Source organism: Achroia grisella, unplaced genomic scaffold (genome assembly GCF_030625045.1).
Source record: "Achroia grisella isolate CSIRO2021 unplaced genomic scaffold, CSIRO_AGI_Agris_v1 utg2138, whole genome shotgun sequence".
In the NCBI taxonomy this organism is placed as follows: domain Eukaryota; kingdom Metazoa; phylum Arthropoda; class Insecta; order Lepidoptera; family Pyralidae; genus Achroia; species Achroia grisella.
In genome coordinates this window covers 1-129,381 of record NW_026712712.1, presented here as the reverse complement: position 1 = coordinate 129,381, position 129,381 = coordinate 1, and the positions used below count along the sequence as shown (strand labels likewise).

Genomic DNA, 129,381 nt, shown 5'->3' with positions numbered 1-129,381 from the left:
AATTGACGTTAACACTCCCCTTAATACAACTCTTTCCGTGAATAGTGCTAAAACGTTACTTGTTACCTGCACAATGCTACAAGGGACACCAAGTATAAAGATTATGATGCTCCATATGATGATATGTTGCTCTTTCGTTTTGTCATATATGCACGGGTACTGCAATTGTTTTTGTTTTCAGGATTTATTTTCAAGGTCAAGTTTAAAACAAAAAATATTTTAGTTGTTATAAAAATAGTGTAAGTGTCGATTTTTAATAATATTTATATATAATATTTTATATTTAATAATATTTGTATACAGCTGTCATAATAAGATAATATACACCATATAATATTACACCACAGTTAATGAAATTCAAAAAATCTGTTACATCGGTTAAAATCAGTGTAAAAAATCTCATTTAGTCATATCAGTGGCACTCAATGAGGAAGTAGCCATTATTATTGCTAAAAGTTGCATATAGATGGCGTGATTGGTATCGATGGAATTCTTCATAGTTTTGCCAATGTTTTAAAAAACAAAACTGTGTCTTCAAAAATGTTTAATCAATTTTTAAAAAGTTATATATACATGTTAAAATGAAATAATGCGTTTAGAAAAGTAATTTTCATATATTTACTCATTTTGTTATTTTCCAGTACTTAATTACACTTTAATCAGTGCTAATATGGGGCTCAATGTTTTCAAAATGCTTTCATAGATGGCATTGTCGTCATTTGTATCGGCCTAATTAAATGTCTTTTTTATATTTTCCAATAATAAGCACTTAATATATTATTATTGTAAATGAAACATATAAAAAATTTTTAAGTAAATTAAAAATAGCCGAACAAGCAAGTAATACTATTTCCAATAATACTTATGTATGAAGTTTTGTCATATTAAAAATAAATACATGTATTATCGATTTTTTTGAATAATCGATAACAGGATTTTATTACAGCGCATTATTCGATGATGCTTTTAATGAGTCGTTGTGAACAGTAAATTTTCATTATTTTGTATTATAGCAGTGTTCCGTTTCAAAGAACGGAATATAGTAGTACATTATTAGTGTCGTTGGTTATTTACATTTGTACTGAAAAATCGATTACATAATAATTTAAAATATCGAGTACGAATCGTAGCTGTCTTCGAATACTGGCAACTGGTAAGATTAAAATAGTATTTAAAAAAAGAGAGAAATCGACCCTAACTCGAATACCATAAAGTTGATTTTCCTTTCTCATTAATATCATAGCAGTTTGTTTTTAACTTGCGTATGACTCTGTGGTATGATGTTTAACGTGTATTGTTATTGTACGGTGCATACATTTCAAAAATTATATTTTAATGTAGGTACATACATTTCAATGTTTATTTTATGTTTATTTTTTAATTATGGTAAATTAAGTTTAATTATATGTACATTTTATTTGCTCTTTTTTTTTTTCCGCTTGTTGTTTATATTGTATTTTTTACATTGCACTGAATAAAATATTTTTCTTTCTTTCTTTCTTTCTTTCTTTCTTTCTTTCATACATTTCATACATGTCAAAAATTATCTTTTAATGTAGGTACATACATTTCTTTCATACATTTCATACATTTCAAAAATGAACTTTTTATGTAGGTACATACATTTCTTTCATACATCTCATACATTTCAAAAATTATATTTTAATGTAGGTACATACATTTCATACATGTCAAAAATTATCTTCTAATGTAGGTACATACATTTCTTTCATACATTTCATACATTTCAAAAATGAACTTTTTATGTAGGTACATACATTTCTTTCATACATCTCATACATTTCAAAAATTATATTTTAATGTAGGTACATACATTTCTTTCATACATTTCATACATTCGTGTTTAATATACATTATTTAAATTATTAACCGGGTCTTAACACGAATAATTTTATGGCAAATAAAGGTATTTACCTCTCTCGACGTTTCGACTAGGTTGCACTAGCCGTGGTCACGTTACGCCATTAGAAATTAGCCTGTGGAAAAGATATGTAGATGATGTTTTTTGCATATTTAATGGTACACAACAACAAGCAGACGAATACCTAAAATACCTAAATTCCATACATTCTAAAACCAAATTTACAATGGAATTGGAGAAAGATAGGTCCTTAGCCTTCCTGGACATCCTAGTTATGGTGAGATCTGATGGCTCAGTTACACACACAGTATACCGGAAACCAACACACACAGATAGATACCTACATGCCTCCTCACATCATCACCTACGACATTTACAATCAGTCGTCACTACTCTCACAAACAGAGCGCAAGATCTCTGTGCCCCTGAATTTGTGGAACAAGAACTATCCCACGTTCAAGAAGTACTCAAGAAAAATGGTTACATAAAGAGTAGAAGGCAAAATAAGCGCGTAACAAAAGCTAAAAAACCGGAAGTGAACAGGCAGCCAGCGTACATGACTTACTTAAGAGGAATAACGGACAAAATTGGAACAGCACTAAATAAATACTCCATTAAGACTGTATATTATCCGCCCTCAAAAGTAACGAACAATTTACGTTCACCAAAGGATAAGCTACCTTACGAAGCTCCAGGTGTCTACAAAATTGACTGTAGTAGTGGTAGCTCTTATATTGGCCAAACAAAACGATCAATAGCCGAGAGAGTCAAAGAGCACATCGCAGCGGTTAAAAATCGACAACCACACAAATCAGCGATTGCCGATCATCTACTGAACGCAGGAACAAATCACTGGATTGAACTACATGCGCCTAAGGTCCTCTCTACTGATCGCCATTATTACCCACGAATGGTCCGGGAGGCGATTGAAATTAAAAAACATCCCAATTTCAACAGAGAGGATGGCTTAAAATTATCATCCGCGTGGAATCCAGTCATAAATAAATTCAAGCAAAGTTCAGTAGCATCAATAGTCAATAAGTGTACGGATACCGTGAGTGCTGTGTGTCGCGAACTTTCGTTAAACAATCTAGTGACGGTAGATGAAGAAAAAACTGCTGTCACCTATCTACATTGACATCGCTGTTACTCCAGTCAGCTCGTGACCACGGCTAGTGCAACCTAGTCGAAACGTCGAGAGAGGTAAACACCTTTATTTGCCATAAAATTATTCGTGTTAATACCCGGTTAATAATTTAAATAACATTTCATACATGTCAAAAATTATCTTTTAATGTAGGTACATACATTTCTTTCATACATTTCATACATTTCAAAAATGAACTTTTTATGTAGGTACATACATTTTTTTCATACATCTCATACATTTCAAAAATTATATTTTAATGTAGGTACATACATTTCATACATGTCAAAAATTATCTTCTAATGTAGGTACATACATTTCTTTCATACATTTCATACATTTCAAAAATGAACTTTTTATGTAGGTACATACATTTCATACATGTCAAAAATTATCTTTTAATGTAGGTATATACATTACTTTCATACATTTCAAAAATTATATTTTAATGTAGGTACATACATTTCTTTCATACATTTCAAAAATTATCTTTTAATGTAGGTACATACATTTCACACATTTCAAAAATTTCATACAATACGTTTCTTTCATACATTTCAAAAATTATCTTTTAATGTAGGTACATACATTTCAAAATATCATACATTTAAAAAATTTCATACATTTCAAAAAGTATCTTTTAATGTAGGTACATAACACCCCATGTATTTGGAAGAAACTTAAAAATAATGCCAAAAATATTAGATGAATATATTTTTCATACGAATATTGTTTTATTTTTGTTCATCAACTCCCCTCACTAACAATACTAGTAGTAGTACATAACCTGGTTTATACCGCTAAAGATATTGAAAGATATACGAGTAATTCAGAATGTTATCAAGTTCAAAATAAGCACACATTACTTGCTTAGATAACAGAGTAATATTACTCGTAATAAAAACATTTGTAACACCCATATGTATACTACGTATGTATAGTAAGTACTTACGCTGCGGCGCCGTGAGACTGGTCTACCTCATCTACTCATCTACGCGCGGTAACCGCGCCGACCGACCAATAGGAGCGCGCCTCTCGTGTTTCCAGAAAGTTCGCGACTAACGGACGATATAGTAGTAAGGCAATGAGTGTCCCAGTGACATCATTATAATATTTTCTCGTTAAATTTTATTGTAATATACACAATTTCGCACTAAATAACGTGTTACCCCGTTACACATTTCTAATAATGAAAAACCTAGACCGACTCTGTTCACTTAATCTTACAAGATCTGACTTTAAAAATTACGATATCCTCATATAGCCTTTCATTTCCCCTTTCAATACTTTTTCGCATTAAAAAGTAGCCTTTCTCAGGGTCTACATTATCTGTCTACCAAATTTCAATTAAATCAGTTCAGTAGTTTTGGCGTGAAAGCGAGACAAACAGACAGACTGAGTTACTTTAGCATTTATAATATTTGTAAGAATATCGCTATTAAAAATAGGGGTTGGTGAAAGACGGGTGAAAATTTAGGCGTGTATGTATTTTCAATGTAACATTATAAATAAATAAAAAATTGTCCATAATACAAAAAAATATTTTTTCGGGGTAGGCCACCCCTATGACTTAGGGGTATAAAAAATAGATAACAACCCTACCTCAGACCTGGCAAGTATACATATCAAATTTCATCAAAATGTGGGAGAAATATGGCAACTAACACTGTGATACAAAATTTATATATATAAGATATAGCGGAATTCTCATTAGGTAAAAGAGGGGTACATCGTAGAATACATGAGGTATATACCAGTAAATTAATTGTAGCTAAAATCAGTCTCATACATATAACGATTGAAATAAAAAATCGTATAGCCCGATTTTGATACGTACGAGTATAAACGTATCAAAATCAGGCTATACGTATAGCGCAGACGCGTTACAACATATCAAAAAAATAGGCATGGAATGTAAAATAAACCATAACATAATAGGTATATACATTGGCACATAAGCCATATCTGCAGAGTGTCGGCTAACGATATTATACCTACACATTTACATTGAATCTTGAATCGTCCCTAATGAGGTACACGATACAGTTACCTACATATCTATTATATACATATCTTTGCAAAACAGATGTCATGTAGACTGAATTGACTGCCATCTATTTTCATGCTTTGTTACTAAGCACCCACTAGTAATCCGAACTGCTTCAGATCTAGCGACATCTAGCGACTACGGTGGCGAAATAAAATAGCCCGAAGAATAGCCCGAGTTAGGAAGGAACCATTTTCTTGTATGGGATGGGGTATCTGTATGTAATATTATGTTATCTGTGGTCATATCTACAAATGGGAAAACGTCATTTCAGCAATTAGGTCAAAAATTCAGAAAGTAGAACATTTTTATCTTTATCTTCACAAGACTACACGCAATCATACAAAAATGTTGGTGATGAGTCGGAGCAGACTCATACCCTGTTTACACTTACCATATCCATTCAAATAAATGTAGTCAACGCTTCTAAGAATACGTGAGTTTGAACTAATTATGTTGTAGTACGTGCTATATCGGAGGGAGTTACAGGAAGCCCGTGCTGCCATGTGGATTTAGAATGCACGTGTGACCAGTTGCATATAAATTTCACACTTAATCCTTATGTGGCAATAGTTATAATTGCATGACTCACAAATAAGTTAACGAATATTTGTTCAACTACACAAACATTTGTTGAAGTAAAATGTAATTTACATATAATCCTAATATTAAAAGATAGTGAAAGTCTAGTTTTCTTTTGTTATCGACCGATAAATGCCTGGAAAACGAGGGCGGCGTTTGTATCGGTCTGGGTGTTTTCTATGTATAATATGTATGTATTTGCGAAAAAAATATATCTATGTATGTGTATTAGTTGTCTAGTGCCCTTAGCTCTAGCTGGCTTGGGTCTAGATGGGGCTGTGTGAATTGTCCTGAGATTATCATTATTATTAGTGTATAGGAATTCAATATGGCAGGGTCAAATCTACCTCTGTCTCTAGGATTAACTGCTGACTAAACTTCTTCACTGGAGAATCGATCAGAAAATTAAATAAACACACAAATTTTTTTTGGTGCCAGTGAATTTTCAACTTTTGGTGTTTATACGGGCTAGTCAACCACACCGCAGTAAATGAACTGCAGATTAAAATATTGTGCGAGGGTAAGACGCGTTAAATTCGCTTGGCACAGATGGCCAATTTAACGCGTCTTACCCTCGCCTCGTGCGTGAGTCACAAGAAACGGTGCGAGTTTGTTTTTGTTATAGCCGGAAACGGCAGCGCAGACGGACGTCCGACAAACCCGTTCCATCCAGTCTCATTCTCATGATCTCGGTATAAAGCAGGGTTGCCAACCATAAAACACCTAACTTAGTATGAAGAAATTAAAAATCTGATAAAATCTCCAATATTGGCTTAAGTTGGCACTCTAACCTGTACAAAGTGTGTCAAAGCGTTTTGATGGATTTATCAAACAAAATCTTGTACAAACTTATACAAGGTTTAAAATTGAAATTTATGCGGATCAGCGTAGGTACGGTTGACATCCCTACATTAGTAAATAAATACTAGAGTAGTATAAGGGAAAGGGTAGAATATAGATAGACATTGAATAGTGACGGGTGTCTATTTAAGACAATTGTTTTATTTCTTTTTTACATATTTTCGAACTATTTGCTGTGAGCAATAATAATTATTTTAATAATTACCATAATTACCATAATTGTGAATCTTTAAAGAGTTTAAAAACCAGGGAATTCTTAAAATACCTAAATCTGCAAATCCATGCCTGCATTTATAGTTTATTTTCCATAAAAATTTTAATCCTTGATCACATTAAATAAACGGACCATGTGACTCTGATGATAGTTATAGTGAAAGTAAATAGAAGCACAAATAATGTCTATTTAAATAAACTTCATATTTTAATAGTATTTTATTTCAGCCAAGAAGAAACAAGAATAAGCAAGAAACTGGCCTGTTGCTCTTTTAAACAAATGTTAAAAATGTTGACTTATTTTACACAAAGTTTTAAGTATGTAACTGTAAAATTTGATAAGAGGGTTTTAGTTTTAAAAGTTTATTACTGCGATAAACCTATAGATTGTATGTAAGATTTGATCGATATTGCAAAATTAATACTCGATGTGGAGAAAATCTTTGCGTATCCGCATTGCCTCTCAGTGACCCCCATACGAGGGGCACGTACTACGCGACCGGCCTTCGAACTTGTTTTGTAGTTTGTTCATACGTCTCGTCTCGTGGTCTGTGTATACCTTCACTAGTGAAGTTACTATGTCGATATCGATAGACCAGAAGGGATCTGTTTTTTTATATATAAACAATTTATTCGTAGTAATTATTGCGTTTCATTTTTTTATATTATTCGAAAAGGATCTGGAAGATAATTAATTTAGATCATCTAGATTAGATTAGCAAAAATATGACTAAGATATTATAAATATCTTTGTCATATTTCTGCTAATATAAAATTATATCAACACTGTATAATGAGACTCTCTGTCTAGCCGTGTTTTGGTCGTGTATGTAAAATATCACATTTTCTGTATTTCTTAAATTTATATAAGATAACTACACTGGTGTATTACCTAAATTTGTCTAATATACGGCATATTAGACAAAAGGTGCCCACGTGAATGCCTTTAATTACGTGCCATATTTTGTAATTATATTCTTGATGAAAACAAAGATAATAAATGTTATCTTTTGTACTTTGGTGTTTTGTCTTCTTGTGCTTCTGTATTATACTCGATATATTCGACAACTGTTTAACGGAATATACAATAAGAATAATTACAGAACAAAGTCGGTCGAGCGTTAAAATATTCACTGATAAGCTTATTACTAAAAGTATTTCAAGAGAGAGAGAGAGAATTGTGTTTTTTCGTAGATAGATAGATAGATACTTTATTTGTAACGTTTAGTAAATAAAAGACATAAACAATATATTAAAGAGTTTTTTAATGAAGTAAATGCAAATTCTTATAAGCGCTTTAATGATATATTTTTTCTATCAGTTACATTGAACTGAGGTTAGATTGTTATATAATCTAATAACTTTATGTGACAATCCAAGATCTTTGAAATAAACTATTATTTATTGTACTAAAAACTGCAGATTTGAACATATTTTTTAATTGTATTGACCAAAATATTATGTGAGTATAGATATTTGCAATTTACTAAAATAAATACTGGGCATTATGCACTTGAAATATTGTGGACGTCAAAACGTAATAATGACATAGTTTCATGAACGATAACATTTTCGACAAGTGCCAATCTTATCTCAAATCAATACTTGGTACCATTTGTGTAGTCATTGTTAAATTTATCGATATCTACAAACATAACATTGATTATTCACAACACTCGGTAATGTACTTGCATTGAAGAAACGTGGTGGTCGTTACGAGGATATGTCGATTGTCATTCTACGGACACAGGTTTTGGACTCCTTTCTCTGAAGGTTCGATTACTTGCTTTTAGTGATTTTCATAAATAGTACAGTGATGGAGAAATTTATTAAAACTTGCGTGCGTTATCTGCATTGCTACTCGGAAATTGCAAATCATTTTAAACGACATTGAATGTCTTTGATTGTTTATTATTTAAAAAAGTGAAATTCTGTTAAATTTATCACTGGTACTTTGGTATTTAATAACTTCAAAAAGTTTACAGTCCTACAATGTTTATTATGTTTAACGTTTCACCATGAAGTGTTGAATACTAATGTACCTATGTGTTTTAAAACGCATTGACTCGTTGGTCAAGTTGTATTGTCTGAACTTAACATGTATTTTTTTGGATAAAACATTACATATATTTGATGTTATCATTCTATATCTGTTCTCTTTCTATTTTGACGATCTCGGTGGTCTAACGGTCCAGCATACCGCTTTACATCCGATGGTTGCGGGTTCGATTCCTCGCACGGCACAAACATTTGTATTCATGAGTATAATTGTTTGTATCGGTCTGGATGTTTTCTATGTATAATATGTATGTATTGACGAAAAAAAATATATCTATGTATCTGTATCAGTTATCTAGTACCCATAACACAAGCTTTAGCTAGCTTAACTTGGGTCTAGATGGCGTTGTGTGAATTGTCCTGATATTATTATTATTATATGTCAGTTTTGATTTACTTTTCCGTTGTCTTTTAATAGTGACGATTAAAAATACGCCATTGTTTCACTTTATGCAGTCTAGTTACTAATCGTAATTATCCACATAATGAATAAATTGTATAAAAAAATTTTGTTACTATTATCTAAATAAGAGCGACTTTTCAGATCGGTCCACAAATTCGAGTTGACAAAAGAATCATGTAATCTTATCATGTTTTGAATTGGAAGTGAAACAATAGCCGATTGAATATTATCATTATTGATTTATTCCAAGGTCATTGCAACACCCACGATGCATTCGTATAGTAAGATTGTTAAGTAATAGGTGACAGCGGAGGCATACATATTAAATCGGCATTTATGTACTACTGCTACTAGGAGTCATTAAGTTGAAATATAAAAATCAAATAATCCTGTCTGCTCTCTAAATAAACGATTTTATAAAATTACAAATATAGGTTAAAAAAATTGTACCTACTTTGCCGCAATTATGCTATATTTTTTATTTTTACCTAAATAAAGTTTAAGCAATAAAAAAGCAATGTATATTGTAACTAAATGTTCCTATAAAGGAATATATTCACGACTAGTTCGTGCCGTTTGCGGGTTCATAAATCGCCATATTGTGTCCCACTACTCTTGAAAAATCGGAAATGATAACAATTAATTTTTGTTTTATAAATTAAGGTTACGATACTTATATAAGAAAAGGCCTGCAAGATAATGTAAACATTAGATGTAATACGTAGTTTGCTTAAAGCTGTTAGTTACCCTTTCATTTTAACAAACTTGTAATCTATAAACTTGGACCAAGCCACAGATATCCGAATTTCATATTACAAATCAGTAACAAGTTTCGATTCACATTCTGTGTTACTACAGGTGTACATTGACGAAATTTGTATTGTTTTAATTTAATAATCTTCAATACTGTTGAAAGATGCTATAATAAAGCAATTAAGTGAATACCGGAGGCCTCATCTTACTTAGTTTAGCTGCCGAGCAGTTTGCTTTGTAAAATGTGTTTCGGTTGTAGAGTGCATATTAGACAATGAAATTGTTATAGGATAAGAAGCAGGATAATATTCAACAATTATGTACAATAAATAATACGACGAGGTAGATTAATAAGCCGTCTGCGCTTTATACCTAATTCAGCCGTCAAGCAGTTAGCTTTGTAAGCTGTATTTAGGTTGAAAGGTGAGATAGGTGATAGGTCGTGAAATTACAGAATAAAGAGCATGACATCTTAGTCCTTTGAAATCGCAATGCATGAATGGTACCACAGGTGTTACCAGATGATAAAGTGATGTCCGTAGTGTTGTTCACACATGTACTATAGACGATGGTTACCAGTAACCATCTGGTGCATCGTTAGTTTGTATGCCATTCAATTAGATAAAAATATAACTAATATAGTGTATATTTGATTAATATTTCTGTAGTAATGTAATACCTACTTGAGATTGTAATGTTTGTTCTGTAGTCGTGGTCAAATAGTTACCTACTTGAAGTGTATGACTAATTCATTATAGGCTTTGTAATCGTAGATTACACTTGTTGAATTGTTGAACAATTGGCCGTCTGAAACAAAGTTGAAATTTGAACTGAAACCATAATTTATTTTTAGGGTTTTATTTTACCATTAATTATCTGTTATTTTACAATTTACAACTTTATGATTGATGTTCGTATGCAATTCTATTTATAAATTAAAAATGTTTTTGCTCACGTTTCGAAGACATTCCTAGTTTCATAATTTGAATCGAAATTTCAATTTTGTACGGTTCGGTCGGGAATCGTAATATTTATTAATTTGTGGGACAACCCTGTATTATGGTTTCATAACTTTTGTAGTCCTACTGGAAACAACGCTGTGATGGGACGTGATGACATGATGATATGGACATGGATATGAACGACATCGATGTTACAGATTCTCTAACACATCTTCATGAATTTCATTGCCTTCAGGACGAAACAACAACGCAGGCATTGCCAGTACAGGCAAGTACACGCAACAACAATTGCTTGAAAATAAAACGCTTATAAGATTAGAAAATTCACTTTGTAGTTAATCATTTAAATTCGATTTCCTTTTAGGCTTTTTTGAGTCAAAACTTGCAAATATTAGTCGTTTAGTAATCTTGGTAATATATTTTTGTATATTAGGCGTGACTTTTCTACATAATGGTCAACATAATTATACTGTGCCTTAATTCTTGATTGTGAATTGTCCAGGTTTGTTATTATATTATTTTTAATTAACTTCAATATGGATTAATTAATTCTTAATTCTTGATTGTGAATTGTCCAGGTTTATTATTATATTATTTTTAATAGAATAAAGGAGGAGGTTCTTATTTCGTTTGTGTACATATTTTTGTGTTATATATCAGAATATTTTATTATATGAACCAATTTTGAAAATTCTCATGTGATGGAAATACGGATAATAATCAATATTTAACTGTATTTATATATATATAAATACAGTTAATTGCCAATGAAAAGTAGTAGGCTTCCACACATTTTCAATTACGAAATTCTATATAGGTACATAAAGCCACCCTTCACACTAATAATATAAAAGCTGAAGTGTCTATCTGTTTTTTCCCTTTTCGTGACTAAATGCCTAAACAGATCCTAATAAAATTTGACTTGACGATATATCGTATAACGAAGACGAACATTAACTAAAAAAGTAACGATTATTTGTCTGCAATCTAAAAAAATAAACATATTCGTAGCTAGTAGTCATAGTCATATACAGCTAGTTCCCAATAAAATAGAAAATGAATGGAAGTAAAGCTTACAAGCTTTATGCCGTCTATTTCCTAGTTTGTCTTAATACATCGATGTGTTGAGAATGTTTCTACATTTTCGTATACTATATAAAATCCTATAAGACCAATAAAAGAAGTATTATAAATGTTAAAGATGTTTATTACCCACTCAATCACGCCTAAACGGCTTCATGGATTCGAATGTAATTTTGTATTTTTATACAGATATACCAAGTCCTGAAATAACGAAGGATATTTCTTATTTTAATTAGGTCTGTGTGATCTATCGGTTTAGCACACAGCATTACTTGATACTTTTGATGGTAGCGGGTTTGATTCCCTAATACAAACATTTGTATACATAATTTTTGGGTGTTTTATATTAGTATACTATGTAGCTAACCTTTGTATATTACGTATGTATTTACATAAAAAATATTTTAGTATTTCTATCAGTTGTTGTTCTAGTTCCAAATAAATTTGTATTATGGTTACTAAACCATAATACAAATTTATTTGGAACTAGATATATCTCTGTAAATTGTCCTGAATTATTATTTTTATTAAAATAATATAATTAACGCAGTCACATTATTATATACCTATGTATGCGCTCAAGTACATAATTATGTAGGTAGGTATGGTAAATACCTATTACTGATTTACATATCGGGGACCATTATCGGTATCATTTCCCTGTTTATTGTTTTTCTATGGCCCTTTTTAGAGCATAGCATTATTATTACTCGGAATTAAATTAAACTAAGTTTATTCGAATAATTTCTAAAATAAAGTGGTAACATTATTTTAGAATATTATTGAACTTTTGACTGAGGTACTTTGTAATAAATCGCGTTTACGTAGGCAGCTTTATTTCACCTGTTTCAGCCGCCAAGCAGAATCCTTTGGTAGCTGTGTTTCGGTTAAAGCGTGAGATATGGTATTGAAATTATTTGTACGGAAGCATGACAACTATTAACAGATCAGCAAGCAGTTTATTGTCACTTTAACTATACAAACAAAATGTTTTAGTAATTCTATAATTATCTAAATGCTACTCATGATCGACATTTTATATAATTTAATTTTTAGTTTATTTAACCATTCTAATAGTAAAAGTGCAAGTAGTAGCAAAAGTGTGTTTTTCTCTAAGTATTATATTTTCGGGACAGCTGTCTGAATGTATGTAATTGTATTTGATATAAAGATAAACTATTAATAAGACAGACATAAATAGACATACGTATATCTCCAAAAATAATATGGGGGTGCAATACGGGATTATGCTTGTGCAGACGAAGTCCCGTGTTAGTTAGTTTTACAAAACCAGCTCTTATAATGTTATGATTTTTAGGGTTGGCATAAAAAAGGATGACGTTTTATGAAATAGCAGCCCTAAAAATCCGCTCACACTCACTCTTTTTATTCGGATAACTTTTTGTTTTCAAGTGACATGTAGGTACACGTGTTGTGCATTATATCATGAATCACGATGTAATTAACGTGTTATTGACTTATTGTATGATGGGCCGATAACTATATTGGTTAGCTTATGCAAGCGTTGATGCTTTCAAAAGAATAACAGCATGGTTGTGTTCTTATATAATGCAGATTCCACTTACATAATATTATAATAAAAAGTTCTGTATCTCATGATTAAGTTCTTTATATTTTGTTATTATCTTCGGTCAATATATGAGATCTTTTTAATCAATCTATTTTCTAAGCAGCGTATATCTAAGCTAATATAAATTATATTTCGTCGCTTCATTCTTCAGATATTAATTTTACCATGTAGTCCCCCTCCCTTGCGTAAGCCACCACGCACGTCTTTAGAAAGTTTTTTTTTTTTTTTTTTTTTTGTCGGTACTTTTATTTCTTCGTCACTTCGCCTAGATATTTTACTCATTCCTTTTTCGTGCGTTGCACTGAACGGACGTCTTTTAATATATACATAATTACGATGCCGAAAAGAAACGCAGAGGAAAAGATAGTGTACTACCAGAATAAAATAAAGAAATTAGAAGAAAAACGAACTCGACGGTTAAGAGTCATCGCTTCGGATTCGGACCAAGAGCCATGTAAGTTTTATTAAATACTTATGTACAGAATAAAACATTCCTTTGAATATGCTGGAGGTTGTCCGTGATGATAACACAAAGGCAATAACACCTGGAGGTTATCCGCGATGATAACACGAAGGTAAAAACACCTGGAGGTTATCCGCGACGATAACACGAAGGTAATAACACCTGGAGGTTGTCCGTGATGACAACACGTGGTAATTTAACTGTACAAAGTTAGAGGTTGACCGTGAGGATAACACGTGGCACTTTAATTTTTTAAGGTTATACCTATTTATCAGTAATAAAGTATATAGAATATTAATGTATAAACCTGGAGGCTAACCGAGATGTTAGCACGATGGTATAAGCATAAATAACATACACTGCAAGTTTCATAAATATATAGATATTTAAGAATATATTTATATTTGAAATACCTGGAGGTTATTCGAGATAATAACACAAAGGTAATATAGAACAATGATAGTATTCACTAAGTGTGGTTTATATCATTTCAGGTTTGGATCAGGAAACAGAGGCTATTTCTGCTTCGCAGCCCGTATTAGATACGGAAACAGTATCTCCAAATCAATTAGACACTGGCGAAATAGAACCAGACCTACCCACCATCAGCAACAGTGTAATACCCGTTACTGACCCAGTTACAACCGTGGATATCCCAGTTCTGGATCCAAGCATTCTAGCAGCTCTGGGTGAAATCACCGATGAAACGCCGGAATTTGGAGAAAAAATTCACGATAATCTCGCAAAAATATGGCTGCCATTGTTGAAAAAAGGTATGTCAAAAGATAATAGAGAGGCACTGACTAAAAGGTACCTTGTGCCTGAAAATTGTACATTACTACAGGCACCGGCTCTTAATCCAGAGATCCTGGCAGCAATACCAGATTCAGGAAAATACCGCGACAAGAAGATGACCTTTTGTCAGCAACAGTTGGGAGTAGGTATTACTGCAGTTAACAGAGGTCTAGACTTACTAATAAACAGTGGAAGTAATGTCGAGGCCATTAAAAGCATTAGCGACGGATGTCGCATCCTATGTGACCTACACTACCAAAATACTGAAACAAGAAAAAAATTTATAACACCTTCTCTGGAAAAATCATTTTTACAAATTGTAGAAAAATCTGAAAGAGACTGCAGTTTGTTTGGAACCGATCTATCAGAAAAAATAAAAGCTTCCAAAGCCATTAACAAACAAGGACAACAAATCAAGAAGGCATTAGCACCTACTCCGAAGCCCTCGTCATCAAGTGCACAACCACCAGCTACTCGGTCCAGAAGCCAGGGAAACTGGCCAGGACCTTCTCGCTACCAGTCAAGCAGGGGGGGGCGAGGGGGTTACAAACGGATCAACCACCGAGCACCTCCTGCGCCGAGCCAGTCAAAAACCAACAAACCACGTGCCCCGCCTCGGCGTCATTAAACCAGGTACATGCAGGAAAAATTCAATATCATTATGATTGTTGGGCTAGGATTACTGACAACCTAACTGTACTTAAATGGGTTAGACAAGGTATTGATATTCCTTTTTCTAAAAGGGTTATACAAACTACCATACCAAAGGCGACTTGGTCTTATCGAGAAAAATCTGAAATGACATTGGCTATACAAAAATTATTAGATTTGGGAGCCGTCAGGGTTCGTAAACGAAAGATAGGTCAGTTCATTTCCCGGATATTTTTAGCACCAAAAGCCAATGGTGATAACCGTTTCATACTCAATCTTAAATGTCTAAATCAATTTATATCCAAATCACATTTTAAAATGGAGGATCATAGGACGGCTTCAAAATTAATAACAAAAAATAGCTTCCTTGCTACTATTGATCTTAAGGAAGCCTATTTATCAATACCAGTTCATGAATCCTTTCGTAAATACTTACGCTTTCAATTTGAGAGTATCAACTCGAAAACAACAACATATGAGTTTAACGCAATGCCCTATGGTCTTTCTATTGCTCCTAGAGTATTCACTAAAATAATGAAAGAAGTCATAACCTACCTTAGATACCGAGGATATAAATCAGTAATTTATCTGGACGATATATTATGTATAGGTGATGACTATAATGATTGTCTCAAAAATATTAATGAAACCTTGCGTTTATTAACTTGTCTTGGTTTCACAATTAATTATACAAAAAGTTCCTTAAAACCACAACATCAATGTAAATTTTTAGGCTTTATTTTTAATACATCTAATTTACATATAACTCTTCCTATGGAAAAACGCAGTAATATTGCACAGCTCACTCAAAAATTTATGACGTTAAAAACTTGTACAATTCGAGAATTTGCCCACTTGATTGGTGTACTAATCGCGGCATGTCCTGCGATTAAATACGGTTGGTTGTATACTAAAACGCTAGAGCGTCAAAAGTATCTTTTGTTAAAACAATTCTCTCATTACGATACAAAAATAAATGTAGACAAATGCATTAATAACGATTTATTGTGGTGGAAACAGAACATATTTAATTGCACACATTTCATGCAGACACCACAATACTATATGGAAATTTTTTCAGATGCCTCCTTAACTGGTTGGGGCGCTTTTTGTAATAATAATCGGATTCACGGAGCATGGAAAACAAGTGAGCAGATTTTCCATATAAATTACTTAGAATTATTAGCCGTATTTTTGGCACTGAAAACATTTGCTAAAGAATTATCAAGCTGTGCACTACTATTGCGTATAGACAACACGACCGCCATAAGCTACATTAATCGAATGGGAGGAATACAATATCCTCATTTGAATAGCCTTGCAAAAGAAATCTGGCAATGGTGCGAAATGCGAGACCTTTGGATATTTGCATCATACATTAACACCAAAGATAATGTAGAAGCAGATAGAGAATCAAGAAAAAATAATATAGATACAGAATGGAGTCTCTCATATAGAGCTTTTAAAACCATAACCATGAAATTAGGTCATCCGAATATTGATTTATTCGCTTGTCGTACCAATGCCAAATGTAAAACATATGTGTCTTGGTTTCCTGACCCTGATGCAGCATTCATTGATGCTTTTACTATTCATTGGAAACATAGTTTCTTCTACGCATTTCCCCCATTTGCTTTGATCTTAAATTGTTTGCATAAAATTATTAAGGATGAAGCGTGTGGTATACTTGTGTTTCCTTGGTGGCCCTCACAACCATGGTTCCCATTGGTAAAAAGTTTAATCTCATCTGAAATAGTGTTCTTTGAACCTCATATTGACCTACTTCATACTCCTTTCAGGAATCATTGCCACCCATTACACAAACATCTTACGCTGGCTGCGGCGATACTCTCCGGGAAGCATTCCTCAGGCGAAAAATCCCGGCCGAGTCGGTGAATCTCATGCTAGCATCACTTTCTGACAGTACAAGAAAGCAATATAATACATCATATGAACTTTGGTGGAAATTCTGTCATAACAATCATTTTAATACATTTGAAAGTACTGTACCTGTGGTTATCTCATTTTTAACAGAACAGTTTAATAATGGAGCGACATACGGATCTCTAAACTCTCACAGATCCGCACTTTCTCTATTATTGGGCAATAACATTGGTTCTGATGAATGTATTAAGCGTCTCTTGAAAGGGGCTTATAGGTTAAAACCCAGTAAACCAAAATATAATTACACATGGGATCCTCAATTAGTCCTAAACCATATTTCAGAATGGTATCCGAATAAAAATATTGAACTCGCACAACTAACTAAAAAATTAGTCATGCTTCTTGCATTATGTACAGCACAAAGAGTCCAAACTCTTTCTCTTATCAAAATAAACAACATACAAATTTCATTAAACGGAATAAGAATTGTCATAAGTGATATAGTAAAAACTTCGGCCCCTGGAAGAGAACAACCTGTACTTATCCTTCCTTATTTCACAGAAAATAAAAGAATCTGTCCAGCTACAGTACTTTCAGATTATTTATTTCTTACAAAAAATCTAAGAGATACAAATGAGTCAAGGTTAATTCTTACAATCAAAAAACCAAATAGAGCCGCCACGGCTCAAACAATTAGTAGGTGGATTAAAACAGTTTTATCAGAAAGTGGTATAGATACATCAATATTCACGGGACACAGTACACGACACGCATCAACCTCCTCTGCTAGCTCTGCTGGTGTCTGTATTGACACAATACGAAAAACAGCAGGTTGGTCGAACCAATCGCAAACATTTGCTAGGTTTTATAAACTTAATATAATTAATGAAAGCGAATTTGCTAACTCCATATGTTTAAGAAATGCATATGATCCAATCAGAAATTGATTACGAATAAATGACTGTTTTTCAATATTTTTTGTTAAATGAAAACGAAGAAAACTTATGTACTTAGTAATGTCTTAAGAATTATTTTGTAATAAATGTAAATCAAAAATAAAATACTTATTATTTATTCTAAGTTATTTGCAAAACTCCATCTCTTAACATCTACATGGTAAAATTAATATCTGAAGAATGAAGCGACGAAATATAATATATGATCAAACGAGCTTCTAAGTGAAGTTCGATCATTATTATATGAGTCGCTTCATTCGAAGATATATTGTATACCCACCCACCCTAAAAACCCAGTGAGTTTGCAAACAACTAAAGTTAAATTCATCTCTAAAATAAATGAGTAAAATATCTAGGCGAAGTGACGAAGAAATAAAAGTACCGACAAAAAAAAAAAAAAAAAACTTTCTAAAGACGTGCGTGGTGGCTTACGCAAGGGAGGGGGACTACATGGTAAAATTAATATCTTCGAATGAAGCGACTCATATAATAATGATCGAACTTCACTTAGAAGCTCGTTTGATCATATAATATATAGGTATAGGTGGAAAAAAAATCAGTTGTTTTTAATAGATGAACTTAAGTAATGCATAATCAAATTTTAACAGTCCTACCTATATCAGTTGCCAGATAGTTTGGTTTGTAAGCTGTTTGTTTCTGTTAAAGAGTCAGGTAAGGCAATGAAATAATAGGATATGAGGCATATCTTAGTACCTACCCTGGAATGGAAAGTGGTATCACGTGTGTCACATGATTATCGCTTACCATCAGGCGGGACGTCAGCTTCTTTGCTATTCCCACTAAATAAAAAAAAAACTGAATTAATATTACAACTCTGAAACATGCACATTATGAACGTCAAATACGGGCGGGCTGTGTTGAATTTTCGTGAAAAATTTATATTCCTATATGGAATAATTGCACCCGTACCTACGAATCAAGTGGGTCACAAGTCTATATAGTAATAATGATATTCAACAATTTTTTATATATGCATCCATTATTTTATGATTAGATTATAACAGACTGTTTTGCGTAGCTTTAAGACCGTCTCCGGGGAAATTACTCCGTCTGCGTCAGAACAACCAAGTCAGCCATTTTGAAATATTAAATTTATATACTATATTTGTTTTTATTGTGCGAATAGTTAATAAGTCTTAAAATGTGATTTTTTATAGAGAGTTAGTTCCCGGATATTTCTGAACTGCAGGTCTACTTTATAATAATCTCAAAGTCGATTTAAATCCAATCCAATTTTGTTATGCTTTGGAAATGTAGGTAGTAAAAAATAACTAAATAATTTGAAAAGAATGTCAGTTGTTTGGTTGACCACAAAACATGCAATTAATGTGCTACTATTATTGTACAGTTCATAAGCATAAAAAGGTGCAAACCAATGTTCTTGTATCGGAATGAGTTTCCAGGTTAGTCTTGCTGCAATGAATTTTAATAACGTTGAAACTTTAGATAAATTGAAATTGTGAATATTTAGTGATAGAATGCAAGCGTTCTAATATATCTTACTAACGATTGTCACGAATCCAGTTGATTGTGACGGATGTGATTATTTTATTTATAACTACGAGTTTCTAGTTTATATTAGTTGATAGACATTATCTATGGAGATATTCTAATTTTGTTTCCTATTTTGAAATGTTTAATTTGTAATGTACCTACGTTACGAGTTTACGAGTTATATTCTGTTTTGCTCGTAAAGTTTATTTTTGTTTTGAACGCGAGATAAAAAATATTTTCTATCATATTGTTAGTATTAGGTCGGGAGAATGATTAGGTGGTTAGTAATCGGAACTAATGATTCCATTGCTGATAATGAAGCTTTATTAGGCAAACCTCTGCGCGGTCATCCCTGTACACCATCGCAGTTTATACGTCTCGATATCGTCAAGCTGTTTGTATTGATTGAATTGAATTCGTCTTCATGCCATTATCCTCCACTGGGAGGCCCTGTCATAACAATCACTATCGTAGACGGGTGCACAAGTTATGTCCTTAAAAAATATTGGGCGTTTCTTTTTACCGTTCATCATCTGGACTTATTATTTTCATTTCGAGCTGTATTTACTGTATGTGTACTAGGTATTAATAAAATCGCATTTAATGAATTGGCAAATGTCTCAATCTTAAATAAATGTACCGATATTTAGTTTTTTTATCCATTGCATTCGAGTCGAACGACCTTCATTGCAATCTTGAAGTGTACCCCAAAATGTAATCGTTTTTGTTACACTTTTTCAACGCCGTAGTTGACTTCCTTATATAATATACAAAGCATCAATCAAATATGACTACTATAATGTATGTTTGAATGCACACTACCAATTAGTTCTATTAGTGAGTGGATTAGTACTGTAGCTACTTGTATCTAATTACCAATGAGGTCAGTTACAGTGGTCATTTATTAAGTTTGTTTGATTAGTTTTTGATATTTAATTTTGTAGCTGACATTCTGGCCACATACTTTATAATTCATATATTGTATTTTTTACTATTAAGAATTTTATTATATATTTTTGTATACAGAACTTTAGTGTAATAAAGAATTATGAGAGACAATAACACATTCCATATGAAATTACTGTTAAGTAGGTGAAATTGACTGAAAGGATGTATTTTTTAATGACATTCGTGTTTCTTATTTCCGATGATATACCTACATCATGAACAGGCTAGTGTATAATTTTTTTATTGGTGCCCATATATCATCATGAACATCACCATAAAGCGTCAAGTGGCGCTCGTAGTTGCTATTCGTTGGACTAATAATAGGTATATAAAACATATTACCTATATACCTAGTCTGTATCTATCTGTATATAAATGAATAAATGGATAGATCATTCTTTTCAAATTTATTAAATATTCTAAACAAGTGGCAGCTTTAACTATTATTACCGGAAATACCGCTCCAGGTTTTAAACCAGATTTTATTTTAACTTGTAATTAAAGGTAATAAAGCAGAAATAATTTGGAAAACAAGGCTCTAATATCTTATTAAAGGGCCAGCATGAACACTTTGTGCATAATGTTTCGATTTCTAATTTGTTGGCAACATGGTAATAACACAGTAACTGATTATTCACTGTTATCTAAAATCTGCATCAATAATATTGCAGGCGCTTAAATAGGATTGACATTATATTATGAACTCTGCTAATGTTATAGCGAAGGTTTTTAAGGATGTATGTACAGATGTCTGTTATTTGACTAGGAATGATCTATATTACAAAAGTATAGATTTTGACATACGATAAATATCGAATAAAAACATCGACAGAGAACATAAACGAAAATAGAAAACATGGAGGTTGCGTCTTGGCCAATTTGATATTATGTGTTTCTACCTTATTTTAGTATGTCGGATCTTATTTCGAATGACTTTTTCTTGTACAAGTGGCTTAAAATCGATGTTTATCAATCATGTCTAGATTTGACTGAAATTTGTTAAGACACTGATGTGTCCTAGGTTATTCGAAGGATATTGTTCACCCGATTGCACTCGGGCAATGCTGCGGGATATAACTAACATTTAATACTGCACAAGTACCCCACAAAAATCTACTTTATTAGCGGTGTTGTAATGTTGTAATGATGTGTGTGATATAGTCCGATTTTTCCGTCACGATTAATCGGGGAATGTAAAACAAAATCTCTTTGAATCGTATTATTAAGGATACATCAAAAACTTCTTGTTAGATCTTGGTCAAAATCGCCTCACGAAGAATAAAATTCAGAAGTATATAAAAATATCAGTCGAATAGAGAATCTCTTCCTTTTTTTGTCAATTAAAACTATATGGAGTTGAATAAGAGGCAATTGAAGATAAAAGTTATGTCGTACATAACCATTTGATTCTTGGCAGCACAGATGTCCACAGTACTCGTAATATATAACAAGGTTGCCAACATTAAAACATTTACCTTGCTACGAAGAAGTAAATCGTCCGTAGGTCAAAATATCGTACACTTCTACAGGAATAATAATCCCCTAGTATCAAAGGCAAAAAAACTCATCTATACGAGCATTCTCATATAAATGTCGTCCATGGATAGTACCATACCATAAAATATAAAAAATGCCTATTATCCTAAGACCACTGTGCACATAGGTATTGTTAGAAAGCTTGGATAGATTCAACAATTTATCATGAGCTTTTTTATATAGCCAACTAGTTAAATTGTAACTGGTCATATATTTTTAGTAGATAGTTAATAGTAAGTCGTAACATTCGTAACCATCCCGCAATATCGTTAGATGACGATTACACTTCCCTAGCAAGGCTATTATTGATGGAAGAGTTATAGCTAATTGTGCGATTACAGACACATTCGAAGAAAATTATTAAATGATGGACAATTACAATAAATGTGTTTATAGCCAACTTTATAAAGGAAAGATTCTTCATTCACCTTTTTTTTTGACACTTTCGCTGATTGTTTGTTATTATAATAATACAACACAGTATAAATATACAGTGGAATCAAACTAGTTTCTGTATAAATTTTATGTCTCCCTCGAGGACGTCGTGTTTAAACAGTCCTGATTCTTTTTGTATTATTTGTGGCAAAATTCGTTAAAAAAAACCTGAGATATTCGACGGACGATATATGTATGACGATAATTTTTGTCTAAATGGGAATCATTTTGTTTGCGACCTTATGTTGATTATCAACGCAAATGGATTCTAATTTGGTACTCCAGTAGGCATTATTATTTATTCTATACTCAACAGGACGTGCATTTTAACATTTAGAAGTATACTCCCGGTAAAGAAAGCTTGTATCGTTGACAATGGGTCCTATGGCATTATGCATGTTCGCGCTTTCGCCCTGTATGGGGAAACATGAAAGCGCACTTACGCTGTATCACTCCTTTTGGCGGTAGTTACTATATGCCACACACGGCTTGTAATGAAAATGTGCAGGTATGTTGGTACAGATGAAATTATTGACATCGAAGTATTGTTGTTAGAGCATTATTAAGTTAAGAATTAAGAGCCATGCACAGTTCACACGGATACATAAGCATAACTTTTTACAGACCTTTATCAGACATGTAGAGTGCACAATGCCGTTATTACCACAATAATGAAGCTTACTAGTATATATTTGAATTATTCAATGTATTTGTTTTCCTCTGTGGATAAAAAGTACAACATGATGATTAATTTCCATCACTTACACGTTATCCTGGTATAAAGCATTTTTGCACACATATAGGTAAATATTATTTAATAATATGATTTATAACATATTTAATAATTATAATAATTTACCTGTACCTAAATACACTTATATAAACCTGTTTGTTTGAACGCTCTAATATTTATAACAATAAATTGTATATAGTAATTATATAAGTATAGTATTTGACAAAACCTTTCTGGATTGGATAGTTCAGTTTTTTAAGAAGGTGAGCGACTTCATGCGTACTGCAGTGGATAGTGACATAACGTTGGCCGCTATTTATTTTAAATGTCGGTGGGTGAAACTTGTGTGAAAAAGCTAGTTAAATAAATACACAAACAAAACATTCGTCCGTTATCGTAACTCAGGACTTTTACTCTCAGGGCCATAATATACCTACTAGTTACTAGTATGTTAAGATGGGTCCATTCACAATAGAGGCAAAATAGCATACCGTAACTGCATATATGTAGTTATGAGGGGGGAAGACGATTGTTATTAATAAGAACTAATAGCACAATAGCTAGCAATGTACTATGTCACGCGTTCGCTCTTGAAAACCACTGTGATACATTTCTGGTGAGTTCGTTACTAGGGATTAACTGATCTGACTAACTTTATCATCATTGGCTTGCCCATATTCCATTATTTTGGGTCGGTGTAGTATGTCATTTTCTTCGGCTGATCCCCATCGGCAGTCATATCTGAGCTCTTCTTTTTTGCATATCACCTGTCACTCAGTCCATGCATTATGTTTTCGGTTGTCCTATCCCTATATATCCATTTATGTATAATCTTTAAGATAATATAGATTCTAATAGTTCATTATACGGTAGTATATATATATATATAAATACCAGACAAGAGTTGTTTAAAAAAAATAGTGTTTACCAAAGAAGCCAATTATTCCTCATATTTAAGATTAATAAATAATATGGTTTTCATGTGGTTGTTCTTTATCTCTAAAACAATTACTAGTTATATTTTACTTTTTAATTACAGTATTGAATCGTCCGTGAAGAGTTTATACTATATTACAACTGGTCCGTCTACTTGAAATATGTATAAAATCAATCGATACTAATTTACTTTCAATTAATCGTTGCAATTCAGTCCTCGATGCCGATCGATCGATACAGCGAGGAGTTACTTGTACTTTCCTGTAGATTCAAGTTCCATATGGAGTAATACATGTTTGATGATTTACAGGGAATTTTATGTGTGTGAAAAGTTGTTGACATTTCAAGAATGAATTATTAATATAGTATTTTATGTACGTATATACCTAATTCCTTTTAAATTACAATTAGTACAGGGATTAATATCTTAATTATTATATATATTGTATGAAATCAGATACTTATGTAAAATAAAATATATTTTATGTGAGGAAGACATATATTTTGTTTTATAGAAAAATACAAAGTAATAATTGTTCATTGAAATTAGTTTAAGAAGCAATGAAATGGGTTCCTATACCCTTAGCAGTCATTATATTATCATAACAACAGCTTGTCTCCTTATTCGCCATTGTATCAGAAGAAATAAATGCATTCATATTACTATTATATTTTTTCAATGTCTTTTTTTATGTAATTGGACCACCTGATGGTAAGTAGTAACCATTGCTTATATACATGGACACTACAGATATCAGGTTATCATGTGACACGGTTATCCTTTGCCATTCCATCAGAGGAATAAGATAACTTGCCTCATATCCTGTAATTTCACTACCTGTTTGCACCCTACTACTGAAATATAGATATAGGTTATAAAATAAACTGCTTGTAGGTGCGGACGCCTATGCAGACGACCTACACAATCTCCCTCTGGTAATAGATTTAATAAATACTACACATTACTATTATGTACGTCAGAAGTAATTTATAAATATAACCTTGATTTAATATTCAGAATAAATGTCAATTATTTTATCCACCTGTGATATTAACACCCGATAACAACGAGAAAACATATTTTGATAGATTGAATAAAGATAATGTACGTATTCATGACTAATGAAATCATGTTCTTAATTAATAAGCAATCGGTGTGATTGTTCGATATTTAGTTATTTAAATATGCTTAAACTCCTATAGTTCATTGGAGATAATATATTAATAAACAATCGTACCCAATCGAGGTAGCGTACCTAAAACACTGTCAGCGTTGCCTCCTTGAATGGCCATACTTAACCTCTGGGCATAGTAGCTACCAGGTCTCTACTCACAAGTAACCTCGAAGAGCCGAGCTGAAATACTAGTCAAAAACAATTACGCTTCTCGAACTTCAAGGGGCCAACTTCTACTTGGCAAATTATTTTATTTAGAATAAATTATTGTAAATAAAGTATCATATCGAAGCAGTTAGACGAACAGTGGGTATTATGACATCATGTAGGTACTGACATGCTGGGACAGTACAGAGGTTAAAGTCTACCCAGGCGAGTCTCTCTTCAATCTCCCTATATAAAGATTAGTTGTATCCGGTCTATAAATTGCAAATTAGGTCAATAGTTTATACACATAAGAATACAAGGATTGAAGTACTGACGTTTCTTTCAGATCTATTATGAATGTGAATGAAGAAAATGATGTATATTTAGAAAGAAGGTTTGCCATACAGTTCGCTGCGCCTATAGAAAACCTGACTGTTCTATCTTCTATGTGTATTTATATAATATCAGATAACAAATAGGTCATAAACACAAAAAAACTCATTGTATTGTACACGTTCCTGATTTTTGGAAATAAAATATTACTCAATGATGATATAAGGTACATTATCAGTGTGTAGAGGTGAAAAAATTTTTGAAATCGTTCAATTTTTTTATTACAAAAAAACTCAAATAAATACTTCCTCTTTGTATTAGTGTAGATAGTTATCTACATGTATATTTATATGATATACGTAGATTAACATGTATTATTAAACTGATACCTATCAGCTTAATAATCACTTACTCTAGTTACTATATTGTACATATCATATTATGAAACAAGTTAATCTAATATAATAGTTCTTTCTTCCTGGATCTAATTAACAAGTAAAATGTGTGGCTAAGCACCTACCGCAATGTTGCAACACTTTGCTCGATATAGATTTTAAATATTTACCTTTTCTTTATCCATGCTAATAATATAAAGACGAAAGAGTGTTTTCTGTCTGTCTACTTGATATCTTTTCACGGCTAAACGAATCTAAATGTTTGACGGAAGAATAGATTCAATCATGAGGACGGACATAACCTGGTTCATCTCATAAAACGCAGACAAATAACAAAACCAGGGGTAATTACATAGTACCGAATAAAAAGTCCATAGTTAATAAGCTTATCCATCTATATCATCATCTATCATCTATCTATCTATACATACATATATCATCATCATTATCTGCTTCTTCCTTAACCCATTAATTTGGGGTTAAGTCTAATGTATAAATTATCATTAAAAATAAAATACACGTCAGTTTAAATTATATCAATATTTTCATCTAACAAAATTAATAGGACAATATGACAACGTTTACGAATATGACAAATCATTTCCTGGTTCCATTGAAGCGAACCAACCCATAATGACATGATCAACACAATGACAAAATGATTATCATACGTTACTGTTTACTGCTAGTGACAACACAATATGTATGTGTATAAAAATAAATAACCATGTACAATAAACACAGCGCCATCTGGCCCCACAGTAAGCAGAGCTTGTATTATGGGTACTGGACAACTGATATAAATACTTAGATTTTTTTTGTAAACACATACATAATATACAAAGAAAACACCCAGACTGATACAAACATTCTTATTATTGAATACAAATGTTTGCACCGTGCGAGTAATCGAACCCGCGACTATAGGAAGTAAAACCGTGGGCTAAACCGCTAGACTACCGAGGCCGTCAAATTTTATTTTATTTTATAGGCCGTTTTTACTCGCAGTTATTGAGTCGAAATATAATTCAGTTAACAGATGCATTATGCTTATTATCAATTAATGCCTTATGCTAGTTTTAAGTTAATACCATTGTAATAAATCCTATTCAAATGTGATAAGAAGTAAAAACAGAGCAATGAAACGGAACTTAATGCATTAATAGAGATGTTAAATTTCAAACATTCAATATTCAATATGAAATTACAGAAAGTCAATTATATTGTACGATAATATGAAATATATTTAACTTATAATATTTATATTCATTTTAATACTCGCGGCAATTTAAAAATATGCCAATGCAAGGTTGTACGCAACGAATCGAAAGATTATTGGTTTAATTAAGTTATAATTCATAATAAAAGTACCTGTCTAATATCTTGTCTATTACAAATGTACTAAACAGATTAATGTTACTGACATTATCTACTTACTGTTTACGTTTTAAAATTTTAATTAATCTAATTTAATCTATGCTAATGTTATAAAGAGGTAAAGTTTGTGAGGTCGTAGGGGTAATCACAGGATCTACTGAACTGATTTTGAAAATTCGTATATCAATAGAAAGACATGTTATATGTCAGTGTCATAGGCTATAATTAATCGAAAAAATGAAAAGACCGAAATGTTTACCGTCTAACAAAGTGTGTACGAGCCAGCTAGTACTTTCATACTATTTGTATGATAATAATAAACTAAATAGTTTAGCGAATTCGCCTAGTGGTTTACTATCCTGAATTATTACTATATAAATTACCTAAGAACGATAAAAAAATATTTTGTGTGCTTATCTATATTTTTGATTGGCTCGTCCCTTGCCACGTTGGTCAAGTATTGCGTTCATCACTTTATCCGAAGTTGACTATGTCTTTGACTACCACATGTGGATAACAGTTGTGACGGTATGTTTTTATAATATTAAAATATATATATGTTTGGGTATACACTTGGCTTTGATACCTGTATATCATATATCACTAGACCATCGATACTGCTAATTCAATTCATACGTTCTAAAAGTTTAATTTCCAAAAACTTGGTTCAATCAAACGATGTGACTTAAGTGTGCATCTACTAACTCTAATAATATTCTTTAGATTCCCTGCACATTTAACTATAATATACTACGTGCCAATAAGAACGTTTCTATAATAATATTTTACGACCATCAACATTATTAATATTCATCCAAATAAGCCGCCGGCATAACGGACCACTTTCGCTGACATTCCGACGTTTGTCCATAAATACGATAATACCCTGTCACCTGACGTTATTGGAACACGAACTTAATGGTAAACAGTCTCATCGCCAGCTCCGTTTATATTTACTATTAGAAGTGTCCGCGACTTCGTCCGCGTAGAATAGGGGATGCCTTGGATAGCATTTTTAATTATTTTATAATTAAGACACTAACGTACAAATAAGATGATATAACAACATCTAACTAAACTCGAATATAATCTTCTAATGACATAAACAAAGCAATGATTCAAATAAAGAAGAAAACATTAATAATCTTACCCAAAAAAATGAAATAGTTTTATCGTTCCAGCGTTCGTTCAGAAATAACGAATTTCCATACAAACTTTCATCCTCTATTTTATTTAAGGGTAAAATTTAAATTTGGATAATAATGTGTTCTACAAAGTCATATATATCATTTTGTTCTATCATCAATACTTTTCGCAGCGCACGCAGTGTTAGATATAATAGTTTTAATTTATTTATTGAGTTTTAATAAGGATCCCTATTTTTTTTTAATAGAATATAGCCTACGTCACTCAGGGATAGTGTAGTTTCTTAATGGTGAAAGAATTTTTCAAGTCGGTCTAGTAGTTTCGGAGCCTATTCAATACAAACAAACAAACAAACAAACAAACAAACAAACTTATCCTCTTTATAATATTAGTATAGATTACTACTAACATTCTATACTAATATTAGAAAGAGGAGTAATTCGGGGTAAACTTCGGTCTAACGGGTCATATTTTGAAAATTCTTAGTTTTAGATAATAAAATTAGAGTCTGATAGATACGATAACATATTTGTTATTAGCCTGACATAACATCATGTAGGAAATAAAATAATTTTTTTTGAAAAATGGGAAAACATGATGTGATATTATTACTTTTTTTTATACAAATTTCCCTCATAACTGTAAATAGGTGCAATAACATCGTTACTTTTGATCTTGTGTTAAAACACTCTATATTATATTAAGTACGCGAAGATTTCTTATTTTTCAAGCTGCGTAGATTTTTAACATACCATTATTAAGTATTACAATATTTAAGGTGTTTAAATTTAATGAAATACGTAACTACCGAAAGTTGTAATTTGTAAAACAGAGTCCTCGCGTATGTTCGATAGTTTCAAAGAGTCTGTTAGATCATTCAAGTGTTACTTTAACATGTCGCCGCGCCCATTTAGTCTCGCCGATGTTTTATTCCCACTTGCAGCTGTCCGCTCGTATTAGAAAACTGCATTCTTTATTTATTCCCACTCTTAAAATAGGACGCGGAAGAAATCCGAGCGTTCCTTCAGGGGTTTGAAATGAAAGAGCTGGCGGTGGAATTAGTGGACCGTATCTTAAGCATTTCTGTTTTAGTTCTGTTGTGTGATGTGATTATGTGTATTATACCAGCGTTGTTCGAAATCGATTTATGGATGTACTGTAAATATTCCCAATATATGGTAATACAAATCCTTTACACAGAGCCAACTAGTCCCAAGCTAAGCATAGTTTGTGTTATGGCTACTGGAAAATTGATAGAAATACTTTGAATAATTTTTTGTAATAAATTCCTACATAACATACACAGAAAACATCCAGATAAAAACAAACAATCATTCTCATTAATACAAATGTTTGTATTATGCGAGGAATCGAATCCGCGACTTTCGTACCTACGAAAGTCGCGGATTCGATTTCGACTTAGTAAAACAGTGTGCTTATGCGTTAGACCACCAAGTGTATACAATATAATTGGATTATTTGGGCATTAGTCCTGATCTAACTAGGCTTATGCGTAAAGTATCTAAATTTTAAGATTGGACAGATACATTATACTCTTTTATATTTAATTAAATATATTTACTAGTCACTTAATAAACTAAACATTATGAAGTAACTATTATAGATATTTTTTCAATTAGAAATTAGAGAACTTTGATTTGATTTCTTTTTCTGCATCAAAGACTAAATAATTTTTGATGAATACTCTGTCGATTGTTAGTCATAATTTGCGCAAATTTCTACTTCAGTAAGTAAAGAAGCTTAATAGATAATTTTCCACATAGGACTTACAGTTTCTAACGCACGACGGCCTCCAACCTAAGTTAAAGTTTCTATTGGTTTTAAATTTTCCTCAATATTTACCTCGTCCTTTACATACAAATGTTCGGCCGACAAAAAGGTTACGTGCCTACCATAAATTATAACCACCAATTAGGTTAGCTGTGCACCCATGGGTTTCACGCCATACTGCACCCACGTTAGTGCATCGTGCCATCATTTCAATCACGCAGCTAAAGTATGTGGAAGCGGTAGTCGCGTGTAAAAAGCATTTGTATTACACGCTATTAGTGGTAGCGTAGTTTTGGTTCATTACATTTGGTAGGTATGTTTTAGTTTTGTCTGCAAGAATCTTAATCGGAAATACGTGGATAGGTATGGACAGGACACTTTCAGGTGCGACAGTCTGTTTGTTACATTTTCACGACACAGTTTACAGTTGAATAGAATTTATTGAAATTTGTGGTAAAGATATTTTGTATCATAGGAAGTATAGGCTAGTTTTTATCTTAAAATAATAATCTGATCTTGCAAACGAAGTCATGGATAATAATGTGGTTATAGTTATATAGAACTGGCTATCTTATTAATTTTATATCCGCGAAAATTTGTGAGTATGGATGGATGTTTGTTACTCTTTTATGCAAAAACTACAGAACGGATTTTGATAAAATTTTACAGTAATATAGCTTATACATCAGAATAACATGTAGGCTATAAATTTCATGCGGGTGAAACCGCGGGGCACAGCTAGTATTATAAATGCGAAAGTCAGTTTGTTTGTTTGTAACGATTTCACGTACTCACGGGTTACTCAATTGTCATTAAATTTACTATTATATGTAGCATTTAAGAAGTGGATGATAGTTTATTTTTATCATAGCTCTAGCGGGCAAAGTCGGGAGTAAAATCTAATTTATAAAGGGTGAGGTAGTTAATGGAAAGCTATAACTACGTATATCTAATAGGGCAATATGTTCTGTAAATTATATTGTAGTATACTTGTAACTTATTGCCTTCTATCAGGCTGGTCGTTATCTTGTTTATACAGGTAGTTAGGTAGTAAAACAGTAACTGGTTGCTGTTATAAATTACAGCTAGATGGAGGTAGGTACTATAAAGTTTCATTTTTGAGAAACATCATGTAAAATGCATGTATAATATTCGTAAAGTGTAATATAGCGAATCGAACCCGGCGACTAACCGACGTAAGAAAATGCTAGACTACATAGATCATTAAAATTGCATTATATGCAATATGATATCCATTATCTTACATTATACAATCGTAATGAATTGGTTTAGTGCGTATTTTAATTAAAAGAATACATATTTTAATTAAAACACAAATTAAATCAATAATACACCGTTTTGTAAAAGTAATCCTATTAGAGTTAACTACTAGTAAGGATACAAAGGACGAAATAAAAATGTAGCTACTTCACTTTATCGCTTTATTTATATCAACTATTTTTTTGTTTATTTATGTATTAATCACTTTCTAACAGTAACGCATTATTTAGCAGAGTAAAGCCAAGAACATATCACATTCACATTTTATCAAAATATGTGAACAGAGATTTATTACAATTTTTTACTTCTGTAAACATATAAAAATTGGAAAGAAATGTTTCTCTTCCAGTCGTATTTAAACAATCTATGTTGGTAACGTACCGTCATAATAATTATGGTGTCGAAATCACGACCACGCCTTTTGTGGTTATCTATGCTATGGTGTTGTGCCGCGGTGAAATTATTGACCAGCAATGCTAAGCGCTACGTTTTCATATTACGACGGGAAGCTGTTTGATTACACTTTATTTTTAGACACTTAATGCTTCTGAGATTTCCTAAGATGCAGGTCTCCGATTTGCAATATTTTAGGGTCCAATGTCCTACAAATTTTATATTGTGATAAATACTATTGTTTTAATATATATATATATATATTTATGTTAGAATTTGTTGGAGAAATATCCGTTTTTGCGTTAATAAAAATATTATATAGGTATTAAGCATAGGTCCCAAATTACTTATAAGTAATTAGGGACCTGTCCTTACTTTAGAATAAGATACTTTTAGTATAAAGGAGCCAAAATTTTAAATTAGCTTCTAGAAATACATCAGTGTTATGTATTCAAATCCATACAGTAGTTTTCGTGTGATGCCCTTGCAAACATACAGACAGAGAGATAAAAAATTTATTGTCTGTTGTTTTGCTTCTATGTCCCATATAAATTTTTGCTTTCAATATCTATACTTTACAGATATATATTTATAGATAGGTACTGTTGGAGTAAACTATCTACTAGGCCACATCTCGAGGCTATTTGAACTGATTAACCAAAGGAATTAGCTCAAAAAACCATTTGGTATAATAATCTTATATTAAAATAATTAAATATTGAGTAAATACGTGTGCGAATTAACTGAACAGTTTTGTGTTACACAAAATTTCTACATTTATTGTCTAAAATTGCCATAAAAAATTTCAAGGGTATATAGACATACAATTATACGATTGCATGTAGTAGTAGTTTATGTAATTTATTCTTTTAAATCGTTTGTATAACTTTATTTTTACTTTTGTACATATAACTGAGTTTATTTTTATAATAGTCATAGATCAATCATAATCTTTCATCTCCCTTTCTCATCCATCCTTGCGTAATCCGAAAAAAAAGCGACGCCATTTCGTTTGTACATATTTAAGTTGCTATCAATAATTTAAGATTCTGTTTTATAACATTAAAGCTACATCGATTTTGAGAAAATCATTACAGGATATAATAGAAGATGAAAATTTCTCGAAAATTTTCTTTAGTATTCTTTTTTAGTTACTAAGAAAATAAATAATTTGTGGTTTGATTTAATTTGAAAAACTTTTGATTAATGTATATTGTGTAAAATAGTCAGTATGGTTACTTAAGTACCGTAGTATATAAAAAATCTGAAATAAACTCTAAAAAGTAGTTTGCGAGTCTAAAGTAGGTACTATTTCAGCCGTAAAGTTGCTTACTTTGTAAACTGTGTTCCGGTTATAGGATGAGAAAAGGCAGTGGCCTTTTCTCATCCTATAACCGGAACATAAATAGGAGGATAAAAGGCATGAAATCTTAGTCTGCTGGAATCGCAACGCATGAGTGCTAACACGAATGTCACATGATAACTTACTGTTCATGTATCTAATCGACAGTTACCGTTTACCATTAGGTATTCCATCAGCCATTCCAAGGATTTTTTTGTTGTTAGTTATTGAAGCAGTGTATTGTAATTTATATCTGGCCGTTGTTAATACAACACATTATAGCTAGAATTTTATATTTAGAAAGAGTGTAATTTTTGACTTCTATTGTTCGTGGAATTTTCACTGTTGACTCGTTGTGTGCCTTTTAACTTTTATTATAAACATATTACACTTCTGTATTTCAATATATTTATGTATACTGCGTATTAAACCCCTGTATAGTAATAATAACGACTAATCTTGGTCTGTAATGGTTACTATGGTACTTACTTTTAAATTTAAACATCTCGGGTCGTGGCAACCACCATAGCAGCTACGCCAGTGTTTCCGGTTACGATTTATGACTTTATATAGATATTTTTAGTGTGTATCCATAAATCGATACCTACACGTATGTATGATTTATCGGTGCTAGAAATGTGATAGAGGTGATTACACAGTTGGATACTTGGAGAGAAAGTGAACCAATAATCGTGAACAATTTGAGCTAAGTGGAATCTATACCATATGTTTAGTATTTCCGTAATCAACCGACTTGAAAAGCGGGGGTTTAATGTGAACAAATGCTAAATTAATAAACATATACATATATATCATAATTTTCCAAGTGATAGCGGGTGTCATTGAGTCTTCTATTTTAATTTGACAGGTATCGTTGCATTTTATGAACTTTTATAAAAAGTACACCTAAAATCATGTAGGTATAGACTTGCCATTTTTAACATAACTGCCTAATAATGTAAGCAATCACTAAATAGGAGGTTTTAAAATTAGAAAAAAAGGAAGGTTAGAAATTTGCCATTTAAAATATAAATTCTAATTGGCAAATTTCTAATTAATAATGTCTAATAACTATCTACTAAATAATATGTTTTTCTAAATACGAAAGAAAAAGGAAACAACGCGATTAAAAGTCGTTCTGTACCCTCCACATAGCGACTTTTAATCGCGTTATATAGTAAACCCTGTCGATAAAAGAAAAAATCAACCAAAGAATTTATAGACACAAATAAATTGTATCGCATTGAGAACGGATTTCTCGAATTTTAATTGAAGTATGACATTATTTTATGGCTACAGTTAAAGTGATATTGGTAACTAATGCCGTCATGCTTTGTTATAATAAATATCTACTTATCTATATTAGCTCGGCATAAAAGCATTTCCATTAACTAACTATAGAAATACATAATTTAAGTAATGCTTTAACCGTGTTGCTCCTAATGTAACGGAAATATTATCTAGCTCCAGCGAACTGTGAGAAATACAACCTTTGTGTTGTAGATACATATATATTAGTATAGAAGGTCGTCGCTCGGCCTAGACGTCAGTATTAATCATTCTATTGATAAAAGTTGTTTTCCTATAATTACCATTTGCGATTACACTTGTAACTAGACCTTAGGGTCACTCTCTGCCGCATTGCACGATAATTGCAATGAAACTCAATTTCTATAGAAATACCACAAAGGCTATTTTATTGATTGTATGTTTGTAAACTAAAAAAATACATCAAAACTAGTCGATTTTAATATTTTTGCACTACTCGAAAGCATTATTTTAGATATACACTGCATATTACGTGGTACATACACAATTCACAAAGCCATGAGCACACAGACGAACTACTATAATATTATTTTTTCATTTTGAGTACCATATTAAATAAAATAAATAATAAATTTATTAAGCCATAATAATATATAGAGATCTTAAATCATTTTCATTTACAATTTGTGATTGTAAATTAAAGACTATTAAAATAGGAAACAGGCTATACTTCCAAAAACAGGTATCCTTTTAGTGCATTAGGTAATTTAGGTATACACCAAATTGTTTTTCACAAGTACAATAGCGCTAGAAAAACAAGAGAAATAAAAAAATACTGATTGTTTTATGGTCGTACTTTTGAGGTACTGAACTTTTGCGCCTTAGATTTTTCAATATTTGGATGGTTTTTAATATATGAACGTTTTCTACCATTTAAGTTTTTTATAACTAAGAGTATTTTGATAACATTGTTAAGTTATTTTATGTTTTAAATATTGGAAGGTTTAGAGTTCAAGAGTTTCTCATAATGGTCAAGCCACAAAGTCCTTCAAGTGTCACAGTTTCTTTTTATTTTGCGTACAAATAATGCTCATATATGTACGTATAGTATGTCGTGATTGTTTGTGAACTGAGGCAAAGATATTGGATTACCTAGTACATACTGGTAACTCTATATGTTCCATACATCTCCATAAAAAGTAAACAAACACGAATTTTCTATTCTCTTGTCTCAGTAAAATAATCTCTGAATGTTTAAAATATTTCTTATTTTTTTACATGGTCATTTATCAATCCAGTTAATTGATATATTGATTTAGTTCCTTTTTATAATTGAAATGCAAATTGATGCACGTATGAAGGAAATTAAAGATGCATATATTGCAGTGGAGTCATTTCCCACATTTACCTAGTTTTCCGCATTGTTTTTGTAGAAACAAGATCGTATGCTGGCTATAACTTATGACATTTACACAAATTGCAAATGACAGAAATGCTCATTTTTCTTCTCTTGTTCACAAGAGGTCACCTAAGTTATGTTCAAGACGCTAGAGCATATGTTGATGGTACTTGAATTAAATTTATCTACGTAAAGTTAACTTTATTTTGTAACATGTACATTTTTATCGCCATATTCTTGTAGTATGGTTAATTATTAAAGACATATTAATAGTATCCTACACAATTCTGTTGTAGTATTTCTTATCTATATCTGGGTTGGGTTATGACCCCCTACTTTCATTAGTGCCTGATTCCTTATAAATATAGAACACTAGTTCGAAGTCCAAGTAAATGATAATAATTAATAATATTTATACTTTCTACAAGAGTATAATGCTGAAGAATTTCTTTGTTTGGTTGCTCGCTTTAATCTCTGGCACTACTGAAATACAAATTTCTTTGTTCAGTGCTGACCAGTTAGTGCAGTGGCTTAATGTAAAAGTATCGCAAAAACAGGATAAATATTTCCATTCAGATATCCATCTCTCTTAAGAGTTGCAGATGAAGTTGAGAAAGTTTAGTTTTTAATATAGTAGCAATTTTGATGATGGTAAATAGTATCTGTATATATATTTTACATCTGTCCGTAGTTAATATTTTTACTGCACAATGCTAATCTATTCAATAGTTAATTAAACATTAATTGAACGCGAGGTTTCTTAAATCAGCTTTTAATGGTACACATATGTCAGTACATTTCTTTAATCCGATCAATCAAAGGCGAGGCAATTTCCACCCGACAATTTGTACCATTGCTTACTGATTGTTTTTTTTTATTTGTACCAAATCAATTTAGTCGATAATGTAAGTAATGATCGGTTATGGACTTCCGTTCGATAATAATCTGGTTACGAATGTGAGTTCTTAATGATGATAGTTTAATTGAAATTTAATAGTTTATAGTTTTTATTTATCATATATCAGATAAAATTATTCGTGTTAAGACCCGATTAATTATAGGTGTTATGTGTACTAAACACCTTTTTAAAGAATAACTATTGTTCCTTTCCCTATGATGATTGGTTTATAAACATGCCATGTAAAGAAAAGATCCTATTGCTCATTAAAATTATCTTTTGCCTGAATACTGTTACTATTTTATTCGATTTGAAAAACTGTCTGCTGATTACCAGTAATTCTGCGGTAGCTCCGCAGTTAGTACTGATTTTTAAAATAGAAATTGACGTTAGATACAATTTGAACAAATATTTACATGACCACGATTGTTCAAACTGCATTTTATAGGGACATAAAAGTTATGCAGTAACTGACTAAAGACGAGGTATTAGGTTACAGTAATTGTGGTCAATAAGTTGGACCTCTAAACCACCAATATTAAGAAATTGCAAATCAGCGTGAATGTATATAGAACGATAGAATAAGATATAACAAAATTCAATATTACATTACAATACAACAATAAAAATAAAAAAGAAACAGACGAACTAAATAAAATAGTGTACCATGACTGCGATCTTTTCATATATATGTATAGTTGTCGTCATTGAAATGTATATATATTTTTTGTAATAATTTAATATGCCTAAGTAACACTATATTTACATTAATTTATGTAGTACTATTAATTTGACATTATTCATATCCTATCTAAATGTAACTTAGACCAATAAGCATAAGTAACTGAACAAGACGTAAATATTTACATAGGAAAAAACCTTGCTACACCCTAACGGGGTACATGTACTCATCTTTATTGTAAGGTCTATAAACCAATATAAAGTAAATGAATAAATAAATTTATAATTCTGGACTATTTAGTTAAAACGTAGGGTCTACCCCTATTCATCATATTATAATGATTATTTGAATATACGCTTGGATTCTGATTGAATCAGTGAGTGATTGAATGTTGAAACCGTTCAATAAATTTATTTTACTCCAAGTGATGTGATCATTAGATATAATCGCTCCACTTTGGCGCCACATATTTCGAGCATCAATCAGCGCGACTGTTGTATGAATGAATATGTCGTTACAAGTAGGCGGGTTGATTGGAATGCGTCCTGTTCATTTGATTGACGTTTACACGACACATTTTTGTTGTGGTCTAACTTCATGGTTGGTTTTGCATATTAATTATATCTTTACATATAATAATAATCTGTGGGTTATCATGTTTTTTACTTGCATGTATTTCATTCAAATTTATTCATGTTAGGCCACGGGTAATAATACTAGTAATTGGCGAATTGAGAAGTTTCTCATTGGTTAAAAATTATGTAGACGTAGAAATGTCTGAAATATAATAGATATTATTATTGTTAAGTGAGATATCCATTTTGTCTTCTATTTATTATTTCTGTGATATAATGCCTTTGTACCTACATACTAGCAGCCACTATTAGTGGAACAAAAAAATACATGGTAGGTAAATAAATCTGTAGTTCACTGTAAATTAGCTGTAGCTGTAACAGTAACTGTTCCAATCAACTTTATTCAAGAAGGTCATTTCGATTGCATTACAACTTTATCGCATTAAAACTTAGTGGGCTGTATTACCTAGTGTGCTCGAAACAAGCTTGTTGCTGTTGCCTATAGCGACAACAAATTGAATGATTATTTACTAGGAACTACATTATAGAATAAGTGGATTTCTAAGTACAATGTCGGATTTATAGGAAAATAGGGAAAGGAAATCAGCTTTTCTCGTTGTATTTAGTAATGCGGACTGTCCAGTTTTCTAGTTTTGTGTAACTATAGGAAGTCTACATCATAATGAAGTTTGTCTCTATTACAATTCATATGTATATGTATTAATTATTATTTCTAATATACTTGTATTCGTATACTTCGTATCCGTCAGGCGGAAGTTGGCTTTCAGTCGTTCCGTTAGTCCTTCCGCGAGTTTGGAGTGCCATCAGCCCCTATCATCCAGCGAAGCTGTAAAGACCAGCTACAGCTAACAGCATTAGAGTAGTCAGAGAAAAATCTATATCGTATACCATTTTTTAGGGTTGTTTACAATTGTACACATTATCCAATTGGGATATTTTCTATGATAATGTCATTTAATAGCGGATTGTTACGGGTCGAGTAGATAGAAACAACTATTACGAGCAGACATATCTGGCTATCTGCTTTCTTAGTAATTATCTACGTACACCGTTACCGTTACCATTGGAAAACATTTGATAGTAAGAACAAAACAAACATACTAGATTTTTTGGGGAATATTTAACTTTACACTTAGTTTTAAAACTAACACTTGATACTGGAAGTTAACCAATACCCAGTGTTAGTTTGAAACCGTCTTCTCTGTTGAAATATCGATATTTATAAATCCAATGGTGTCTTTCACCATTATAGTGATGTAACGGGGTTCCGTAGACATTATTTTTCTGTTATGAATTCCATTAATAATATTATCATAGCAAATTTCCCGTTTATATAATGTGTACAATTACTCGTTGGTTTATTGTAATATACATAATAATACCTATAGTGTGACGTGAATTATGTTATCAGTGTTATCTTGATTGAAAGTCTCTCTCATCTTATCATTTCTGCTATAATACGCCCCGAAGATGTTACTAACACCTGTAATTGTTAGTATTCTACAAAAATATATATTAGTAAGTATTCATTGAGATCTAAGTTATGTCGGCCGTCTAGGAGTAAATTCATTAGCTTATAGAATGAATCATCAAAATCAGTTTGCTCTTGAGAAGATATCGGGTAATATTATATAGAAATAAAACATATTCAACTGCTGCTTTTATGTTATTTTGTTTTGTATGTTCGTTTTTTTAATATTATTATTGTGTCATCTTATTGTTCCACTGCTCGGTATGGGCTTTTCAATGATTTCTTATACTTTTTTGTATTCATCATCATCATCATCTATAAAATTAGACGGTAATATAAATTTTATTTTTATATGCAAATAAATAAATACAAGTGAAATTTCCTATAGTAATTCTGATAACTAAATTTTCATAATTACTAAGCTTGTATTCATGAATCCACGTTTTAATTTTTAAGACTTCCACTCAAAATATGACATCAAAACATTTAAAGAACTTACACGTATGATTGTATTACAGCCATTTACTGTTTAGTTTTCAACACCATTGTCAGACCGAAATCAGGTCGAATAATAAAAGTTACTTTTATTGACCTTCTTTTCTTTTTGTTGCAGGTGAGTTCAACAAACACCGTTTTGTATTCAAGTAGCATCCGTAAATAAAAATAAACAATCATCGAATTCAAGTACGGTACGGTAAGTAACGATGGCAGTTTTCTACAACCATTCTATGAGACTATTTTCTCTGACATACCGTGACATCGCTACTTCGGTTCAGCAGAAGCGGCCGTTCGGAAATGCATCAGTGGTTCAACCGGTGGTTGTACGAGTAACTTGCCCGCGCAGTCACCTGCTGTTTATCTCGGTCGAAGCACGCGTCTAACCGCGACATGAATTCGACTTCGAACGCGCCTTCGTTCGAATTTCGAATGAATTAACCGCGAAAATATAGTTTGTTATTTTTTTTGTGGAACTCATGTGTGGCCAGTGTTGAAAGTGCACGTGTTATCTTCTTGCCAATGAAATAAAAGCGTAACTATGTTAGCAAATGCAAATTTATAATCTAATATTTTATGAATAAATACTTTAATAGTATAGTCATTGTACCCATACTATAAGATCAATTTAATTAAAATTTAAAATTAAAATTATTTATTGCCTGGACAAATGTCCATAATATTTTTTTATAATTTTAAACAAGAATGACAAGCTACTATTACAGTAACATTACCTTTGAAACTAATACTGAAGTACCCTCACTCATTTGCATGGTATCAATAGATTACGTTTCACAACCATTCAGTAGCTGAAGTTGATGAAATAATAAATTTATAGTTTCGTGCTGTGTCAATTAGTTCAATTCGTTACGACTTTGTGATGAATAGAATGTATCGTTTCAAAGTTCCTTTTTGATATTTTAATTACCTACCTTCCTTATACTTGTAATTAGATTTTTATACTTTATGCTACGTCTTATATCATGATTATTTTTACTATTAATAGATTCTATTCCAGTTTTGGTCCCGTATACAGTTCGGTGTAGTTTGTTTTTATGGATAGTTTTGTAAATATTCATTAATTTATTTGTTAAAGTATGTACTTAGGCCTATTCATATTTTCTCATGTTTTATTAAAAAATCTTCCGATGATAACGTAATAAATATGCACAGTTTTGTCTTATCGTATGATATAGAGCAAGGTAAGATAAAAGTGATAGCCTTTAGATGGATATTGTAAAAATAAATATTTGTCTATATACTCAAATTTACATATATTGTATAACATGTATGTGTTATGTGCCTATGCACGATATTGCACGTTTAATAAATAATTTTTACTCAAACTCATTGTAGTATTCAAAAGGACACAAAATGATAATAATTCTCATAATGCCATTTAGTTCCAAGCTAAGCAAAGCTAGAAAAGAGATAGAAATATTAAATATATATTTATTTGTAAATATATACGTAATACACAAGAAAACACCTAGACTAATACAAACCTATGATTGTTTGCATACAAATGTTTGCATTGTGGTAGGAATTGAAGCCGCGACCGTCGGAAGTAAGGAGGCAAGTTTAACCGCTAGACTATCGAGGTTAAAGAAAATTATAATGAAGGAAAAGTTACGAGTCGTTCACCTGGTTTTGTCACCCTCTTATTCGGAATATACTACATATACATAAGTAGGTACCATAGACAGTAGAGTTCCCCCTAACCTTTTGTCTAAGTTATTTCGTTGCGACAGACCAACATAGCAATACGGCGTATGTAAGCGGGGTTATTTTATACACGAATTCTAAGTTGCATTCATGCATGGATGCAAATTGCAATGTTTGGACATAAAATTTCCTTGCTTAATTTGGTCTGTCTTGTTACCATTATCTGTGCAACAGAACTAGGTAGATAAGTAATTGTACATATCTTATATATAAAATATTCGTATCACAATGTTAGTTACCATACTCCTCCGAAACTGCTTGACCGAATTTTATATGTATATATAGTAGGTCTGAGAATCAGCTACTATTTATTTTTCATACCGCTAAGTGATATGATAAGGATTGTCCACCCCATACATTTTTTATGGGCAATTTTATTTTGAGTTGGCATAAAAAATACATACAATACTAAATTTTCAACCTTATACCACCAACCCCTATTAGTTAACAGCGATATTAGTGCCAAAATTTTTTTGGGGCCGCTAGTTTTTTATACAGTTACTATTAAATTATTTCAAAATAGTTAAACAGTTATAATTAATATAAAAATAGCAAGAGCGTAAAACAATGCATTTACTTACTAGAATAGTTACTGATATACGTTAATATTTTTCATATACAATTAAGGTACGCATATATTACGAAACTACCTGACTGACTAAACAGGAATTTGTAATTAAGATTATATTAATTGTAATTTAGTTAGTTACAGTCGTGAATGCAAAACACCAATTTAACCTGCGTAGTCTGCAATGGTGAAATGAGCCTACGCAAACAGATTGCTCTAAAGCTTGTGGTTTTTATAAATATTCTCTGCAAACAGTAACAATGAATTTATTGCACAAAATAGTACTAATACTGCTTTGTTTTAGAATTAGATAGGTATCTAAATATGCAGAATTTTAGATATAAATTTTTAGTAGATACTTCGCTATTGTTTACCTAATTTTTTTTCGTACCTTATTACCCGTATCTTCGTTAGCCCTTTTTGGGACAAAATGTAGTCTATTCTAGTCATTGTTCGTAAGGACGAACAATGACTAGAATAGACTACATTTAATGTAATTTCACTTGAAGACAGATATTACAAGGGTAATATCTGTCCTCAAGTGAAATTTCATTAAGATCCGTTCAGCTTTTTTATTTGTATAATTAGAATAGTAAACAGCCTGACGGCTCACCTGATGGCAAGTGTTAACCGTCGCCTATATACATGAACAGCACAATGGATATCACATTATCATGTGACGCCCGTGATACCACTCATGCGTTGCCATTACGGCGGACTAAGATGTCATGCCGCTAATTCACTGCCTTATCTCAACCGAAACAAGCGAAACGTAAACTGCTTGGCGGCTGAATTAGTAGTCAACTACTGAGGACTGACGCAGACGACTTTTTACAAAATTTCTTACCCCGTTAAATGTTTCGTCGTCTCAAAGGTTATATATGGAATATAGGCAGATACACTTTCATATTAATAATTTTTTTATTTATATAAACTCATCTTCAGTCGCCTCTTATTCTACATTTGTGGTTTGCCCTATTGATTACTGTATATTTAATTTAACATACGTTTCAATAAAAGCAACACCTACATTTACATATTTACATAGATTCTCCATTAATCTCATCTAGATTGACCGAAATGTTACAATTTATATGTGATGTATTAAATAATAGACAAAAAACTTGCATCGTAATACGATTAAAAGGAAGTTACGTAAAATGAAGAATACTATATCCATACTAATATTATTAATGAAGAAAGTGTATCTGTTTGTTAACTTTTCACCAATAAACGGCCTAAATGGATGTTAATGTTAATAAATATTACATGAAGATTGATTATAGCACAAGTTTAGATATATTTTTTATCAAAAAAAAAAGTAGACGAATTTGTCGTGACGAAGTTGTATTTGATATTGAAATGCTAGTCACTTATATGTAAATGAGCTTAGTATTTTCATGCTAGACTTTTTTTGTTATGTTTCTTATTGGATTAGGTACCTTTTGGTAAAGGCAAATCCTACAGACAGAATGAAATATAAGAAATATCTAAATTTAGACAGTTTAACTGAACTTGTAGAGAAAAAATAAAAACGTTCTTAAAATGTAGATTTTTTATTCTAATCAAATTAAATATTATTTGTAATTATTTTATAACAATATATAGGAATTTAATGGTCTTTTGTTTTCGACTTCACCTGACTTTAGTCTTACAGCCTCGCGCCCCGCACTAATTTAAAAAAAAACTTAGTATAGAATAAACGTTTTAAAAATATGAATATTTTTAGACAATAAAATTAACTAAGTTGCTTAATATGATAGCAGTGAAGTGTATATGAAGTGTATATTTAGTACACTTCATATATACTTCAGTTCTCTAAAGCAAATTCAAGTGCCCATTCCATATGTTGACCGAGCGGTCAACAGAATAGGCACTTTGATGAAGACGTTACGAGAACAAGTATGACCAGCAAAACAAAATTCTAGTGAGCATCCATACTGGGCGTCGGTGAAAGTGAACTACAAACAAGTTAGTTAATTAACGTACCGAGAAAATGAGTTAACTTGCATATTGCTGACGCATTATGTATATATGAACTGTGAAAATAAACATATAATTTAAAATTGTGTTCCACAAAACAGTCGGCATTAATTGCGAGAAGGTTAATATTGAACCAATACGGCCGTAAGTACTTTCTTTACATTAAAAAAATTGGTAAGAATTGGCAAAAATATTACGTAACATATACAAAATATGCAGTGTAATTGATAATTGCCTTGTTTTTTAAATGGCTAAAAATAAACAGTGAAGCGAGACACTACTTTGAATGAAGTAACTATCATTTTTATATTTTAAAAATTCACAATTGTAACTTAGAAATGACTTAAGTTGTAAATGCACAGACCATTTATAGAGTTTATTGTGGTGAAAGCAAACCTCCTAGTAACGAATAGTGTTAATATTAAATGCTTTGACCAAAAGCCATGAAATTGCTCATCGCCTCTCATTGATAGTGATAGTCCTTTCAACAGCTTCAAGTGTCGACACTCTCGTTTTCTTAGGAATGTGTAGAAAAAAACATCGGCGTGTCTATTCAAGCGATTGTTACACCGATGAGGTCATTCAGTATTCAGTATCACTATAGCTAGTATAGTACCTATTGATCTATTTAATGAAATATTATCAATCAGAATGCGTCTACTATTTTTTAGCGAAATTCATTGATCTGTTATCTAATAGTATTGAAAGCGGTAAGAAGTTTCAAAAGTACTTACATAATATTTAAAATGTATAGTATTTTAGAAGAGTGTTTGCATACAGCGATATTTTTAAATATTAACAACATAATATTTATTTGATCACTAACGATGAGTATGGATAAAGGAGTCTTGAGAGATATAGATACTCTGTATCCATGATGCTTGTACATGATAATCATTGTATTACGATAACTGAATTATGTTTTCGAATTTATATATAAAAATGCCGTGTAAAAAAACCTTGGCATTAGTTGGCATTTCTGTTTCTTTAAAGTTTGCAATATTGTCCGTAATCTAATATAAATCAAATTTGGCTGTTAATAATTTTTATTATGTTAAATTTGCTTTTAAAATGATCATATGAACAACTTATTCATAGTATCTCTGTGAAGTTTGAGTAATTCAGAGACGCACTTACATTACTGTTGATTGGTTAGTATTAGAGTTTATAGAATAGGTATATGGTATTTGTAATTTTTTGTTCATATAAATAAATTAATATTTATTCATGACTGTCTCTGACTGACTAATGGAGTAGCTAGAGGCTATGTCAACTGTCAGCTTTATGGTCTACTCTACATATTGACAACATCTGCATGTCACTGGATATATAAAACAGTAGGGGGCGATCCTGCTGCCGTTTCTTGGATGTATTTGTTATCGGTATTTTTGAGCGAAGAATTAGTCAGAAGTAAATTTACACAAAGTTTTCTGGTGTCGGTCAGGTTTAATCTCACAAACTTTGAGGTTTATGCCAGTAAGCCATTAAGCCATAAACCAGTAAGCCATGCTAACTATTACTACCAATTCTTAAATCCTAAATGTTTCTTTTCCAAAGGTTAACTATGAGATAAACATTTCTCTTTGTTATTATTTCGTAACCCTTCATCAATATTCATTATGGTGAGGTAACTAATCGGCGCTTGCGAGCTGCTATCATCTAAAATATAAGAAAAATATAATGGGAGAATTATTCTCATATAATTTCTCTATCGTCAAATTATTTTTATTTGCATGTTATATAATAGAGAAATATTTTCATTATTCACCGATTTGTTATTATTGTATTGTTAGTTATACATGCATTATTTTACTAAGGCGTTCACGTAACGGTTAGGTCTATAATTGTTATTAGGTAGTACTAAATGTTGAATTTTTGATGCTGTAGGTATTTATTTCGGGAATAGAATATAACGAGCGCACAAGCATGGCGCTCAATAAAATAAAGCAATTCAAACTGTAAAATATTATACTTTGCAGGTTGAATTCCTTTATATCTAAACTATATTATAAAAAAAAAGGATTTGGTAATCGATTAACTCAAAAATAATTAACCAATTTTTAAAATCGTTTCAACTGTCGGAATCTACATTTAACAGCGAGTACGTGTTACTATGATTAAGTAGTGTCTGACGTTTTATAGAAAAAATGCGATCTGTATAATAATCGGCTGGGTTGTCTAAAATTTTAATATGGTATTTGTATTAATACTGTTCAGTATTATAATTATTAGTACTATTAATCAATGCAATCAAAGCAAAGCTTATTATTGTTTGAAATATCGATATTAACCTTCCAATTTGTATAAGTATGTGATTGTTGTCAAACTGTTTGAAGTGCGCACTAGACCTTAGTCTTGTAATAACATTTCGCAAATTTCATTAGGCTGTTAACTACATACTAACTCAGTAATTAAATTGATTGTTATCGACACCTCATTATCGGTTTATTGATTTCGTGTCATAAATTTATTTTAGTTTTTTTTCTGGATGGTAGGTGAAATGGTAGTCATTGACTGAAATGAATAAATGATTTTTTAATTTGAATTTGAATATATAGAGTACCATGTAATCCTAAATATGTACATTATCAAATCTTAACAATATGTGAGACATAGATTTGGATTATATATTTTACATGTAAATTCCTTTGTCTAATTGATTTCGACTAAATTTCAATTTATAGTTTCTGTATAAAATCTATTAGCCTCTGACAAATTTTGATTAACTTTCTATAAACATTGTATAAGTAAATATTTTCCAAAAAGGAAATTTAATTATCAATAAACAATGAAAACAACATCAAGACTTACAACCTTTACTTGCTGATAGTGACACAGTTACTTGAGATACTTAGCATGTCTATGCAGAATATATCTTAAATAGTCAGATTTTATCTGGCCACGTTAAGTACGTAAGTTATATAGTTCATAAAATATTTTTTATTAGAATTTAAATACAAATTCATTTCTAAAAGGTTTTACAATTAAAGAATATATAAACTAAAATAAAATAGTATTAATAAGATTAATAATTATGTATAGTAATATAAGTTAAATAGTTCATAAGACCTTGAAGATAACGAGTGTACTTTGTTAAGCAATTTCTGACTGACATGTAAAATTAATAGATTCAGTGATATAATGTGAATGAAAAGGAAGTGAAAAAAAACTATCACAATGTGCAGCAAGGATCAGTTCAGTCATATCCTTGGAAAGATTAATGTGGTAAGTCAATTTTATAATATCTAAATTATATCGTAAGATATCCTGTAATATCGCCAAGGTTTGAACCTGTAGCGGTGCCCACTGAAAAAACTGCCAGCCCACTGACTGAAGTTGTATCCGTCGGAGAGTTGGTATTCAGCCGCTCCAAAAGCCCTTCCACGCCCTTGGCAATTGTCTCCGGTGAAGCTGTAAAGTCCAGATACGGCTAACAACATGGCCTTGTGCCATCTGAAATTGTCTCCTGTGAAGCTGTAAAGCCCATATATGGCTAACAGCATTACATTATTTAAAAAAAACTGGAATATACGTGATTATTATAATCTTATTGTGAGATTAAAAGGATGCTGCATTGTTTTTAAAGTACTTAATAAATCCCAGCACTACAATTTCTGCTAGTATTAAGAACATTTCGATTTTTTTATATTTACATAACTAGTGTAGGTACAAATATTTTTGAGAGAAAAATTACTTTACCATGGAAACAGAGACAACGGGTTCGTGATATTCGTAGTAAATGTCTAAGTTTTTAATATTTTAAAGATTTGCAATATTTTTGTTGCGTTTATTGATAAGTTACCTTACTACGTACTGTATGTCATTTTGTTCTTAGAATGTATCTTTACTTATATACTCGTAAATTAACTTCGCAATTATAACATGTATAATTTCTCCCAATAATTTTTAAAACATTAACCTGAAAAATCTCACTACGAATCCGAAACTAAAAAGAGATTAAGATTTGAATAGACAACTGATAGATTTTTTGGAAATGAAAATCTGTATATTTATTGAGGATCGAACCTACGACCATCGGAAATAAGGCGGTGTGCTAGACCACCATGTAGTAAATTTTAATCATTGTTACTTACTACCTACTGTATGTGTACTGTACTGTATGTAAGCACGTTACGTTAAAATTTTAACATAATGCATTATGAATCATTCTGTTTTGACTTTTTAATTCCCAATCAATATATGTCGATACTAAATTGTAACTGCAGGCAGTCGACAGTGCCTATGCATATTTTGTATTGTACTCGTTTGTAATACATTGTAGAAGCATTAAACAGAAATATACGATACATTTTTTTGTGTACGTTACATAATACCGGACTTATCCTTAATGGATTTCGTTACAATCAGCAGCCGTTGAAAACGTATGAACTGTGGAGAAAAGTGTAAAATTTTAACATAATGCATTATGAATCATTCTGTTTTGACTTTTTAATTCCCAATCAATATATGTCGATACTAAATTGAAAACAAGATCTGCTGCATTCCATTATGTATTATTTCGTAACGTTAATTAATCTTGAATAACTGCAGGCAGTCGACAGTGCCTATGCATATTTTGTATTGTACTCGTTTGTAATACATTGTAGAAGCATTAAACAGAAATATACGATACATTTTTTTGTGTACGTTACATAATACCGGACTTATCCTTAATGGATTTCGTTACAATCAGCAGCCGTTGAAAACGTATGAACTGTGGAGAAAAGTGTTTACCATTTAAAATCAAATAAAGTTATTCCTCAAAAACTATTGTTTATTTTACGGCCGTAAGGGGTATATATAACACACTAATATTAACACTCACCAGGAATTGACAGTAACAACGTTTGGTGGACATCGTACTTCCCGGACAATTAACTTGCTCCAACAGATTACATTTTTTTTCGAAATTTGGTTATCTTCTTGCAATTTTATTTTTAAATTTTAATGTATCCTCGTCAATGTACCCTTATAACTTTGTTGTTTGTAACTATGTTCTTAGTTTTTTTTTCAAGAAAATATATACGTGAAAATATGCGTCTGTGCCAGCTATACAGATATATAACAATAATATCTGCTAAATCGGTAGATTACCAATAGTTTTTTGTTACAAAACAAGCACAAAATTTTAAGGGATACCATACAGTGAAAACGTCAAAATTGATTAAGTCTCTTCTGAGATTAGCACGCACATACAAATACAAAATTCCTTAAGGTTTTGGTTATGTTCATAAACAGCGGTTTCGGTTCTGTAGCGCATCAGAGATCAGCAGCGCGTATAGATGGTTTTGAAACCATAATGCGAAATAAAACTGCATCAGTGATGTGTAGAATTCGTGGGAGCGCTAACAGCCTCCTAAACACCATATCAGATATGTCCGCTCCAGAGACACTGGACATCGCTACACTGCTGCGGACCTAGTGCTTCTGGACGTGGACTTAGACATAAATATATGAATTAAATGAATAAAATTGTAGTTTACTAACATAATTTATAAGTTGTTTACTAACATAATATAGATACATATCCGAAATAATGAACAAAATAAAATAAAGTCCACATAATATTTTTTCTCACACATCTTCTATGACAGACACCTATCGGTTGCTTTTGTACTGTATGTATAGATTTAGATATTTAATTATGTACATATATATGCAGGTTTCGCGGCTTATTAGTTGTTGTTTGTGTTCATCTTTTACCTACTTTTTAGTTGATCTGGTTGTTTGTTCATCTAATGACCGGAACATTTTAACTATTGGTAATGTAATACGATGCGGTTGTAACGATTGCGATTTTTGTGGGTTGTGTCTTATGTTGGTAATGTGGGTTAGTGGAGTTTGGCCTTAATCAGTGGAGTTCACACAATATATGTAATTAATTAATAACCCTGGACAATTAACATAGCGACATCTAGCCCCACGGTAAGCAGAGCTTGTGTTATGGGTACTATATACTATATATATGTATAGAAAACATCCAAACCACCATGAATACAAATATTTGCGTCGTGCGAGAAATCAAACCCGCAACCAACGGAAGTAAAGCGGTGTATTTACCCGCTAGATCACCGAGGCCGTGGTATAGGTATAAATCAATTCTCGCTATTTATTTATTTTATTGGAATGGTAAACAAGCAGTAATGGGAAACGGTATTTGTCGCTATAATTACATTATCTTATGCCGCCTGTGATACCACTCATGCGATTGCCATTCTTGCCACTCATGAGGACTAAGATATCATCTCTCTTATCTTGAAATAACATTGCCTGAACACCAATACACGCTGACGACTTTTTTAAAAGTCTACTTCGCTAGATCTAATTGCATTAAGTATCCATGAATGTGAGAAATATGTCTAGATAACACTGTTGTTTTTCTTTTTATCTTATTGTTTTGTCGCTTTATGATGTCTCTTGGTTTCCCGTTGCCTATTCAGTCCATAAGAATGTAATTCGTGTACCAACTGACTAATATTTTTTATTGTTTCACATCAAATGTATTCCATATTTTAAATTGTGCACTTCACCTGTATATTGACATAAAAGGCATGACTTGATGTTGTTGAATAAAATAAAATGTATTTAATACGCATAATATTATGTTATCAGCTCTTAGTGATGTTCAAGATCACCGTTATCACTGGCTCAATAATGACAATGTACTTACACACTAGACTACATCCGCTCTCATCTTCAGTTCGTGTGACTCTATATGGCGCGGTTGCAAGATTATTCATTTAATTCGATTGTACTACGAACACATTATACTTGTATATATACTTTTATGTTTCTACCGAGGTAGACTTTACAGTCTAATCTTTCTTAGATAAGTTCTGGTTGGAGTGAGAAGTGATATGACAGGGTCTGGAGGCATGGGTAATGAGTGACAAATATCAATTACTCTGGGCCTTAAAAAAATTTATTATTTCTACGAATTTTAATATTATACATAATATGAAAAAGTACTATCTGAGTCCATAACAACATAAATTCAAAATAATTAATGCAATTAGGTCATATAGAGAGCAATAAATACACCCACTTGAGTATAGCTTGAAGCATGAAAAAATTATACGTTTAACTGAATTAAATTTAAATTACTATTGGTACAGTTGTAGCCAAAGGCTAAATAATAAAGCTGAATTAATATAATACTTGTAACCTTTTAGATCTAATTAGATAATGTCCAAAAAATGTTTAGAGTTAACTAACGCGTCCTGATAATGAGATTGTATGAGATTGCGTCAATACGGTTAGTTTACAAAGAATGAGTAAAGAATGAAATTGTTTACATTTTCCCAGTGTTGTGTAATTTTGTAAATATTAGACATTACGTTAATTATCATGATTCCCTGCATCGTTGTAAAATTAATGTAGGTTTAAATTTAAATCAAATAAGTAGATTTATTTAAATGAAACAAATAGATTTTGAATAATCTGCTTACCGTAAATCTATTTCATTTCAATTTAGACTGATATTTGAAAATTAATTTAATTTGTTTACTAATTCTCCATTGATATAGATGTTGTTATCTACTTCTGAGGATGCTTACAGTAAACAACATGAACCATCTAATTAACACACGAGACACAATATTTAAATTTCATCTCCCGCCACAATCGAGCCTCCGATGCTGATTCCTGAAAAAAATCTAATTACAGTTTTATGTCTATGGACGATACCATTGATGAATAAAATTAATATACTATACTAAAATTAATATAATATTATTATTTGTTAGGTAAAATCTTGAGTTTACTGGTAACCAAAATAGTAGATGACTGATATTTCGTCATTGATCCCAAAATAATAAAATTATTTAAAAGACTAAAATTAAATTGGTATGCTTAAAAATAATACAGACAAATTTAAAATCTCTTTCTGGAATTTGATTGAATTACCATCATGACAGACAGCCATTAGAGCTGTTCTTTCACGCATGAAACTTTAAAACAACATGACAATGAACTAAAAATATCACAGAGATGATTGATCTGCGCAGACAGGGTTATAACCGCATAAGGGGAACCAGGGCTCATGGCATCGTTTTAAACATTTATGATATTATAAATAATTTTTACGTAGGTGTTCATGATTGATATGATTTCTATAGAACCAGTCTGCTCCTGTTAGATGCCGCGTCAACTCACGACTCGACCTCTACTGTCATGTTTGGCATACCTTTCTGATTACATTATTTTAAATTATTATTAACTGAAATGTATATTTTACTTTTTAAATATATGTATATATGAACTAGCCGACGGTGGTGGATGACGTTGTTCTGCTCGAAAACTGGTCGCTACCTACTAGGCCTAATTGTGTTTTTAAACCATTCAGAAACCCAACACGAAAGACAACACATTATGTCATCCAAATCGCTCGTGCAGTTTAGGACAAGTTAAGTCACAAACACACTAATTAAATACACAGTTAATGAAGAATTAAATTGTGACGGCGCCTACTCGAAAACGTATCACCATCTACCGTGTTCATTTGTCTTTCGATACTATCCAGGAACCCAATGAAAACAACACATAATTTCATCCAAATAGGTCGTGCACTTTAGGACAAGTTAAGTGACAAACACATAAAAATAATTTAAATTATATATTAACATATTAAAATACACCTTCATGAATGTTGTCCCTGATGTTGTCACACCTAGATAAACGCAACAATTGACATTTCGCTCGATATATTTTAATTAATTGTGACAGAGAACGACAATGCCGTAGTCTCTCGGATTAGTTTAGATGGTTATTGGTGTTTCTTTCACCAAAGAATTAGTCAGAAATAAATTTACACTGAGAGCTTTGGGGGTGTCAGCCAGATTTGAATTTACGACTCTTCGGTCTCTTATATAGTTTACAATAATGTAATAAAATTAAACTATTAATTATTTGAATCTACTAAGCATTAAATTGAATTAAAGGCGGTAGCCGCGTGTGCATCAGTGCACGACGCTGGACCTGCAACAATAAATTGGTCGTCGGCTGCTTTTGCGTAGCGGTTGCACGCTACTTGTGTGGCAATCGTAATTTGTGCGAAGGCGATACCTTTTATTTTAACAAACTTTATTTTAACAAAATGCTCAGAATACTAATGTTTTGTAACATGTGTAAATTGCTGTTGCTCATAGTTAGACATAGAAGTGGTAATTTGTTTGAGGATTTTAGTTCAGTTTTTTGTATAACTAATTATATAACATAGAACCGAAGTACTTATATTTTTTAGATGTAATTTTGTATGTATGGATGTAAATATTATAGTCTTAATGTAGTCGGCAATAATGTATGGTAACAACGCTTCAAAATGTTACTGTTTATTAATACTTTTAATTGCCTACTTATTTATACTATGATGGTATTCTATGTATAGTATAATGCCCTCCTACTATAATACATGAAATAAATCAATCGTACGCAAGTATGAATGAAATTACCTAAACTGAATGACAGAATAAAATTATATTAATATCCTAATCGATGCCTTTATAGGTTTTCTATATTAGATTTTAATGTATTTTACGTTTTATAAAGAGACAGGGAAACAGAGAGAAAAGCGGATTTTGTTATGAGCGAAGTAAACGTCGGCACTACTGCACTGATTTGAGAAATTTTTTTCACTATTTGAATAATATATATATATATATATATATTCCAGAGCGACTTGGCTACGTATTATGTTAGTGTGTACAAGACTCACACAGTTATTATCACTCGAAAGCCAGGGCAGAAGCCTAGTATGTACTACAGTGAAAACAATAATATACCGAGGTACTCTTGTTTAATCGGATATTATCAATTGCTGGGGGTAATAACTTTTATTCATGCATTATACAATTTATCAATGTATTGTTATATTCTTATATCTTTGATTTTTGAAGTAATTGCGCACTGAGATTAATATAGTCATAACTACATGACATATATTAATAATAGTTATCTATTACTTATCTAGATGTGAATTAGTTATCTAGAAATTAATTATCTAGTTGTTTATGCTTATATACCCAATAGGTACGCCTACTGTACTTTAGTTTCTAATTTCTAAAAACATCTTTATTTAATATATAATCAACATTTATTGAACACTAGCTGTGCCCGTGGTTTCGCCCGCGTCAAATTTATAGTCTATATGTTATTTTGATGTATAAGCTATATTACTGTAAGGTTTCATCGAAATCCGTTCAGTAGTTTTTCGTGTAACAGTATCAAACATCCATTTATACTCACAATCTTTCGCGTTTATCTATACATCTATACATATAAATAAAATTGGAGTGTCTGTTTGTAACATTGAAATTACCGTTTTTTACTACATGAAAATGAATATAAATACGGCTCATACACCAAAAAATCATTTTTTACAATTTTTGTCTGTCTGTCTGTTTGTTCCGGCTAATCTCTGTAATGGCTGGACCGATTTTGACGGGACTTTTTTTTGGCAGGTAGCTTTACTAAGGAGTAACTTAGGCTACTTTTATTTTAGAAAATATTAAGTTAAATATCACACGGATAAAGTCGCATGTACAGCTAGTAGTATTAATAAGATGATAAAGTAAAAACAGTCGTTTATTCATGATTTTAATTAATCACTACGATTAAACTAAATTGGTAAAATCAACGTTAAATTAAATTTGAAAATTCAAATATATATATATGTTTATGTTTTGATGCGTAATGATGTTACACGAAGAGATGAATATGCAATTTCTATAGAAGTTTTAATTAATAGTAAAATTTGTTATTTTAATAATAGTAAAATTAGATATTTCAGTATTTCGGAACAAGGTAGTCATTCAGCAATGACTGAGGTATTACGACAATGAAAAAACTAATTTTACGACTATGTTTGCAATGTAGAATTTCACAAATCGATTTGGGTTTAAGATAGTTGCGGTTTTGATGCAACCAAACACGATTTTATATCTAAAAGATGTTATTCGTTTTGCACTGTTATTTTTCTTGTTATTGTTATTTAAGAATGAAATAACAATTTCAGAGCATTAGATTAAAATCAATTTACTACAGTAGCTTTATGTATTAGAGTTTTTTTTTTAAATTTTAGAGTATTATGAACAGAACTTATTAAACCCTACTGATTTTTAAAATGGGAATGTTTAATGGATTTTTATTTTCTACCAAAGCTACTATTACGCAACAACTACTGAACCGATTTACTTGATACATAGATTGAAATTTTAGTTTTAGTTTTTAGCCTGAAAGTGTTAACTAAGAACAACTAAACAAATATCTGTTTATAATTTTTTTGACATAGTTCTATGTAAAGGTGTAACATCAATTAATTTGCATTAATTAAGAATAATATTTCTTATTGTTTTACTACTGTCTTTTATTCATTTCATTCGTTTTTAACAAACAATATACAATAGAGTATTATGGAATGTCTTGGACAGTAAAGAAAAACATTATTGTAAATATTTTAAAATATTCCTCTATTGACGAGTCATGTTTGACTAGACTCTGACCTAAAATAAACAATTATCACAGTGCTTTGTTTATTCCTAACTATTTATCTTTTAGAACAGGATTTTACATTTAGGTTTGTCACAAATATTTATTCAATTTCAGTTATGGGAAATATTTAGCTTTAGATACAAAAAGTCAATGATAACTTTTGGTATCTAAATCTGAATATTGAGCGCTATCAACTTTATTCTATATATTGTATCCTATGTATCTACTATCTAGGTACTTACTTACGTATTTCAGCCGCCAAGAAATTTACCTTTTAAGCTGTGTGTCGTTTGTAGGGTGAGGTATAGCAGTGAATTACAGAATAGGAAGAGGACATATCATTCTAGTCTTCTGCTGACGTATTTACGAGAAAGTTACCTTATAACAATAATAAAATATATTTAAAGACAATTGTCGTTTATATATAAAGACTCACCTAGTTCTTATAATAATGGCTATTCCATTATTAGTATTACGCTGGCGGGGCAACAGTGGAGGATTGTAAGATGAGCATGAGGTCCGGTCAGTTACCCCATCCTGATAAATTCATTCTTAATTTACCCCATGGTAAATTAAGAATGAATTTATCATGATGGTTTCAGTTAGATTAAAATATATTTTCTCAATTTGTCTATATAGTTAGTTTTGTTTATATGCAGTCTGTATTTTTTAATGAATCGAAAACAAAGTAAGAAAAAGTACCCAAGTAAAGAAAAAAAACAAGTAGCCGAGGTAGTCACATATTTGTAACTTTACTGTCTATATATCTTAATCTATATATTAACAAGCCGGTACGTAGCATAAATATATACCCTAATACTAGTGATTTCACTGTGATATTTCTTTTTTCAATTCTCCTTTGTAATATACATATAATATGGTATATACTTATAATATAATTTCATTTAACTTGATACTTATCGTAATCACGTGCTGACGTTATCGCACTAAAAAAGACATTGTATAAACGATTGAAATATAAATTTTCTTCGGAACAATACCGACGGATTCCATATCGTCTGTAGAGCCTTCGCTTCTTGGAAGACTTGGCAAGTAGACTGATTTCGCATTGTTTACGTAAATTAAACATTGTAAAACAAAATAATTGTTCCATTGTTTATTCGTGTCATGAATAATTTTAAACTTTTATAGCCAGTATTTATTGACAGGTTTATATTGTCTTTGGTAATAGTAGTCATAGATATGGTATATTAGATCTAGCAACTGCATGTGTAATTATTGATAATAAAGTAGGGTACTATATAGCCCTTTTTATTATATAGTTATCTATTTAAGTCAAGAAACTTTCTTTGTAATGCTATGTTTGGATTTTACGGTGCAGATTAGGCAGTGAAATTACAGCATAAGAGGCATGACATCTTCCCGGGCAACTACTATTGCGTGGCCAGTTCTCTGGAATAACCACGTATTAGTTTGGCCGTAATGCTGTTCATGCATATGGGCAACAGTTGCCCCTTGCCATCAGGTAGACCGGCAGGTTTTTGTTATTCCAATTATATAAAAAAAAGTTTAATAGCTGGTACAGTTTACACATTCTACTCATATATTACTTTTTATATAAATGAAGACGCTTGGGTCGTCTATGTTTCTGTTTTTAATACAGTGTCCTGTACTCTCAAAACATTCTAATACTGAAGAATCAGTCATATTATAATATATATATATATATACATATATATATATATATATATATTTTTTTTTTAAACCTTTTGTTACCGCTTCGTCACACGCTTGTAGAAATCAAATACATTTAATAATAAATAAGTATTTGCAGGAATCGCCATGTAATATGAGATAAAAAGCTATAAAAATGTGCGGAGTCAAAAACACTCGATATTTGAATATATTTTGAAGAAAAAATACGACTGTCATCGGTTGTAAATCAAGCTGTAACGGGATTAGTCTCCAAAGCAAATCGACAGGTTTCTTTTGTACGTGATGGTATTATTTTAAAAGTTTATTGCACATAGGCTTAGAATATCAAAAAATAATGTGATATTTTTTGAATAGCAAATATCTATACTATCATTTAACGTGTGAATAGTGTAGAAATATTATTATACGGACAATTTTTTGTGATGAAAAGTTAGTGGTGAGGGAATTTACATATTTCGATCTGTATGTTATAATATAACTCCATTAATTATATATTATATAATTATCTATAAATTATAATTTAAAATAAATCAAAATAATAAATTGATGAATTGTAGTATAAAGAAATGACACAAGTTTTGCAGTACTTACACCAATTTATAGAAATACATAAGTGTACTTCAAAATTTAGAAAGAGCCAATATTATAAACAGTTTTTTTTATATATCGATGGTGGCAAACAAAGTAAATTTTCAGAGAATTTGTTTTTCGGGGAAAATACCGGTATTACAGACCCTATTCTCTTAAATTCTTTTAGTGTTGAATAGCCTATTTATTAAGAAACACTCTAGGATGTATAACATCACGCTATGACAAATAAGAGCGTAGCTACAATGATAAATGTTGCAAAAACGGGCAATATGAGACGAAGACGAAGTTGTGCGTATTAGTTAGTTAATATATAAGTTTTCACCGAGAGGATACCGTGGTGAAATGCCATTCACAAGCTTTCGCCAGCATTGACTTGTAAACATCCGAGTACTGAATTATGCTGTTTCAAGATAAGTAGGCATGTTGGTCAAGTGTGACTTGACCTTTGTATAGATATCGACACTTTATTATCCTAATACAAAGAGATTTCAATCAATGACAGGTCTTAGGTGAATAGAGAAACGCTAATGATAATCAAGTGATATGCGCGTTAAATTATGTGTGAAAATTATGTAGGTTCTTATATGTAGATGCTATCTTAACAATCTTATTGTATTTAATTTATTTGAAATAAATTAATTATCAATGTATATTTTACTGTTTATAGATACTTTAATATATATGTATAAGTATCTCTGAACAAATCATTAATTAAAGACTGATAAATTGTCTTATGTTTTTGTTGCATTAATCTCTTGGGGACAGTAAAATTACTACTTTTGTAAATTTTAAAACAGCTTATTTTTATAATTTTATATATTACAAAGAGTTTCACAGTTCTTCAGTACATCAGTCTAATGATATTATTGCAAAATTAAGTAATTCCATTATTTATCACCTATGTACTTTATCTTCTATTTTCCCCTCAATAATAATTTTCATGAAATCATCGTGCCGTTATTATTGAGGGGAAAATAGAAGGAAAGAGGGGGAGGGGAAGACCAAGGAATAGCTACATCAAACAAATTGAGGACAAAATGGGAGTCGTGTCGTATCAAGAATTAAAGAGCATGATGGAAGATCGCGGAAAGTGGCAAGAGCTCCACCGACAAGAGCGTAGCTCTTAAATTATGAATGAATGAATGAATGTACTTTATCTACCTACGGAAAGGGAGGAAGAAAGTAATGAATGACAATTTTAATAGATTATGAATATGACTTTATTAGGTACTGTTACATTATACAATGGCTATTAATCACACATGTTTATCTTCAATTATGTTTAATTATAATGAAGAGTAATAAAAAAGTTTTACTCGCCGAGAATGGGTTCTAGGAAATCCTTTACGCCACTGATACGGGTGAAAACGTCTGGTGCTCCTAAGGCGCATGCGAAGCCCCACGACACTATTCCAGATTGTTTACCAGTCTCAACGGATACCAGAGCACTTCCAGAGTCACCCTGTGGAAAAAGAATGTGCACTATTATTTATAGAAGATTCAAAAGTTGTTTCTGTCAAAAGATTCTCGCTTTTATAATTCAAGTCACTGAATCTAAAATATTCGACTAGATTCCAATATTATCCATTTTGAATATTAGACCTTGCTATTATAATAGTATCAGGTAGGTGAGAGGCATTGTCAACTGTCGACGTTATTGTAACAGTTGATACGTCGATATTTTGCTGAGAATATTTGAATTTGATGTGGCAAGGGGCGCACCTACTGTCGTATTAATTTAGTTTATCATCCGAGTTTGTCATTATACGAGAAATATTATGAAATTAAAATTGATATTGACACAAAGTTTTTCATTTGTTCCCAAGACCCTTGAAGTTACAGAATTCATAGTCCGTGTAGTAAACCGCTGGGTCACGAAGCCCTCAATTACAAATTAAAACATTTCCTTAAACAAGACAGATAATGGTGTCCAAGATTTAATAATATGGTGATTTTTAATTGATAATAATTACTGTCTATTACATGTATGTGTAAGTAGAATATCATTCTAATAAGTTGACAGTGCTAACAATGTTGCGTGATCTTGGACATCTCTTGAAGGTAACGTGATATGAAGGTAAACTAACTGTCACCAGGTTAGTAAGAATGATAGCAAATATTAATTTTTAAATATTGGACAACTAGAAGTTTTTAAATCCTTTTCTAAACATTAAGTTTGAAATGCCAGAGAATATTAAATTTATTACTTGCAAAGATGACAGGTATAAACCTATTGCATACAATCGAGATGCAAATGTTAAATATGAATGTAGGTGTGACAAAGATAGAAAAGATGAAGGATTTGTATATCATAAGTAGTTTGAAAGTAGTGCCAATGTCAGATATAATAATTATAATCGTAAAGAAAATATTTTTAGAAAACTATTAAGTATATATATGTCGATTATTTTAATGGCAGAGAAAAATCTAAAAGAAATTAATTAGACAGAATCGATTCTGGCATAGAAAATAGCGAGATTAAAAATAACGATGTGACTTCAAACGAATGAGACTATAGCTTCGTACATTGACCTTAAATTATATTGCATAAGGAAAACAAGATGACTTACATTACACATGCCGTATCCAGGAGAATGCAAAGTGCAGATTTCCACATTCGGATCAATTGGAGGAGCCCAGCCCCATTGGAGTGATGCTTCATCAATTTTGTCTATGCAGTCCTGTCCAGAAATTGTATCCACGTACAAAAGTTGTAGCTCATCAGGTATTGGTCCCCAGGCCTGTCGAATATAAAATAATATATCTCAAAAAGTTTGAACATTTTCTTTAGCTGCAATATATACTCAACAATATAATTAATTACACATAGGTAATAATAACAACGCATGGTAAAAACATGTAAAGTAAGTAAGTAAGTAATGGAACATCCGTTTCCATATAGCCCAGGCGTTCAATACGATTGGTGTATACAAATACATGCACATGTACTCTGTATTATCTCAGCTTTATTAGCGGCTCCAGACGTGAACAATGAAATAGGTGAAGTGAAGAGGAAATCCGTCTGTGCAGTAGCATATTTTACATATTTAAATAGTATTGTTAGTTGACGGATCCTCCAACGATTGTTGCTTGATAGCAACACTTCAGATAAATTGTGTTATATTTCATAAGTACACGCAGTATGTGATACACATCTTCAACCATATTCAGGGCAGATATATTATGTAAAAGTATACATTTATCCAGTACAAAATATATTATATTGTAATGTAAATTGATGAATAAATAAAGTTTTTCTGTTTTTTAGGACTTTCTACCACAACTATATATAACACCCTATAGGTCGTAAGTTCAAACCTGGTTTATACAAATTTATGTACGTAAATTTACATATTTGTTTGACTATTCAGTTGTTGAATATTAGAAAAAATCAAAATTACTAATTGCTATATGTTCACTGACGCGTTCAATTTAAATATGTTTAGGGAAATGTTACGACAACTATGCTATCGATAGTACTGATATCAGCCGTGAAGGTATGTTATTTATTTCGAATCTTACCCAAATTCTTCCCCAGCCCGTGACATAACTGTTTTCTTTTCCATCCACCCAATCGAAGTTAAGAGATATCACTGCAACGTTGTCACTGAGCTTTAACTCTTCAACAAGAAATAGTACTCCTACGTCATTTTTAATTAATCTTGAGTCCCATTGAGGATGATTGATGAAGTGCGAAAAGTCTAGATAGTATCTCGGTGTTTCCCATTGGTTTGTGCCAACAGCTCCGCGAAAAGTGCTATCAAATAAAAAAAAACATTGTGTTAATCAACATTACTTTAACATTAACACAACTAATATACATTTTTAACGTATACGTAATATATAATTTTAATTATAATGTTCTAAATTATTTTGTTAAAAATATGGAATAAGTATATATTGTAAATTCCATGTTACTGCGATATTTTTCTTACTATTATAAAATACATTATTAGGTTAAGAAAGAGTTATTGGTATGAAGTATGCTTCAAGTACTAGATCAATAGCATAACTGCTACAGGCTCGAAATAATCATTGTAGACAATATTGTCTAAATTTGGAGAGATCGCTTTTGTTAACTTTTTAACAAATTTAATAAGGTTCAAATATTATAAAAAATTACTTACTCTGACAATTCTCCTTGCCAAGACACAAAAGGATCGATACAATGGGCGGCGGTAAGGATGTGTCTTAAGCTCACAATTGATCCTCCACATACGAGGTGAGTTACAACTTCGCCAACCACTAAAGCTGCCATATGAGGGGCATAGTTTTTAGGTGCATCTTCACCCCCTACAATACGGCCCCCTACAATATATGATAAGGCACTTGTTTCGGGAGCTTGAACAGGTGTAGCTGAAATTTTTGTAATGTTAAGTTTATATGCTTCAAATTTTTGTTTAAGAAAACATAGACATTAAATTGAACTAAATTTCAAAATGGGAATTAATTTATTAAGTCACTAAAATTGGCTCACTTTCGTTTTCGATCGCGTAATATATACGTAGATAATATAAATAAGATACTATTTATTAAATCACTTTTAATACTCAATTTATCTCTATATTAATTTAAAAGAACTTAAAAATAATAATACAACTAAATGAAACTATTACCTGTCGTACGATCATGTGCAAGTATTCCAATAAAAAGGGCGAAAATTATGGATTTCATTATGCTGGTTTTAATATTTGACTATTTAATAAGAAATCAGAATATTGACTAATATTTAATTGAAAATAATTCATATTTATACTAAATCAGAAAAGTATTATCTGAAAAAATATTGATAATCGTCCCAGAAGTCAAAATGTCGTAGTGTAATGACCCTGCCTTTAAGTATCCTTTAATTTTATCTTTGTCGTCAGTTGATAAAATTTTACTGTAGACTTGATTGAATTTCCTGAACAAATTAGATTATTATTCATAACGTATGTGATACGAGATTGCATGACTGAGAAGTAGTCTAAAGTAACCATTAGAACTGTCATTTGGCACTATTCCATTTTTTATTTCAAAAGCCATGTTTATTAACTAATATACGACATTTGTATGTTATATTATATATATTGTATTTAGGGATTAAAATTTTCCGTAACCGTACTTGTGGGGTTTGCTTTATAAACTGGTAATGAAACTTCATGGGTTCAACAAAAAAGCAGGATAACCCGTAAATTATGTGTTATTTTGATTATTGTCTATGTATTGTGGTGTAGATATGCAAGTAAATTATTACGTAATTGTTTCTGCAACATTTCCACTATACAGCCTATCTGCTTAGTAGATGAGGAAGGTGCATTATAACCGCTGCTGTTTTAATTACATAATAAGAGGTCAGGGTAAGTGTGGTGATGTAACGTATCGCCTTAGATCCGGCACCAGTTTCCGATCTGCTCACAACTCGAATTCATTTTATGTTTTGATAAATTGTCTCGATAATTTTTAATGATTCATGGGTTGGTTGTATGTGTTACTTAATATTATTTGTTGTTATTTTTTAAAACGATTAAGTACATATATCAACAGCTTCGTTGGTCTCGCAGTAGAGTACACTGCTATCTTCTGAAGCTTGTGATTTCTATCTCCGCACTGTACAAACTATGTGTTCTTTATGTATTTACAAATAAGTATTAAGTTTATTAGTTTTCAAGTATTCCTGATACAAGTTCTGATTTGTTTGTAATTAAAGTACGTCGTGTGTGTTATCCGGGGTCAGTAAATTTATTATTATTTTATCTAATTTAGTAAATTGTTTCTTACATTTAAATAACAACTTGCTACGGTTTGTTAAAATGCTTTATAATTCACATATGCTCTAAATATTTGCGAGTTTCTATTGTATTTATAGTGCACAGTGCAGTTTTATTGGATTGTAACTTTTCTACTACTGGGAGTATGTTTGTCGCATTGCTAGCATGAATAATTTATAAAGTGGCATCATTTCGTATCCAGTGGGAGTCTTCATTCTGACTGGCAGTTTCAATTTATCACTTGGTTTCTTTTGCTCTACTGCACTATTTGTGTCACGGATCTTGAGGCTTTTTGTAATTTACTTTCTTAGAAATTAATTTATTGTGATCTAGTTCCGGTCTACGGTGGAGACAATAAAAATTTGCGTAATATACGCTAGTACACAAACTGACAATGATATAATGGTATAGCTATCTATTTAATAAAAGGATGTCATATCTAATTAATCATTAGAGATATAAAATTGTTTTCCAATCTTAGATTTATTTGCCAAGATGTCTATGGTTAATTAGTTGTAATTAAGGTAAGAAATTTAGGCTTATCAAAATTTATTGTTACATAACATAAGTATAATCACGAATAAATGATGTCGCTTACAATAATATGTTTTTTGTTCATTATATTTGTATATTATATACTAGCAATCGGTCCCCGGTACCCACGGATGCATTACAAATATTGAATTTCTTAGCTTATTCTATACCATAACACGCATGTGTTATACATATTAACCTTTCTCTTGAATCACGCTGTCCGTTGCTGAAAACTGCATTATAGTCCGTCGCGTAATTTAAAAGATATAAGACAGCGGCGGCGCTTTTGTTTTATACTATGTAAAGATATATTTTATACATTTTAGTCTTGATTTAATTTATATCATCCAATATTAATTACTATTAATTAGTAATGTTTACAATGTCGCGTGTTAGATGTTGTACTACACTATCCTATTAACGAATTAAGATCGGCTCAGCAGTTTCCTCTCCAAGACTTCTGTATACAGCCGTGGTATACAATAGAATATACGTACTCATATAATAATAATAACCCAAAAGTAAAAAAAAAGCCATCTAGTCTCAAGCTAAGCAGAGCTTGTTTTATGGCTACTACGCAACTGACATAAATACTAAAATATATTTTTTATTAATATATACATAATATACTTAACAAACACCCAGACCAAACCGAACAGTCATACTCATGAATAAAGTGTTTGCACTGTGCGAGATATTGAACCCGCGACTGTCGGAAGTAAGCCAGTGTGCTAAACCGCTAGACCATCGAGGGCGTCGTATATTACGTACTCGTTTGTGGTGGTCAGGTGTTTTATGCAAATATTTAAAAGCGATAAAATAATATGTGATTATGACAATTATGTATAAAGTATCATACTGGCTTATTATCTTTACAACTGGATTAGTAAAAATAACATTAAAAACTTATTTAAAATTCTTATGCGTTTTATAATTATGTCTATCGGTCTTCAAGCCAGTTAGACAGAAGGAATCTAGTGTCATAGCCATCTATGAGTTGTGTAAGATAAAATAAGAAGTGTCTTCTGATCTTAAATGTTAGTTTCAAAGACTTTTGATCGCTCAGTTCATAGTTAGTTAGTTTCGGTAACGATATATTTCTATTTTTGCACTGTATTTTTTCTATGTAATTGGAATTACTTATCAGCTGTGGACCCCTATATACATGAATATCATTACGGGCATCGTGTTATCATAATACTGGCCTGAAGTACTCATGCGTTGCCGTTCTAAAAATAACTAAGATGTGCTGTTTTTCGGGCCTTTTTTTTCTTTATTTCTACTGCCATCCTTAAACCGAAAACATCTTACAAAGAAAGTACTTGGCGAACAAAGTAAATAAGACAGAAATATAATAAAGACACAGACAAACAAATTTTTATTGTCTACTTGGGAAAAATATCTGTAATATCAAATTTTCGTTAAACCTTTTTTTCATGTACTGAACATATAGACAGGATACTTCTAATTATGCCAAATAGCCATTTTAAACAAATATCATTAAGATACGTAAACAGTATATTGGAGAAAATATTTACGAATACTCATTAAACATATTTTCTGGTCAATAAATTGAAGAAGTGCTAACAGTAAATTTAAAAAAATCTAGAAGCAGCTATTTTGTTCGATTGTTTTAATACCTTGATCAAAACAGTTATGATTAACGGATCGGACCGAAATTCCAAAATTTCGTTTACTTTTGACATTTCACTGTTATACTAGAACCAATAACTTAAAATATTTATTGCAGCTGTATGTATGGAAATTACGTAAGGAATATTGTTATTGATGAAAACAAATTACTTGTCTTCATTGTGAAATATTAGATATTTTCATGGGTATTTCTAAAAATGTTTCATAGTGAATATGGAAAGTGTAGATCAGTTATGAAATGCCATCTTCAGTTGCTATAATTTCGTTTCTACATTCTTTATTCATAGAGCTAAGTTTTTTTTATGTCAGAAACAATTATTTCACTTATATTAATATTAAAATTAAATACCACAGCATGTTGTATCTCAATTATATTTTTTTTTATTTTAAATATTTTTTTTAATTGTTGAAAGGTAATAATCATGTAGATATATTTTAAAGCTAGTCAGGACATGTAAATTGCATCTGTTTGAAATACTTCACTCCACATTAAGTGAGTTCACTTTCACTCGTACATCCTAGTCTCATCACCAATACTACGTGAGGCTCATGATGATGACGGCATAGTGGCCCACTGCCATGTTCGTACACGGTCACACGAGTCTTTGCTATTGTTGGATTCGTTACACTTTTGTTTTGCTTTCAGTCTATTGTTTAGTTTAAAATATGATTATTTTATGGTGTGATATGGTTTGTGGCACGCATATAATAAAATTTAATTGCATTAAAGATTATTTTGTAAACAAATCACGTTTTCTTTATTTACGACGAATATAATTGTGATATTGGATTTTCGACAAAAGCAAATTTATATTAGTTAATTGCAGGTAATATGTCTTCTAGCGATGTAAACGAGCTTTGTTAATAAAACATTATTTATATATATGTGTATATCTATAGAATATGAAAATATAAATGAAAAAAACAGACTATAAGAACTTATTGACATATCGCTATTATGTTATATCTGATCTTTCTTATCAGTAAATATATAACGAAACGGAGGTTTAAACATAAGCAGAAGAATGGAATTAATTTATATTTTGTCAATATGCAATTACCTTAAGGGTTTTTAGACAGCTTTATACTTAACTATGAGTTAGCTCAAAAATGAAATGTAATATTTAAAAGCACAAAATATATCTATATTAAGTTGAAATTAAATTGCTTTCATCACAATATTGTTTATATTGAAAGTATCAGAAATTTGGTATATCGTATACCAATATCAATTGGCAACAGTTCAATAAATGTCAAACTCAAAGTTCAAGTGAACAATAGTCAGACATAAGTTCTTGTTAAGTGTCGAAATGGAGCGAGAGATTAGCACTAATTACTCGATAGGAGTACTGAAATCTGGTAACATTTTCGGTAAATATCGGGAGTTTTTTAATGATTAGAACAGAACAGAATAGAATAAAATAGAAAATCATTTATTCAAATAACCTTACATTGAAGCACTTTTGAATGACATTCATATAGTAAATATCCGCTTAGTATAATGTGTAAAATTCTATAAGTTTGCTATGAATCTTTTGAAAAGACTAATAGGTCCAGTCTAATTGTTCTGATAGCATCAAGTCAATTGACCGATCGTGACCGCGTTGTGCCTGTCATTTGATTCAATTACCTTTATTACTGCGTCTTTCAATAATGTCAACTCTATAATTGAAATATTGCGTTAGATCAGAAGTTTATTTCTCAGAAAATATTAATATATAATCTAGGCGTCCGATCTTAACGTTCGTTAAAACTTGCAATTTAATAAATCATAAGTAATTAAGTTTTATAATGGAAATACGTCGGTATGTTGATAGTTATCTAATTTCTGCTATCTTGAACTGATTATTATTAATATTATACTAACCTTGTTTCTACTTTTGCAAGTTATTCAAATATTTCTATTTTCACACCATATATGTTCTGGAGTAGACAAAAAGAACCGATACCTACAGACTTCTCTTCTTAAATACAAGTCTTGCTTCATTTGCATTTATCTCATAGGTACATACATCTCGTATGCGTGTACATACATTCTTCTTCTTTCTTGACTTTCGACAACTACAACAACTGATCAAGATAAGTTGGCCTGGACCAGCTCTTTCTAACACTTTTTTTTTAAATCAATAAATCAAACCGTTTTTTTAATAATTACCAAATTGGGACACAACAGTTTTTTTCTTTTAGTGATTTATAGTTATAATTTTTCTTTTAGTGATTAAAAGTTATAATTTTTATTTTATTACTGTGATAGTAAATAGGTAGTTTTGTAATCTCATCCACCTTTCCTATTTCAACTGTTGCATCATTTAAATCAGTAGAAAGAAAGTAAATTGCAAAAGGTTTCGCTTTTCTATTACTGCGTGTTTAAATCTATGCTACTATGTGAGATCATTTCACTCTTGCCGTCGTTTACCGCTACCAAAGATGCGGTACAGTGGCTTCCGTTCATTACATCACATCATGTGTTTCGCGTTCAACTGCATGCAATGTTTTGTATGTCCTTGACTGAGTTTAATTGAAGCAATTGTATGCGGATTAATTTAATTAAAATTCTTGTAATGCATGTCTGATGAATCGAGAATATATATTCGATACTATTGACATTGATTTTACGTATTAATGCATTAATTAATTAATTGGTCTAATAATATTATACCTTTACCTTTTAGTATAATATTATTAGACCAATTAATTATTGAATGCATTACTACTAATTATGTATCGATATTACATGCGCTAAATGTAATGTTAGTAAAAAATAATCTAAAATTATTTTTTTTTATGTTATCTGATTTATTGAATTGATACTATTATACTTGTAATTGTAGTGTATTTTCTTCTGTGAACTCTATATGGATATTACATAGGACGTAAACCCTATGTACTTTTATAAATATTTCATTTTTTATGTCAATTATAAAATTGATACTTATAAAGGTTTGTGACAACGAAGCTTTAAAACAAAATAGCTTTAAACGTTACGTGTAGTATTTAAAGTTTATTGTCAATTGAAGACTTTGCAGGCTTTGCAAGGGTGAAATTATTTTAGAGATCTTTGTATTCTTTATACAGAATTAACCAATACTACTCTGTAATATGTAGCTTTCATAGTATAAATTTATTAAAATTGATATTTTTTTGTCCAGGCAAATAATAGATATATACCATTTGTCCAGTTTATAACACTAGTTTAGATTTGTGTCAAATGATAGTAGTAATAGATTTTTTTTTGTCTCCAGGGCCTTCCGTCGTTTTCGCGCGGTCTGGAGGCGGCCGAGGCAGCACGCTCGCGCCTCGTGCGCTGGGCGTGCGGTGATCCTCCCGAGGAGCCCGACCCTCCTCGCAAGAAGATGCCGCACGCGCTCCGGCGAAGGTGGCCCTTGTGCCCCTGCTTTCAAGTAAGTAATCCTTGTATTTAATAAAATCATTTACTTTGTGATTAGGAGACTGTGTTTATCTTTGTTAAGGTTTCTCGTAAAAATGTCTGGTGGAAGTAGGATGAAGTTTTCAAGGAATATGTTGTTATGTGAACGTAAAGTATATAACATGGGAACTGATAAATGAAATTTTTTTGAACATGTTTACCGCAACTGTAAACCACAATTTCCTGTAAAGAAATATTTATAATTCTCCTTTGTTTAAAATATAAGACCATCCTTGTAAAACCGTCAATCTTTATATTAAATTTCATTAGGATTCTTTGAGCCGTCGAGTCGTGAAAAGGTGACAGACAGACATCATTTAACATTTATAATATTAAAATGGATTTTCTATACAGGCAAATCGTTATCGTTAAATTTCTATGTTTCCTGAAACTCAAATAATATTGTTACTAAAATATTTACTTATTAATTTTATTTTAATAAGCGGAATAGTTTATTCATGTTGATAACCAGTTGATTGAACTTTGTCATTGACTTAAATGTTATCACGAAATTTGCATTGTCTGCACGTTATTTTTTAAACTTGAATATAATCGGTTAGATCTCATAAGATTAGATCTTTTGTTGTTATGTGTTCATATAATTTCCAACAGTATCAACTGTTATTCGCGTAAACTGTGTAAGTAATTATATCAGCTATTCTTGAGTTTGGAAACTATTTGTATTTAATTTAAAGAGGTTCTTTTTACTGTATTGACTTTAGACTTTGTATGAAGTCATCGGTGTAGATACTATTTCACTCTATTTGGAGGCTGTGTTTCGTTTGACCGGTGACAAATTGCGGTAAAATTACAGGATAAGGGGGCATGGCATAGCCCTTTAGAATGACAATGCTTTAACCTCACAATCATCACAAATGATAACGTGATATCCATAATACTGTTTATGTGAATTAGACACTTAGGATCAGGTGGGCTGTTGCTTGCTAGCGAATGGCTGAACTTCGGTCACATAAGAAAAGGTAAATCAAAACATATTACTCACCTAGTTTGCAACCTACACATTTTAACGAAGGTAAAAAGTAGAAGTGGATTAATATATACCTGGTAGATCAGCTTTAGTCAGCAAAAAAAATCCCTGATGGGTCAAGGCTGTAGTTGCATAAATGTAAGGTTAGTTTGTGGCCATGTCAAGGGCACGTTAAAAAAAATGGTCAGTTTTTAAGTGGTATAATGATGTGCTATGATCAATGCTAAATGATATACGACGAAAGCTGATAAGGCAGTACTGGACAGTCAATAATAAAAGGATGGTATAGTTGAATCTTAATTTTTATTTTATCTATTGTAATAATAATATGTATTATTATTATAATTATTAGTCACCTTCGTCTGCGTCACATTTTCCTGATTTTGGCCTTGGATTTGGATTGGATTTGGATTTTTATTTTCATTTTTCATTGAAACTCTGTTCATATTAGACGTAGCGTGATGTTATACATTACATCACGCTACGTCTAATATGAGCAGAGTAGCCTTAAATCCTTTCTTGATAAATGGGCTATCCAACTCTAGAGATATTTTAATTTCGGCCCAGGAGTTCTTGAGATTAGGGCATTTAATCAAACATACTCTTAACCGTTATGAAATAAGTATAGATAGAAATATTATATTATTTTTTGTTTATAAAGTATAATCCAAGAAGTAATTTAATATTTTTTTATTAGAAAAGTAACATTTTCGTGATACTTATTGTATAGCATAGCATTAATCACATTCAGACTATATAGATATATTCGTCAATAACACAATGTGTATCGCTGTGGAACGTATCGAGTAACAGTGATCGAGTAAATCGATACAAAATATCGAGTTCCATCCGATCTGGCATTAGTTGGTGCGCCACTTTCACCATCCCACTGTACGTGGTAAGGGCTTTGATTTATGTTGCTATAAACCATTCTAGACTGGTTAGTAGTATGGTAGCGACCTATTTATAATGTACATTGTAGAATTGTTGGGTAATAATATAACTGCAGTGAATGGAGTTTCATTTGAAATATGGAAACGACTATGGATCAGTAGATAGAATTTACCTTACGCTCGATCAGTTATGAATAAAATAAAATGAAATCCATTATCAGAATCAAAAATTTATAAGGAAGTTTGTATTTAATATACATATGATACTGTTGACATAGTGTTAAAAATGTACAAATAATAGGATTGACAGGCATTGACAGATAAGACAAAAAACAAAATACTTTTTATTAACTTTAACCTACTGTAAAATTGCTTATGAGTTTAATGTACTTGTCAAGGTAGGTCCTAAAAAGGACTTGTATCCAGAGCCATAAAACGTAATAAATAAAAAAGTTTGTTTTCACTTATTTTAATTTCAAAATGTAGGCCAGTGTTGACTATGTCTCCTTATTCCCTCATAATATAAGCTAGTCAATTGCAAAAGTCTTCAAGTGTACAGCTGAAGATGTTTTCGACTCATTGGTGATGAGACAATCAGTCGGAATAGAATCGTTATTTGTTAGATATGGAAGTATTTGTATGTATTGTTATTTGTATTAACTATACACTAGAAGTAGTCCCTGACTTGCTCTGTGTGACATATAAGTATGATTTCCTCTTCAAATTAATACAACGACAATTATTGAGTAAACATACAAACTCACTTTCATATTTATATAATATTTAATTATAGCACCTATGAATTTGTCATGATATACGCGGAAACAAACGAAACGACTAAAACTATTAAGTAAATAGATTGATCAAGTTCTTTACGATAATTTCGAGTTACATTCTCACAACTAGTTCTATTATTACATTCAGTTACAGTCTCATTGCAATTCATAAGTTCAGTGTAATTCATCCATAATGTAAGGACTCATTACAATAGCTTGAAAAAAAAATATTACCATCATATTATATAATGGTATACCAAATAACTTTTGCATATTAAAACTGAGTGTTGCCTACAGAGTTAGCTCTAGATTATCTAAATCTCTATATACTGTCAAAAGGAATGCATAAAACTGTAAAAAAAAAACATATATACGAATAAACCATGTTTAACAATTTTGTATAGACAACGTGCTTGGTTTTAAAAACAAAATATTGTAATATTATGCCAAAAATTATTTAGCGGAATAAAAAATCAGTACAGATTCAGAAAACTTTAGTAACCACTATATTGTACCAATGAGTATCTTGTTCAGTACAATAATATAATATTAATAATAATTTTTAAGATCCGGTCAGTGCAATTCAGAAACAAAGTTTGGCCACCAAATCAGCTATACATATAGCACCTATATATAGAACTAGACTAGTGCTAAAATCACAAAGATTATGTTTTATCAGGTGCCTTCTGTCTTATTGCACTCGTACTAACATTGCATATTGTCAATAAGCGCACAGCCTAGCCTAACACTAGGGCTAAAAATATAAATTTAGAGTATAAATTGTATAAGATTTAGTTATATTGACTATATACTGTGGAGAATTTACATGAGAAATTTATATACATATCTTTATTCGCAGCGAACTCAGTAAATAAAGAACAATATTGATGCAAACATATATTGTAATGAACATAAGTATTTGTATTTCCGCAATGGTTAGAAAAATTTGGGAGTCTACTGAATCATTACACCACTGAGGCATACGTAGTAAACACCCAAATATTTGTATCCTGCGAGAATCGAACTCGCGACAATGCGAAGAAAGACAATGTACTAAATCTATTTGCCACCGAGGCCGTCGATAATAATAGACTCTTGCTTAATATACTATTGATTGATACTGAATAGTGAGAATAAAATATATATCCCACTTTAAATTAATGGCATTCACATTAGTGGTTCTATAAGCTGTTGGGTGTGGTGTTTTAAACAAGGCGTCGGAACTAATGGAAAGTGCTAGTAGTCACTTTAATAGATACTTATATAAATAACGGCTTTTAATATTATTTAATTTATTGTACTGTAGTATAAGCTTTTATTTCCACCACCCAACAATGCCTCTCAGTCATTCAAAGATTCAGGAAGAAATTCCTCATTTAGTATTATGTCATGTCATTCCTCTCCTTCCTTTGTAATGAGTCTGCCTTTGTACTAAATTTATTTTTAACATTGTGATGTCTTTTTATATTAAGATTTACTATTTTTATATTAATGTTTACTATGCAAATAGACGTTTTATAAGTAGTATATGTAAATTATTTTTATTCGTGTTTAGTATTGCCACAGATAATATAATATTTATTTATTTCTACGCCTTTTTTTATTTCTCTAGTTCATTCTAGCGCTATCTACCACATTATGTCTTCTCTAACCAAAGGTTGTCTGGAAGTGATTGCTTATGTGATAAGACCACCTTTTGTACCTTATTACTTCTGTTTATGTTCTTTGTAATTTACTTCTGGTGTAACAATGAGTAAATAAATAAATAAACAATAATTTTATATATTATTTTATTTCTAAGTTATTGTTATTCTAAGACTGTCAGCCAAATAGAAATTGTACAAAAATGCATTATAGGGCATTGAAATGGAGGTGGAGAGGAAGGTATGGAGGCATGATATCCTAATCCTCAGGTACCCGTTTCAGGCGTCACATTGATTCGGGTATGAACGTGATGTTTATACTGTATATAATAGGCGACGTTACCACGTCACCAAGCTGCCCGTCAGCTGGTTGGCCATTCCAGTTAGAAAATAATCAGTGATTGCAGATGTAGGGTCAGCCCTATCATTGCTGAAACTAGTTTTGTACGAATGGAAAGCGTAGTGATGTCGGTCATGCGATACATAATTTACCAGAGAGATGAGCGTTTTCGGACCACGTGCACGATTCGCGAAATTATTCACTTGTTTTCTCTAAAATTCTAGGTGTACTTACATAGTGTTTGATGAGATACGTTTTTTATGTAATTCTGATATTGTATAACTTTCTTTTCGTTGATATAAAAATAACAGAAAAGTTTTATTGCATACCGACTTCTTCTAGATTTGTTTTGGTACCTATATTCGTCTATCGTGATTTATGAGATAACATATTTGATTTAAATTGTAAATATATGCATTTAATTAATAAATCATATACATATTTGTAAAATTTATTTATTATATTTGGGATAATGAAACCTAATAAAATAGAAGCAGTTGCATACACGTTTTGATCCACTATCAATTATTTAAAGATTTCATAGATAATATTAATATTGTTATATTTATTTTTATAAAAACGATAAACTCAAGTTTGAATACTGAGTATGTATATTGGTGAATAGCCCATACTAAAACAGTACCTTTTATATAGTTTTTCTCTAGTATTTTACATAAATGCATCGGTACCACAATACCTATAGTTAAAGATACTGCCGTCAGTTAAGATTTTGAATTTTATAATTCCAACAATATTGAGTGGCATAAATAAAAATTTCCTGTCTGTTTCGAACATATGCCCATGAAATAGTAAACTACTGGCTAAGTATTTAAGTTAACTATTTACAGTAGAGTTCAAATGTTATTGTTTGATTGGAACTTGATTGGCCCCTTGAAATCATCACAAGTTAACAATGTTGGGTCAACAGCAATTGAAACGCACAATAGTTCAATCGAGATACATCAAAATATAACAATGAGGGCAGTTAAGACTGCTTTGAGATTTGGAAACATTGCAACACACCTTGAGCAATGTTAAGCTCTTTTGAAAAGGTAGTGTGGCATTTTGATAAGGTCATAGGGTATCAAAAATTTTACTGTATAAAAAATAAAGCTAATTAAATATCCATTATACTGCTGATCAAATAGAAATATCAGTCATGATCAAACCAGTTAGTGCGCTGTGTCATTCCACAATTGGGCGTTCGCGAGAGGAACCTATTCTGAACCAGTATTGTGCTACCATTTAGGTTCTAAAGTGTGAAATTACCAGCCATGCGGTGACTAACATCGTGATACCTAGTGAACCAATTTATCAATATAGTCCTTACAATACCAATAGAATACGAAACTTGTTCTGCGAGTGAGAACTCAATTTTGTTTGAAATATTGGGATGATTATCATACTTTGTAATCTATGGTAAAAGAAGATAGTCAGTTTGGAAGTGCTTCTTCCTATAGATGATCTAAGTACTCATGACGTTGGACTGGCATCTTATCACTTATAGTTAGGGGTGAATGAAGAAATTGTTTCCAATAAGACTTTTAATGTCAAATTTTATACATTCAGAGATTGAATCGAGAGTATTGTATTTTGTTGACTGACTGATGTGTTTGTGTATTTAATTTTAGTTTTGTTGTTAATATTACTGTGCTTTGTGCATGTGTATGCCTTAAACGTAAATAAAAAAATATCTATCTATCTATATATATGTATATATGGGGATACAAATTTCCCAATTTTAGACGGATACACATATGTAACAAGGTCAAAGGTTTGTCCAACCTTCCAGTATCGACAGAAAGAACGTCACAAGATAAAGTTTACGAGCCCTTTTGTTATATAATTAAACGATATTTAATTGTTGATCGAATTAGAGCGGGAGAATACGTCTCCATAAATGGACGGAAGTAGTTAACGATGACAGATAGTAAGTGGTCGTCTCGATTGTGACATATTGTCTTACGTGCTAGCGTTATGCACTCGCTCTATTTAATTAGTATTTACACACCGTTTACTACAGTTGAAGTGTCTTATTGATTGCAATATTGAGTGTTGTTTGTTAATTGTAGATGAAACGACATGAAACGTGCTAGTACGAAAAAGAAAGATAGTAAAAGATTTCATTTCTCGCTACGCAAAAAGGATTTAGCAGCTAGCGTAAGTGTCTAACATACCTAATTAACTAAATAGATAGATATTTATCCTTATCAATTTATTTGTATAGATATCGTATATATACCTACTCGTAGGTATGATGTATTTACAGAGATGTATTGTTTTCTGAAACGGTTAATACTGACGAAATATTGTACAGTATTTTTCTGTCGTATTATTTTTCAAAGTTCATCATTTATTTTTATCATAACTATTGTTAACTGTAACGTATACAGTGATATATCTTTTACAAATATTTGATAAATGACGTTTAGGAATTGCAATATCAAAATTATGCAATGCAATATTAATCGCGAGATAATATAATGGTACAAAATAGCCGAGTTTAGTGTTAAATATCGTAGATGTTAGGGTTATTAATAAAGGCAATGTCTTTATGTTCATAAATAAAATTGTACTGGCGCCCGAGACGTCCACTGCAGTGAAGTCATCGACGGAAATAATGCTCCTTATGAGCTCCTTATTAGTGTTTTAAGGACTTGAGGGTTAACACTTACAATAATTTGTTTAAAATAATAAAACAGTCGAATATTGGGATTTCTTTATATATTCATACTGTAAGAAACATTGTGCATTATAATATTGATAACAAGTTTAAAGAATATCAAAATGTTATATTACAGAATTTTTGAAGATGCTCTTCTACTATTACATATTCTGTATCTGTACTTAATCTTAAACGTATAGAAAAGATTTAATACATATTGTATTTGCAAATCACAATTTTTTGTAAAAAATCTGTCGTGATGCCTTAGATATAAGATTATATGGTGTGGAAATGGGTAAGGCGTAGTATTTTAGAATCAAATGCAGATAAATCAATATATTTTCAGGCATAAATAATGATTGATTGCATATACATAGTTATCGTAGTTTCCTGTGAAACACAACTATGTATAATATACTTATCCAATGCTTTGCGCTTTTCCTCGGAAAACACCCTATGGAAACATTTTAAGAGTGAAACCGTAAAATATAATTCATGTAAGCTGTATGGGAATTTAATACTATTCAGTTTGAGCTGAGGCGCTGTAACAATCACGCAGCACTCACCCTGAAGAAGTTTTTTTACAAATTAACATCCAATTAGAATTCAATATTTATAGTTAAGATAGTCATTGTCTGTCTGATCAGCTAATAATATAAATTGTAACATGCAGCTCGTGTTTATTTGAGATGTCTTTACTAGTCAACCCTGAGCGAGGAGACATGTTGACAGTTCGAAGAATTGTCTGAGGAGCCGCCCAAAGGTCGAAATTGTGCAATGACTCACAAGTGGTTTATTTAATATTTATCTCTTATGTGACACTGACAACTATCATTGTTTAATGTAATATAATATATAGAGTTACACGCGTCTTTGTCTGCTTTTTTTGGATAACAGATAGCTTGTATGTGTCTCCTTGATACAATGTATCTAATACCAAATTTAATTACGATCAATACTCCAGTTTTTTCATGAAAAGGCAACAAATAGACATGTAGACTTAGACGTAATCTGATATTTAAAATATTAATATACATTCAATTGCTTTTTAATGCAATATTGAATAATGAACACTTTAAATAAAGAATATGTAGGTATATTCTTTTATCTGTGCAACTAGTTAATTTGTGCTGTCGTTGACTTTGACAGATAATCATATTCGTCTTAAATTACTATACAATTATGTTTATGGGCGTTAATATTCCCTGAGAGGTTAATATGGTTAATAGCCTCCAAATATTAAATTGGAAATGATTTTTATAGGCTTTGGTACATTTGTGCCTATTGTCTTAGTACATATAAAAATAAGATAAAATGAAATTCTTTATTAAGATAAAATAACTTATGAACGCAAATAAAAGTTTTATCTATCTATCTATCCGTGTATCTATATGACAGAGCGGATTTCGGTTTTCAGAGTTTACTGTCACTTTTCATAAATTTAATATTTTTTACTACATAAATAATTATGAAATGAATTTTTTAAGATAACTCATAAAATAAATAAATTTTATGTGTACAGTATCTTATTAACTGCATTTTAAAATTATTTCAAGTTTCACATGTTCGTTTACTTTCTGATTGCCGAAAATAAAGTCATATAGTTAATTGAATTTGTATGAATACATATACAACATTATTGTTAATTATACCAACGAGATAAAATGTTACGTTGATGTTCAATTACTTATTATATCCATTGTACATAATGAATATTCGTCTGTCTGACATTATTCGATTGCTTGTTGCCATATTGGGTTACATTTGCTTTACTATTTTTGGAAGTCACTCATTGCTTTCTTCCTCGTTTATTTTTAGCATTGTCAATGTATTTAAATTGAGAGGTCCGGTTTCGAACTTTCGGATTTTTTTTCCGCAGGTACATGAACTGTGTTTTTGCGTAGTTTAATATACATTATTTATTATCAAGTGTGTTGAATAATATATTTTTTATATGTTAATATTATAAACGCGGAAGCGTGTCTATGTGTCTGTTTGTTAACTTTTTAGACAATGGAATGGATTTTAACTAAGTTGGGTGTTAAGACAGGAGATAGGTTATAATTAAAAAAAAAGCAGAAACCTAATTTAGATATTTGATATAAATATCTGAAATTGATTTCTATTTAAATTAGAATTAAGGTCTTACTAATAAGTTGACGAATCGACATTTATTTGGATTCGTATATAAAAGATTTTTGTATTAAAATGATCTTATCTCCATGAAAAACTTGTTCAAGTTGTTTCTTGTCTATATATCTTTACAACGTTACTATCTCAGAGCTAGATACATTTGATTAATTAAAAAAAATCTTGTTCTAGAATGATGAGCCGCCGGAGATTACATACTGCGTGGTGGGCGGCGAGGGTGGTCTGGCACTGCAGGCCGTCACACCCACGCACCCCATGCCCCCACAAGAGGAGTTGGACGCTAAGTTTGCCGAGCTGGTGGTAAGTGTCATTGAACTTTGTAGTACATAGAGAAGGCGCGTCTTAAAACAGGAGAGCACGAGACTCAATTTGACCCTTAATTTTTTGTTTACTATGTGTAATTACGTAGTGTGTGCGAATTATATGTACTCGTATACTAACTGCCCATCCTGCAACCGCAAACGTATGCTAACATATATAAATTTAAACCGAATCTTCTCTTTATGTGTATGGAGATTTTTATATCTATTTATTTTCCGTATGATTGATCCGTGTTACCTGCCCGCGCCTTCGTCCCGTCGTGAAATTTAACTTTTTAAATGAAAGTAGATAAAGTTTCTTTGATAAAAGTAGCATAAATTACTCCTATAACATTTGCTATCTGAGAATGAAAGTTTCGTCAAAATCGGTTCAGCCGTTTCAGAGATTAGCAACAACAAACTGAAACAGTCGGCAAACATTTTATTAATAAAATTTTTGACGTATTTAGTGAAAAGCTGTTAATTTGATATTACAAACGGATACAACAATTTTATTTATTTGTATTGATTACGTACTGACGAAAGCTTAAGAACTCAACTTTGATAGCTAGCTTACTTGAATAATGAGCGTACTTATCCACTTATTGAAATAATAAGTACGACTTACAGATTCAGTTTGTAAATTTCAATACCAATTGACTAAGACTCGAACTTATTAAAATATTAATGTTTCTTTAATATGGATGTGGACTAATTTAAAAAGATATTTAATACTTTTTCATTATACTTCTGGACTATATCGTTCTGATGTAACGTTTTAAAAGCAAATATACGAGTAGAGTTGTTCCTAGTGCCTATTTATGTCCGTGTCTTGAAACCTCGAGACCTGTGGGAGATGGCATTTTAATTATTACAATGAGAGAGCCTATGTATAACAATTACTACTTTACCAAGAAGAACCGTGTGTGGGTGGGAATACTGGATCTTATTTAGTTTGTTGACGGTGCTTTAGTAGTTTACCGCAACGCTGGTGGCGGGTTCGATTCCACGCAATACGCAAACATTTGTAGTCATAAGTTTGTTTATCTATATTGCTCTATCTGTCTTCTATGCATATTAACAAGATGGCGCTGTGCGTCTTTTCCTGGGTTGTTATTATTGCGTTAAATGCCATTCGTTTATTCGACTTTTCATGTAAACTGTACATAAGTGGATGGATGAGTTACGTGTGATAGTGTACGTAAACATTGTTACGACGAAAGTGAATTACGGGTGCAATCGGTTTGGCGTCAATGAACTTGATAAACTCTCTGTTTTATCGTTTCATCCGCAGCGAAGTTATAATGAATTATGACAGTCATTATCTTATATTGCAATCAATAATGTATTCATATTTATTTGTAACAAAGTATAATACCAATTTATTGGAGATATACATTCTATGATTAATTGATTACATGTTTGAAAATACTAACGAGAATAATATATAAACTGCACTAAGCAGGGACTGTTGTTAAAAATATTTTGTTTGTATTCTGTTGTTATTTATTTGTCATGTTCAAATAAAAAAATATTGTAATAGGTACTATAACTTCAATACAATATGTAACTATATTATTGAGATACAAGAGAGCTTCTGCAAGATGGGCAAATTTCATAAGGTTGAAATCCTTTAGTTGTGAAAACGTAACAGGCAGACAGACAGTTAAACACGCTCTTATTTATATTATTAGTAGGTTTCGTATTTATAATATGCGAAGTAATGGTTCATAGTAATTATTTGAAATAACTAAATAAGTAATGGACATCTCAAAACATAAAACGACCAGCTTTCATGATATTCTGATCTGGTAGTTAAACGCTAGTCTGCGTTCCCATCATTCACTCGTAGTGTAGCGACGTAATTTCATCATTGTTGTACGAAGTGCATTTCTGTTTTGTTACACAACTAACTACTTTAATCTGTTACTATTATCTCACAAAAGAATGCTTTAATCGCAACGTTTACATGTTTTGCTTATAATGAGTAGTACTACATTTAGATAAAATATGCATTCAAATCTTACATAGATATTTAAAGTATAGTCTTCTATAATTTCGATATTTTGTTTTAATTAATATTGTACACCTTTAGTGAATTATTAAATTAATTGAAAATAACCTGATTTAGATAATGTTTATTAGTTAGCTAAATTGCGAGCATCATCGTGGAGATCTTTGGGGGAGGCCTTTGTTCAGCAGTGAAACTCTTGCGGACTGAAATGATGATCATGATAACTAAGTAGTTATTTTTATTTAGTTTTCTAACTGTGAGTGAGCTCGAGATAAGAGAAATTCTAATTTTAAGTCTTCTATGATTTTCTCAAAACACTATATGGAAGTAGTACCTACTATTTAAGTACCACATTTCTGTATCTACTAATATATTAACGTATACTAATTTTTATAATACTCTTTTGTAATAAAAAAATATAACATTCATAAAAAATGTGATTAAGTTGGGCTTATCTCTGAAAGAGATTATCAATGTGTACTAATTACTGAAATTATTAAATTTTTAACATCTACTTTTAAAAATCTTTACAATCTATCCGAGGGTACTGTTTAGTCACATGTACTTACATTTATCTTGAATATAACATTTGAATTTATAGACTACTTTCACAGTAGTATATTGGCAGCCCTATCCGCAACGTGCTATGCGGATAGGGCTGCCAATATACTGTTGTGAAATATTTATAATACCTAAAAGGATATACCAAAATTATAATTAATTATTATTCCGTTAGTTTTATACGCAAATAAGGACTATTTGCGTATAAAATTAACGGAACTATATTTATAAAATAGATAAGTTCATATAATTATCGTATTACGTGGTAATATTGTTCTATTTAATTGAAATGTATAATCTCTGTATGATCACTCGTAATACTCCTAATCAGAAAACGAAAGTTAAGATCAAAGACATATAAAAAAGATTATACATATAGACTGAATTTAATTGAAGATATATACTGATAAATCATTCATTTTTTGTTTTCATAAGAGAAACGAGAGCATAGAAAATTCATTCTCCTTTTTATATTTAGGCATAATGCGCTATTTTTCTACACACACATAAACGATAGTTTGACCAAAACCGATTTGCCAAAATAGATCTAATAAAATCTAAGAAAACTATACTATATAACTTTTTTAAAGTACCTACTGACGGTAATGTATTTTATGGACTGACCTTGCAACGAGAATAAGAGCAGCATTAATTATTTAAATTTAATTTATATTCAATACTTCTATCCTGTTTATAATGTAATTAATCTTCCTTAAATAACAATTATGTAATTAGATGTGAAATGCAAATAAGTAGGTATTTCTTAAAGATTAATTAAGAGCATGGATGGTTACGTAAATGTATCTATCCTGTTTATTATTAATAGTTAAATTTATGACAATATGTAAATTTATTATACATCATGATATAAAAATTATATAACTTAATTACGTTGTATTTTATGGAACCATAATATGTCTAAATAAAGTCTGGTTCTCAATATTTATTATCATTCTCATCCGTGCATTAATGAAAAGACAATAAAACAAATCAATTCTATATCTAAATTCGCGTCTCGAGGATATTTAGGAAATTGCAATAATTATGAGAAAAAAATAAATATGAATGAAAAATAAAATATTAATATTATATAACTATAATATTTATATTAATAGTGAATTCATTAATTCGTTCAAAAACCAGAGAAGTCACAACAAAGAGTTCATATTACGAGAGTATTTCACTCTCGTAATATGAACATGTTACGCTGACCCCTAATAAATGAACAAGAAAGAAGCAGATTATGATACAGTGAATTTATTTCGTATACAGTTAATTATTTTTTGTTTTTAGAATTTGTTGTTGAAGTAGTAAAATATACAGAAATAATACTGTTATTTGTATTATTTTTGTGAACAATTAGTTTTGTTAAATTTCGTCAGACTTGTAATCTTACCTGAGGTGAGTACCAGATAACAAGTATCGAATACGATTGGCAAGTGACGTTTAATTTGATTTAGTACTCGCCGCTGGCTCTGAAATTACATTCTCGTTACTTCGAAATGTATATAAGTAATTTCATCGTATTTATGGTTTGTAATCATAAATGGACAATCTATAAATACTATAATTTTAAAGATATCTTATATATCGTTATTATTTTTGTAATGTAACTAGTTGATGCCTGATATTTTATCTACATGAACCATATAAGGATGTCACAATTGAATGTTCTGAGGCTTTAACTTTTAGGATTTTCTTTGTCAAATATTATCTAGAACAGGACCAACGATGAGACATTCACTTTCACGTTTATTGATTACAAGCTTCCTTATAATTATAGATTAGATTATGACTTGTAACGTATTATTAAAAGACAAAATCAATTAACTTCTGTTATCATTAATCAAATAGTTTACAAATTGGTCATTAAGTGCAAAGTAAATTGCTATTACCTGTCATTATCATTTTAATACTAATAAAGTTTGTAACTGTCTCTACTTATGTCCATTACTGGGTAATAATTATCATCTCACCTATTTTAGCTATAAACTAGCATTTTTTTATTTACAATAAGATACTCGTACTAAGGCAAAATAGCCTCTGAAATTTCGTGCCTGTCTGTAATAAGTTTTTTCAGCTATCGAATCTGTACTCTTGAATTACCTTCCTATTTTTTCATGAGATAGTCATTGTTACGTAAGGGTCACCTATTAGGCCGTACTACTTAGTCTACTATATACTGCATTATAAATAAATGCTTTCTGCATCTAATAAATAGGATTTTTACTGTTATTTCGTAGTATTAACAAGATTTCTAGTAGCAATGGTTCGACTTTATTTTCATTTTACTTGATTAAGATATTAACTTATCAACTCATAAAAGGTTTATATAGTCCAACAGTATTTAATTAACCGGCCAATCAAAAGTTAATGGTGATAAACTTTGAGATAAAAGGAAATTTCACTTGCATTGAAACTAGTTCTGGTTGCGGTCAACCGCCCACCTAAGTAATAACTTCTAATCATCTTACTCGTATACCTAATAATGCGGAACTTAATCCATTGCCTGTACTAACCACAGAGCATTACGTGAACTATGTTCCTTATACAATTTGTATGATGGGTGAAAATTGGCAGAATAATAGATCCAAAGATCATATGATGATCATATTCAACATGTATAGAAATACGAGCTTGAAAAAGCTCGTATTTCTATACATGTTTTTATTGTGGGGAACCTTTTATACGTAGGGGTTATGTATATAGATATTATAATACACAGAAGAATAAGTGACGGCATGGTGCATATCTTTAACGTAATTTTAACGTCCAACTATAAATAAAACACTATATATTCATGGTTATTTACTTAGTAAAAAAAATATTTTCACTACAGTTACAATTAGAGTACCAAATAATTATGTGTAACCTCAGTATCTGATATTCTCCTATTAGTTACTATTTTTGATACCACATTGTTGAAATTAATAAAGTCTAAGTAGAGAGACTTTATGTCTTGCGAATCCACTAGACTGTCAGAGGGGAGTGAGATAATACTATCTTGATAGGATATGCAATGACATCACGCAAATGGTGTCATAATCACCAGTCTTGAATGTAAAGCTGATTCAACTAAAGTAGAAGAAGAAATATAACAACAGACACAACAATTACCCCGCATGGTGCTTCATGATGTAACAATTGCTAGACTTTCACTTAAATGACGACTCAATGACAGATTAGTGGACTATACGATCTCCAGACTGGTAATGATGCAGTAGACGACTGTCGAATGTCAATGACCATAGTGTTATAGTGTCCACTATTATTGCCGTGACGAACGGCCGTCTGATAAGATTACGAATTGGTTTCTACTTGTGGATTTTGATAGGTCAACGACTTCGCTTCTTCCGTAGTTTCAATACTGAGCTTTAGACAATTTGCATAACTATTGGTTTAATACATTACGTAATTGAATATAAATTCATAATTATAATGATTCATAAAATTTCACAATTTGTAGGTCTTTCAACAGTAATGTCAAAAGTTTGATGTCAGTAATTTATTGGATACCATAAGCGTTAAGTTGTCACAGCAATAGATAGAACGTATGTAAATGAGCAAAATAAATAAAAGGAAGAACTACATATCAATTATCTTGTATCGTAATGCGTGGTCATCGATCATGATTTTTCTTTTTAAACGATTTGACGTTACACAAAAATGACCATTGTTTGCACTTTCTCCAGCCCCCCAACTGTGATCGTTGAGTGCTGGTGTCATGATTGGCACGAGTGTTACAAACTTATCTGCCAAATGAACAGTGTAATCATTATCGTCTGCGTGTCGATAAACGTCAATACGTAACGATTTTCACACTGCCATCAAACGTTGTGAAGACGTTTCTCTGCTGATTAGGCTTTACTGTTTCTTATATATTTTTTATGTTTGTTTACCAAGAAACAAACATTAAATTTTGGCACATAAATATATTATGCCAATGTTTAATATGCGCAGTTTACGATATTTGTTTATGCAGGTAACTATGATGTAATTTTAAGATTTCAAATTTACTTCCTGCGCCTGCGGCGTGAATTGCAACTTTGTATAAACTGAGAAGTTTGTATAATAATTGTATGAACCCATTGACTACAGTAATACCTCAAGATACTTGTAGTGGTGGTCACTTTACTGACAGTATTGAGCGAGTAATTGCAGTAATTTCTAGAATTTTGTGTGACTCGCCTGGATCTGTACCATCGTCTTGCATTTTTCTATTTATTATTACCTTCACTGTAATTATTATGTTTCGATTTAATTACTGTCCTACTAATATTAAACCGCCTTTTGTTGTTTGTAAGAAAGAGCAAAATACTTTTATTTCTTTTGTCTTATGCATTTTCTGTTATTAAGAGGCTTTGAGTAATGAATAAAGGTCATAATGACATCAATTTGTAATATGATGCTGCTATTAATGTTCATAGGTAACAACTTCCAGTCTCTAGCGAACGATAAGACGTTTCTAATACATAAAAAGGCAAAACAATCAGATTTTCTTTTAGATACAGGCAATACTATAAGGTTTGATAGCTAGACAGATTCTATTTACATATTATAAAAATAATTCTTAGCATAATACACATTTGCCTTTCAATAGTGATCTCATTAGAGAAGTAGTTGTATTTTCCAGATCATTGAGCAGTGGTTAATTAATTAATTTATTCATTAACCTTCAGGTAGTCACGAGAAGCCCTATTTCATATACAGGTGGCCGGCTTAGAATCAACTTTTGTAATTATTGTACCGTGCAAATTAAAGACACAACAATAAACAACTGTTAATGAAATATTAATATATATTGTTACATGTTTTTTATTTAATTTTTTAACTTTGATTTGTTAGACTGTTTTCTTTATTATTCTTAATTAACTTCTTGCTTTTAACCCAAAATATTAATCTTTTGGAGATTATGCATTCACAGCATTCTTTAAATATCAAATATATCAATATTGGTAATTATCTATGTTATAGAGTAATTAAATATCTAGTCTAGTGTATAAATTACATCCAAAAGTGTGTAAAAGGATATTATAATTACAAATTCGTCCTGTAGTAATGACGCAAAACAATTCAGCGTATACACTATTATGGAATCTTTACCGCAGAAGAAAAAAGCGGTAAGCAAATAAATGCATATTTTAACTATTCTCCCTACAAACTGTTATACTATATTTATACATATTTCATAATTTAATAGAAGTCAGGAATCTTACCGTTCTTGTTTAAATGATTCTAATTACTAAATTATCGTCTAACTAGACGATGTGATGCTATTTACTTACCTATTAAGACGTTTGACACCGATGCGCCTCATTATCTTCTTGTCAATAAGTCGTTCTGGTTTGCTTTGACCGTCTATGTATATATTATATGTATGTTTATATACATTTATTATTAAGATGTTATATAAATTATACATCGTTCTGTATTATTACAATTCGTGTAAGATTGATTTCTGTTTGTGTAGTAGTAAATATACCGTTGGTGTGAAATAATTTCTAGTTTGTTTGAAAGCTAAGTTCATGCTCAATGTGGTATTAACATCTCTGAGAGTTTCATTAATGTGTATACCTGGCAGAACTTTCTAGTTGCCCTAAGTTGCATGTTTAGTCAGAAAGTCAATTGGGTGCATTATTTATGCAGCAGGTTCAAGCTGTCTTATTTATTGGTCCTACGCTACAGTGACGGGTCAATTTACTATTTGCATGTAAACGTGTTTTTAAGAGTTTTCTAGTAAAATAACAGATAAAGTAACATAAATGAAACCACTGGAAGTTCCTTATTACTTGTAGTCTAAAATATTGCCGTGTTAATTCCTACTGTTAAACAAGATTTGCATATCAACTTATATACTTGAGACCAGCTATTTGGGTATTTCCTTAATATAATTTTGCTATTAATGTGTATATTTTGACATTTTCTATATTATGCTATTTTGCTAGCAATTTGATTTGCAAGCTGTGTTCTGGTTAAATGATGAGATATGGCAGTGATATTACAGAATACGATATACTCTTAATAAGGGCTTAGACCTGAGGAATGGATAATGGATAATAGGAGATAATAGGGCAGTCACAATGCAGTTCTTGACATTCGTAGTGTTACTTAGGCATACTGTTGACTGTTACATTTCTAGTAAAAGAAAATACAAATATAAAAGTTTAGTGCCCTTATTAATAACATGTATTTAAAATAGAGTTTTTTAAAGATCTATGTATTAAGATAAGGTCAACAGTCTCTATAAGTATCTACGCGTATCTAGTACACCATCAGTCTGTATTTAGGTGTTGATCAATAAATATTCAAACACATTTACATTAATAATACTTAGTGGTATAATCAGTTGAAGATAGATTATTAAAATGGTAGAATTTAAATCCATCGTAACTATCTAAAGAGCAGTAGGACGCAACAAAGGTCACGTGCCGACCTAAACCCAACATTCTCATGAATTCTGCATTCATTAATTGAATTGAATTAAGTTGTTGATTAATCGTCATTGACCCTGTACTTAATTACGTTTATTATTGTGACCGGTTTATAAAGCCTCCCTTATGTTGTTTAGTCTGTATTTACAAAGAGATAAACGTTAGGTTTAATTAACTATCTACTGGATTTCGAGTACTTTCTCTACTACATTTGTATTTACGTTTATTTGCTCTATCACAAAAAGTTATACCTCTAGACACGCTTTTGTAATAGTAATACAAGTATGTATACCCTAGTGTCTTTAACTATATCCAGTATAAGTACATAAAACATATCTTACACGCGTCTATGTCTGCACAAAGTTTCATCACTTACTTCTCTTTATTATGTATTATTTTTGTGCTTAAAGATAGTGTTGTATCTGTCCTCATACTTCAGTCTATTTTCATGACGGATTTTATTATGATTGGTCTAGCCGTTTATTCGTTAAAAGGTAGCAGACAGACACACTTTCGCGTTTATAATATAAAATTACCCTATTGCTATACATATAAGGCTGATGGTATTCATTTAGATGGTATAAGCCCTAAGATGTATCTTGTACATATGCAGTTACTTAAACTTGTCGTTTCTGTGTTATCGGCTCGTTAGTTGTCTCGCCGTAAGGTTATTTCGTTATCTACACTCGTTTGGTGAAAGTTTAAAGTACTATCAAATTTAGTATCCTTGTTGGACATATGAGAACTTTCTACAAATGAAACATAATTTAACATAGCCTCTATCCTTCTAATAATACTTATAAAACTTCTTTTGAATAACTATTATAATGTATTGCTGAAAACAGTTTTATTAAAAAAAAGCAATTTAAAAGATCTAAGCGTGCACACAGTGGCGGCGACATAATTTTCTACTATGTAAAGATTATGTTAAATTTCCAATCGATTTTGATCACAGTATGTTAAATTATTTTTTAGAAATTAAAAGTCTGGAGTTTCAGGGTGTTATTATTTATATATGTAAATGAGGACCATAGAAGAAGGTTATGCAAATTATAAATGTGTAGAGTAGATAATGCAAATAATTTAATTAATTTAAAATTAAATCGAAGGTATTTAATTTATAACAAACCCACATTTGGACAAGTCATAAATTAAATATAATTTAATGCAGCTCGGTATGTTTGGAATCCAACGTGGCGAGCCTATCGTCGTCTTTCGGATTAAGTTTTAGTTTGCTATTGGCGATTCCTTCATGGTAGTGTCATTCTAGAGGCTATAAAAGGTAGATATTTTAAAAAAATCCATTCCGCCATTTCTGTATAGTGATGGATTGTTGGTCATCATAATTTTTTTTATGTAGTAACTAATAGTAGTACCCTTTGGTGATAAACCATAATAAAATAATTACTAATTTATAAATAATTTTAAAATTAAGGAATAATCTGAATATTTATTTTTACTTACATTCTAACTATTCAATTATCAGACACTGCTACATAATGGTCCACAAAAATACAATGTTGAACAAAGGCCGCCGACCTGAGAGCATGCTAATGATGCCTTGATACCTGGCAGCTAATTACGCCAATTGCTCCAAGCATTGCACAGAAATGCGGATTATTCTCTCGATTCTATGTAGGACCGATTACCTACTGGAAAGCGGAGACGACAATGTCTAAAGTATTATAAATATTCCACACATTACTCCAGCAATTACTTTAAATAACCCTCGCCTCCTTGGCATAAAATGTGTGTAATTTGGATTACTTACTTGCTTGTGAACTATGTCGCGTTAAGTTAATAATTATAGCAGTGCACTTGTTTACATACCATTGTTTGATCTTGGTTTCAATTGACTCTGAAAAAGTTCATGAGAGCGGTGGTATACCATAAATGGGGGATAATGAGGAAACATCTATTATATTATACATTGTGTCATATTGTTTTATCCAAACTAGTGTTAGAAAGAGGAGAAAGTTCATTTTTTGTTTGTAATGAATACCTACAGGTAAAAAAATACTGAATATTTAAAAAAATATTTCACACATAAAAAGCTATATTATTAGCGAGTATCATTAGCCGTATTTTATTTTCATAACACGCCTTTTTGCTTCGCCGTAGTCGAATAGTTTGTCTACATGTTTGTGTGTTTATCACTCGCTTGCTTACTCAATATTTGTGAAGATGATAGGATGAAGGATTTCAATGTATATAATCCATTTAATTTCAATCATAATGCTTTTGACAAACTGCAGTAGCATATGCTGATGGTCGCTCTGTTCTCCCATATTTGAATTTAATAATGAATCTATATTATTGTAAACGTTATTTGAAAAGAATACGAGCTGAGTTTATTGTCACTTCTTCTAAGCTCGAAGCAATAAGCACTCCGAACTGATGGTAGATTTGACATATCATAAGAGTCTGTAATAGACCTACACGAATAATTATTATTATATTTTGATTTTGATATATGAAAGGTATGACAAGCCACAGAAATTCTGTGGCTCTTTATACCTTTCTAAATCTGACGGATAAAGTCGTAGCAATAATTAATGTAATTTGTAGGTATATATTGTATTTATTCTTTGTAAGTACTCACTTATGTATATTCAATAAGTAGAACATATTGCGGTCAAAACTGTGACGTCATGTAGGACAAGTGGCGAATACTTATCATGCCCTACCCGTCAAATGATTGAAATAGAAATGTATTGACCCGGAACTAGAACTTGCCGACATATATATTTATATATATATATATATATAGACATATATATTTATATATATATATATATGTAGATGACATAGATGTCAAATACTTAAACATATATGACACACGTTACCTCAAATTAACAAAATTAAAGCACATAATGTATAATGAGGTAACTTGCTATTTCCCCGCCTGAGGGTTACCGAAATCGCCGTCCCCCACTATTTATTAATTATAATAATAATAACCTGAGGACAATTCACATGGCGTCATGTAGTCCCAAGCTTAGCAGAGTTTGTGTTATGGGTACTACACTATTGATATAAATACTTTTTTTTTAAATACATGCATAATATTCATTGTAAATACACAATACTAATAACAATCATACTCATGTAAAGATAAATGTTGGTACCTACCGTATAATATAATCGGAAGAAAGTCGGTGTTTAAACTACGGAAGATCATCAAGGCCGTTAAAATGATTAGGACATATTATTAATTGAAGATTATTTATTCATTAATTTTGTTTTATTATTTAAGAAACAAATTGCTTAATAAGTTGATATTTGACTTGAAAAAATCGCGGTGCTTGCCGCTCGGGCCATGCGTGGTGTACACCGCATGTAACTAAATAAAAATATGTGACATGTATATATATAGTAATGACTTAAAATATCAACACATCACACGAGTTGTTTTCTATAATAAAACCCCGACCGTCTCGTCGTTAATAGCTCATCAAGCTGTTAAAGTGTTGACTGATTGAGCTGTCAGCCCGCTTTCTTTTAGGTACACAAATCGCGTTACATTTTCTTATTATAAAAATACAATATACTGAGTAGATTTTCTACAAATTAGTCTCTTTTTTGAGTCGTAGTTGTGTGTGAAATTGTGACTCGTTTGTAGGGTGGATATGGCATTATTATTGAGACTAGTGGACGCCCATTGATCGAAAATTGACCATAATTCATTTAAATTATAAGTTTGAACATTATGGTTCTATTGACAAAGACTATAACTTACGTGTGTCATATACAAGGTGGTGTAAAGTTTATTTTATTGCTAACATTTTTTTTAAACGTACAAAAATCCATTTGATTGTAGTTCATAAGTTTAAAAAAATGTTAGCATTCTGCACTGCTACTCTATATAAACTATAAGTGTGCGAATTATCATACACCTCTGGCCGTGCACTTTTAGTAAATAGGAGTACAAAGATTTTACGGCACGTATTAATATATTGATTACAAGAAGACATTACAACACGAGCATTATATGATAATTGTCATCTGTTAATGTACTCTTATGCAGCATTTTAGCTTTAAAGTTTTTAACTCCAATAATTTGGAAAATTTGACCTATGTCAGTAGTACAGCTGTGTGGTATGTTGTGGTAAATACTACTACCGATGACTCGTTTTTAAAACTAATTATTATGAAAGTGAGCCACATGCCGTCACCAAATTACTTTTATACAGTAAAATATATCTATATAAAAGGTTTCTCTTATAGTTTATGTATACTTCGTGATCCATACGAGATGACAATAAGTGAGATTTCAAATGACGTTGCTATTCTATGAGGATAATTACAATCTCGGAACCTACATACGTAACGGCTACTTCCGCGGTAACAACACAGTAAGGCGTGTCTAGTTAGTCGTTAGCCTTACTCGAGGCGATACAAATACCTGAGAGCAATTATATATGCCTAATTTGTCTAGACCTATTGCGAAGTAACTGTAGCGTTTATTTTGCAGACATCTTTAATGTTTAGTGAATAATGAAATTTTGTACCATTTACATACATATCTACAGTGAAATGGTTGCAATTGTTTGAATAAAATTGTCGTTTTTTATGTAATCTAGTTATTTTAATCATGGATACTATCATGTATGAAATGTTATTAAGGCATTAGACACGTTATTAGCCGTCGATGTAGCACTTTAAATGCGCACATTTCGCTGGGTATAGGTACTATCTAATATATCAAAGATCGAGCCTACCACGCCTTTCGGATTAATTTGATTTATTATCGGCGTTTCAATTACAAAAATGTCAAATATAATTTGACTCACAATATTCTTTCGGTCTTGGCTAGATTTTTTCAACCCGAAGTTTCAATTATAGTAAATAATCTATTACTTGATCACATTTCCTACCGCGTACCAGTAATAGACAAGATTCACAGTCTTGTACATTTTAGGAAGTCCAGTTTTTCGTTCGGTTAAGGAATGCAATTAGACACATGGGCTTGTTTATTTATGTCGCAAGTGTGCTTAATTTTGAGCGTTTAGTTGCTATAAAAATGCAGTCGTAAAATTTCATGTGAATGTCGTCAAGGATATCCATCAAATTTGCAACGCTATTTAGGAATTGTATTTAACTTGCACACTTAACTTAGATACCTGCTTAGTTATTTAAAATTTATGGTCCTTGCGATGTATAGAATAATTAAAAAATGACTATATAGTTTAAAAAATAGTTTTCTTAATTCATAACATCGAGCAAATTCTTTTTTAACAACCTATTTTGTTAACGTTATAAACGTTAACTAATAAATTAAATAAAACAGAAATTCTAGAAATGAAGATCACATTGAAAACAATACCAAAAGTAAATTTTGGAAATTTTACCGCTAAATTAGCTGGGTTTAGTTAGCGGTAGATAATAAATATAATGATCTAAGACACAGATGTTATAAAATTTCCAAAATTTACTTTTGGTGTTGTTTTGTATGTGATCTTCATTTCTAGAATTAGAATGCCCCGGCTTCGCACAGGTGTACATGTATTATACATATAAACTTTCCTATTGAATTACCTCTATTTACTGCTAAAATCTGTATTAACACTCGTGGCGTAGTTTAAAAAATCTAAGCGAATAATCAGCGGAAGCGATAGGTGATAATGTACTGGAATAAGATCAATAAGTATATATGATCAAAATTTCCAATAATCAATGTCGTTTTCTTTGCAGGAGGAGCTGGACTTAACAGCAGTCAATAAAGCAGCAATGATGGAGTTACCCGCTGCAAAGAAATGGCAAATATACTGCAGCCGACGACCGCCTCCAGGTCAAGCCCCACCTCTGGCTACCGCACCTCAAGTTGAGGAGTACATCAAGGCACTGAATGAAATCTCTGATGTGAGTTTAATATGACTTATGCAGAAGTTAAAATTTTTATATTTCAAGTTTGAAATAATATAAGGTCCACTGTTGTTGCGAGGAAAGAGATTTTCTAGGTATGGGCATCTAATAAACGAGGAGCGAGGACGATGTCTTAAAGATAGTACTTTATATGATGCGGATGGATGTAAAGGAAGAAGACGAGGAAAAGATGGATGGATTCTGTGGAAGATGATTATGAATAAAAGGAGCTCAGATATGACTTACGATAGGGATCAATGAAAGAAGATGACAGATTACCCAGACACCAGTATTATAGTATTATGAAGGCAAGGCAATGATGATAACATGATTTATTATTAAAGAAAGTAGTGGTAATCTTGAGTCTTATTAATCATATTGTGTGGTAATAATTACATGTGCATACGTGTTAAAAGATATTGGGATAATAAATAACTTTTGAATAATCTTTACACGTTTTGGATGTATCAGTTGCGTGGTTACGCAAAGGAAATGCACTCGCTACACAATTTAAAAAATAATTAATTTTTATTGCACTACGGTGTACATTTACTTAAGTTATAAATAACTTACTAGACGTCATCTTTACAGACTAGAGTCATATTAATATATTGTATAACAAGATAAATGATAAAAGTCAAACGTTATTTTTATGCTATAATTTACATTCTTGAATCTACAGAATATGTTATGTCAGGAGGTATACATATCAAAGGATTTTTTCATTACTCGTAATTTTCAAATTTACTAACTTCGACTATATACACTCGTTTGCGTGTACCTCTAGTATACATGTCTATTCCTCGACATCTGCGTCAATGTCTCAATGCACCTCAATGTTTGCTGCTGACCTTAGTTTATAAGCTGTATTCCTATTTGAAGGATCACATATATGACGATTACTACTTTCCATTAGGTGCGCTGATGACTTGTTTGTCATTTCACTTATATAAGACAACATTAATAATAATTTTCAGGCCTTTATTTCATCGGAAGGTGTACCACCACCGGAAGCTTGCGCCTTAGTAGATGGATTAAAAACTGCACTTCGAACCCGAGCACATAGCTTCGTACTTCACTTTGTCAAGCAAGGCGGCTTGGGGGCCCTTCTGAGCGTGTTGCAACGTGCATCAAGGGACGATGCACTCACTAGACATAATCTCATCGCAGCCATAAAGGCTTTGATGAATAACTCGGTAAGTTATTTATAATTATAAAATAGTCGTATATTTCTGACGCAATCCATTTGGTTTGGTAAGTAACTTCTGTTAAAGAGTAGGTATATAGGTATAGGTGGATACCTCACCTATAAATTACAGGATACTCTAGTCCTCTGGAATCACAACAGATAAGGGTATATGATGACGTTATAATGTCCGCAGTGCTATTCATGTAGTTGCGTGTTTGCTTTCTTCTGAATTAAAACAGGCAGACTTATGACGACGCTGTGAGGATCGTATGTTATATCCTTTTTCATAATTTAAAATTTTGGCTTTAGAATCTACTTCAATTATTAAATTAAATGACAGTTAAAGCTTCCAAGTAAATATTTTTGACAAAAACATAGTGAGACTTGAGAGTATATATTTTGCTGTGGTTGAGAAGGAGGAGGAAAGGAAATAAAGACAGACCATTCAACCCGTCGTTCTAAATTCATAATCAAATAACCACAACGCCCGATTAATAGTATTGTACACATATATTTTAATATAACTATATTTTCTATCTCCGAAGAGATTGTCGGAAATTAACGTTTACAGTCTTTTTTACAACAGTCATAATTCCATTGAGGTCTTATATGTGCTGGTGGTAGACCGCTAGACCGTGACGTTCTTTTTATTAGTAATACAGTAGCATTTGTGATCATTCAAGCAAACAATATTGGTTAATGTCCGCATTCGATAACTACTCGTATGTATTTGGTTGAATGCCAACACTTTATGATATATCCGGCTCATTGATTTTTTACTTTGAATCCATTGGGATTCAAAGTAAACAATCAATGAGCCGATGGACATTAGTCATTGGACTAATGTCCTGGGTCACATTCCTACATACTAAAGACGTATGAATTTATTTCATTTTCCAAACATGGCCTGTTAAAGAAAATCATCAGACTGACATTGGAGATACTTTGAAACCTTTTCTTTACATATTTTCTTTTAATATAAAATCGTGACATCTGCTTGTTTGTTTAAAATTGACTGTAGTGTTTTATGTACCATGATTTAGGTATCGTGTATGGATTATATACAATTTGATTTCAATTATTCAAATTTAATCCATAATCTAAACTGAAGAACTTTCAGAAAATAATAGCTTTAAAAATTATTCAATAAGAATAAGAATAAAATAGAGAGTTAATAATTAATGTTAATATACCTATAGTATGTATTTTTTTTCTATTATCCTAGTCGTTTCTTGAAGAAAGCGTTGCAGTATTTTACCTAGCTTTAAGTAGCGTCTAGTCGGGAATCAAAATATGGATGATATTGCATATTTGTGGCATACGGGTTATACCCATTACTACTTCTATATATTCTCGTCCTTTGTATATATTGTAGGTAATATATATTTTTTACAGACTGGCCGTGCCCATGTTTTAGCGCATCCCACCAGTATAGACCTGATTGCACAGTCGCTAGATACAGAGAATGTGAAGACAAAAGTAGCCGCATTGGAAATACTCGGTGCTGTATGTTTGGTGCCGGGAGGACACAAGAAGGTAACCTTTCCTTTACTATTGAGGTTGATAATATTAATAAAAATTAGAAATAAAAAAAAATTACTGGATGGCCAAACTGGACAACAGGAATTTTGATTAAAATGTTGATGTTCATAGACTATATATGTTCTGTATACATCAATTATATTTTATATACTTTAATTACATCCTTTTTTGGTAAATTACAACGAAATATTATTCTTTTTTTTTTCATAAAAGATAATTGTTAATATTGAAATAGTCTTCCTCCAAATAAATACCAATAAATACAAACCTTCATATAATTATCTACCTACATAAGTTTTGAGGTATGTACCCTTATCATAAGAATAGAATGGCTTCTAATGTACTAAAATAATTCTTAGGTACTAGAGGCCATGATTCACTATCAAAAGTATGCCGGCGAGCGAGCCCGGTTTCAAGGGATAGTGAACGAACTTGACCGCAGTACGGGGGCTTACCGTGATGACCTCGGGGTGAAGACTGCCATCATGTCATTCATCAATGCCGTCTTAAATTACGGACCTGGAGAGGACAGTCTGGAGTTCAGACTGCATCTGAGATATGAGTTGCTCATGTTGGGGATACAACCAGGTATCAAAGAATTCCATCTAATATGTAATTTTAGTAAATGTTTGCTCAAATATTTCTCAAAACATCTTTCAAAATTAAATATTATAATTTCAAATTTATCTTACTTCATTTTGTATATAGCAAAGCTTGCCAAAGATATCGGAACTAGAAAATTAAAGGACTCTTTAAGAAATTCTAACAAATATATAGGTACATAGCTAACAGCCGTAGAAAAAGATACTATGTAACTTATCTGCTCTGCAAAATTCCTGTGAAGTTTTTTTTACTGATAATTTCGTACGTAAATCTCTACGGTAAATATAACGGTATAAAAACAAATTTTGCATTGCAAATACACTATTTTTTCATAAGAATCCTTTCGGTAATCGCGACGCTTTCTTTTCGCAGTAATCGAAAAACTAAGGAAATATGAGAACGAAACTTTGGACCGACACATCGAGTTTTTCGAGATGGTTCGGAACGAAGACGAAAAAGAACTTGCCAGGAGATTTGACAAAGAGCACGTGGACACCAAGAGTGCGGCGTCGATGTTCGAGATCCTGAGAAGGAAGCTTAGTCACACCGCTGCCTATCCACACATGTTGTCATTGTTGAAACATCTACTTCTGTTGCCATGTAAGTTGTGATATTTATATTATGTAGGTATATAATATAAATTTTACATTAAAACTTTAAAAGTATATTATCATTAAATGAATATAACATTTTCTACTCAAATGCTTAATGCACCTAATAATAATAATAATAAATAACCCTGGACAATTAACATAGCGCGTCTAGTAAGCAAACTTTGTGTTATGGGTACTAGAAAACTGATATAAATACTTAGATATTTTATACATAATATAAGTAGAAAACACCCAGACCGATACGAACAATCATACACATGAATACAAATGTTTGCACTGTGCGAGGAATCCAACCCACGACGATCGGAAGTAAAGCGGTGTGCTATACTGCTAGACCACCGAGCCAGTTACTTGGAATTATACTTTTCATTATATTTTGTTAAGTTCAACTTATCAACATTATTGCTTTTACAGCCCTCTATTTATATGAATGCTAACTAAACCTATAATAAATTTATTTTAATAATTTTAGCTTCTTGCTAACTGTTTTGTCTTTTTTTTTTGATATATTTTTTTTATTTGTAAATAAGAAACTATTTAGTGTAATATTTAAAATTTGTTTGTTGTTTTTAATTGTTGTTGTTTTGTATGTGTTTCCAGTGGAATACAATCCTCACTCGCAGCACTGGTTGCTGGTGGACCGCGTGGTGCAGCAGGTGGTGCTGCAGCAGCCCGGCGCCGGCAGCCGCGCCAACAGCGAGCAGGGCAGCCTGCCAGATGTCAACACAGACCCGGCCAAGGTGATCATTTTAAACGTTGAACGAAGAAATTAATGTATCAGAATTTTTGATATTATCTTTCGGTGTGAACAAATTTTACATAGATAAAATAATTTGGTTAATATTTACGGCTTTAGCAAGGTGTCTTACTTCTGATGGTTGCAGTTTCGATTTCTCGCACGATTTTTTTTATTGGACTACTGTAATACTATTGGCTGCTGTTGGCTTTTGCCTTCAGGCCTGGAGCGACTGAAGGCAGTTAGCCTTGGGCCCCGCCTAATAGATACAATCCGACTTCCTTGCAAAACTTTGTATCTACGAATATGAATGATTGTATTGATCTGTGTGTCTTCTATGTATATTATGTATGTATTTACAAAAAAAAACAGTTTATTAATTATTATTCTATGATTTGTCTGGTACCCATAACATAAGCTGTGCTTTGTTTGGAAATATATATATGTAGTTTAGTAAAAGTACATATTTGTTAAAAATAATTTAATGGTCCATTTAATTTTCAGATCTATGACCCTGACGTCGCTCCCCTTGAAATTAATGTAGGAGAAATAGTGCACCTTTTAGCCAAAGAAGAAGAACTCGTTGCTGCCAGATCAAAAGCCGAGAATTTAGAACGAGAAAATATCGATTTGGCTACGGAACTTGCCAAAAAGGTATACTTTTCTAAATTTTAAAAACGGTGATGGAAATCATAATCGTAACTAAACGAAAACATTGAATGTTAAATTCTGACATTGGTGTAAAAGATTATTAATTTTTAAAAATGTGAAGGATCTATTAGGTTTTGGTACTTACGATTTGCATTAATCAAGCTGATTTTTGAACGAGATCGCATCGAAATTCAATGAAACGATGTTAAATTGTCTTATCGACCATATATGATACGATACAACATGATCATCAATTCAAACTGTAATTACACTAAAATGTTGTGTTACGCTTTATAGTATAAATAGTAAAACATCTTTATCAACCACGTCTGTATTCTGTCTGTATATCTGTATCTTTGAGGAAATTACAAAAACATGCTGGTCGAATTTGTCAAAAGTCAGTATTTTATTAGATTATGGTTACATTCTTTTTATGACAAGAATAGCCATGTGGAAAGATTAATTTTCATAATCTAGGTACAATACATGATTATACTAATTCAATATGGACACATAATCATCAATTTTATTTATAAAAAAAAGGTTAACGTTGTGCTATAAGAGATAATAAACTAATAGTAACTTTAATCGGTTGCTTCAATATGCATGGTAAGCGATTTCTAATGAAATGATCACAATGTAGGTATTATATTCATGAATAATTTAGCTATTAAGGTGAAAAGTATTAATGGTCACCAGCACCGCATGCTAACCCTCGCTAACGCACTAACAGGAGAAGCAAGTTGACCAGCAGTCCCAAGAGCGCGAAGAACTGGAGGATGTGGTGTCAAGACTCAAGGAGCGACTTGAGCGCGAGACCGCTGCGCACATGGAGAGTGGCGAGAGGGCACGTGCTGCTGCCACCAGGGCGCTGCAGCTCGAACAGCAGGTATGGGGGGAAAAGGATGCTACAGCTCGAGGAACGGGTACTTAGTGGGGAACAGGATACTACCGTTCGAGGAGCGGGTACTTCGCTGGGGAAAGGGTGATACAGCTGGAGTTACGGGTACTTAGTGGGAGTACGGGGTGCTACAGCTCGAGTAACGGGTACTTAGTGGGGGAACGGGGTGTTACAGCTCGAGTAACGGGTTCTTAGTGGAGTAACGAGGTGTTACTACTCGAGTAACGGGTACTTAGTGGGAGAACGGGGTGCTACAGATTCAGTAACGGGTACTTAGCGGGGGAAACGGTTAACTGTATTAAAAACAGTTGGTATGGTATTGAGAAAAAGATGATTAAAGTTTAAGCAATAGGTATATATTGCGCTACTGCTCGGGTGTGTGGGGTGGGAAACGATATAGCTATAGCTTGAGCAACGAGTACTTAAAGGGCTACAGCTGGACTAGCAATCACGGGTAGCAGCAGTAATTATTTTGACATAATTGATACATTTTTGTGTGTATTTATTTACTTGTAAAAATTGAATATATCTTTTTGCATTTCAGTTAAATCAAGAACGATCTGAAAGAGTCAGATTCGAGAAACTAGTCAGTGAAGGAAGTATACCTGATGACGCCAAGGTAATTTATATTTCCCCTAATTGCTTCTTATGAAGCCCAAATAGTTAAAGTGCTATTATTGCACTACGAGAGAAAACACTTGGTTTGGTCCATTTGCAAATATATTTCATGTTTGACATACACAAACTTGTACATCATACGTTTCATCCCACCTACCAAACGTTTTAGTCTGGACTTTCTTTAAAATTTTGTTAATTTATTGAAAACACAAATATTTAGTCTGATGGGTTGCGAGTTACCACCTAATTGACCTACTTCAAATAAATGACCTGAGATACATTTAGGCCCAGAGAGTGATTACTGAAAATTGTCCATAAAAAATGTGTCTAGGGCGCAGGGCGGTATCTGGAGCATTATGATGTTTATCCAAGAACAATACGTCTAATAACTGTGCCCGTTAAACCGAGGGCAATTTATAGCCTATGTGCTTCAGAATCAGTAATTCTTGCGTGAGAGTAAGAAACATCCATCCGTCCTATCTTCAACACTCTCAAACCTCCACGTTTAATATATTAGTAAGATACGACTATATTAAACGTGAAGGTTTGTGAGTGTTGAAGATAAGGACTATATTAGTAAGATAAGGACTCAAACGACAAAATCTAAACAAGATTATCGGAAACGCAGGTGAGCAACCTGAAGAGCGCAGTGATAGAGAGCTGCGCGGCGCCGCCGCCGCCGCCGCCGCCGGCGCCGCAGCCGCCGCTGGCGCCGGGCGCGCCGCCCGCCGCGCCGCCCCCCGCGCCGCTTGCGCCGCCCGCGCCCTCCCTCCCCAAGCCCAAGAAGAACGTGCCCACCCCCGGGAACCCGCTCAAGAGCTTCAACTGGAGCAAGCTGCCCGACGCCAAGCTCCACGGCACCATCTGGCAGGAGCTCGATGACACCAAGTTGTACAACGCTATGGATCTGCATACTATCGATAAAATGTTTTGCGCGTACCAGAAGAATGGTGTGCAGGTCGGTAAACTATATTTTTGTGAAATTAATTTCCAAACTTGAACTTGTTTAGCTGAGGAATTACCATAGCTTTATTATTTTTATGAGCTCAAAGAGAGTTTGAACTTACCGTCACATAAGTAAAAATAAATGTATGTACCATATATTTAAGGAATGCCTTCGTTGTATACCAATCAAGTATAATTTTTATCGAATTTTATTGAGAAGAAAAAATAAAACCTATTTCAGAATGAGGGTTCCGTGGAAGACTTACGGCAGTTGGGATCTAAGCCTCGAACTAAAATCTTGTCTGTCATAGACGGACGTCGTGCACAGAACTGTACTATCTTGCTTTCCAAGCTTAAGATGTCGGACGAAGAAATATGTCGGTATGTATTTTGGATATCAAAATATTAATATATTTTTAGTTCGATTTCCTCTTATTATAATAAAATAGATGGAATAGGCATAGGAATATATATATATATATTGAGTTTTATACGTTGTACGTCTCACACTCTTTTTCAATATACTTCTCTTTTCGTTCTCATTCTTTTCATGTATACACTCTGATACCTTTAAGTCCTGTATCATATACGACACTGGACGGTTATGGATAGCATATTAACTATTTGATCGTTATAGGTCTATCTAGACCTTCATCATTTAATTATGATGAATATTTTTATATGAGAACAGATCTAGAATGCTCTAGAAGATTTAGAAGCTTGCATCTTCCGCATATTTTTTTATTGTAATTCTATCATCTGACTGCTTTTCGCATGTCCTGAAATTTTCATTCCTAAATATGTAATTTCATCAAACTTACCATGACCATTGAACTACATACCTTCATATTTGTTTTATTCGTATGGTTATTAAACTAATTATTAATTGATGTTATTTATCAGAGCGATATTACGGATGGATAGCAATGAACAACTACCCATCGACATGGTGGAACAGTTGCTCAAGTTCACACCCAGTGCCGAGGAAGCTGCATTGCTAGAAGAACACCAGGACGAGCTTGACAGCATGGCGAGAGCTGATCGGTTCCTATACGAGATCTCTAAGTGAGTATCCGAGAATGATGATACACTATAGTCTGTTTTTTCTGAAACAACAATTGACATTAAGTACTTATATTACCAGCTTTTTTCGATTTTATCGTTCTATCGATAGCGTTGTGGCACAATCGAAAATTAATATTAATTACCGATTTTTGTAGGTTACACTCAAATAATATGTGAGTGTTTATTTTAAGTGCATTAATGCAAAATTAATAAAGTTTGGGCATTAATAAATATAGAGTTCCAGTCTAAACTAGCTTTTTAATTTAGTTCGTTCTACAGGACTAATGTAAGGTGCGAATTCTATACAATATTGTTTTGTCGGTCTAGAATCCCGCACTACTCGCAGCGCGTACGCACGCTGCTGTTTAAGAAGAAATTCTCAGTAGCGGCTGCTGAAGCGCAGGCGCGCGCTTCCACCGTGCTGCGCGCCGCCCGCGAGATGACGCGCTCGCGCCGCCTGCGAGCGCTGCTCGAGGTCGTGCTCGCGCTCGGCAACTACATGAACAGGTCTGTACACCTCCCCCACCCTCCACCGTGCTGCGCGCCGCCCGCGAGATGACGCGCTCGCGCCGCCTGCGAGCGCTGCTCGAGGTCGTGCTCGCGCTCGGCAACTACATGAACAGGTCTGTACACCTCCCCCACCCTCCACCGTGCTGCGCGCCGCCCGCGAGATGACGCGCTCGCGCCGCCTGCGAGCGCTGCTCGAGGTCGTGCTCGCGCTCGGCAACTACATGAACAGGTCTGTACACCTCCCCCACCCTCCACCGTGCTGCGCGCCGCCCGCGAGATGACGCGCTCGCGCCGCCTGCGAGCGCTGCTCGAGGTCGTGCTCGCGCTCGGCAACTACATGAACAGGTCTGTACACCTCCCCCACCCTCCACCGTGCTGCGCGCCGCCCGCGAGATGACGCGCTCGCGCCGCCTGCGAGCGCTGCTCGAGGTCGTGCTCGCGCTCGGCAACTACATGAACAGGTCTGTACACCTTTTTAAATAGCCGAGTAATGTAATTAAGTAAAATCTGGCTTAGCTCAATTGTGATAGATGCAATATAATGTGAAAAATACGTTTTACTTGTATTAATATACTTTATTTTTTACTAGGGGTGCTCGCGGCAACGCTTCCGGGTTCCGATTGACGTCGCTCAATAAGCTTGCTGATACGAAGTCCAGCGTCTCGCGGAATACTACCTTGCTACATTACCTCGTAGAAATGCTTGACACACAGGTGACTCGTCTAAATATGTATAACATATGATGTTTAAAATATCGAAACATAGTCATATCATAATGTCGTCTTTAGAACAACAGAAATCTTATTGCCTCAAATATTTCTCACTAACAGGTAGAGAAAATTTGACAAATATAGTCAAATCAATTTACTCTTTACGTAAATACACGTGTATGGTATATCACAGTGTGTTTCGTGTTAAGTTCAAGGACATCCTGCTGCTGGAGGAGGACGTGCCGCACGTGCGCGCGGCCGCCAAGGTGTGCGTGGAGCAGCTCGAGAAGGACGTGGGCGCGCTGCGCGGCGGGCTGCGCGAGGTGGCGCGCGAGCTCGACTACCACGCCGCGCTGCCCGCGCCCACCGACCACGACGCCTTCCTGCCAGTCATGCGAGACTTCCACGCGCACGCCGTCTGCACCTTCACGCAACTCGAAGATCTCTTCCAGGTCAGCATTGTCTTATTTAATTTTGTTTATTTACAGCTACCGACCGAACAAGTGTAGGTTTATCTTAAGGACAAAATTGGAGTGTCGTATTAACATTAAAAGTACATGATGGAAGACCGTGGAAAGTAACAAGAGCTCCACCGACTCTTATATTGCGATTTAATGAATTGGTTCTATCGGCTAATATTATTACCTATTATTATTACTATTATTAGGACATGAAAAGTCGATTGGAGAAGTGCGCACACACGTTCGGCGAGGAAGCAAGCGCGTCGCCCGAGCAGCTGTTCGGTGCACTGGACGCCTTCCTGCAGCAGCTGGCCGACGCACGCGCAGAGTGTGATGCGGCCAGGCGACGCCGCGACGAAGAGCAGCGACGCACGCGGCACGAGCAGGAGGTGACTCTCTCTCTCATTCTCTCTTTCTCTCTCTTTCTCTGTCTCTCCCTCTCTCGTTTGAATTCGTATTTTTGTTCTCTAAGTATGGTAAACAAGCCACCTTATGGTAAGTAGTAACCGTCCTTATTTTCATGATTACCGCGATACCACTCATGCGTTGCCATTCCGAAGGACTAAAGTGTGACTTGTCCTATAATTTCAGTACAATTGCCTTATATAATGACCACTATTAGATAGACGTTGATCCTTTTAAACGCAATTAATTGAAAATATTGCATTTTTTATATGTACTTGGTACGCATATATACACGGTATAAAAATAATCTGATCTACGATATCATCCCTGTTGATGATCTAAGTATTGTATCTATAAATTACCGAAAACATATACACATAGTGAAATTTATTAATTTATTATTTATTTATTAATACATTTATACTTTAATTTAGAATTGGAAAGTTATGGTTATGCTTAGCAAAGATTTTGTTACAATTAAATATGTTGAATATAGAATGAAGAAATGAGAGTTAATGAATGAATGAAAAATATATTGCCAATCGATAGATAACATGCCTTAAAAGTATACCTATTCATATTAGTCCTTAAAGCTATTATAGATATATTTCATTATATTTTAATTTTTTATTACAGCTTAAAAAACGCACTTTAGAACGCAAACAAGCCTCAAGCCTGCTTAGTTCTGTGGGAAAGTCGCTAGGCAAATCAAATGGATCTGCAGACTGTAACGGCCATGCCAACGGAGACACATCTCGCGACGGCACCCTCACAAATGGTCAGAAAGGTGAGTTCGATGACCTCATCTCGGCCTTAAGAACCGGGGACGTGTTTGGAGACGACGTAGCTAAGTTCAAAAGATCTCGAAAAACTTCCAAAGCCAATCATAAAGGACGGGATTCGCCACCGCGAGGGGTCTGCAGGGAGGACTCTAGAGAAAGACAAAAGAATTGAAGATTCGGCTTAAGCGAAAGGTTGTGCAATCAACACTTGAATATTATATTTAATTAAACTGTAAGCCTACAGCCGTAGAGTAATTTCAATACGTGATATATTTCGTTTTATGACATTTTGAATTTTTTAACGTGATAAGACTTTTGAGTCACAAATATTGAGATTATATACGAGTATTGTGTGAGTAGGAATCTTGTGGAACAATGTATGGCAATTTATATGGCTATTCTGTAAGGATACCACACGTTATCGATATCTATTGACCACCGTAAGGGAACTGACGACTGGGTTGCTACGATGAGCCATGACTAAGATAAAACAGAACACAGAAAGTAAAATAAGAGATACATGTTGTTTTATTTGTCAAAAATAAAACTTTTATAAATCAAATAAAATTCTCAGCTCATATCGACTATAATGAGTGGGTTCTAGTTTCAAACCAGTCACTAGTTTGTTGATGATAATATATCTTTAATAAAAATAGGAAATAAATATTACTCGAAAGAAATTAGTAATTATATTGTAGATATTTAAAATGGTTTATATGAGCCATAGTTTTACATGTAGTAAGCATGGTGACTAGTTTACAAAAATTTTCAACACCAATAATATTGTGTCATAAAATTGAATTAAGACAACAACGAATATCCGCGGCCATTATTTAGGTACCTGTTCCTTTAACTATACAACATATTCTTAAAAAAAACACAAATCTGGTGCCTAAATATGTAAGATTTTCGGATTATTTTTAATTTTTGACAATTTGGCCTTTGGCTATCGACTGATGAAGTCAAAGACTGGCATATTATTCCATAGACCTAATGATATAGAATGTACTGATAAGCGATGTGTGATTTGAATAACCATAGAGTAGTTACTGATTTTTCATTAGAGTTATTGTAATCAGTAGAATTTGTTTGACCGTCCTTACAGTTGATATTTTAATTTTTTTTTAAGTTTAAGATTAGTTTCAATAATACCTCTAAAGGTGCCGGAATTTAAGGACTGTATCAAAAAGTTTTTCATCGTTTTGTGTCAAAAATGATAATAATTAATGTAATGTAACGACGGTCCAATTTAAGTATATTTTAATCAGTGCAAACTTTTTACATATCTTCAAATGTCTTGTCACACAAAGCACTACAAGAACTTTTGTAAAATGTTATGAATTGACAAATTTTTATTATATTCAAACAATAATCACTATATATAGGAATTGACACGACGGGCTACCAACAAGTGGATATTGAATTTTTTTATAACATTTGTAATAACAAGTATATAAAATTTTCGATAAATTTACATTGTATCTGACTTTGTCTAATGAGTTCTCATTACTATTATATTTCTTACTTTTAAATATTTTACGAAGTGATACATGAAGTTATTTTATTTTTGTAAATATAATTTTAATTTGCCAAAATTTGTTACCGTGACGAGAGGGAAAGAGAATTTTAGTAATTTATTAAAATTTCGTATGTACCGAAGTTTATGATTATGTAAATTTTATTGTTTTGTTCAGTATTGTATAAGCGTATAATATATTAATGTAATTATTATACCTACTTATAGAGTATTTAAATTAAATATGTGAAACTATGCAGACTTTTATTTTTAAATAACCCTAATGCATCCATGGTGAGAATTCCCTTCGAATAGGCCTAACCATCCTCCAACCTGGGGTCAAAGTTGGATCGATGACCACACTGACAGTTTCGAAGTCCCCATCCTGTGGTCTAGGCATCCATGGCCTAGGTGGTCTAGCTGTAGGCCCCGCCTACTTCCGGGTTTGGTTCTTCGCAAGTTGAAAACATTTGTATTTATGGCAATGATCATTTGTATAGCCTGGGTATTTTCTTTGTATATTTAGTATTTATTTACAAAACAAATAATGTACTTATAAAACAACACAAATTACAAAAAATGTCTAGAAGGCCTAACACAAGTTCTAACATCTCCCAGATGACACCGACTGAAGCTGATGATCACCCGATGGTAAGTGGTCACCGTTGCCTGTGTGTGTCATGTGACATAAGTTGCTATTCTAGTGTCCTAGCTCTTATGCCTGTAATTTCACTAAACGTACCGTACCTACAAAGCGAAACGGTTTAGGCTCAAAATAGGTGATACAATGATAACCACGCCGACGTCTTTTTACATAGTTTTATATTTTAGACTTGGAACCTACCTTGAATATTACCTACTGTTTCGGGGGCGTTATTGTTCGTAATGTGGACTATTGACCCCATTGCTCGCAATGTACCTATATACATATATCAGGTTGACCTTCACGCGGTTCTCCTGGAAACAATAAATTTCTTGTGAATTTGTCATGATGGGTTAACTGACTTGACCTCTTGTTTACCTTATCATCCTTCACTGCGTAAACCCTTAGCCCAGACGGGTGCACCATTCCATTATCTTCCATAAAAAAAATTACTGCTTCAAAAAAGTCTCGAAAGCAACCTTACATATTATTTATTCAAGAAAATCTATCACACGAAATGGTTTGTGTTACTATTTTAATGATATTTCCTATAATGAACTTCGTATATATATTTTTTTTATTGGATTGTTTGGGCTATTGTCAGATGTGTAGCACCTGTAGCACTACGACCTACATAGATCTATTGTGCTCGCCCTTTTCAGAGTTCGCTACCTAGACCCGTCAGGGACAAGAATTGAAAGATATTCTTAAGAGCGATCGTTTTTATCTCCTCGGGAAAGAGTGTAAACTTTCCAAAGGAGATATTTCGTTTATGCATGAGTGGGCTACAACCACATAGGATGTGAAGCGGCGTTTCCTCTTCAGTTTGGCAGAATCTACAGATACTTGTCGTGCATAGGCCTAGCTTAGCCATATGCTTGTTTAATTTGCAGTGTCCTGTGAGGGCCCTAGTCATCATGCATATGTTTTTACTCAATAGCAGTAATCTATTGGAGCAATTGGTCGAGAAGCTCGATATTAGGTCTTTTGAAGTAATAATAGCTAACCCACACAAAAATTCTTTGGCCGCATAAATTTATTAATAAGGCGTAATTGACACCTAGATGTATAAAAATACTTCTACGTTTTCTTTCTTTATTTACAAAAATTGGTCAAGTTGTTTTGGAGGAGTTATATAACAACTGACAAACGCTGTGAAGAGATTTTTATATATTAGAAGAGAAAATAGAGTAGAGTATAATCTAATTAGATATTTTGTTAATAGGAATTGCCGAGACATTCCTTTAGTAATTTAATATCATTTTACGTAAAAGAATCGTGTAACAAAATTACTAAGATTCTAATACATTTTATATATTATTGTTGTAGGCATTTGAAACCCAACATTTTTTATTAATATTAATATGTGTGTGTACCTTATTTATATTACGACCTACGATAACAATGAAGATTTTTATGTTATAACATACAATTACATCCCAGGATATTGTAATTCACAGAATATTTGGGTATAATTTATTATTAGAATATGAAGAAATTTTAATTTATGAGGGTTTACTATGAATACATGAACAGCTGTTAAGGTAATATTATGTTATCTGTGGAAATATTTTAAAAAAATATTGTTATGAACCTAAAATACTTTTGCTCATTTGATTTGACATTTAAATTAGTATTAAGGAACGTTTATGAAATGAAATTTTACAAATCTTAACAAAATTGTTAATGCAGGTTGTTAAAAAAAATTACTAGGCTTATTATAGATTTCAGGCGATCTAAGAAGCGATCCAGAGCGCACCACCACTATTTCGATATAGCCCCTGATTTTAGGGTTGTGAATTGGAAATTTTATTCTAATAATATTTTATACATTAGATATTTATAGGTAAGCAACATTACAGATAAGAGAATCTTAATAATAACATTATAAACGCGAGAGTTTGTATATTTGATTCTCTTTCACGCAAAAAGTACTCAACGGATTTTGACGAAACTTTACAATAATATATGTCTTACACATAAAATAACATATAGCTAAACTACAGTTTTTATTGACTTTAACACGGTTTATGAATGAAATACTGTTATATTCATTCATTAGCAGCTATTAGATTAACCGTCAGATTTATTTTGAAAAAAAATACCTTATCTATGTTTCTCCAACATATTTATATATTCAATCTATTTATAGAAATTCGCCACTAACATGAGGTCATGAAATTAATTACTACACAATATTAATTATCATTTATTTATTAAAGACAACTATGATTGAAAATATAACATTAATTACGACACGTAGGTATCTTATTTCTACTTATATTAAACAATTAGTCAATAAATATACGAATCATAGATTTCTAAACTACATACATCGGTTCATTTTATAAATCTAACGAAAATACATAATCATGATTTAGTTATTCCATAAAATATATATATCGTTTTTCAACTTTGGCATTCGTATTTATTATTACTTATCACAGACCTTACTACGACTTCCATTAAAAAGGCAGCACCTCTTTTCGATAACAATTCCCGAACATTGTAATACTCGTAATAGCTCTAGCTCTCTCACTAATAAAATTTACAATATTTGAATAGTGCATAAATATTTTTATTTTATTATTACAATATCTAAGACAAAATGAAAGAATGTTTTATTTAATTGATGCATTGATCCCAATTATTTTCAGTGACAATGATTCCCAATTAATTATTATTATTCAATTACGTAACTAATTATCATCATCGGTGCTATCATTATTTTGATTTTCAACGTTACACAGATACGTTTTAAACTGATTCGTGTTGTTATCAAATAATTTACCTATTACACTATCTTTGAAGAACCCTTTTGGTTGTATAATCGTTTCAAATTTACTCTCGACTGACATTTTTCTCTTTCTATTTTCGTATGAAACAATATTTAAATCCAGAGAGAAACTTCGTTTTATTTCTTTCTGTAAATTTATATTCTTGTATTCGTTGGTTTCTGCATTAATATTTTCGGTGCGATACATATCTTCTTTTAACGCATCAGTAACATGCTCTACGTAACCTTTATTGCCGTAAGCATTCGTATTGTCATCTGAGTCATTACTGTCATAATCTCGATTGCTATAATTTTTACTAAAAATCAAATGTTCTTTATCTATAATTGTAACACCAGGTGAACGTTTCTGGAATAACTTACACGATGGCCCGAAGAGCGGGAACTTTTTAGTGTTGTTACAACTATCTTCTTCATATATAGTATTGCCTGATTTTTCTACATCTGATGCGGACCGATTTTCTTGTATTGTACAAAGTTCGACATCTTTTTGGTAAGATCGGTTCTCTGTTTTGATACTTTCTGATAAATCATCATTGAAGATTATCTTTTTATCCTTGTTATGCTTTTTCGAAGATATAGATACCACAGTCTCAGTTGAGTTATATCGCGTAGTTCCTTCGTTCGTACCAGACCTCTTCTGCGTCGGCGACAATGTTGTATTGTTGTGACCTTTCTCAGATTTCGATTGATTTTTGTTATCATGCATTCCAAATATGCGTTTTATTGATTGACGAAACTAGAGCAAATAATATTAGACAAATAAAATAATATGATAATAATAATATGACAGCAGAAAGTGGTTCATGTACAGATTTTTTAATATAATCATTTGAAATATAAAATTTAAAATATTATCTAATAGTAACATATATTTTTTAACATAATAACATTAAATATACTCACTTGGGTATTCATGCCAACATATATGAGGGGATCATAGCAAATTGAGCTTTTTGCCACCAGTGCTGGAATAACTCCGGCACCTGGAGATATCTGTGACAAAATAACGATCAAAAAGATTAATCAGAAATGAAAATAATTATATTATTTAAGCTATTTAATGTTACTCCCACAGAAAATATAGATACAGAAAAATATTATTACAATGAACAAGACAAAGATTAACGGACAATCTTAACGTTACAGCAATTGTTTCCAGGTAATCTTAGCATGACTGCACTTGCGCTTGTGTAAGTAATAATAAAATAAACTTTATAAGGAAAATATTGTTAGATCTATGTGTTTATAATTAGATATTAGTAACAACCAACAACATCGACAGGAAATTATATATGAACTTTCAGATCAATGCTTGTACGCTTGATGAAGTGTGATTGATTTTATTATACTTACAATTCCTTCAGTAGCGAACTGCTCCATTAAAGCAAACAAGGAATATGGTGTCCATGCCACAGTGAAGGATATAATCATGATGAAGACCATGGCTGTAGCCCTTGTTTCCGCTCGGCTTACTCGTCCCAGTCGTTGCGAATTCTATAATGTTCATACTAAGTTAATATTTTACATAATTAGACTTTGCACAAAGTCGACTACGTGGATATTTCTGTTAGGTACTTATCTCTGGCGCCAAAACAGCTTACTTTATATATTTGCATGCTGTGTTCCGTTCGAAGAATAAGATATGGGAGTAAAATTACAGGGCACGGAATAGTGACGCCGTCATTCAGAATGGCAATGCATGAGCGTTACCACAGGCGTTAACTCGATGTTTAATATTTTATATAGATTAATTAATATTCAGTTTTGAATTTTATTTTTATTTAAAAACAAATTGTTATAGGAATTTTAAGTGCCTACCTACTTTGCGGTTTTATATTAGAAGGGGATTAGGTATTACTAATATCATCTATTAAATAACCTACTTCATATAATAAAAATCGAGCAATTTTAACATCCTAACACGATAAATTTATTTGTTGAACATATCGAGTAACGTTAGACGTTTACAATAATGTGTGATTTTATTTACACTTATTAAACAACTTATTATATAGTGTTTAAAATGACAATGGTAAATAATAATTAATTAATATTTCATTGCACAAAATACTAGTGCGTGGCGGTGTTTATGTTGATTCATACGTCATTATTAATGTGTACTGTGTGAATAGCACAATATTTACATAGTACATACGTATATAATATATTAGTTAATTATAATATTCACTCAAATATTCAAATAGGTCGCGTCGTGGTCAGCCACCACACCTTAAAATATTATATATAACTATTTTAAATTTTTGTAATTTTTGCTATTTGGCAGTTTGTACCTACCTATTTATACAAAATCTTAAAAATGTACAATTGAACAATATTTGAAGGTGCTATACGCAAGTTTCTAGTTAAAAAACTATACAGGTATATATATAATTAAACAGCGATATAATATTAAATACTTTCCTTCATTCCACATTCCTAATATAAATGGAAAACAAAAAGACCAGTACAAGAAATCATAGTAATGAATACAAATGTTTGTATCGTTTTTTTTTGGACTGTTTTAAAGCGGTAATTGTCCATATGGCCAATGGCCGTAATTGACCTTTACTACTTTGTGAAGGGTTTGTATCTTGCGAAAAATTAAAGTCGCGATTATTGGAAACAAGGCGGTGTGCTAAACTGCTAAACCCCCAGAGCCTTCTCTTCTAGATTTTTCTGTTTTATTTTTTCTAATACTATATAAACTTCACTAGGTCAGGTATGTCAATGTTCATTATTCTAAAGTGGCTTATAGCATCATGTTACCTTTTTCAGCGTTCTGATGATGTTGACATAGCTGTAAGTGATGACAGCAAGTGGAACTATTTGTCCTAATGCGAACAGGAACATAATATACGTGAGTGTATTCATAGATTGTTCATGCCAGTTCACCGAACAGCTGCAATAAATAGATTCATACAGTTGTGAAGAGAAAATTAGTGTTTGTATACGACAACAAACTGCTATAATTATTTTTATACATAAATAATGTTATACCCATATTGGTTATAGCTTACCTTAAGCAGCATGATCGTACATTTCTAAAAAGAATTCATATTCATAACAATAAGATAGTGGATGATAAAATAAAGTTCTAAACTAAAATAAAATCTTAATTTAAGATCTTGATATATTTACCTGATGTTAGCAGCTTCATTGACATAGTTTCCCCAACCCATTAGAGGCGGGGTAGTGAGCGCTAGTGAGTAGGTCCAAATAAATATTATGGATAAGATGGCTCCTCTTGAACTCAAATGTCTAGAACTGAGCGGTCGAGTCACCAGTATGTACCTCTCGAAGGATATAACAGTTAGCGTTGTGATTGAAGTAATACCTGAATGATAGGATTGTTTTAATCAACTACATATTAGACATAAGGTTTTTTTTAGATAACAGTTTAAGGTGGTAACTCCCTTCAAACACAAGTGCTTGAAACTAAGCTTCCACGTCACCAATATTTGTAATTGTCGAAGTATTACACAAAGAAGTTACATTTACCGCCCTAATTGATGTAGTAAGTACCTGATTTGTATAGATTTATTCAAAAAAATATCGATAAGGTTTCTCTCTACGAACTTAAGTTTAAACACTAGACTCTTACACTAGAGCTTTTGTGCTGAAAAACTGTGCTGAATGCCACAAATGCTACAGTAACATGCCGAGCATAAATCTAGTCAGTGAATACTGCGACACAAGAACGTGGATTTACTCATTCACATACGAATTTCTCTTTGTGTTTCTGTCTATTTATTGTTGTTCTATTATCTTTTGTTTTGTTTTTAAATGTTCAAAAATTAAAGATATTCATGATTTTTTAATGTTTACTCAACAGTGTCAATTTATAGAAATTACTTCAATATCTATTTGTTTGAAGCGCTATAATACACCATTAAATGAGTTCTGGAATATACAAGTTCTATAAGCATTTAGTGGTTTATTTTTAATTTCAATTCTAAAAGAAGCAATTTATAAAGGATTTCATTCTTTGTCAATTTATGTGTGTTTATAGACTGGAGAGCTTTTAATATTACCGGAATTGAAGTATCGGTTGGATACTTATTTATTAAAATGTCAAGTTTTTCATTTTCTTGTTGAGTCTGAAAAAGGTCTTTTCAAACGGATATCCATTATAAAAAATATATTACGTTATAAAAATGTATATTAAATTGCGCAAAAAATAGCAACATTAAATAAATTACAAATAGTAAAAAAAGCAGCGCGTATGTCATCATACACAGATAGATAAAGTAAATCTGTCTATCTTCATCTGTATTTTTTTTATAAAAAATGACTAGACATTATATTCGAAATTGTAAAATAATATTGCTCATTCGTTATATTCACTATCCGTTTACGGACTTAGCCTACATTCTGAGTTATTTCAAATTTCATTCCTTACCTAATAAAGCCATAAAGAAACCATAGAGAACACACATGGTGTGGCCAAACACCCATCGATGGAACAGTGCGGAGATGAGTGTGAACGGATTCCCCAATACTGAGACGGAAAAATCGGAGCACACTAGGTTGAATAATATGATGTTCAAAGGTGTCCATAGCTGAGAACAATAAAAAAACAGTAAATAGTTATTTTCAAGCTATTTTAATTCTCCACTTGTGAAAGGAGTTATTAGTTATTTTCAAGTTATTTTAATGCTCCACCCGTGAAAGAAGCAGTTATGGTGCAGCTGAAGACCAGCCTGACTGATACTACTTCAGTCTGATGGCACACTAGGGGTTCGAACTTCTGCTCAAGCCGTCGTGACATCGATCCTTGTTTGAATATATATTGGTTTTGATAATCTTTTAAACTTGATAGGTGTTTCGCGTAAAGTATTAACAATGTTGGGATGGTGTAATTTGATGTAATCACAGAAATTGTATTTTAGTTATATGGCTATTACTTGCTATAAATATTGCGTTACAAGGATTTTTTTTCTATTGCATGTAATATTTATTAATGTAATAATATGTTTGTTAGTTTAAACATTAATACAAAATCAGGATCTGATAAAATGAGTTCGGAGTAATTGAGGGATGTTTACCAATATTATAGATATGTTATACATAATATTGGAAAACATTCCAGCTGGAAAGCTGATTAAGTTGTTTAGGTACCTACCTATTTCAATCTGGGAATTATTGCCTGTCGATATTGACAACTGATGACGGTTTTTTGGTCGCCTGAACACCACTCACGTGTAATTATTGAAAGTTGTCTACCCACGTAAATATGTAACTTTGTACAAATTTAACACGAGACTTAGGTCTTAATTTTGAGTTAAAATTATTGTTTTTCCACGTGATAGTACTATTTTGATGCCAAATTTAATTAATATACAGTTCAGCCGTTTAGTCGTGAAATGGTAACCAACATATAGATACTCAAATTTATAATATTAGTATAGAATATGGATGGATTGTATTACAATTATTAGTGGAGCATTATGTAGCTGTAAGTCAATCCTGATCCATCTACTAATTAATACCTACATTATTCATAACTGTTAAACCTTTTCCCTTATTTAATATTAATGACTATACAGAATCACATCAATGAGATTTATTATGGATTAACTGTATTCTATAATACTGCAATATCATTTACCTCCAGTTTATATGAAACAATGTTATAATGTGTGATATATTTTTTAAGGTAACTAGAATGGTATTAGAGTGGTATTATTCATTATTATTGTTTTTATTATTGAAAAGAATATTTGTAATTAAAATTATATCACTGCTAAAAAACAGTACAGCGTTATCGCACACAGGCATTGCAGTACAGCGTTATGCCTTTGTTCGCATAGCAGTACAGCGTTAATATATTACCATATGTATAAATTGGCCGTATATTATGTAGTACATTATTTACATGCTAAATTTATAAGAAGTATACAAATATAAATAGTAATGAATGATGAATGGATGGTGAATGGTAACCATCACCTATATACATGAAAAACACCACAATGTTCACATAAGTCCCCTACCACTTCAACTTACAAAGACGAAGAGCTATGTCGGTGACTTTAGTTCTCTGGCGAATTACTTCGTTTCGGATTTGATCCCTCAGAAAATCTCCAAGCATAACTCTTTCCATGATAATAAATATTTGGTATTATTACCTGTCTATCCTTGAACATCAGCAGTATCACCATCAAGTTTAGGAAGAATCCAAAGAAACCTATTAGAAATAATACAAAGGCAGACGCAACATAGCCCCACTTTGGCATTAACAGTGGGAAATCTTCTTCATATCCCTTTATAATTGTATAATTGATATTGTTACTAAACGAAGTCATCTTGGTTGCATTTACACTTAAGATTACCAAGATCTACATTTTATTTAACAAATTTTACCACAATGATAATCTGAAAAAAAAATAGAAACGTTAACTACTTTTCTATTGCGTTCTAGAATATACTAGCAATGATGTATGGTTTCGGAAATGGTTTATGTTTAAAAAAATGGCAATACCTTCTTCCCTCACAGCCTACCGCTTCACCCGTGGAGGTACCTACTTTTTTACCAAGTGTTCATTCTGATTATGAAAAATAGGAGCTACTTTAATAATGGCTACTGCCTATTAATCGTTTCTCCAGAAAATGGTTTAGAACGGTATTTTTAAGTAATAACAATGTCACAATGTTATGAAAAAATTTTCCCTGGTTTTACAAAATAGAATTATAGTGAGAACTAAAAAAAGCAGAGTGATTACAAGAGTTGATTTGGTGGAGGAATATTCCATGTAATGATATAATAAAAATAAATAAAATTACAACTCGTTACACTATACATTTTATTGGTGAAGACCTGGAATGCACTAGAAGATAGATATAATTTAAAAGAAACAAAACAAGACCACTTTATCTCTATGTTCTATGTTCCATTTTCAAAGTGATAATTTTATATTTAAGAAAAATAATGGCTATTTGCATTCGAAAACTTAAGACAAATTAAAAATGAAAATAATTCCATAAATCACTTTACAAATAAATGATGAATATTTGTGTAAAACATTAACATTTTCTCCGACTACAACGCAGTAGCTAGTGAGAAAAGTTTTGTTTGTTTCAATTTACAATTGCGCCGGATAATTGGAGATAATAAAACTTTTTAACTCAAGCAATCAGGACTCCCAGCTGTTTCTTTTAGTATGTGATTCTTCTGGAGAATCTAATTATTCTAGAGGAACACTTTCTCTGTAAATGGGCTTTGTATAAGAATTTTAACTGCTTGAAACTGTTATATATAGAGACGTATTACATAATAATATTAGAAACGCGAGAATTTGTAAAATGGATGAATCGATAGATGTTTGTTACTCTTTCAGGCAAATCATGAATACAAATATTTGCACCGCGCCAAGAATCGAACCCGCGACCGGTCGAAAAGCGGTATGCTATTTGACTTACTAAGTTCAAATATTGGCTGTTATACCAGGTAGTCCGAAGTATTATATGTATAGTGTATAGACTTACAATTAAAAAAAAACTACATGAATTTATAAAAAAAAGTTAGTAAATAAACTACATACAGAGCCATGGTACAAAGTAACTGTACCTATATTTTTTCTTAAGGCTCTCTACATTCCTTGCCATTTTGACTCGGCTTCCAATCGCTTTTACCATATGTAATTGCATGCCCAGTTTTCCGCCTTCTATTTTATTGTGGGTATATCATCATTACCATGACATTCTCATCTTATCGTAAATTTATTGATGGCAGCTGTTTAGCACACTGTTTTAATTCCGATGGTCGCGGGTTCGATTTCTCGCACGATGAAAACATGTATTCATAAGTATGTTTATTTTTATTGGTCTGAATGTTTTCTCCGTATGTTATGTACGTACTTAGATTTTTTTTAAAGTATTTATATTAGTCGTCTAGTACTCATAACACAAGCTCTGATTTACTTGGAATAAGATGGTGCTGTGTGAATTGCCAGGGTTATTATTAATTATTTCGAGATTTCAATCAATCAATCGGGGGTCGTCGGCAACTACGACTGCCTATACAAGATCGCCATTCGAGAAACTTTCTTCCGTCTTCCGCATAGGGGTATGAATGAACATGAGCTATATGACCGGTACAATCGCTATCTCTACTTATTGGTATTTTAGTCGCATCATTATACTATTTAGACTTTTATCTTTGTGGTATATTGGATGAGGAAATGACTTGATAGATGTCATTAATAGGAGCAATATAGTAATGTAAAAATATATCTACTTGTATAATACATACATGAAACTATACTATAATGTAATAAAAAAAATGTATATATAATTTTGCATATTTCCGAGTTAAATTATTTATATTGTCATACATCAAATAAGCATTCATGCAGAATATTGATTGATCCTTTTTGTTCGGTTTCAAATTGTTTCCACGAATTCCAGCTATTACACACACTCGCTTTTGTCAAACAGGACTTCCTGTATTACGTTACACATATATAATATATAAATAAATAAATAACCAGGGACTAATTGTACATTGACACACAAGCATCTAGACCCACGGTAAGTAAGGATTTGTGTTATGGGTACTAGACCAGACCACTGAAATAAATACTTAGATATTTTTTTGTAAATACATGCATACCTACATAGAAGAGCAAAGGCCAGATCGATACAAATAACCATACTAATGAATACAAATGTTTGCACTATGCGAGGAATCGAACCCGCGACCATCGGAAGTAAAGTAGTGTGCTAATCCATTACATCGAGGCCGTCAAATATATAAATATATCACAATGTCCTTGGATATATACCGCAGATGAACAGAAATCTTGTGGTTATAAACCGCTAAGATACCTATACTATGCACTACTACTATATAAATACTAATAAAATCCATTATTGTCCACTAATAAAAGTACCTACCACACTGCATGCTGCTTATAACACGTATTATTTCTTGTACTGCCTGTTTCTACCATTCCACAAATCCTCTCAGTCATTCAAAGATTTACTGAACGTAATCCCTCTTTCAAGCCGCCATTGTACGCATTTATTTAATAAGTTTATTTCATCCTTTTATACAGAATGTATAGTACGATAAGTATTACAAATTACCATAAAAATAAATGTTACTTGTTACTGGACAAAATGCAGCTTTACATATACATACACATACGTTCAAACATTTTAAATCTCGCTCTAACTTCTGTAGAAAATTTATAAATACTAATATTATAAAAAGGAAAGATTCGATATTCGTAATGAAGAAACGTAAAAATTAATTTCACGGATTTAAAAGACCATTTCAACTAAATAAGTGAATGTACATGAAGTTGGAATAAGAACGTGACAAGATGGTATCCCAAGAAAATAAAGAGGCAGACCCCACACATGAGATGAGATGATGATCAGTAATAGCAGGGGCAGGAGTAATGTAGAACAAGTGGCTCAAGAAAGAGGAGAATGTAAAATTTTGTAAGTCTTTGCCCATTAGTAAACAGTTCTGCAGAAATGAAAAAAGATTCAAATACTACAATATTTTGTTTACTTATTTAAGTTTTTAAAGATTATGTTTGTTTTTAAAATAATGTAATTTTAAAAGATCTGAATAAATAATGATAATAAAAATATGAATGTACATTGTTAGCGAGTAACAAAGGCCTGCAGCGTGTGAATACTCCTAGTTTTTAGTATAAATAGAACCTTATAATGTAACGTTTATTACTATAGGCTATGTAGGTTTAAACTTAATTACAACTATTAATGCTGTTGTAAACGCGTACTAACTTATCCCATGCAGAGAGAGTAACATATGACAAGTTTATCAACATATCCTTGAAATACTATTAGTTAAATAACAACGAATCTTATTAGAATCTCAATAGACATAGACAAGACAATTTTCTGTAATCTGAGTAATCTAATAATGTCTGATGAAATATATAGCATATTTAAAAGAAATTCAATATTTCATTTAATTTATTAATATGTTTATTACATTTACATTTATTACATTATCTACTGTAATAATATAATTGACAAGTACAGTACAATTTTATGTATGTAATTGCAATAATTCTAAAAATTGTTAGTTGTCTCAAGATTTATGGGTAATTATGCGAAAGATCTATTCTGACGTCCACTTTGCATTTTGTCCAGTAACAGTTGATCTCATTACAAACAATATCCGGAGTATACACAGTCCATCATATTTAAGAGAGTAAATTATACTTTTATAATTAACACCAACACTTACCTTGAAAAACACAAAATCAACAATAGTGTAACAATATTTATATTAACATTTCATTTATTTTATTTATATATATATACGTAACAACATACGCGAAATTTTCTATGGGCACCGTTCGCGAAATCGAGAGGCGTGCGAATCCCGTTATGTTTGGTATCACACTGAACAACTAGGGGTTGCACTCCCTTATTTATAATAACGGCATATACATGTAACATACAACCACTTGTTGCTTCGCAATTTTTAGACTGAACAAACGTATATTTTTTACGAAAATCTCCAATTTTAATCGCCAAATATTACTTACAGGACTGATTGAGGATTAAATTCAATCGATAGATATACCGAGATAAATAGACAAAAAAATACAAAAGATCGAAGTTAAGACTTATATATTAAGTATTATATATTGTACTTATCGAAGTTAAGATTTATACCTTTGTTGACAATTATAATTATATTTTTATCCTGTTTTATTTTATAATAAATGGAACGAACTCATTTTTAAGATCTCATTGACCTGACTTTAGTGACTACTGAGTAGGCATTAGAGAATGTATTGCCATACTCAACGCTCTTCAACATCAAACGAAATAGCATCAGATACTATATACATCAATAAATTATATTGGAATAGTCATTTGAAATGTTTCCGTAGCTTTTTAGGCTTGTGGCTCAATACATAAAATAAAAAAAGTCATATGAAGGCATCCCAAAAACTTAATAAATAAATTAAGAACAACATATTCTATAACGTCTTTTATGCATATTCTTCATAGTAAAAACAGTAAGTTACTCAAGAAACACTAACTCGTATATTTTTAAAATTTATTATATGTACATATTTACTATGTGGTAATAATTTCTATTCAAAATCGGAGTTAGATCAATAGATTTAAGATTGTTTATTTAAAAAACATGCTTGATTATATAAACATATACTAGGTATAGATTTATCATTCGAAGTACGTAAATATTTCATAAAATCATTACATATAATTGTTAGTAAAATGAAAAAAAAGAACGATGACGATAATATAAAAGTAACAATAGGAACACAAAATAATACTAAGAAGAAAATTATAATTAATTTTAGATTGAATAATTTCTTTACTTTATGCTTAAATATATTATTTGGTACGTCTTTTGTGCATTTAAGAAAAGATTTTTATTACAAATTTTTGGTCCCATACACAATATACGGTTATATTTTGTGGTAGATTTTAAGATATAATTTTTATTTTCTATATAATAGTATATTCTATAATGTATAAGTAGTTAAGCAGATTAAATTTTTCATAGACAATAGCCCTATTTTTATAATCCGAAAAGCATCTATTTCTGAACGAGCAATATTCTTTACGCCTAGCTCCTGCCTAATAGAGTTTCTTAATGAATTTTCCATCTTTTGTCTAGTCAAGATTCACCATCGTTTTGCAAACATTCCATTCTTTAAAGATTAACTCGGCAAGGACATTTTATATTAATTTATAACAAAGCAGTCCTTAGCGGTATTTTATCTATAGTAATACTTTTCTATAATAATTAATATACTACCAAGTTACAGTTATGTATAATGAAGCATATATGTTCATATAGATACCCTCCCTACCTCTGAAAAAATAATAATAGGTAAATACAGAGTACGGCAAAATATTCAGCAGAACTATTGACATTTAAGTTGGCATGCAATGGGTGAATTTGTCCGTAAATTGTTACTATACAAATTTGGTGTTAGTGTTATGTTCCTGTCAAAAAAAGGAGTTAGTTTAAAATTGTAAAGAATTTGTAGGTTATGCAGGTAGAAAAATTTACGAATCAAGAACAAGATTTATCAAAACAAAAAGTATTCGAAACTATAGAAATAGTAAACGGTAGAGTCCAGACCATCATCATTTGATGTGCATCGCAGTGCATTTGGAACTAGTGCATCAGTATTTCATTTGAAACTGGTTTTAAAACAATATTTGTTGATAAAAAGTTATTGTATATATATTTCTTTTTAACGAGCCCGTTTATGGTAATGGTGGAAGATGATAAGATGAGGATGAAGTCAGTACTTCAGATATATATACTTTATAAAGTAAAATCATTTTTAACCTGGCTAATGAGAACTTACAACGATTATTCAAAGAATCACTCAGCAGTGGACATATTTAGAGACAGTTGTTGTAAATTCCGCAGATTTCTCAATAGTTTTATTTAAATCAGTGCTGTAAAATATATATTTTCTTTAAAGTAAAATTGTTACGTGTTACGTTTTATTAATTGCAAGCATACATTTTTCATATAATTGTCGTAGTTACCTATTATTAAGGTTGCGCTTCGTATATTAAATATATTGTAATATGTTATATGTAATGTACCTAATTGTGTTGGTGTAAACTTTGTTGGTAACCTAACAAATTAAAATTAAAAAAAAAATAGGGTGCTAGACCTATTTAGTCCCTATCCCTCATTCTACTAACAATACCTTTCCTTTAATACCTACATATTTAGTTATTTTACTCAGAGCTTCGTAACACTGGTTTAAACCACAACTTAGATCCAAAGAATATGCCGTGTATTAAATTATTAGTCACTAACTAGTCTTTGGTGATAATAACATCGATAACAAGTAAAAATGCTCCAGTGAAGTGTGGACATGTTAAGTGCTTTGTTTAACATAACATTGTTAGAGCATCTCACTTTCCACCTTATCGTGAAAGTAAATTATTTATAGTAAGTTATTTTTAAGATAAGCATTTTGAATATGAAAAAAGGCTACGTAACTTTCCGATATGCATAATTTATGCCATGCATAAATATGTCAAAATGACATGAGGGTCGGATCACGTGACGATGCGATTTATGTATCTACAAATATTGTCAATTGCCACTATTTTATAGGGTTATTTGTTAGTTCTTAAAATGTTTATAATATGGGTTATAATATAATATTTTATCATATAAACTATACTTGTTGATATATCAAGTTGCCTGAAATATTTTTTTTTATTAATACTATTATTTATGTATAATTATTTAGCGTAATTTTTTTCTGCTCTACGCTGTTTCGACGTAAATGGGGGTAGGAAAATAACATGGTCATAGAAATATGAAGGGCACAATTAAAATTTACATGGAGAATAAAAAAAGCTGAGTATATGTTTATATAATAATGCTTAAAATACATACAGATACAGTCTTTGATAATAGATTATTTTTTTTATTTATCGATTGGAGTGATAGATTGTTTTGAGAATTTTTTAATTTTCTCCCATCAGGGGAAAACGATAAAATGAAGATGAAAACAATGTTGAGAACTATGAAATTTGGCGTTCCTCGATGGTAAAACTGCCTTACTTTCGATAGTCACTTGTTCGTTCCTTGTACGGTACAAAGATTTGTTGTCATGTGTATGATTGTTTGTATTGGTCTTGGTGCTTTACGTGTATAATATAATATAAATATAAGGTATTCATAAAGATATGGCATGTATTTATTTTTATTATGTTAGTAAACTTTTAATAAAGTAAATTATAGTCTATTTCTTTAGAATTTACTCTATATATACCCACGTAAAGTTATCCCCGTTAATAGTTGTTCTGGTATAAACATCTTTCTTTTAAAGGAACAATCGGAACAACCATTTGCGACTCGTTTCGAATGAGTATTGTTTGCTTTTCAATGCAGAGCAATGTCATTTCCAAGATTTATTTTCAATTTGGTATCTGTCTCACAAGAGGCTTCGGATGAAATTAAATGTAATCCGATTATGAATAGAATAGAAACATAATTGTGGTCATAGTGACAAGAAGGACCAATAATTTGGGGAGAAAAAAATTAAATTATGCATATATTTTTGTTGAATATAACTGAAAATATGTTTCATAAACCTCAACCGTATCACATGGTGCCTAATGGTGGACTAATAGAAGATGGCGAAATGTTTAAAAATAGCATATAGCAGAATTATAAAAGCCCGAGCCAAAAAAAACAAAATTAGTTTAGTACAATATTGTGGATACTCTTTATCTAGGTACCTCTATAGAACCATTAGAGACTGTTGTTACAGTATTACATAGATTCATATTTAGTTGTATTTTTGTAAGATTATTATTAACACAATCAAATTAAAAGAACTGTTAATAGCTCCGTGATTATACTATCTCTAATCGTCTCTATTTACTTTTTACTAAGTCATCTGCTTACCTTCATTAATAGGTGTAACATGGGTATAATAATGCACAAATGTCTTCATTATTTAACACACCACTAATAAATAACTATTTAGGTATGAAATTGTATTAGAAATTATTATTTATTATTAAATCCACTTAGCAAATAATCACTACATTTCAGTTAACGGCTTCAATATCCAATACTTTTGCCAATAGTTCTAGTGTAAATAACTAAAGCAGTCATAACTTTGCAACTACTTTCGCTAGTTACAAACAATGATAGTTATTTTCTGCGCCTCCGTTACATTATTTGCAAATAGCTTATTTCTTAAAATATGTTGCATTTGGAGCACATATAAAAAGAAACAGTCATTATTAATCAAAAAAAGCTATGCATAAACTTAACAGAATTTCATTACTTTTCAAACATTATAAGACTTCGCCGTGTTAAAATAAGTTTGTTGTTAGCGAATGTTTGTATGTTTTACAACCCGTGTTACATTCACGTGTATAATTTCTAAGTTTTAATACTGCTGAAAGTTTAGGTACTACAATATATTACATCATTTCAATAATTAAAAATAAAAGTATTTAAAAATTGTGACCAGTTCGTTTTTGCAGAGGATGTTAAGCTGTTATTCCTGTTAAGCTGGCTCAGCTTTGTCAAAACAACAATATTTCTGACAAAATCTTTTTTGTGACCCAGAACTCTCCCAACTAAGGTTAATTGGATTATTCTAGATTAAAATATACAGTGAACAGCGGATTAATTTTTCTTTCATCATTTGTTTACCATGACGCCAAAGGGATTATATCTGGAAACAAAAGGATTATCAATCAAGTTCTACTGCTGGATTAGTAACATGCCAGGTTATTATTTGTTTCTAAGGGTCATATAAAAATTATTATGTATATTACAGTTATATATATACATATTATATGTATTACAGCTATATTACAGTTTTTTTAAATTAATTTATTGATTTATTAATTAATTAATTTATTGCCAACATAACACAAATAATACAATTTACAAATATTACACAAAATAAAAAGTAACATAGAAATTTGGTAGTAGGAGCTGCCTCAGCCGTTGCTGATATAAGTACAACCACAATGAGGTGCACCTGTACAGCGCTGGTTTCCAGCCAGCCCCATTACTCATTAAAAAAACTGACATGCGGGGTTTTTAATTGTAACAAAAAATAATGTTATATTTTTAATAATAATGGAATGTTGCACCAGCTTGCATAAACGGTATAGGTACTCAAACACACACCACACCAACACACCACGCGATAAAACTTAATAAAAAGACGATTTAATAAAATAGATTAAAAAACGGAATCAAACATGTTTGTAGATATTCCCACAAAATTTTAAAATGTAATACTGAACAATATTTGTTTAAACGAGAACACGCAAGTTTCATGGTACGCAAACTTGCGTGATAGAATAGAAGAAAGTGGACGTGGTAGAATAAACAAAAACATGGCTATTCAAAAGTGCTTATATTAAACTTTATTATCTTATCCAACCAGTTATGCTTGTTAGGCGTATTTCAGTTGTAAAGGGAAATTTATGGGCATCGTGACTCAAGAATTTCATATTACGAAGACCGGTAACATATGTATCTTGGAACAGACTATGTGCAGGCGATGTCTTTAGTATCAATATATAGTATATATTGTAGTCAAAATATTACTTATGCATGTTAGCGACAAAATGTAGTAAAACAAACTATACATTATATGTACGTATATTATATACACACATACATATGTAAGTGTATATAAGATATAGCAGTGAAATTACTGGTTTGAAGTCACGATACCTGGATCCTGATAAATGCCAATGCAACAGTAGTACAGTATATTACATACACGTCAGGGAGATATTCGTAGTGTTTATTCATATATATACCTAAGCAGTTTATATGTCAAGATACTCCACGATTGAGTATTATCACAACAGAGTGGCAGACCGAGCAAAATATTACGGGTCTCGCCACGATGGGGCCTCTAATTCGAGGACCCGTAAGTGCACAAGCTAATATTTACATATTGCATAATTTAAGTTGTGGGTTCAATTTAAAAAACTATTATATAACGTAAAGCATATATACAAAGATAAAGGCGGTGACCCTTGCAATGAACTGGTTACGACCAGATGTAACAGTTACGCTACTAGCACGATAGTACACACAGTCAGGACAGGAACACTTAAACTTTATACATCTAGAATTTCTGCAGTATCTCTCTTTCAAATAAGAAAATAAAAAAAATGAACTTCTAATTTATAAGTAGTGCTCCAACTCTTCGCTGCAGTAATGCACTCCAGTAGCTACAAACTTTAAATTGCTTTATCTTTATAAAGGGAATGTTTAATGTTACATACTTCTATTAAATACGTTGGATGCTATATTAAATATTTACTTCAGAATTTCTTTATTAAATAACACGGGCAAAGGAAATTCATATATATTTTGACAATACCTGTATATAGGGTATATATCTTAAATTTTATTACAGCGCATTTTGTTTTGCATAATCTAAACAGAATGCGGGAGCTGGTAAAACATCCTCGGACCAGTAAATTTATTCTTTTAAAGAGCATATTTTATAACTGAAGTAAGAAACTAGAGTAAATTATAATTTATTTTGAAACTGCAAAGTGTACGAGAAAAAGCGTTATTGTATTATAGCGTCTATATTTTGTACTAAGTTACATATATAAGTTATTATGAATTGTTAATTTAATATAATATAATCTGACTAAAAAAAACGTTATGATAACAGTATGCATTTTTATTGTCATATAATAAAACATTATCAAAGCTATTTTGGCTACTTTTCCGTTATAATCCACCGAAATACGATGTATGAATATTAAGTGATAGATATATTAAAAAAACCTAAAGACTATGGCTGTATGATTTGTAAACCTTTGCATACTATATGTCAATTTGAAAAATATCAACAATCGTAAACAACAAAAGTTTACAGGAAAATTATAATATTTCACAAGGGGATTCTAATGAACTGCAATAATTATAATTTTTAGAATTACTTTTAGGTCTTAATAGATTGTCCAATTATGACAACACTAGACAATTTACCCGTTTTAAACTCTTTCTTTGGTCTAGATTTGAAGACCGGTTCATTGATAATTGCATCTGTTTGTATTGTACGTAGTTATAACCATTTGTAGTGGAATTTATACTTTAAATCTAGTACAAATATAATATTAATTTATCAACTCTCCAGGTGCATCCAATGGCATATGGTTGTTCATTATTTATGTCTATCAGTTACCTTCTCGTCACTATATGGATACTGGTCGCTTTATTTTTTGCTGCCAGTATCTTATTATTCTGTGGCGTTCTTAAGGTAAGATAATCCTGTATTTTTTGAGAGGGAAGGGAACTGTACTGACTGTAGTAATACAGTACCAATGTACCCCCTAGAAAGTATCACGTTTAATTCCTGGTGAATTTATTTGGCTGACTTGACCTGATACTTATCTTATGATCCTCGACTGGAAGGACGCTAGTATCCTCAAGGGATTACTCCATTCCATTATCATTAATATAGACATGCACTTCAGTATAATAGAAAAATATTAAAGCGCTTTTTAAAATATCTTATTATAATAAATACA

The 129,381-nt window shown here is 31.7% G+C and overlaps 3 protein-coding genes across 3 annotated transcripts; 2 read left to right on the top strand and 1 right to left on the bottom strand.

Moving 5' to 3' along the window:
• The first annotated feature begins 2,108 nt into the window (after window positions 1-2,108).
• On the top strand, window positions 2,109-5,663 carry LOC131842162 (uncharacterized). The gene is made up of 2 exons (XM_059190692.1): window positions 2,109-2,577; window positions 5,539-5,663. Exons 1-2 carry the CDS (start codon window positions 2,109-2,111, stop codon window positions 5,661-5,663), a joined length of 594 nt encoding a protein of 197 aa, XP_059046675.1.
• Window positions 5,664-40,983: 35,320 nt separating this feature from the next.
• Window positions 40,984-108,148, top strand: LOC131842144 (disheveled-associated activator of morphogenesis 1-like). Its single transcript, XM_059190665.1, has 21 exons — window positions 40,984-41,167; window positions 47,960-48,125; window positions 69,835-69,993; window positions 79,647-79,775; window positions 94,475-94,642; window positions 95,623-95,841; window positions 97,230-97,370; window positions 97,736-97,964; window positions 98,352-98,579; window positions 99,194-99,333; window positions 99,834-99,983; window positions 100,714-100,869; window positions 101,426-101,500; window positions 102,128-102,457; window positions 102,686-102,825; window positions 103,348-103,509; window positions 103,837-104,016; window positions 104,609-104,732; window positions 104,939-105,181; window positions 105,397-105,579; window positions 106,232-108,148. The coding sequence occupies exons 2-21, from the start codon at window positions 48,078-48,080 to the stop codon at window positions 106,547-106,549; spliced, it is 3,522 nt and encodes a 1,173-aa protein (XP_059046648.1). The 5' UTR covers window positions 40,984-41,167; window positions 47,960-48,077; the 3' UTR covers window positions 106,550-108,148.
• Window positions 108,149-110,819: 2,671 nt separating this feature from the next.
• Window positions 110,820-117,638, bottom strand: LOC131842149 (parapinopsin-like). The gene is made up of 7 exons (XM_059190671.1): window positions 117,462-117,638; window positions 115,733-115,892; window positions 114,472-114,667; window positions 114,100-114,232; window positions 112,687-112,827; window positions 112,237-112,326; window positions 110,820-112,069 (listed from the first exon to the last, which is right to left on the bottom strand). The coding sequence occupies exons 1-7, from the start codon at window positions 117,636-117,638 to the stop codon at window positions 111,236-111,238; spliced, it is 1,731 nt and encodes a 576-aa protein (XP_059046654.1). The 3' UTR covers window positions 110,820-111,235.
• Window positions 117,639-129,381: the final 11,743 nt, after the last annotated feature.

Bases quoted from the DNA above. Each gene is read 5' to 3' on its own strand.
- LOC131842162 (XM_059190692.1), top strand. From the start codon at position 2,109: ATGGAATTGGAGAAAGATAGGTCCTTAGCCTTCCTGGACATCCTAGTT. The intron at 2,578-5,538 runs GTGTCTACAAAA...ATTATGTTGTAG, and splicing joins GCTACCTTACGAAGCTCCAG to TACGTGCTATATCGGAGGGA.
- LOC131842144 (XM_059190665.1), top strand. From the start codon at position 48,078: ATGTGCAGCAAGGATCAGTTCAGTCATATCCTTGGAAAGATTAATGTG. The intron at 102,458-102,685 runs GTCGGTAAACTA...AACCTATTTCAG, and splicing joins ACCAGAAGAATGGTGTGCAG to AATGAGGGTTCCGTGGAAGA. The intron at 103,510-103,836 runs GTGAGTATCCGA...TTGTCGGTCTAG, and splicing joins TTCCTATACGAGATCTCTAA to AATCCCGCACTACTCGCAGC.
- LOC131842149 (XM_059190671.1), bottom strand. From the start codon at position 117,638: ATGACTTCGTTTAGTAACAATATCAATTATACAATTATAAAGGGATAT. The intron at 114,233-114,471 runs GTAAATATATCA...TATTTATTGCAG, and splicing joins AATGAAGCTGCTAACATCAG to CTGTTCGGTGAACTGGCATG. The intron at 112,828-114,099 runs GTAACATGATGC...TGAACATTATAG, and splicing joins TCATCAGAACGCTGAAAAAG to AATTCGCAACGACTGGGACG.